Source organism: Strongylocentrotus purpuratus, unplaced genomic scaffold (genome assembly GCF_000002235.5).
Source record: "Strongylocentrotus purpuratus isolate Spur 01 unplaced genomic scaffold, Spur_5.0 spur5_scaffold_9, whole genome shotgun sequence".
NCBI lineage: Eukaryota > Metazoa > Echinodermata > Echinoidea > Camarodonta > Strongylocentrotidae > Strongylocentrotus > Strongylocentrotus purpuratus.
In genome coordinates this window covers 32134431-32278609 of record NW_022145615.1, presented here as the reverse complement: position 1 = coordinate 32278609, position 144179 = coordinate 32134431, and the positions used below count along the sequence as shown (strand labels likewise).

Genomic DNA, 144179 nt, shown 5'->3' with positions numbered 1-144179 from the left:
TTAAACTGGAAATGATTTGTGACTGATCGGATCACTTCTTAATATTTGTTTCAAAATTATAGCTCATTTTATCGTAAGACGGGGAGATGGGAGAGAAGGATAGAGGGAAGGAGAGACTGAGAAAAATAGGGTAGGCAAGGACACAGTATCTTCTTTTATAGGGGTATGAGTCTGAGGAGAGAGAGGGAGAGAGAGACATAATGGGTCTGTTGCATGTATTTATGCCAATGTTCTTTTAACACAACGCCGATTCATGTTATATACAGTAGATATTAAAGAAGCATACATGAGGTCGTAGTATAGACCTAGAAACATGCGAACCAACGAAAGCTTACGTCTCGGAAAGAAAGAAAAAGATTAAAATAAACCTGTATTGCAATAACATGAATATTGCAATAGTACATGTTGATAGCCAGACTATGTGGTAATGGTCATGGTGGTGGTGGCGACGGCAGCGGTGGTGGTGGTGGTGGTGGTGGTGGTGATGGTGTTTGTTTTGATGGTGGTAATGGTGGTTGTACTGATATTAGGAATAGATTAGAAGAAGGAGACAAAGTACACGTAGATGTGAAGAAGAGAGAGATGATAATTAGAAGGCTAGTAGAAGCAGTATCAGCGGCGGAAGTAGTTTAGCAGCATCAGAAGAGAAGGTTAGATTCAGTTTATTCTACCTACAACTTTTTGACAGGGTGCAATTAAACAATAATTGTCCAGCTTAAATCATGATGAACAATACTTCACATAACAATCTCCTTTTGTTCCCGCTTTTTGGTTATTCCACTTATTTTTCTCCCTTTCTCGGCCTTATACAACACTTTCTCTTCCCCTCTCTCCAAACGAGTGATATGCAGCTTTAATGAATGCAGTGGGCAACGCCTGTTCGAACCCGTGTTCTTCCATCCATTACCGGGGTGGATTACAAGTAATGCGGACGGGTAAAAAGGAAAAGGAAAAAGGGAAAGACACTACCTAGTCATGCTGCTTGTCTGTGAACGAACATGCAGTCCCATTAACGTCTGAATCTACTAAGTGAATGGGCGGCACGCGAGATGAGAGGGGAGGGTCGCGTTTAATTGATAACAAAGGAAAAAGTGCCAGCGACTGTGACTCGAAACGAACAGCGCTAAAGAAAGATACATGTAACTCCATCTCATTTTTTGTGCATCGTGGTGGTATTGAGGATGATGATGGTGATGATGATGATGAAGGTGGTGGTGGTAGTGGTGGTTAACCGGAAGAGAAAGATGCGGTGTTGGTTACGACTGGTTAACATGGAAACGCGGATAGGTATTCTGACAGGTCGCTGATGAAATGAACATCATCAGTAAAGCAGTACGGACTCGTCTGATGCCAAAAAGAGCTGAATCGACGTCAAAAGAGATGGAATCAGATAAGTGATGTCGATGATAATCTTATGAAGATGTCGAAACACTATCCTGCTAATTTCCTAATTGTTGCTCTTTCAACAAACTGTGATTGATGACAGCAAATAAACATAAAACGAAGAATCAACAATCATTCTAATATCGTTTATTTTTCAATGTGATGTCTGAAATGGAAAAAATCATAATAACCAGAAAATCCCGCCAAACATTTGACTGGTATGCTGATATGTATACCTTCGATCTATGGATATTGAATTTTCAGACCATAGTGTTCACAACGTTAAGAAATAAAATGATGCCAATGTATCATTAAGTTACCCAGCAGATTTTTAAAACAATATTTTCAAAAATATTTGAATTAACAACTTATGCAGTTTTAACCATGTCTAAGGTTTAATCTAAGACTAAGAATAATGAAAAGAATATAACATAAAATTGGTGATTCAGACTGTTAGTCGCCATATTTTGGACACCCTTCCTTATTTATGATAAGGTCGTTGAACAAGCAAAGAAAATTATGTAGGGTCCATACGAACACGGTATCCATTGCAGGGGATCCGAGCACATGTGTGTCCACACGTAAGATAGATACATGACCATAACCAAACAATACCAACATCCACATCAGTCAAGTAACCATGGCAACATCGGATAGCATCTCAAGATACATCTCGCGTAAATATTTATGTTAGCCTGTTGCATAAACGTAAACGTGTTTTAGATTTTCTTTTCGGCCCATCGGTCATTGAGAAACATATTGCTCAGATTCAACGAAAGAACGCGGTTTTAAGAGACATGCTCCGGCGACATTTGATTCGATGTCAGTTTCCTACATTAATCGAATTCTTAATGTCAACACTGAACCAAACACCATACCTAACCCTTATCCTTACCCTAAACATATATAAAGCTGAGGGTTAGGATTAGATCGTTCAGGCCCAGTGAAACGACGGGTTGTACGACAAATTCTTCGACGACAGTTGCTCCGCGGACATCAACCGAATTGCTCACTAATTTCGACCCTGAAAAAACACATACTTAACCTTAACCCTAACCCAAGACTAATGTACGACCCAATTGCAACCCTTATCCAATTGACAAATTAAAAACCTAAGCAAATGTCTCCCATGTAAAACATCGGATCACTAAGGCCTGACCACCAAAATGAGGGGGCAATGCACCTTTTTCCATTTTACCCCATCATGCCCAAGTTCCGATTGGAAGTTGCACCCCTCCCCTTAAAGAGCGTGATCTCATCAGACTCTCCTAGTGGTTTGGACCCACTACCAGGGGGCTATCTATGCTATAAAACACGATGTCGGATGCGTCAATAAGGTGTCTGTTACACGGCTCCAGTGTACAGGTGCGATGGCGTGTAAATTGACCTCTAAAGTCCGTCAGAACTTGATCCGGGGAGTGCTGTTAGGGGATACGACATAAGGGTTGAGAAATGGTTGGTAAAATGATGCGTTGAGAAGTTAAAGGGTTGGATGCACTGATCTTACCTTTAACAGTAGCTTTAAAGATCATTGTAGAAGGAGAAGAGGCAAGTGAAACAGTTGAAATGAGAAAACATACATCACCATTATCATGGCTATGGCATACATGTACTTTATCCGAATCCATTATAGCACAATTAATTGGCTGTCAGTCAAATTTGTCATACATGTTACTTGCCTCGCTCTGTAACAAAATAAGAAATACACAAGTTAGAAATTTTTTACGAATTGAGTTGAAGGCGAATGTAAAGATGGCAAAAGATACACTTTGAAATGAATGTTATGCTAAGTAAATGGACACTTCACTCCACCTCTCCTCCTTTCACACAATACCGGATTAGACGGTACTTCTCCCCCTGTCCTCCTTCTTCATCTCCACCATCTCAACACCCCCCCCCCCCCCCCTCTCCCTCTCCGCCCCTCGCCCTGGCTACTTAATCACTGATCTCAACCCCACCTTGCACTATTTTATTTCTTATCATACTCCAAGACAAGAAGAACATCTTCCAGTCCCAATCACTGGGACATCACAGACCAGCGAACAGGTGTCCATCCGGGCGCCGGAGTCTCTGGCAGCCAGGATGCATGATGATCCGTTCATTATCTTACCGGACCCTCAATTTTCATCAACAAGATGAAATTTTCCTCATCGAAGGAGATAGGCGGAGGAAAAGAATGAAGAGAGAATTAAACCAGGACGATTTCAAGGGGAATGGTGGAAATGCTTTAGATGACATTACTGACTGAATGAGTGTGTTGAATTTGTACACAAAACCGCGATGCTACAATATTTTGCTCTAAAATTGAGTGAAATTTGACAGTCAATCAGAACTGATTTGAAATGACTCTGTTGAGGTGATGACACAATATGTCAACGTTCTACTTAATCGCTTAATCATATTTCAACCCTGTCATTATTTTCCTAGGTTATTGTTGGATATATTTTCCTGCACTGTAAGACTCCTTGGCACAGACGACAAACCCATATTCTTAACCTATATTTCATAAAGCTGCGAAGAAAAATATATTACTTATTCCGTTTTATACGGTTATTTCCCATCATTTCACTGCGAATTCAATACCAATTCACTCTTAGAAAACAACAAATTACTACGGCTCATTGACGTGAGCATGTCTTTTGTAATTAACAAATCTTACCGGCATGGATATGTCAATGACCCTCGTCAGCTTAAGATGACGACCCCATCCCCATTCGTGATTTGCGCATGCGTAGAACGTTGATTCACACCTGCTGCTCTCTCTATCTCACATCGTATATGATTTTTTTCTTATTTTTTGAGTGCAGGATGCGAAGCCGTGCCTCGGCATTCGAGAAACAATCGATCATATTCGCATTTTCTTGAGAGCGATGGAGAAAACTACGAATCGCGGTATAGAAGGAGAAGAAAGAAAGATAAAGGGGAACAGGTTTTCTGCGGAGGTGGGGAAAGGGGGAAGATAAATCAAGGCCTCGGCGAGAGAGATGCGCGCCACTTCGATCTTGCCGCATCTTTTTAGCTTTCACGACCACGGAAGATGGTGGAATTTGAGACCACTTTACTCGGTAGCCGCATCTCTCTCTTGTCTGTATCATACCCTTGTACGCTCTTCATCTCAGGCTCTCGTCGCTTCGTTTCACCTCACGTAAAACAATGAAATTTAAGATTCCTTTACTCCCTCTTTATTTCTCACACTTTATTTTACAGTGTACTTTTTAGATCCACTGTCTATCTGTATATCTTTTGATCAATTTAACCAATCTGTATTTTTTCTAGGTGTGATGATTATGATTCTCTGATTTTAACGTACGTTAATGTTTTCCATTCTACCATTATGTTCCTCGCATACAGTTTCTTTATTTCGTTATCTCTCACTCTTCTCCCATCTCTTGGATACTTGAACTCTCTCTCCCTCTCTCTCTCTCTCTCTCTCTCTCTCTCTCTCTTTCTCTCTCTCTCTCTCTCTCTCTCTCTCTCCCTCTCTCTCTATCTCTCTCTTTATCAGTCTGTCGCTATCTCTCTTTTTCCATTCTTCTCTCTTTTCCCCCTATCCTTCCGTCTCTCTCTCTCTCATCCCCTCTATATATTATATTCACTCATCTCTCTCTCTCTCTCTCTCTCTCTCTCTCTCTCTCTCTCTCTCTCTCTCTCTCTCTCTCTCTCTCTCTCTCTCTCTCTCTCTCTCTCTCTCTCTCTCTCTCTCTCTCTCAATATCCCTATCTCCGTCCTACCGTCCATCATCTTCGAACCTCCCAGATTATCTTCCCCTCGTAAGTGCGTGCACGGGGTCCTCTTGCCCGTTTTGGCTCCATTTTAGAGGTATTAGTTTTCAGAGATGTCTTGGCCAGCTCTGGGTAATCGGATAGCCGCCATGCTGGTCATGTCCAGCTCCAACATTTCGTACATCTTCAGATCTTCTGCAAAAACATACGCTACTTCAGGGGCGATTCCAGGATTGACCGATAGGAGGAGTGAGGCGGCGAAATATTTCAGGATAGTAGTAATTTAACTATCTCCAGGCTGACAGAAGACAGGAAAATCTCTTCCAAGCAAAACAAAAACAAAAGAAATACAAAACATTATATAAAATCCAACATGACGTAACGGAAAAGAAAAACATGGGGGAGGTGGGGGTCTCATGTTATGCAGAAGTGGGAAGGTAACTCTAATGACTTGACAGGTTATAGTTTAGGAGAGAAATAAGTTTCTCATATTTTGTAAAAGGGTTTCAATGTTAAATGCTTGTATTTCTCTGACAACCAATCATGAAAAGTTAATGATAACAATATATGATTTTTTTTTTTTAAGGGGGCGAGTCGTCAGACTATTTTCACATTAATTACGAGCATCCTTAAATTCTCTATTAGTATTAGTCATCCGGTTGATCCGAAAAGTGTGCAGACCTTTCTTGCCGTTAAAGAATGCTGGTTGTATGCTCTTTTTTCTTCCAAAGGAGGAACGCGGCCCTCACCCCCCCCCCCCCCCCCAATTTGCACATGCTTTTCTTGAAAAAGAACAGTAGACAGTGGACGTGTCAGCAGGGCGAGGAAGAGACGAGGACCGAGGAAAGATCGTGACAGGTTCAGAAAAACAAGGATCGATGCACACTTGTTTATATAGAACCACGACTTGGAGCTCTGACAACGGTGACGGTCGTAGGACGTAGTGAAATTCTTATACATTTTGTATTCATGGTTCAAACCAGGAGAAAACTTTGCAATTCAAGAATCAATATTTTGTGAGTGATTATGAAAACATTTTAAGATCGTACATCAAAATGACGCCCTCTTCCAAAGGTGAACCACTAAAACCTGTCGTAAACCTTCAAAATGTAAAGGATTTCTGGGGCACCATGATTGCCAAGCGTAACAGATGTATGCTCAAGACTAAAACTAACTGTAATCATTACAATTACTTTTATGACTATCTTTAATGTTAGTACCAATTTAATCAAGATATGAATGAATCTATTGTGATTTGTGTGAGATGCAAAAATAACCTCCAGTGTATTATTACAAAGTAAAAACATATTAACAAGGAGCCCGATTATTTCTTCAAACGCGAGTATTTGTAGCACTCTGTGTACGTTTGAATACAAATTCATTTATATATATATATAAGTTCATTTGAAACTGAGATAATTATATACATAGTTCATTTTGATTTATATCAGCCCTCCTAGAATATGTCCTTAGAACAGAGGAGAGGTAGAAGCAATAGTTCATTTAGGGTCAGATTATATTAACTTGAAATCCAAGTATATACATGCATAATACTCATCGGACGACTTATGCTTCTGATCAAATTTCATTCTGTGACTGATATTGACGACATTGACTGATTATGTTGATGAATAAAATGATGGATGAGATTGTAGCCCAAGCATGTAATCGAGGCTTACATCTGTATTTGAAAATTAACTCATTCAATGGTATGGAAATTAAGATTCATAGGCCTGTATGAATAACAAATCTACCTCTCCTACAATCGTCGGAACAAGCCAAGCTAGCTGGATGCAATCCATGGAGTTACCAACACTGTTTGGACCAAGGCATGCATGGGTGTCCGACATATCGCTGTTTTCACGAAGTGACGGTAGTGAAAAAAAATTGCTTCACTTTGCGTTACGATTTTCCTCACTACCGTCACTTCGTGAAAACAAGGACGTATGTAGGAAGAGTATAGGGACCACCAAAAATGAACACTTTTCCCCTTGCAAATCCGTGTTTATTATTTCATATGTGGCATGAGTGACAGACAGATCTTGACCTTTGAACCCTGGTAATATTACACCAAGTTAGATTGTGACAAAAGTGTTCCTTTAACGCTTCAAGAAAGAGAGAGTTGTTGCTTTTCATCGCGGTTTCTTGAATTTCATTTTTTCAGACACGTCCTGTCTGTTCGTTTACAGAAATGACAGAAAAGCCATACTGAAAAACTCTTTTTTTTTCATTTTTGTCTAGTCTGGAGCGTGTGCTATAACAATAACGAAAAACAAAACTTTTGATTTTAGCTATTGCCGCAATCGTATTTGAAAACATTTGAAAAGAAAAAACAATTAGTTTTTGACAGAATTTCACTGATTTGAAGTCAATCACAGATTAATTAATTTTTTTGAAGATTTAAAAAAATAAAAATAAGTGGAGAAATACCTTAACATGTGGGCAAAACGGGGATTAATTCAAAATACATCCTGAAGATATCCTTACTGACGTTCTTAAAATGCAACAAAGTCGAGAAAATCGTAGGCGAAACAAAATGAAGGCCCCTAATCTGAACGGCGGACAAATTATTCGATGCTTGGAGAATTCATGGAAATGGGTCACTTAAAATTTGTAGGTTTATCCGTTTTAGCCTACTTCTAGCTGTCATAAGTGCTGTAATTTACATAATTAATCCAACGAGTGACTTATTCCCTGGAAACATTTGCTTCCTTAAATCAAAAATACTTAAAAACTTATCTATCCTGATATTAGAGCATATGTTTCTGCATTTATTAACATATCAAATTCAAAATATTCAAATCACATCAATAAGATATAATATAATTGATTTGCATAAAATGTGACAACTGAAATACATAATAAATACATAGATATAATTGAAAACGTTAAAGTATGGAGGTAAATCAAAGAATCAAGATAAATGCAGAGGCCAGCTATCATGAGCATGAATTCTTAAGTCGATAACATCCGGGAAGCAGGGGGGGGGGGCACGTGACATGACGCTGTTATAGAGTAGGTAGGAGAATGGAGTGTCCAAATATTACAGAAAATAACCGTCTTCTCTTAAATCTTGTTTAGGCAATTTTCCCGACTCATATATATAGGCAAGAAACCAATACGAACATCTTTTCTTGTCACACTATTTTGTGAGTTGGTCTCGTGGTCAGCTGTTTTCCCTTCGCCTACAAACATTTTCTGATTGACCTCGGTTCGAAACCTAGTCACGTCTTTGGGATGGTTGCTTTCACGTGACGCCACTATGGTCACGTGACGACTCAAATACATGCCTTTGGTCTACAACATGAGGCGCCACACTCGTCTAAGGTATGCGCGGTATAATATTGTAATGGCACATTTATTTTACTGCTTTTGGCTTTTAACCACCGATAAATATCATGCATTAATAAGCATTTCTCAACTTCTGATTCTTTATTTCTTAGCAGATTTCCTAGCAGTTATCAGTTCTGTATATTGGTATTCAATGAACATTATACCAGTATTGACGAGATAAACAAGTTACGAATATAGTAAATTCGTTTTGAATTCATAAGAGTCCATTTACGAATTTTCAAGTTAAATCACGAGCATGAAGACTTAGGCATGTAGCTTGACATAATTGCAATCGTCCTAAAAATTCTTCAAAGTTATAGCAAAATCATTTAAAAGTACTTTGTATCTGAAGTACAAAGTCAAAAGGTTTGATTTTAGCACACAGCTGACGGAATTGGATATTGAAATTGTTATAGCACCGAGATAATATTTCAATTCTGGCTTAAATCAAAATTTAAACTTTAAAACAACTATCACAAAACACTGCTGTGTGAACACAATATCAATATATTACAATGAGTTATTCCAGACAGTGTTTGGTCAGTGTGAACGGTTCCCGGGAGGATTCTGTGTTCATAAGAAATTGCGACCTGGAGCTCTTGGTCTAACTTTCCCTTTCACTTTTGCCCCTGGATCAAAAGTCAACAAAATCAAATATGTACAGAGCGTGAATATGTCTGTCTCATGAGGAGGCATTGATTGGAGAGAAAAAGAGGATTGAAGGAGAAAAAGAAAGAGAGATGTATAGAGATAGAGAGAGGGGGAAGAGATAGAGTTGAATGGAGAAGAGAAAGAGAGACAGAGACGGTGCCTGAGAGAGAGAGAGGAAGGGAGGGGGAGAGGTGAGAGGTAGGGTGGAGAGAGAGAGTGAGAGAGGGAGAGAAAGAAAAAGAGGGAATTTAAAGTGCTCAAATGTGCTGTGCTGCAATATAGACATTATAAATTCATTGCAAACATAACTTTTATTTAATCTTACTGTATACACCAATGTTCAATGTCTCAATGCGTAACAAATGAAATTTAGATAAATGATGAACAGAAGTGAATAATATTGTCCATTTCATCTGATATTTTTCTTATAACTTCGAGAATATTTGCTTTGATATTTAACCGTTATGCGTATAAGTGAAATCATGATGCTATTAAAATGGGTTTTTTTTAAAAACTTTTTGTTAGTGAGGTATCAAGAAATGATTAACAAAAATTCGTTGTCTTGATTGTGTTAATTAGAAACACGGATGTACTACAAGAATCTAATCTTTATCTAGGTCGTAGTCAATGTTTGTTCAATTATATTTTTTCAAAACGGTATTGGCGCCGAAAAATAGGCCAACGAAAAGTCAACTCGAACCCCAAGCGATTTTTGCGTAATGTAGCATTTGTTTGAATATGAAATCATTTTTTACCTCCGAGGCTGCTACATAACTCCCCTCCCTTATTTCATGATTTTGAAATCTCAAAAATCTTTATAAATTGAGCCACAAATATCATATTGTTCGAAATATTAAAAAATGTACATGAATGGCCTCGTGATGGTGCCATGTTCATGCTATATTTTCAATCTCTTAAAAATCGGTGCTACTTGAATAGTACATGTACATTGATTCAATTTTATGTAATTTCAGAATTTTGAAAAAGGTGATGGCATGATTATTAATAAATAGGCCTACATTCAATCACTAGATTATATTTCAAAGGTAAAATGTGTACAGGTAAAATTTTGAGACATGTTTTTACCTCGTAATGGACTTTTTATCCGTCATGCCAAGTGGAACCCTCGTTGCTCTTCAATAAAATAAACACATTACAAATTAAGGCTTATTTTTAACACTTCACATTCATATTTTGCTTGATTTAAGAATGAAGTAGCTTGTTAGAGGTTCTAAGATGACGGGCTGTCTTCAGTGTCTTGTCGAGGTGTTATACCCATCTATCTCAGGACTGCGTGGAATGTTTTCTCTCCGGCATACGGGATCGATCGCCTTGCGGGGAATGTTTTCGTCTCTCGGGAAGCGAGAAGAAAGACAGAGGGGGAAAAACTCTGGAACGTTTCATAAACACATCGGCGAACATCAAGAAGGAATAGCGACGTGCAGAGGTGTAAGGAGAATCTGGTAGTCATAGCGGAACGGACCAAGGCTTGTCCCCCGCGTCTCTGGGCGCGAGGGTGTCCTAGCCTGGCGGCCAGCAGGAGAGGCCTAAATCCCTATGTTTACATTCGTAGGGATTGGGGGCTGCCGCCTGTTCTGATATCTGGATGGCACTCGTAGGAATTCCATCGTTTATGTTCCATTCTAATTTTTGAACGTGAGAAAATCTACTGGGATGAATTTGATAATATGTGACTTTATTTCGACGAAGAGTCCTTTGGGACTACAAGCTACTCGTTTTGGCTGAGGCAAAAAAAAAGAAGAAAGAACGAAAACGAATGGCGGGAAGGAATTTTTCAAACGAAACATTTTCTCCACATGCATGACATGTGACGTGGTTGCCATTTATTCAACAAGGCATTCAAAAAAGTTTTTGAACCTTACAGGACAACATAACTAATTACGTAAGTTACTAACTAAATAACTTACTGACAAGTTAACTAACTACGTAACTATGACATACATATCTAACTAGCTAGCTAACTATAAATAAACAAATAAATGAATAAGTAAGTATGTAAATAGATAAATAAATGAATTAAATATATATTAAATAAATGAATAGATAAGTAAATTATTTAAGGAGAAATGAAAATAAGCACAAGTAAAAGAACTGTAGTTTATTATTCAGAAAAAACACCCAGAAATCCTGAAATACAAACATGTACAAAGCATGCTGTAGATATTAAAGATGCAGAAATAATGTGAACGTTGTCTAATTATCCTGACACTTAAAAATAATAATTATTTTTGAAAAGTTAAATAAGAAGAAGACGAGGGGGTCAACCACTCTTGGTTCCCATATGGCATCATCATCCCACCCCCCCCCCCCCCCCACCGCCCCCGCGATCCCCATCCACTCCACCCCGATGTTTAAGACAACGTCCCGTCTCCCAGGGCCCTCCTATGCGTGATCGGGTAAAAAGCTCTCTTCATTAAGGTGCATGCTTTCAAGCCCACTTATCATTTCCGTTCACTAATGAACCACAGTGGTTTTGAACTCCGAGTGATCCCCCATAGATCTGGCATTCAAGCGACTAAAAGTCCTCATAAAAAGTGACTGACTTTAAAGATAAAGTGGAGTTCTGATAGTGGGGTTGAATAGTTGAGTTTGGGTCATGGGGTTGAATAGTTGAGTTCTGGTCATGGGGTTGAATAGTTGAGTTCTGGCCATGGGGTTGAATAGTTGAGTTCTGGTCATGGGGTTGAATAGTTGAGTTCTGGTCATGGGGTTGAATAGTTGAGTTCTGGTCATGGGGTTGCATAGTTGAGTTCTGGTCGTGGGATTAAATAGTTGAGTTCTGGTCATGGGGTTGAATAGTTGAGTTCTGGTCATGGGGTTGAATAGTTGAGTTCTGGTCATGGGGTTTAATGGTTGAGTTCTGGTCATGGGGTTGAATAGTTGAGTTCTGGTCATGGGGTTGAATAGTTGAGTTCTGGTCATGGGGTTGAATAGTTGAGTTCTGGTCATGGGGTTGAATAGTGAAAGAAACTATCTAGAAGTTCATTATTGGGATTCGTTTATTAACGGGAAGATCGTGTTTTTGAGGTTTGGGAATCATTACAGTGTTAGCAACTTGACACCATCTTGCTAAAAATCGCATTCAGTGAAAAAACATCGTACACATACATGGGTATGTGGGACTACACACATATTTGGCATCAAAAATTTAGTCCACTTTGTACAATATTTTACTTATATTCCAAGCTTTCAATTTATGTTCACTTTTTTTTCTTCTGAAATCAACCTGCTCTTTGAGCTCTCGCCCCTTTAACATGTCCTGTTTTTTATTTAGCTTAGTGATTGCTTAATGAAATTATGGTATTCATATTGTTTGTATTATATCAGGAAGAAGTGAACAAGATGGTTTGATTATGAAGGGCATTATTATACGCTTTCAAATGTCTAATCTTATTTGTAAACTTGGGATGACTATAGAGCACTGCGTCTGATTTAATGACATTGCAGTTGAAACTTTATTCCATTCTTATATTTATATATATATTATATATTGATGGAATTACATGTCATGGTTGACAGGTTAAATTATTAAAGTGGCCTACTGTATTGTTATGATATATAGCACTGTTTAATTTGTTTATGTATCTGTAAGTTGTTTATGTGAACGATTTCATCCTTCCTTTGCAAACGTATACATTGTTTTATTGCATTCTTTTCGCTGATAAAATTCCCACTCCTTGGTGATAACATGAGGTAGGGTTCATGATGATAATGATATTAATAGTAGGGATAAAATTGATGAGCTTGATTCAATAATTGGGCTAACATTGAAGACTTTAATCTTTAGCTATCGGATGGTGAATTATTATTTTGTTCATATTTGTACTGAGTAAAGGGTTGGGTTATCAGGTGTAGTAGACGTGAAAGTGGTGGTGGTGGTGGTAGTGCATTTGCATGGTGGTGGTGGTGGTAGAGGTGGGGGTGGTGGCGGTGGTAGACTGGGTTAAGTTTGTTCGTGGTTGATTATATGATGAACATTGGATTTGATTTTCTAGTTATTAATCCACACTCGGAAATTAAACAGGTCAATTACCCCTGGTCTACTAACAAAAGAATACCGGTAGCCCATATTTATTTGCAAGCGTCAACGCCACCTACATTTGGGCTGACGAATGCTGCAAGACGGCGAAATATGCATAACTTCAAAAGTTGTTATGACCACGAATCACAGTTTTAGAATATGACACATGTGTATATCCCCGATGTGTTCACTGAAAAAAGACATGGCCCTTCTGAAGACAGCGAAGACCTCCACGTCACCATCGCCAGGCCTGGCTGGCTGGCCGCCCAAGCTGGCCTAGTCCCACCTTGGTCTATACCAGATGGCATGCTAGGTGACATGCCTAGTCTGGGTCGAGAAAAACAAACACCAGGAGAAAGCGGAGGCCACCTCGCACAAACACAACCCAGCTAAAGACTGGCCTCCAGCTAAATTATGACTTTCAACAGTGACCAGATTTTTGTGTTGATCTGCTTTCATATCGCCTTGTTTCGAGATAAAGGGGATAGAAAGAGAGAAAGAATGGAGGACTGGATGAATAGAAAACAAAATAGTGAGAATCGCAAAGAGAGAAAGAGGGGTGAGCCAAACAGGTAGAGAGGAGAGAGAGGGGAAGGAGTGAAGGAGAGGAAATGAGAGAGAGAGAGAGAGAGAGAGAGAGAGAGAGAGAGAGAGAGATAGGGGGATAGGGGGATAGAAAGAGAGAAAAAATGGAGGACTGGGTGAATAGAAAACAAAATAGTGAGAACCGCAAAGAGAGATTGAGAAGCGAGCCAAACAGGTAGAGAGAGGGGAGGGATAGTAAGAGAGAAACGGAGAGAGAGAGAGAGAGAGAGAGAGAGAGAGAGAGAGAGAGAGAGAGATGGGAGTGTAGGCCTACACACATGAATAAGGGTTAAATAATATTTAGGTTATGGAAACATCCAATTTAGAATGGAAAGTAATGCCAATTTAAGAGACCCAAATGGGGATGAGTTTGCTAATAACGAATTTCATATTTTGAGACCTTCTGGAAACATAGGCCTGCATATGTGAGAAGAAACGTCACATGTTTACTCCAGGTCTCCAGCGTGTGTAGTATTGTGTTGTTTACCATGCAGGCCTGCGATATAATGCCTTTCATATTAGGAATATTGAGTTAGATTGTTAACAATATGGTAATAAGCGACTACATATATATTTCCGTTAATACAACAAAGCTAATAAACATTAATACGTTTAAGTTTATCAAATCATTGCGAGACAAGTGTTGATTTTGACATTTACTTGAATATGTATACTTCCGTAAACTAATATTAATTATATTACATGTAAAGTATCTACATGTATTTTGTATATACTTTTTTTTAAATAAATGCATTGTTTTATGAAATATGTTGTTTTGAAATGAAATGTGATGAAATTCTTAGTTTGAGTGTAAATTGTAATGTAATTCAGCTGAGTATGCGATATGATAATAAAATCAAACTGAACTGAAAAAAGGAAAAAAGGAAAAAAGGGAAAAGGGAGAGTGAGTACACAGATATTGCGATATTTCAATTTTCTCTTCAATTTTCTGCTTTTAAGCGGCATTTAGAGGATTTCTCTTTCTCCATGACCACCGGGGATACGCACTCGACCTGCACTATTCTAGATTGCAGGCCGAGGGAGGGGGGGGGGGGGTGATGCCCAGGCTTCGTCCATTTATTCATCAGCGGTCATCAAGCATTCTCTGTTTATTTCCGCCATGGGCACTCATTACACGCGTCATCAGCGGATGAACTCTGACCTTTCAGTAGACACGGAGAAGAAAGCGATGTTGATGTTGATGTCGAAATGACATTCGGAGACGTCCATCATGGAAGATGGGAGGATGACAATGATGATGATGATAGTGGTGGTGGTGGTGATGGTGTTGGTGTTGATGATGATGAAGATGATGATGATGATTATGATGATGATGATGAGATCGATAATGATGTTTGTGGTATGGTGATGGTAGTGATAGAAGTTCTGACAGTGGTGATAGCTATGGTGATGGTGTAGATGATTGCCATGATTTTTTTGGTAAGGTGATGAAAGTGGTGGTGGTAGACGTGGTAGTGGTAGTGGAAATGATATAGATAGTGGTGAAGTTAATATTATTATTATTAGCAGTTATTATTATAAATAGAAGTAGTAGTAGCAGTAGTAGTAGTAATAGAAGTAGTAGTGGTAGTATTAGTAGTACTAGTAGTAGTAATTCTGGTGATGGTGTTTGTAGTGGTGGCGGAGATAGTAATGGTGATAGTATAGTGGTACCAGCAGTGGTTGGGGTGGTGGTGGTAGTGAAATGTGTGGTTAGTGGTGGTAGGAGATATGTTAGGAGATGATGGATTGTAACGATGAATCATAAGTGTGATTACTCGAATTGGTAGTGGTGGAGTTGTGTTGGTGGTGGTAATTGTGGTGGAGGTGCTGTGGAAAGCCATATGTGGTATCGGCGGTAGTGGTATAATAATAACGTAGTGGTGGTAGTGTTAGTGGTGATGTTAGCAGTGGTGATTCTAGGCATAGGTGGGAGGTAAACATGGTAAGAGCGATAATCACTTACGCATCTTAACCTTTGAGTATTCATAGGCATAACCTTTTCTGAATCAAAAAGATACAAAGCAATGTCTTCCACTATGTTTGTTTTCCTTTTCTTTCTTAGTTTTAACATTTGAAGGGATTTCACTGATGACGACATTTAGTTTTTTTTAGAAATAACTTTGCTTTCATGCTGAAAACCAAAACCAATACACTAACCTAAACTGCTCTATTTTTCAGTCGTTATGCTTAATTTTTTTTTTAAATATTGGTCATACCTTTTGAGATTTCTGTTTTGATTTTTAACATGTATCATTAATATTTTTTCTTCAGTTTTAAGCACACTCCATATTTGAAAAGATAACATACAGTAAATTTTAACAAGTTCAGCAAGTACGTCTACCTTAATATACAGTATATGGAAGGTATTCATCCAATCAACTGCATGACTGGTCCTTTATTTTTATCTTTGTCTACCATTTTAATCAATAAGGATTTTACCCTATACGCGTCGAATTCTTGAGTGGGGTGCATTGACCCAACTAAAAAAAACATTCATTTTCCCCGACTTTCTCTCTCTCTCTCTCTCTCTCTCTCTCTCTCCCTCTCCCTCTCTCATTGTCTCCCATGCTCTCAGTTGTGTTTTAATCGTTCACACCACTTGTGTTTACATAATCTCTCTCTCTCTCTCTTCTCTCGCTCCATGATTCCATCTTCTCCTCTATTCCATCCTTTCTATCTTCCTATCTCTTTGTATTTTGTGCCCTCTCCTTCTCTCTCTCTCTCTCTCTCTCTCTCTCTCTCTCTTTCTCTCTCTCTCCCTCTCTATCTCTCTCTCTCTCTCTCTCTCCCTCCCTCTCTCTCCCACATCATCTCCTCCTCCCCCTCCAGGTCCTCCTTCGCCCCCTTCATCCATGCTGAGTGGTGAGGCGTGAATTGCGCGATCCATTGCCGGGTATTGACGTATGATTCATTTCGGCCTCTCTCCCTCATCTCCCAAACATAAACAAAAGAAAGAGCGAGGAGAAGGGGGTACCTTTCGGTGGTGATGATGGGGGTTGATGGCGATGATGGGGGTGATGGTGATGATGATGATGGGGGTTTGTGGTAGAGGGATGGTGATGGAAAGACAGCAACCGCCCGACACTCTAAAACGTATTTGGGACACCTGAGAAAATCAATAAATATGCGGCGAGTGAAGCATTGATCATGCGGGGTGTGAAAGCCTTTTCTCCTACCATTTTTCTTTTTTGGAGGGGGGGGGGGGGTTGGTTGCAAGATATGACGAACGGCAAAAATACAATTTAACATATTCCCACTTCCAAGATATTTCCATGTCTTTTATATACTTTTGTGAGTGATGCAAATTTTGCTGATCCACTCACACGCAGTATGTACTTGATACAAACAGACCCTGTTGTGTCAAATAGGGTCTGCTAAGATCTCACATAATGCAATGAATTATTATTGATATGTTATGTACATTTACCAAATATAACATGACTGCATAAAGTAAATAAAATCAAATGAAAATAAATCCTAACCTTTACAGGAAAATGTCACGCGGCTAGCCATTTTTGCAAAAAAAAATGGTGATATTGTTGTCAGTATGCTCATTCAAGGGTATTACGAACATTGCTATTATGACAATCTACAGTCACGTTTTCATCGATACTTTTTGTGTTTGGAAGTACTTCACATATAATGAAGGTTATCGGATTCCATAACCAACCTATATACAGTCATGTGCACCATCTCCACTCCCTGTGGTCTATTTCTGTATCCATGCACCATTAACATCCTGAAAATTCTTTAAAGATATTATTCTAAACACAATGCAGTGATTCATCCATACATTCTTTAGCCCCTTACGATGCAGCAGGACGTCACAACTGTGAGCTATACCTCCATTCTACGCAGCTACAGTAATCCAGGCTCTGACGACACACTCCTACGACCTTTAACCTCTCCCCTCTCAAGTCTGCCGGTTGTTTATTTACGTCTCGGGACCGGGGTCGCATTCCGGGTCGGCTTCTGTAAATATCCGAATAGTTGAAGTCGGTGTCGGGTATCAGCGAGAGCCCGGATGATGTCGACATTGAACTGCTGGTAGGTCACGTTAGCAGGTAAACACGGAGATTTTGTTTACATATATCCAGGTTTTAAGTACATCGGATAAGAAAGTAAATGTTCGGCAATTTGGAGTGAAACTTCTGTGACCTATTGCACTGATACGTTGCAGTGATACGTAAGGGGGCTCTTCCATTAAAAGTCGAGATTAAGCGCAACTCCTATATTAAAATTAAACCCTGAATGTGCAATTCTGATTGGTTGATACTTGGTAGTCACGTTGTGTTAATTTTGTTTGTTTAAGTCGCAATGAATCGCAACTTTGATGTTTAACATGTTAATGATATTAATAATAATAATCTTTTTTAAAGTCCACTCCAAATTTTATTAAGTTAAACCGAAAATGGAAATTCGTTTTTCCCAATTGAACGTGAGCCCGGCAGCCACTGAGCAGCGCCAGATCGACATTGCTCTATCCCTTATGGTTGAACGCCAAACAAGGTAGCAGCAACTCCCGTCTTTTAACGTCTTTTGGTATGACGCGGCCGGGGTTCGAACCCACGACCTCCCGGTTGTGAGGCGGACGCTCTACTGACTGAGCAGGTAATTAAAAAGATTTGTATTTTATGTCTAGTTCATTGATGATGGGTCATTACATGGGTTATGATGTTTGGTATATTAATCGGCTTGATCATTAAATGATATACGCAATAGATTTTCCTCGTTCTAAGGTATAAGCATGATAAGTAGGCCTATTCTTTTGCGAAAGTAAGAATAATAATTTTATTTATTTTATTTATTTTATTTATTTATTTCTAATATTTTGACAGGGTAGCCCATTCACCAACAAGTAGTGGTCTTCCATGGGGAATCAGTCCTGTGTTCTTATTTTACGAGTAAGGTCAAGTTTAAACAGGCCCTAAGCTGGTATATACAGTGCGTCTCAGAAAAAAACGAAACCGAGAACAAAAAGAAGACGAAAGACCTGATGCATGGCCGATCTTCAGCGAAACGGAGTTAAGTCTTTTGTCAACTCTGTTCGTTGCAACGGCAGACAGCCAGTGAAAACGAACTCGTTTGATCAAATTATGGAAATACAAGCCTTACTTTAAACAAACAAAACCTTGTTATTCCTGGCTCATTTTTCCTGATTGAGGTGTTATTTGAAAGGGTAGAAATTGAACTTTCTGGAAATGTGATTTTCTTTTTTAAATTCAATACCGCCCGCCAAATTAATTTTTGGTTTCCTCTCTTCAAATTGCTGTTAATCACTCATGCGTGAGATATGAATCATATGAGTTACATCAAAGAGGAGGATCTAAGCTTTCCAAATATGTCTCATTTATTAATTATAATTGTGATTAAGTTATGATAATACATCGATAGTTCTCGGTTTCGTTTTTTCTGGGACGCACTGTATATTTCCATGAATTCATCCAAATCATTTTATTTGTTGTGCTCGTACTAGAAAACATGCGCTGTGCTTGCGTGTGTGTGTGTGGGTGTGAATCGTGCGTGTGTGCGTATGTGTGTGAGTGTTTTACCCGTCTATTTTCATTCCAACATCGCCTAAAATGCATCTGTGTCAAACATAAATGTTACGTTCAGAAGATTGTTAATGGTTCTAAGTTTTTGCTAATATTATTGTTATGATATGAATGTGTTAGCAAAGAAAACAATACTAAGCTGGAAGAATTCTTGAATATACTTTAACTTTTAGACTATGTCATGTTTCACTCAATCATTGAGTTATTAATGTAAATAATTATGTATTGAAATTATGGAAGTTAAAACCTCGCTTGAGGATAAGAGAAAAAAATCTGTATCAAACAAATCATCTTTTCCTCTAGGGTGATCTGTTTTATATTTTATATTACTATACATTTATACCTGTTCGTTGATAACAAATAACGAAAACATATTTGTAGGATACAGAATAAGTTGGTGTTCTGATTATTATGCCATAAAAGGATTGGCTTACAAAATACAAATTTTACAATCGTCAGCACTGGATAAAAATTGACAAAATCCAGTTAATGGCATGATTATATTCTTCCATACTTAGAGTGTAATTCCCGTGGAATTACCGAAAGCCACACCAATAATTTCGAGAAATACAATATAGATAAGGGAACAGTGTGAATCTCTTCATCTCATGGAAATAACAAAGTTCGCAAGGCCTTTATTTCAATTCCACCGCCTACAGCTATGATTACAAAAAATGCAAAACAGAAGTAGTTTGATCACGAGCAGGGATAGAATATTTTTCTCATGACATTTACTACATCTACTACTTCCTGCTATTACTACTACTACTACTACTACTACTACTACTACATCTACTACGTACTGCTATTACTACTACTACTACTACTACTACATCTACTACTACTACTACTACATCTACTACGTACTGCTATTACTACTACTACTACTACTACTACTACTACTACTACTACTATTAATACTACTACTGTAGCAGTACTACTAGTACTACTTCTACTACCTATACTATAATAATAATAAAACAGTGTTGATTATTAGTAATGATAATAATGATGATAATTATAATTATAATAATAATAAAATAATTATAATGATAATAATCATTATGAAAACAGTAATAATAATGATAAAGATAGTTATGGTAATAATGATATCAATAATACTAATAACAACAACATTAAAAACAACAACAACAATAATATCTAGGTTTATTTAGCGCTAATTAATACATGTTAGATGTCTCTAAGCTCTTTAAAGAAATATAATAACCCTGGTCATCAGATTAAAGGTTGCCAGCACAAAATATACGCACATTCTCCACTCTCTCGGGAGTATTCCAGCCAGGCGCCGTTTTACAAACGCTCGAAATGCTGAGCAAACTACACTGAATGTCGTATCTTATTGGGAAATGTAGATAAAATTCCATACTTAATTGGAATATTAATATTCCACTATTCCACTATATTCCTTCATTAAAGCAGATTAAAAATGTAAAAAAACAACGGATGGAAATCTTGATGTTTTTCTATGTCTAAGAATTTAAAGAGTGATAACAACAAAATAAATAGAAGGGTAATAAGAGATGACTACAAAGATCTGGAGTGCAAGTAACAATCAGGGGGGTGAACTTTAGAGATTAGTTATGTATGCTTTTACAACAGAAATCATGGAAATTGGGCATTGTAATCTTGTGTCCGCATGAACGCTTGGACTAACATGAGTCAATATTAATTTTGTTTGAATAATTAAAGCGGTCGTTTACAGGGGCACACAGTGCCACGAATTAAAACAAAATACATGTTCCTCGCGATTTTAGAGCCTTTATAATGAGATTGCATTTTCAAGGATTTCTCTTCTCTCTTTTGCTGATTAGCTCTTGATCATCTCTTCAATCTAATCACTGTTCTCATGTGTGCTGTTATCCTGATAAGAAGCCCAATCAAAATCCATGTTATATCTCCTCCTAACCGAACGCCCTTCCCCCAAATCAACCTACATGGCTTTGTCAAAAACGTGAGTCAGCGCTGCGGCTTATACAGTAAGCGAACAATTTCCAAAAGAGCTGTTACAAATTCGCTCACCAGAAATGTATGATCATGAAAAGGCGAGTAATGAGCGATATTTCCGACCAATTTGATGAAGCAAATTACCTTCCCTTCACTGAGATAAGAAGAGGCATCGTTTCGTTGTGATACCCTACGCATCTATGCACATGGTTTTAATTGAAAAATCCATCAAACAAATTTGTATTCGGGGAATCGGTAGAAAGGCGAGTCCGTAGAGCGCGAGATTATTTTCCCGCTCTTCGCCACCAGGCAGGCCATGGTCATCTGCTTAAATACGCTGAAGGAAGAATGATATGAGAAACAAATTTCCGCATCACTTTGTTTGAATGTCTAGAATAAAGTTTACAAGCAGTGATTACTGTAATGATTAGGTAAAACTTGCCTATTTTTCTTTGCTATCGAATGTACAAGCATGGGAACAAAAATAGCACGGCGATGCTTAATGTTCTTCTTTGATTGTCTTCTTTTTTTTTCTTCTTTTTTTTTTTTTCTTTTTTTTTTACTTCTTCTATTTTTTTCTTCTTCAGCTTAACTGGAAACTATCATACACCGTTAAAAACACTAAATCGTCAGCATTAAAATGATTGGAATCAAGCGACGAATACAATGTTCAATTCCTAATAACTTTTCAGCCAACCGAAATTAATTTCGCCGATATTAACAGACAGAAGAGTGATTTGCTGCAAACAATGTTTCACCCTGTTCCGATTAGTTTGGGTGTTAACAACAGCGCAAGACTTTTACGACTATGTAAACCTCGGGAAAGGGAAATAATGAACAAATATTTGAAAATATCCAATTAAGGAGTAATCATCGTGCAGGCTTTAACGTTGATCCCCCTTCTTATGCTCGCCTGTTTTTTCTCTTCATATATACAATCATGTACCACGTAATTCTGTGTGATTTAATGATTATTACCTGTTCAGGTGATTGCATTCTCCTTTCCGAAAACACTTAAGCAAATCGGAACCTAATTACTTTGAAGAGGAAGCGATGTTTCTCTCGAATACATTGGTTAGTCCGCTTGTTATTTCAGGGCCGCGTGTTTTAGGCCTGTTTGCAAATTAGCCCCATAATAGGAGAAAATAATTAAAAGGAAAACTTGCTTGGCACATGCCCCAATCCCTACTACCACCACTTTCACTACTACTACCACCACCATCACACCATCACTAACACCACTACCACCACCACTACCATCACCACCACCACCACCACTACCACTACAACCACTACCACCACTACAACCACCACCACCACCACCACCACTACCACCACCACTACCATCACCACCACCACCACCACCACCGCCGCCACCACCACCACCACCACCAACACCACCACCACCACCACTGCCATCACACAAACACTATGCGGACAACGCCGTAGTGTTTCACTTTCATCAAATCAAATTTGATGATGACTATCTATATAAAGAGAGAAAGAGAGAGAAATAGAGAGAGAGAGAGAGAGAGAGAGAGAGGGGGAGAGAGAGAGAGAAAGAAAGAAAGAGAGAAAGAGAGAGAGAGAGAGAGAGAGAGAGAGAGAGAAGGAGAGAGACCGAGTGCCCATTTTGAGAGTCACTTTGAAGGATTCAATCAATGTGATGGATATCAATTTCCTTCACAGATCAATGAACCGAACATAACAGTAATTTATAGATTACTTGGTCGGCAACGATTTTTCGTTTCTTCTTCTTTTTACAGAACGAGAAGGCGCGATGACTCAGTGCTAGAGCAGGGGCTTGGGAAACGAGAGGTCCCGGGTTCGAATGCGCTCATGCCCCTTGGTATTAAAGGCGTTAATCCTCATTACCAAGTCCCTCGGCCCCTGGTTGCTTACCTACAAGCATATACATGCTTTCTTAGATGTCAGGTAAAACAATAGTCAACCATCAATATCGCGCCTTCACGTCACGGAGTGTGCTTTTGCGCATTCGTTTGGCGGACACAAAAAGGCGCCATTTTAATGCGTGTATGTCTATACCATGACACAAATTTCAGGAATAGTTCATACATAATACAGAAACGGGCCATTCGATAGACTCGATTCATTTAGTACACCTGGGTTGAGATAGACAACTGTAACATTGTGTCTAATGAAAGCAATGGACAAAGGAATAAGTAAATGGGTGATACCAACTCGAAACTTCCTTACTAAGATTAAACAGAGTTAACAATGATTGCACCATCTATTCCATGTCTTCAACAGTACCAAGACGTGTATGGTCTTCATTCACAGCATTTTCATGCATTGATGTTGTCTGTATTTGTTTTCATTCGATTGATAAATGTCATCACGCTTCAAACAAAAACATAAAAAGTCCACGATTCCGCCAAACTTAGATAACAACAAAACCACCTTTAGTTAGGTTTCATCTGTTCGCATGACTTTGTGTCTTCCTTCGTTACATGTAAGAATAGCGCAATTAGTGCTATTATCATCCCCCTGCAAATCGGACAGAGGGGCTATTATGACCCTCTTTCGATCTGGAGAGGGTGTCAATAGATCCTAAGTGGTTGCTGATAGCCTTATTTACGATTCACTGATCAATTAAAGGAAGGATCATCCCTACTTGAGTCGACGTCAAGGAGTAGATCTAATCCTACAATCGGTCTGCCGACTGGACCGGTTTTCTTTTAGGTGAAACATTCCGCTGTCCGAAGCCTTTCCCTTTTCTTTATTAAAGTAATAGATGCGGATGCGTTTGATGTTTTCATTTTGTATCAACGATATCGAAACGGTTTCGGGATCGATTCTGTGTCGTATGCGGCATTTTAATCCCTCTTTTGCTCGCGTGACACCACATGAAGTCAAGCAATTTATAGTATCAGTGTCAGATTTTACCTGTGAGTAAAAATTGTTTTGGAAGAGGTCTCGATCATGAGTGATTGAAACCGTGCTCAGGTAGTAGTTCCGTACACTTTGCAGGAGTACAAAAGAAGGCAAGAGAAACCAGCATTATACATTCAGAACTAAATAACAAACTCATTTCCCATATAAATGAATTGTGCATGTTTTCCATACATCTCATTTCCAGTAACTCCTTGTGTTAACAAAGAAAAATTCAATCTTCATGGGCTCATTGCTAAAACTATCAATTTCACGATATTATTATAGCGCCATATTCATCTTTTTTCCTTCATTTTTTGCTTAATTTCTCCAGATATGGTTTCTTGACATGGCTCGATGGGGTAGGAATTCCAGACACTGTAAATCCAACAGGAAACAAAATGTTACCTTCTTCAGCATTCAATCACGTGACCAGGTAATGTGGTCAATGGTGTCGATATAAGATGGAGGGCGTTCCTTTCGCTGTTCATAAACATTATTGTGTTACAGGACTTGGCGAACGGAATTTTAAATCATAGGCGCACAGAAAAAATAATATCCTTTGGCAAGATATTAACCTGCACTTGCTACTCTCCACCCAGGTGTCAAATGGGTACCCGGTAGGATGCGGCCGTTATTGTTGGTCAAACAGCTTGTGAGCGTCAAGTAACGCCCGGCTGGAATGCTCCCCAGGGAGTGGAGATTGTGCACACAGTGTGTGCGGGCAAGCACTGAATCCAATGACCGGGGTAATAGTATATTTGTAAAGCGCTTAGAGACATTTGTATTAAGCGCTATATAAAAATTAAATATTATTAAAAAACACAGAAAAGTGGATTTGTTTTATATACAATAAAATGTATTCGCAAACATGATACCACCACCGTGTGAATATATTTTGTTTGCAAGTGTTTGCATGCCCCCCCCCCCCCCAAGATAAACCCTCACACGCTCAGAGTCCCTTGGAATGACTTGAGTAACATTCACCATCACAAAAGACAGCAGTGAAACAGAGTGGCTTTATAATATGAATTTTGTTCCAAAGTGCTATTGGCATAGTTGGAGGAATTAGGCCTATTCATCAAAATAAACGGTGCATGAATCGTATATCGTCGACATAAATAAATCATGAGTAATATTACCCGACTGATTAATCTTTCGATCCCATATAAGTCAAATATTATTCATTTCAGTTTCTTTAAAATTAAACAGGCCTACACATCCAAAGCCTAAGGCCCTGTATTGAATATCATATGAGAATTGCAAAGAACAAAACTGCAAGCGCCTCTTTTTTTAATTCCAAAACTGAGACGTAATTTCATTCGATTTCTGGCGATGGAAAAGAGCTCTGTAATATTCATCCTGGCTATCAGAATGTTAATAATCGTTAGTAGATACAACACGAGACTCGGTAAGAGCACTTGCTTTCTACAATCATTTTGACGACTTTATGACACTTCGGTCCCACACGTTGACATTGATGATGGGAAAAGCGACAGGTGAGGCACACGCTAAGCAAACGGTGCTGTTTGGTAAAGGCAAACGTCTTTGACATTTTTATAGACCCATGGTGATGGGTGATTACAGTCGTTTAGTCGCAAGTATTCTCGGTTTCATTTGATTCATTCAACGTGGACGGGGTTCATTAATATTGGTATATTGATGTGTGTGTGTGGAGCAAATAATAAGAACTATGGTTCTGCTTCAAGGCTGGTCTTCTTTCTTTGAGGGTCTTGTAGAAAATGCGTGCATTGGTTATTGCAATTTCAATATAATTTCCAACATGTCAAAAAATTGTTTTGATCCGTCATTTTACTCATGACTTCAAAAAGCCTAGTGCCATTTTTTTGCTTCAGATAACCTTTTCCTTTTTGTTTTAAGAGATTGCGTCGACTCTCTCTCCATGATACAACGTTTCGATAGAGGCAGAATAATAAGAAAATCAGGTGAGTGAAAGTTTGAGCAAATTCTGAATGAAAATAAGAAAGTTATGAATTATTGAAGTTGTGATCAATCAAATACAAATTGGCAACTCTGTGACTTATTATACGAGCTCTCCTTCATTTGCTTTGTACATAATATTCCATAAAATCATGTTTTCTTCGTTATTGATGACGGAATATATATTTGTTCCTTGCAGGGGGAGTATAGAAACATATTTGCAATTATTATATTTAGGGTGCATGTATGGTTGAAATTTTTCTTGAGGGAAAATGAAAATTTTAGATTTTTTTAGTACTGAGCAAATGGAAGTTGAGCTCGCATGATACGTCATAGAGTTGCCAATTTGCGTTTGATTGATCACAACTTCAAAAATCCTAACTTCCTTATTTTTAATCGGAATTTGCTCAAACTTTCACTGACTTGTTTCTCTCATTTTTCTACTCCTATTAAAACTAACTTAATTTCAGGGTGGACTTCCCCTTTAACAATGACCAGAGCTTTAAAGGAAAAAACCACGGCGCCACCTGTTACGCGTGTCCGCCATTTTGATCGTCTCAACTTAAAGCATCGATGAGTTCATATGATTCTCAGAGATTGTTCATCAATGTAATTATCAATTTAAGGAGCCCTTTCTGCTTCCCACACTAAAACTAGTTTCACCCTAGTCTCAAGGGTCTGCCATGCATGTTCCCCTTCATCGTGTTCATACTACAAATATATTCTTCAGGACCGAGACGCCAGTTTGACTTTGTACCGTTTCCATGGTAACTTAGCTCGTGTGGTGCAAATTAATCACGATACTGGATTGTTGCATTGTTTTATTGCCACCATGCCGGCTGAATATATGATGAGGTGTGAAGTCGGTTAATGATAGTGAGTCATAATTATGAAAAATATAATAAAAAACAGATATTAGAAATAATCATATGTTATTATATAATTAGGGGGTTAGGTTGATTAGGGGATTAATGACAAATGTGATCTTTTATGATTGTATGGTCTTATGTCATGGAATATAAACACGTCGTCGTCTAAATATACACTTTAAGTATGTATTTAGTTATATTATTTATCTTGGAAATTAAACGAGATTTCTAATGCAACTTTAAGAAGACAACTTTATGATTATTTCATTATTGCATCCACATTAATACATCAAGTGCATTGATGAACTAGTTTTTAATATAATTTGACCATCAACGAACCAAAACCAAAATTATTTTGTTCCCGCTCGTATTACATCGTGTAACAATCTTGATAACATCGTACGACATGAATGAACAATACATACACGTCTTGTCTTTTGTTCATGCGCAGCCCTGGGTTTACATCAAAATAAGCTTTTCAGTATACATACTGTTTAGTTGCAAATAATCAAGGTAGAAATATACAGTACAACTACCGAAGTGGTGAAAATACACTTTTTCTTACAGAATATCGGCGGCTCTATGGATCTACCCGAAAGCCGAGTTTGTTCCGACCGATTGGCATCTCAAAGACCGTTCCACTTGACATCCGGGGCCTTGGCTTTCGATACAGGCGAACGAGACGACTCGTCCATAGAAAATAAGAAGGAGATTTTCTTGTTTATGTTATCCGGCGCCGTGGCATCTACAAGGGCATTGCCACCGACATTGGCATGGGGCAGTCCCCCGAGAGAGACGAATGAAGACGAGCATGTACTCTCAAAGCGACGCGGAACGACCACGGTACTGAAAAAGGAAGGAAATTATAAAATTGATATTACATCGAGCACATTTATCGCTATCTTTGTCTCTCTGACTGTTCGTCTGTCTATTTGTCTATTTCGTGCTCAGCATGTAACATCACCTCCCTCTCCCTCTCTCTCCCTCTCTCTCTCTTTCTCTCTCTCTCTCTCCCCCTCTCTCTCTCTCTTTCTCTCCCCCTCTTTCTCTCACTCTCTCTCACCCTCTCTCTTTCTCCCTCTCTCTATACATCCTTCTTCTTATCTGCCTTTATCCTAAACTATTTTCCATACATGGTGTCTCATTGTTTATCCCATTCACTACATTACAGTGAAATTACATTACATTAAAAGGACGATTTCAAAACAATGCGCAAATTAGAGATACGAATCTGTTAAATATCCCATTTTCTCGTTTCTTCTGTCTTTTCTCTCCAATTTTTTTGCTCACATATTTTTTTCGGGGGGGGGGGGGGGGGGGGGGCGTGATTGTTTTCATCGAAGTTGACTGTTCTCAACAGCAGGGAGTGCGAGGCAGATGGGTGTTGAAGGTTACCAAGGAGCGAGTCACTCTTTTAAGAATTCATCGGGGATCCCTCGGTAGGTGCTAGAGAAACAATGGATAGAGGAGAAAGGAGGGCGATTGAGGGACACAAATGACATTAATAAACACCATCTGGAAGTGCAAGAGACATTCAACTTGAAGATCTCTGCTGAGGGGTCAAGTACGTTCATGAAAGTGGTAATGGTGGTGTTGGTGGTGGTGTTGGTGGTAGTGGAAGTGGCATCGTCAGTGGCGGTCAGTGCGTTCAATCGAATTTTCGAAGCTAGAATCACAAACATGAATCACAATTCAAAACGCCGTTACAAAAAGCAAGGTCACTGCGGTTTGCGTTCAAGCGATTTTTCATCAACGCTGATTCTAGCTCATTGCGAGCCAAACCACTGCGCATCACACTGCGCAGTATGGCCCAGGAACTTCGGCGCGCGCTTTCTGGAATTGTTTACGGCCGACTGTCGACTGCTGTTTTGAGCATAGATCGCAATAATAAGACAAAGAATGAGAAGGTGATAGAAGGAAGAAACAAAGAATAACATAAGGAAAGACAGAAAGATAAAGTCGATAGAATGATTAAAACAAAGAATAACATAAGAGAAGGTGAAAGAAGGAAGAATCGAAGAATAACATAAGGAAAGACAGAAAGACAGAAAGAGAGAGTGATAGAATGCTTAAAACAAAGAATAACATAAAAGGTGATAGAAGGAAAAAACAAAGCATAACATAAGAATAGAAGGAAGAAACAAAGAATAACAAAAGAGAAGGTAATAGAAGGAAGAAACAAAGAATAACAAAAGAGAAGGTAATAGAAGGAAAAAACAAAGAATAACATAAAAATAGAAGGAAGAAACAAAGAATAACATAAGGAAAGACAGAAAGAGAATGTTAAAAAAGGAAGGAACAAAGAATGACATAAGGAAGAACAGAAAGAGAAAGTGATAGAATGATTAAAACAAAGAATAACATAACAGAAGGTGAAAGAAGGAAGAAACAAAGAATAACATAAGGAAAGATAGAAAGAGAAAGTAACAGAATGATTAAAACAAAGAATAACATATGAGAAAGTGATAGAATTATAAAAACAAAGAATAACATAAGAGAAGGTGATAGAAGGAAGAAACAAAGAATAACATAAAGAAAGACAGAAAGAGAAATTGATAGAATGCTTAAAACAAAGAATTACATAAGAAAAGGTGATAGAAGGAAAAAAAACAAAGAATAACATAAGAATAGAAGGAAGAAACAAAGAATAACATAAGGAAAGACAGAAAGAGCAAATGATAGAATGATAAAAACAAAGAATAACATAAGAAAAGGTGATAGAAGGAAAAAAACAAAGAATAACATAAGAGAAGATGATAGAAGGAAGAAACAAAGAATAACATAAAGAAAGACAGAAAGAGAAATTGATAGAATGCTTAAAACAAAGAATAACATAAGAAAAGGTGATAGAAGGAAAAAAACAAAGAATAACATAAGAATAGAAGGAAGAAACAAAGAATAACCTAAGGAAAGACAGAAAGAGCAAATGATAGAATGATAAAAACAAAGAATAACATAAGAAAAGGTGATAGAAGGAAAAAAACAAAGAATAACATAAGAATAGAAGGAAGAAACAAAGAATAACATAAGGAAAAACAGAAAGAAAAAATGATAGAAGGAAAAACAAGGAATAACATAACGGAACAGGCCACGATGGTATAGTGAACGCAAATTGCATGCAAAGTGGGCGCGCGGTTTTTCCCAAACCGGAAGAGGCTTCGTCATACAATCATGATTGAGAACTCCGTCCGTTCAATCGAATTTTAGCGACCGTGATTCTTTTGAATCATGATACAAAACGCATCTTTTTCAGCGTTTCATGTTTGTGTTTTCAAACACGTTTATTTTTACGACCGACGAAAAAATCGCTTGAACGCATCGCGTTTTAAACTAAACGTCTTTAGAAACCGTGATTCTAGGGTGAAAAAGTGTCGATTAAACGCACCCATAGTGTTGGTAGTGGAGGTGGTGTTGATGGTGGCGGCGGAGGTAGTGATGATGATGGAGGCGGATGTGGTGGTAGAAGTTGGGATGGTGCTAAAACTGATTGAGATATCTGATCTGATTATAAAAGATATAACTATTTACTGTTGGTTTGAATTGACGCTAAGTTTAGGAGCTTGGATAGTGGCCGTGGTGATAGCGATGCGATATCGTTTAAAGTGTTGCCTTACTGACGAAAATGTAGGTGATAAGGATATGATGAAGACACAATTGGTTACAAAACGCATTTGAAAATACGACGAAATTTTCCGAGACATCCAGGGTTTAAATTTTTGTTAAAGCTGGTTGCGAAACATGCTCAAGGTGACGTTATTTTAACAGCATGGCGAGTGATGGATTTTGGTCTCTGGAATATCTGTGCTGTCTCGAGGGGGTGAGAGCTTTCACAACACTCACTTAAGACGTCTGCCATAATTCTTCCAGCATCGCTACAAGTGAGAAAAAATGACAACTTGTAGAGTCATCTGGTTTTACCACCCCCCCCCCTCCACCTCCCCTACTCACCCTCTCTGCTCCGAAAAATGGATTGTATCTTCTCGTGAATTCATCAATGGATTTATACATTTTTAGAATAATGAGCTAAATAGTTAACATAGATTATTTTTATGAGGAATAAGGTTTGTGTATTTCCCAGGTGGTTCTATTAAAACATGACCACAAGAACTTCCTGATAAAAAGCCTTTTAAAAGTATCACAAAGAAAAGCTTCAAAAACTTTTTCGTTGTTATTGTGGTGACGGAATTTATACGAGTGCCTTTGTTAGGCTTTTTAAGAGCATTTGATATTTACATTTTTCACAAAAGAAATGCCAAATGTATATGGTTTGAGGATTGAAATTGATGCATCTTCGGAAATGTTATGCATTAAAAAGAGAGACTTTACTTGGATCTAGCCGACGAGATAGAAAAGGGAAAGCCGAGAGAAGTGGATAGTAGAGTATGGAAAGCGCTTGTGATATGAAGTGAGACGATACGCTTCAAGTCGAAAGAGGCTCAAGATGCCTTAGCAACAAAAAGCCTCTGTCCCTAGCAACCGAAACAAGACGGAGATGAATGGCGCTGATGACATATCGCAAGACTGACATTAAGGCCGTTAAAAGCCAAAGTAGAGTGCGGAGGAATAGGGTGAGAGGGTGGAGAGGAAGAAAGAGAAGATAGATGGTGATAGTGAAAGTGCAAGAGTGAGATGTAGATGGATGAGGATGGAATGGAAATTTAAGGTAACGGAGTTACTTATACTTGTAACATATTATTGTTAATGGTAGTATACATATAAATAGGTTGGCAAATGGCAATTAAAGTGCAGATGGATGGCGAAAGCGTGACGAAAGTGTTACGATAGGGTGACGAAAGTGTAACGATAGGATGACGAAGGGTGACGAAAGGGTGGCGAAACAAGACGTAGATGAAAGGGTGACGAAATGGTGACGGAAATGTGATGGAAGGTAGACGAAAAATTATGAAGACGATGACGACGATGTAGGGCTACTGCTGATACTCTTGTTTTAATGAATTCTGTGGTGATAAAACTGATAAAACTCCGCTTATATAATATCAAGAAGAAAGTATATTATGTAACAATATGCAAAAAACAAAAGAGAGCAGAAGAAAAAAAAATGTTAAAAAGGCAAATAATTTTTAATACAGCTGATGCATTATCAGTAAGTAATCAAACTAAAAAAAAATGAGGGTATATTTTGAAAAACTATAAAAGACGCCCTCATTTTATTTGTTCTTGTTATAATCCCTTCCCCGTCAAATTTAATACATGTCAGTTGTCAATTGCTATTTTATGGGAAGGGGCAGAGCTGTCGCGCACATGCGACTGTCATGGTGACAAAAATTATTGTCGCTGCTGCTTTTTTGTATGGTTGTCGTATTGGCGAGAATTTGATGGCGTTTTTTTAGGTCAATTACAATGCTGCTTTATTATTTCATCAAAAATTGACACTATTTCTGTCACTTTCAGCTTCCCGAACAAATTGTGTTTTCAAATAAAAAATGCTACTAACAACACCAATATAGGTCATGCTACTCAACGTTGGTGGTTGCCCTGTTGTTAACATTATATATTGGTATGTGATATCAAAACTTGTCGTTTATCCTCATAAATTGTCTGTCGCTGTCTCTATCACTGCCGTTTATGACTTGTTTGTTCGCTATCATATTAACTGCCTCAATTTTCTTTTGGAGTGACGATGCTCAGTTATCACTCTTTTGTTTCGTGCATTTATCTTCGTCCCTGTTTCTTTGATTTTTTTGTCCTAGATTGTCTGCGCCCAATCTCTCGTCATATCCAATCTAAGCCTTAATAATCCTCGTTTCTCAGCTCTTAACTTTCAACTTTGTAACACTTTTCTTTATCCTTTTTGCTTCTTATTTTCCCTCACATCGATTTTGACACCAGCCCGACTCCTTACTCCATCTGAGGTTTCTACCAAGATTGTGTCATCTTTCATCCCATCATCCCTTTCCCCCAATGCTTCCAACGAATGTCTAGAGAGGGAATGATTTTGAAACGAAAGAAAAAGACTCCAAATCCTCATCCCTACATGTCTCCCCGCCGACGACTGAGTCGCCAAAGTTCAATGTCGAAAGCTGAAAGGCTTGACCTTGAAATCGGACCCGCCCCGACCTACCGCGCGCCTAAAGATGTGCGAACTCCTGGTAATTGGAGACCTCCTTGGACCGCATCTTTCATCTTTCGTTCGATGACAGGGGTGAGGAGGGGGTACCTGGTCGCTGATTCGTCGTAACATACCCCCCTTTTAAGAGGAGTGGTCCCAGGGTGTGAGTGGCTGAAGCACGTTTGCGCGCGTGCTGAGCTCGTCTATCACCGGCAGCAGACAGATACTTTTTAGGGAAGGGATTATTGAGCATGAGGGTGTGTCGCCGGAGAGGGAGGGGGGGGGGGGGGTATGGTGGTGATGATGATGATGATGAAAATGGGTTCAATTTTTTAAACATTTACTTTGCATATGAAAAATACAAATGGAAGTACTTATGATATCCGATGAAATAATTAAATTATTATAATATTTGGATCAATTGCCTCTTCTTTATAAATCATGTTTCAAACAAATTCCTTGTTTTTATGTACAATTTCAGATCATTGGACGATGAAAATTAATACAAAAATTGAAAAGAACACTTTTCTTCTCTATGTCATTAGCAAAGACGCACTTTTACGATCTATCTTCATTAATACATTCATCACTCATTTCTTTATCTGCTAATCTATCCTTCATTTTATTGTTTTACCCTCCGCTTTGATCTCTGTATCTCATCGCCTTCTTATATCACAGTAAATAAAATAACCACATCATAGCAGTGTTTTGCGTTTAAAACTCTACTGAGGGAAATTTCTTGAAGAACAATATAAAAAATCCTGTTCATTGTTTTGTTTGTCTTACAGATAATACAAGATATGAATGAAAGAAAGAAATTTAGAAAGAAAGAGAGAAACTGAGAGAGAGAGAAAGGGAAAATGAGAGAGAGTATGAAATATAGAGAGATGACGACATGACACTTTGATTCGGTCTGGAAAGTTCATTGGCATTATCTGCAGTGAGGTGATTGATTTCTTGTCGACAAATTGAAAACGCGTGCAAAGTCTGAGAGGCTTTGTCATCGCAACATGGGACATTGATGGAAGGGATGGTATCCGTACTTCAGAGCCAGTTCAGGCTTCGTCTCATCTCAATGTTGCGATTAATGAAAATGATAAAGATGGAAAGGAGTGTTACAAAAAAGATGGAAAATAAAGCAAAAATGAAGCTTAGGAAGACAAAAAATGAGAGAGGGGGATAAAGAAAAATATGGCGCGTTCATTATTGAGACGGTGGATCTTGTTTGAAGGCTTGAGGGGTCCAGCGTCCAAAAGGAGAGGGGTAAAATCGGTCGCTTTTAATGGGCGATGCGCCTAGCTTGAGGGGTGAGCCCAGGCCTAAATATTGGGGCTGCGGCTCAGGAGTAGCAGTGTCATCGATTAAAAATGTTCTTCACCTTTTTCTCTCTCTTTCTTTCACCTCTCTGTCTGTTCCTCTCTGTTTCTGCCTTTGTATTTTCCTGTCGTTTCTCTCTGCGTCTCTCCTACTCTATCTTCGTCCCCATCTCTCCTCCTTTTTCTCGCTCTAACTGTCAAACAGATGTAATTAGCGCGTAGCTAGGGGATATTAATAGAGACAGACAAGGCTTGCTGCAGGGGATGACAAGGGTGAAAGAGAAGGAAGGAGAAAAAAGTACGGGCGATTTTAATCAGGCCGCGAGCGGAGCGACCCCAAAACTCATGCCTGGGCCTTCCCGATGATTAGACGCCTCGCGTTCGTTGGATTTCTGCCTCTGTCTCTGCCTGTCTCTCTCCCTCTCCATCTTCAGAAATCGAAGAGTTTATTAACGGGGTTTTTCGCGCGAGCTGACTTCGCGGCGATTAAAATTATTGATGTCGACATATACACAAGGGATACCTAGAGGCTTTCTTCCTTATTTTCCTCTTTCGGTTTCTTTACTCTGCCTCCCCTGCCATTCTCTCTCTCTCTCTCTCTCTCTCTCTCTTCCTATCTCTCACACTCTATCGCTCTATATTTATTTTGAAAATATATCTCTTTCGACATTTTTTCTTAATTCATATGATATACAAAAAGACTTTTTGTTTTACTTCAAACATTCTTATATTTCTTTAAGATTCCGTTGTACATCCAAGGCATTCTAAAGTTTTTTCCTATCAGTCGTTCATCTCTTCCTTCCACCGTTTGCGCGCTCTTTCCCCTCTCTCTCCCTCTCTCTCTCTCTCTCTCATTTTTTCTCTCGCTCTTTATCACTTTCTCTCTTTATTGTCTCCTTCCTCAGTCCATAACCCAGTTTATACACATGCCTCTATCCATGCCTTTTCATTTCTCCTATATTCAATCATATATTGCCCTCAAGTGTTTTTTGCATCCCAAATGACGAACTATAAAGAATGCTTGATTTCTAGCGTGGTTTTCATTATCGCATGAAATTCGTCCACAGGTAGATTTTCATTTTTGTCATAATTTTTCTTCTTTCCCTTTTTTTCCTTCCTTTTTGTGGGGCTGAGAAGGTCGAGGTTCTGTTGTCTGAGATTATCTGTTTTGTGTGAAATTTTCACGTTTCTCAGTAAAATTTCATTGACACTTTCATATTCGTTTATTTATGTATTATGTCAAACATTAAGATCGTTCAATAAATTATATATATATATATATATATATATATATATATATATAAAAGACAAGAGGAATAAGTTAAACATGATGTTAAGGTTAAAAACGATCTATTTAACAAGCACTAACTTGTACATATTTCAAAAGGGGCTTATTTGTTATGCATATTTTTCTAACTTTATAGCTTGAAATAAGCATGAATTTTGATAGCATATTTTGGTAAGCATCAAAGGTCTGTTTTAAGAAACCGAAATGAAGAATTGAAATAGAACATTTATATTCGTGTATTAACATGCGGTGTTTTAACATTAGGATAGTGGTGCTTTGAGGGAGATACGCTTGTGTATTAAAGCAGTATTGAAGAAGAAAAAAAATCATTCCAATTATACAAAATACAATGTGCAAAAATATGCATCGTTAGACTTAGTTCGATATTATGTTTTGTTCTGCTTCCATGGAAGCTGTTATCGTTATTTTGTTCTTAGATTTTCTAAAATTATTATTTTCTACCGCCCTCTATCTCCCTTTTGACGGGCGGCGGTCGGCGGCGGCTGAGTGACGCGCGGTCTTGTATAGCGTCGCCGCTGGCGTCCAAATATTATAACGTTTTGAGCATAGTGTATCGGATTACCTTTTGTTCTCGTCTTGTAATTACATCGCCAATTTGAAGAGGAGAGAGGAAGGGTGACCCACGTCTCCACACAGCTAGCCCCCAAATCTAAAAGTAATCAAAAATGTTGGAAGAAATTCAATAGTCGTTCACCAAGCTGAGTCCCGAATGTGGAGCAGGGATCATTTTTCATTAATCACTGTTTATTTGATACGATTTGGCACAGTTGTGATGGAACAAAAAAAGGATCAAAATCACTCTGAATATGTACGCGAAAAAATAAACACACGATCTTTTTCGTTTTTTCTCCTTTTTCATAGTAGAAAGCGTTTTCTGAACTTTTACAGCATACATGTATATTGATGTCGACTGGAAAATGCAAAATATATTGATGAAGCAGCTGAGAGGATTAGTAGTAGTAATAAAGATAATAGTGGTAGAAGAAGTAGTAGTAGTAGTAGTAGTAGTAGTAGTAGTAGTAGAAGTAGTAGAAGTAGTAGTAGTAGTAGTAGTAGTAGTAGTAGTAGTAGTAGTAGTAGAAGTAGTAGTAGTAGTAGTAGTAGTAGTAGTAGTAGTAGTAGTAGTATAGTAGCAGCAGCAGCAGTAGTAGTAGTAGTAGTAGTAGTAGTAGTAGTAGTAGTAGTAGTTGTTGTAGTAATAGTATTACCAAAAGCAACAGTGAATGTTAGAGTGAAACACACACACACACACACACACACCCACATCGCACTTGTGTAGAGGTTAATAAGATAGCGTGAATCTTTTGTCCATATAATAATATGTACCTATACATCGATTATGGAATTGAATCTAATTAGCTTCGTTTTAACGGGACTCTCCACTTTTGCTTTCTCACTCTCACAAAAGACAGACCGATGTGAAAAAGAAAAAATAGAAAAGAATAAAAGTGGAACACAAAATCGATTCGAGATTAGAGAGAGCGCATACTGTCACTCAAGATATTTCGATTGCTCCCCTCACAACAAAACGAAAACATAAAAACTATTCCTATACTTCTCAACTCCGGGCCTATTCTTCACCATTTCCTCACAACATGCGCAGCACAGCGGAAAATTAGTGTGGCTTTGAATAAATAAAATGCCGCCTTTTATCTGACCTGTTACCTGCGACTGACCTGAATGGCGACTTAAACCTCATTTTGTGGGAGAGGTAACAAAAGGGCGGGGCAGAGGATCAGAGGAACAAAGGAAGGGAGACTGGGAGAGGAAGGAGAGGTGTCAAAAGCGAAAGGCTTTTCGCCGGCCAACCATTAGGGGGCCTATCTTTAAGGTTTCATGACGTATTTATGATGTGGCATAAATGGGAGGGGGTGACCAAACCGGGACACATGTGTACATTTTTAGTTTTTCGTATAAAGCTAACACACTTTGACACCATGTTGTCTGTTTATTTATTTCCAGAAATATTTCAAACTGAGATTTATGACAACAAATTTTATTAAAATTTATGAACAAATCATACATGGGTACAGGTCTGATAGGTCAAAAATTTACAGACTACTCTTCAAGCGGAAGAATGACCATAGAAATGAAATTGAGAATTATTATGCATGCGTGGATTTATATCAATAAATCAAATAAGAATGTATTAACAAACACATTTCAAGAATGGGACTAAAAATGATCGAGACAATTTCATCATCCTTTATCTCTTCTCAACATCATGTCATACATACATTGTGTGTTTACTTTGTTGGTTTGCCAATTGATGGTAATGATCATTGGTATAATTTTTTGTAGTTACTTTCCCCACATAGGATGATAATTAATATGCAATTTCAACATCAATATTCAGACTTTTATTATGTAACAAATCTCTGACAATTAGCTCGCGAACGGACCATGCACGCGTTTACCCGTATACCAAAAAATCTAAATCGATCAAATTTTCTAGCCTGGATAATTATAATGAGATTAGCGTATGCATATTTTGAAACGAAGCAAAGGTGTGATTCGACATCTGCCGTTGACTTGGTATCATTTGAGATATTGGATTGTAAAGGGATACATGTTCATTGTAATTATAATTGGATATCATTGTATAGGGCAGTTGAGGTAAGGGTATGGTCTAGGATTTTGAAATCTAGAATTTGGATCGTTGTAGCAATTGACTACGGAACAACTGTTACTAGTTTAACATAAACATAAAAAATAAACCTTGGAAAATATCATCGTCTAGGAAAATTTCACGCGCCTTACAATATACCCTAGTTTGTTGTCCGAATGTAAGTTTAAAGTTCGAAGGATTAACTTTTCCAAGAGTAGTCTGGTGTGTGCTATTTATTTTGTCCGGGAATAGTCTTCCTAGAATGCCTTGTGTTAACTTGCTGGGATGGTAACCAATTATTTCACTAGATTAAAAGAAAGAATCTAACATAACGTATTTAAACTTTTAACAAGAACAAAATGAAATGAAATTCGTAGGGCTACATAATTCACGATACTGTTTGTGTACGTGTATCGCTTATTGTAAATCATGTAGGGCCTATATATAGAAATTAAGATATGAAAAAACAAGGAAAGTCATTATTCAAGCCTGTTAAAGGGCCCATACATGACATCGAAATACAAGTGTATTCATGTTGGTGTGCAGTCCTGCACACATCACATATTTTGATATGTAAACTTCTGAATTTGTTTCATAGATTTTGAAATATTTTTTGAAATATTTGTTTTTCAAACTTGCTAAACTCCACCCCAAAAACCTCCAGATTTCATTCCCCTTGTGACACCATCTGCCAGTCATCAATGAGCTAACTTTAAGCCCTTTAAGTATTCAAATTAAATATACTGAATAACTCTTACTTATTAAGATAACGCCCCTAATGCGTACGGACGGGAGGAATATAATATGAAAAGACTAAAGAATGATTAGAAACAGAAATATTTTTCGAGAAAATAATAATATATTTTTAACACGCCTAAGTAACGTTTCTAGGTGCCAAGTGCTGTTGTCCTTTTAGATAATTAGACAAAGCATAGGACAGTTGGTTATAACCTACTTTCACGTAATTGATTAAAGAAAAGCTGAAACAAATAGGAAAAGGGACGCAAACTTGGCAAATATAAATGAATTTTGCTTTGTTAACGTACATTAGCACCTTCCAATAATTATACATCCCGATCCCGTGTTTCACGATGACATGAATATCTACACAAAGGACTACAACGTCACAAATCCGTATTATACACACACTCTTAAAACTTTCTCCTATCCCCGCACGCGCAATATCACAATCAAATTCATTCAAGATATCTTATTAATTTGGCTCGCTCTTGCGCAAGTTTCCGTTTACAAATTGAGGACAAACAAACGCAAAAGTGATGATTTCAATCAAGCCAGCTTTTTTAGTTTCTTCTACTCGAGAGAAAAGAGATTGGATAAGGGATTAGTGCGCGGAGGTGAAAGATGGTCAATACATTTACATTCATTAGTTCTAGAGAGTGCTCCTTTATTTCTTTCTCCTTCTTCATCTGGTATGGATTTCAAAATGTACTCTGAAATTGTTTAATCCGCCGATTTGAATTCAGCGCGTCATGTTTGCAGAAAATCTTACCTTCGTTTTTCTTAATTATTTTCTCGCCCTAGTATATGCGCGTGCGAGACTGCAATCCACGACATGCGCTAAGTACACGAAGAAAGTGAGTTTTTTGTTCTCTCTTCGCATGTACGAATTTTAGGGTTCGTGAGCTCATTTGCATATTTTAACGATAAGAGATCAAAGTTTGTTTGCGTTTGTGGCACGCGACCCACGCGATATTATATGTTTCATGCTTCAGAATTTAGGGTTGGTTCATTATAGAACTTTTGAAGAAAAAAACATAAAGAGATTCCCGGGAAGTAAAGTTTGTACCACTCCCTCAGCAAAAAAAAAGAAGAAGAAAAACGTGGGTTGGAAAACAGAAACTCAAGCAAATTCAAAATGTAAGGGTGGTATAAGAGCAAAAGTTCATGACTATAATATTCTCCCTTTCTTGCTTTAAATCTCCTCTCTCTCTCTCTCTCTCTCTCTCTCTCTCTCACTCACCCATCCCCTCTCTATTCCCAATCTCTTCCCCTTTCTTTATTTCTCACTTTGTCTATCTCTATCTCTCTCTCTCTCCTCACCCACACCCTCCCCCTCTCTCTCCCATCTCCTTCTCTCGCTTTCCCCCTTTCTCTCTTTCTCTCTTCCTCTCTCTCTCTCTCTCTCGCCCTCATTTCCTCCCTTCCTCCCCCTCCCCTCTCCTTCTCTCGTTCTGCCCCCCTCCCCCTTTCTCTTAATATTTCATTTCTCACCGTGCCATGTCGCAACAATAGAAACTAGGATAAGCCCAACTCTCTATTCCAAAACACGCAATGCCGCCCGCATCATATCTCTAACTTTGACTTCATATTTTCTTTTTGCAAAACAAACAGCGATAAAAACTTATCCAATAATCTAATCTGGTATGATACGTTGGTTTACATAATTGACATTCTACTTGGAGCAAGTATTTGGTTTGCTTGTGATATGAAGCAAACATTGTTCTCATGGCCGAATGTTTTCTTTACGACACACAGACCACCCATCCGAATACCGGAGTGACAGTTTTTCCTTCTTAAAGGGCTGTGCGATCCTCCCAGATTCTGTGAACTGCGTGGATACACTTTTTTTGGTCCAGCGAAGAAACTTATTAATATAACTGATGTAGATTAGATTTTAACTGTTTCATAGTAAATATTATAAGAAGCATTTATTTTTGCTAGCCCTTGACTTGTGCTAAACTTTGATTATCTTAGTAACTGCACGATGTTAAAGACCACATCGTATAGTATATCTTTATCCCGTCTCCAATTAAATTTTTTCATGATTGTATAATTATTAGGTATAATTATGTATGGATCTGGTTGGTATTGCTGTTGTGAATGAATAAAGCTTCAAATTTCTTTATTTAAACTCCAAATTGATCATATAAATAACAATAATTACAACGAACAACAAAAAACATTTTCCATTGCACATGGAATTAATGTATGATCGAGTAAAATAAGGAAAGAAAAGGCAAAGTTGTCAAAATTGATCCCCTTCAACACATCATATTACGACATGACAATTAAATCTGATCGTCATCCACCTTAAGTTTCTATTGAGAGGAACGTAATATGTCCAGAATTTCATATATAGAGATAATTTCGTACGAAAGTCTATCGGTGTTGAGATGAAAATATTTTAACTACGCCAGAAGAGGGCGATAGACCGGCAACTGATCTAGAACAAGAAGTGAACAGTGAACATCTACCGTAATCGAGAACGACGGTAAGATGCATTCGTTTATTAGAGTAGTTACGGTAAAGAAGGTGGTAATGGTGTTGGTGTTGGTGTCGGTGATGGTAATGGTGATGGTAATGATGGTGGTGATGGTAGTGGTAGTGGTGGTGGTGGTGATGGTGATGGGGATGATGATGGTAATGGTGGTGTTGGTGTTGGTGATGGTGATGATGATGATAGTGGTGATGGTGGTGGTGTTGGTGGTGGTGGTGGTGATGGTGGTGGTGGCGCGCGGTGTTGGTAGTGGTAGTGGAGGTGGTGGTGGTAGTGATGATGATTATTATTATGTCGATGGACGGTGATGATACTGATGATGGCGATGATGATCATGATGATGATGATGCTCATATTGATGTATGTTGTTGATAAGCTGCAAACAATGATGGAAGAGAAAATACAACCTCTAATAAAAGAAAATACCTCAAAAGTACTACATACATAAATAGAAATTATTCGAAAACACTGTTAAGTGCACTAGGTCTAACGCTTCTTGCAAGTCAAAAATGTAAAACAAGCAGACAAATGACTTTAAATTATTTAGTGTAAATACAATGCAAACTTGCTGTGTAGATGTCTTTATTGTTCACGAATACCAATTTTGTAAATATGCTATGTTTTGTTTATGTATTGTTTTTTCATGTGAAATAAAAGAAACTCAACTCAACTCAAACCCCAAAATAAACATACAATCATTCAAAAAAAAAATGCAACTTCGCGAAATATTGGACCACTAAATAGTAAACACAAAATATCAAACGGGTCCCCTTTATGACAAATACAAAACATCACACTCCGTTTTTCTACATCTAGATGCTAAAAGGTGGTCTTGATTTATAAACCAGGATATAGACTTCCAACATGTGCAATGAGTCGTCTGTCTGCGTCACAGATCCACTCTCGCTCGGAGTTAGGTGCCTTCTTCTTTTACAGTCTCTAGAGAAACGGAAAGCGTTCGAGGGGAGAAATGGCGGGAAAAAACGTTTACCCGCCGCAGACGATCAAAAAAAGAAGTGCAGATGTTGAAAGATAATTTTTGGCGATATGAATTACACAGCCTTTACGTCAAATCGTGACAACCTATTAATCTCATATAACAGACGAAAATCCGGTATGCTCTCAGTATATGCCTGTATATTAATTGTAATTGTCACTTTTAGTTTAAAAATAAAAAAATAAAGGAGAGAATCGTTTTTTTAATTGCTTTTGCCTATTCTAAATTATTTTTTTCTTCCTCCATAGTTTTAAAGACATTTTCGGTAACAGCACTATAATAAAATCGTATATATAATAATCATAATGAGACGAGAGATTAGGCCTATGTTATCAACATCGTCTAATTTTCATAACATAAACACCATACCAACAGACATGATTGATAATTGTTTCAGATAATTCTTGTATAAATAACATTTCTTACATGATCGTAAAACGGTTAAACATAGCTAGTTACGACCAAAAATGAGATGCACTTAATTAATATATCAGAGACTTTTTCGGAGATAAATATTTGTTACATGTAATTAGCCAGAAACTTACATCATATTCTCTTAAAATAACGTATTATTTTCACATCTTTTATCGGTTACATTTCTGGTCAGGTTTAACCAAATAGATTTTCATGGAAATAAAACTTTAGATTTTGTTATCCAGTGACAAAAAAGTGACTGCAAATTCGCCCAATCAAAGTATTTAAGAAACAAATTATAGTGACGAAAAGTAATATGAAATAGGAGATATTTATAGACTGATGTGCTTTTATACTTTGTATGAAATTCATTTAGGTTAGGTTCATATAGATACAATCAAGAATTTTCTAGTTTGACAAATTTAACAAGATTAGTGTCGACTCATTTATGTCAACAGGCAGAGCATCAGAGACAAGGGATGGTATAATTGCAATCTCAACGAACACACTGTAAAGTAATATGTGCGGATGTATGACGTCGGATAATTTGGCCATTTTTCCCGTCGACTGAGCAAATAAGCCTCGAATCATCATCATCTTCTTCTTCTCGAGGAGATTGAGAGAGCTTCCTATACCGTCTGGACCCACTGAGAAAAAGAGAGAGAGAGAGAGAGAGTAGGGTAAGAAAGAAAGAGAGTGAGAGACAGAGAGGGAGAGAGAGAGAGAGAGAGGAAGAGAGAGAGAGTAGGGTAAGAAAGAAAGAGATTGAGAGACAGACAGAGAGAGAGAGAGAGAGAAAGAGAGAGAGGGAGGAGGGAGGGTAAAAGAGGAAGGGAGAGACAGACAGACAGAGAGAGAGAAAGGCGACAGTAGAATAAAGAGAAGAAAGAGAGTGTAAGAGAAGAGAGACAGAGGAGAAAGGTAGAGAGAGAGAGAGAGAGAGAGAGAGAGAGAGAGAGACTAAAAGGCAGGAGAAGAAAAAACATTGAAAAAGAGAACAAGAAGAATAAGAAAATTGTGAAGATGAAGGGTAAGAAAGGAGAGAGAGGAGAAAGTGAGTTAGAGAAAGATGACATGGGTAAGATAAGAAAGGGTTAAGAGAGTGAGAATAGATGAAGAAAGTAAGGAAGAGGGCGAGGGAGAATAGAAAGAAAGTGAAAAAGAGAGGAGTGAGAGAGATAATTGAGAGAGAGAGGGAGAGAGAGAGCGTGAGAGAGATGGAGATGGAGACATGGAAAGTGATAGTGAAAATGATAGTGAGAGAGAGAAGAAAGAGAGAGGGAGAAAGTAAAAAAAGAGGGACAGAGAGAGAGAGAGAGAGAGAGAGAGAGAGAGGCAGAAAGATGGAGAGGGAGCAAGATACGGGGATAGAGATGGAAAATGGATAACAGATGGAGGAGAGATCGAGCGAGGCGACATTTTGCGAGCTGTAGTTTCATAATCAAAAAGCGACCTCACCCAAGCGTAGTTGACACGCGGCCTTATTACGGCTACGCACGGCAGCGATAGGACGGCGGACTACTGGCGACGACGCAACCCGCCTCGACTTCCCTCTCATATTATTTCTTTCTTTACTGTAATTCTTTACTTTCATGTTTTATCGCTGTATGTCGTGAGGTCAGTTGAAATATAACATGTTTCTTCGTTCGCGTGTTCGTTCCATTGCTTAGGAGTTTGTATGTTTATTTGTTTGCATATTCTGTGTATTTGTATGTTTTGTTATTGTTGTTGTGTTCCTTTCTAAAAAATACTCTTCCTTTATCCTGTTAATATTGTCATTTCTGTGTGTATCACTTCAGATGTTTATAGAAAAACATTACTATGTCTGGGACTAGCGTTTATTTAAATTTTCAACAAATTGGGCCTAATTCATATAAAATATGACAAAGTGACTTTCCATGACGTCATTGCAATAAACCACAAAATGAGATCCAATTTGATCTATTAAGAATGGTTCTAGTTTTACTAATTACAATTTTACATTAGGCCTATATATAAATCTGGTCTACTAGTTCTTCGGGGATTTTTTTAACCATGATGTGGGAACGAAAAGGATACTGTTTAGAGTAAACGATAATATAGCAGTATTTTCATTGTAGCCAATTTCATAAACTGTTTAAACAAGGAGATGACTCATTGATTTAACAGGATGGCACACAAGTCACGTGATAGGAAAGAACTATAACTTGAATGATAACAATAATAATATTCACATTTGTATTGCGCTAAATAATACGTTTCTAAGCGCTTTAAATTGTAACTATTGTAACCCTGCGGTCCACGAATCGCGAACCATTGTAATCGTTACCGGCCACATTCCGAGGTGATGTATCAACTTGACCACGACACCTCTAAATATGTATATATCGTTTGGAATTCAACAAATATCATACAAATTCTAATATTCAATAAATTGGGGTAAGCTCCCAAGAACTGATACAGATCATGCAGAAGAATAAAGCCCAGACGTATTATCACCACGTTCATTACCTGTGTATTCGCATTAAAATGTAATCAGATAATCATTTTCTAATCGTTGTCAAAATAGACATTTTTTCTAAGAATTTCACCGACTGGTTAGAACCATCAAACAGATGAAATTGAAAAGAGGTCCAGAACAAAAGCCAGAGAGGAGGAGAGGACTTGGACAACTGACCAAAGTCAAATATCACCAGGGGGCGTAGCCACTTACTCCCATAGGGCTGAAACGATGTGACCCCTGTAACAATTACCCTTATGGATGTAAGCCGGCAATGGGTGTCAGCCCCTTAGTGAGCCAAGTACAAAGAATGAATTCGACTTTAATAGACGAATCAAAATATGGTTGAGAAAAATGAGGTAATCATGGAAAAGTAGACTTGGGAGATTGGAAGAGAAGAGGGGGGAGGGGAAGGGACAGAGAGAGGAAGGGACAGAGAGAGAGAGAGAGAGAGAGAGAGAGAGAGAAAAAAAGAGTCAGAGACAGAGAGAGGCATATACAGATAGAGCATGAGAGAGAGAGAGAGAGAGGGGGGATTATGGATAACGGTTAAAATCATTTAGTATCAGTTACTGTCTTATGAAGATAACAAATGAGCACATTTCTTAATATCATCATATTTTGTGTGATAACGTACACTTTCGAAGCTCAGTTTTAATCCAACTTTCTTTCCTCTGTTATACAATACAAAGTGATCAAAACTACATCCATCACTTCTTCGACTCCCTCAGAGTTTCATCCCTCCTCAAACTTGGTCTGAACGTAGCGTGCCTCTAGCAAAGATGTATAGCTGATGCATGCCAAACCGCTATCGCCTTCATTACAACTAGAAACAGTAATCTTCTTAATGTATCCTTTTTTTTTCTTCTTTCATGAAGTTCTCTCCATCTCGTCTTATCTCGGGCTTCCTACTTTTCTCGTCATGGGTGTATTTTTGAAGGCCTTGGGGCTATTTCTCTTCCCCGGCCCGCATGATAGATGGACGCACATTGCATCCCCCGGAAGAGTAGCCGAACTGTTGGGCTTCGTTTTCCACTCTCCCTTATTACCGGGAAGCCCGACTTGTGCGTCCGTACGACAGCTAGCGGAACGCTGGTCGCGTGCTAGGCCGACCGACCGGCGGAGCCGTCGCCGGGGCATGACCTGTTACATCAATCACCCCAAGGGCCTTTTTCTTTCTCGTCTTTGTTTTGTAATCAAAGTAGAGAAAATCAGAACAGCGAAGCAGAAGAGGTATTCATTTTAGACTTTGTTGACTGTCCATAATTTGGCGAGAGATGGACTGAAAAATTTATCAGTAGAAAAGAGAAATAAAGTCAAGAAAAAAAGAGAGAAAGAATCGGTTTGCTGAATGGTCATTAATTTCACCCATGATGAAGAGAGATTATGTATCAATGTCGATGGCTGTATTAGTTTATTCTAATTACACAATCAATTCAATCAGGTTTATGATGAGAAATTGCATTTTATGTCCACTGAAATTTATCATTTAAACGAGAAAATAAGGACAGGGAAGGAGGAGTCAATTTGAACTGAATTGGTGATTCATGCATTTACCAGATTTTCAAGTAAATATAAATTACGAATATTATACGACGTCTAGAATAAACCCTACTATAGTATTCTTATTTAAATTCATTATTTGCCACTGGGTCACTTTGATAGCAACCGCATAAAGCCATAATCAAATGTATAAACAAGTAACTTAATTTTGTATAAACATAGGCCTATATAAGAGTATTTCGCATAGAGGAAATATATCTTATTTGATTGTTGATATTGGAATAATTGTTCTTAGCAAATTCTTATTAAAATTCAATACTAGCATTATTTGAATTGAAGACAATAACTAACAAGAAAGGTGAATGTCCTTAATTCAGATATTCCAAACACATTTCCCAAGCCAATCTCACTCTTCTTATCCTTGATGTATTTCTTCAATGCTCTTATCTTCCTCCTTTGTTTATTATTAAAAGATTATTATTATTATCATTGATATTTTCATTAATATCATCATCAACGCCATCATTGTACCACCATCAAATTATCATCATCCTAACCCTAATCATCATTACGATCATCATAGCCATCACAAAGCAATTATTTTGTTCTTGTTCTTGTTTTTGTCTTTGTTGTTTATTTTGTTTCTTGTTTTTCATTTGACACCACACTTGTCATCCCCACTACCACGTTTCTGTTAAGCCTACCATCTTTATTTCCCTTATTATCTTTATCAATTATATTGTCATTGTTGTTATCATCCTCATCTCTATCGCTATCACCATGACGATCATACTATTTCCGATATCTTTATTGTTGTCATCCTTATTTTAATAACGTCCTCCATATCGTAGTGCTGTTGTTGTATTTATTGTGTTGTGTTCCTATATTAGCAGCCTTATTAGGATGTTGATCTCCTCTCTCATTAATTGAATCCGTCTAAGTGATGAGGGTCTTGATAATTCATGAAAAAGGAACGCATCAGGGAATTGCATTGACAGGTTATAATGATGATCCTACAAATTGAAATTGCAAATGTGTCATTTTTTTTTTCAATGCGAGAGCAGCAAAACTTGATTGAATCAATTTCCTTTGTTTTTCGCCGTAATCACACCAAAATCCATATTCGTTATTTGATAATTTCCCAAATCTATACAACTTTGATGATATCAGTCAATTGACTGCAAGAGACAAAATGGCATCTCAATAACACGGCCATACAAAAGGTCTCTCCGCTATAGTTAATATCAATCTCATCTATCTTTGAAGTGATCTGAAAACACCGGGGAGATATTCATCTCATGGGCGAGCCTTTTGTGTTTTGGTATGAATATTAATGAGGAGGACAGTCCAATTTGTTAATTAAAAAGTGGAAACGCGAAGGGATTTGGAGCAAACTGCTTTACTGATTCTTTTTTCTTTTTATTGAGATGGAAAGAAAATTAAAAATTTGTGATAGCATGAGAGAGAAAAAAATGGAAAAGAAGGATATAGGGACGATGGGAAATACATGGAGGATGGAAAGCGATGGTGTGATGCGACAGATAAGAGAACAGTAAGTTAAATATAGTATTCCGTGTTTTGACTTCTTACTAGAGAAAAACATATAATCAGAAACAAAATGAGGAGTATCGGTATTGAAAAAGAAGAAAGATATAGATGAAGAAGAAGAAGAAAATCAAGAAGAAGAAACAAAATGAAGAAGAAGGAGAAGACGAAGATGAACAAGAAGAAGAAGACGAAGAAGAAGAAGAAGAAGAAGAAGAAGAAGAAGAAGAAGAAGAGTAGAAGAAGAAGAAGAAGAAGAATAAGAAGAAAAAGAAGAAAAAGAAGAAGACGAAGAAGAAGAAGAAGAAGAGAAAGAAGATGAAAGTAAAGAAGAAGAAGAAAAAGAAAAAACAGAAAAGAAAAGATTAAAAAAAAGAGAACATGAAAGAAAGAGTATCATCAAGAACACATCAATTTGGATAAAAATGAAAGATAACACAAACCGCAAGGAAACCAAAACAACTGTAGCGCGAATACAGCTTCAAAATTAAAAATAAAGATATATGAAAAGTATATTTAAGTTTGAATCTATGACCGTCAGGGAAAGAGATCGGATTGGTAATTATCATGATTATGACTTGGAATTTTACGAAACGCCTTACACAATTCATTTTGGTGGACAATTTTCAGTCCGTTTGTTTTCAATCTTGCTTCCACAAACATTTTGATTGATTTTTCGTTATTGCTAATAATGCTGACTGGCATCATAAAAATATTTTTTGTGACTATACTATATAGCACCTTTTGTATTTAGTTTATACATTATTTTGAAGTGTCATCCACGTTTAATGCCTGCCTTGTTTCGTTTACTCTTTCGCGTTTTAAAATAATTATTCTTACCGTTCAAATATTAGAATTGAATTACTACCTTGCCCAATGTTTCATTCTAAACTATTCCATGTGCCCTTATTTCCCCCATCTCTTGGTATTCTTGATGTTTCCCCCTCTGTTTTATATCCCCTCCATTTTCATCTATTCAATCTTTCAACTAAAATTTTCGCTGATTTTATGATTCTAGTTTCCGTGTTTCTTTTAAAAGGCATGATAGTTCACATTACTTTTAGATTCTTAACTTTTTTTTCCTTTCATTTCCCTTCCCACTATCTGCCTCCTGTTGATATTTTTCTAACGCCGATTCACGAACGAACAAAATAGATGAATCTCGATTGGAGAGTTGTGACATAATGAACCAACTTGATTAGGCTGCCTAATGTTATCAAATTGATACAATCTTCAAACATCATGTAATCAACGTGAAATTACTGACAAAGCCCCCTTTCGCCCCTTTCTCGTACTTGGTTTCTCAATCCCCACCATGGCACCCGCATTGAATGTATACCTCAGTCAATCCAACAAGGCCGATACTAAATCGACAATAGACCGACCAAACAATTACATTGCCCAGGATGGCCTAGTTGTGGTTCGGTTTGCTATCGGTTCGGCGGTGTGACCGGGCTGAAGCAATGGCGTACTGCTACCAATACGTCTGCAGAATCATTCACAAGAACAGTCAACCATCACCCAATCGGATGGGGTTCTTATCTTATTCTTTCATCATCTAAAGTCATTACTTGTTATAGTCATTGGGGTATTGCAACTCGAGCCCAGCCGGTAATGGCCCCATGCCTGTCGGTGGGCCCCCGGGGCAGGCAACGAGCATTCGCCAGAGCTAGCAGGCCCCGAAGAAAGAATACACAAGATGCAAGTATGCGATAAGCTGGAGTAAGAAAGAAAAAGAGATGAAGAAAGTGGAGGAGAGTGCATTATCCCGCTTTAGCTGCCACGGTTGTTTTGCTATATCGCGTGTTACTCATGGCGGCTCTTTTCTGCGTGTAGGGTGTACTAATGTCAATATGAAGATACTTTCAAATTGCAAGAGACGTGTGATATACGCTGTCACGACTTGCTGTTTAGAATCATGATACACACATTATCGTATTAGGAGCGTCTTTCTTAAATTGCATCTTTGAACATTGTGAAAATAAAGGAAATCAATAACTGGAGTACTTGTATTTCTACTTTTTACAAGACAATGATCTCCCGAAAATTAAAGCAAATTGGTAGTTTGAATACTTCGAATTTTATTATGATAAATGCTCCATCCATCTGGATTTATTAGCATCAAACAAGATGTTTTTATTCCTATTTGAAGACGGAAGAATTTCTATTCGTTTTATTTCGAAAATAATTTGTTTTGATGAATGTGAAGTTATAACATTTTGTCTGACTACAAATTACCTCTTGTACTTTGTTATGGGAAATTAAGTACAAAATAAACAAACAAGCAAAGGATACCGGAAACTTTAAAAAGATACAATGATTGCCTACTTTTTCCTTTCACCAAAAAGGTATTCAAACTATATGGCTGAGAAATGTTATGTTTTTTTTAAAGAGATTCAATTGTAGGCGTTCTTTGCACATTATTTCAATGCGAGAGAAAAAGGGGTTTTCCCTCAAATGTTCACAGATATATTATGTTGGGATTTTCGTTTTGAAAAGCGGTATGCAGTACAATAAAATATTGAAGAAAAAAAATCAAGTAAGGGTGATTCGCTCAACTTTTGCTAAAAATGGACTTGATTTGAGGTCCACATGTTGTATTTTATAAAAGAAAAATAACAAAGAAAACTTTTTTGTTCGTTTGTTTCTTTCTTTATTTCTTTTTTCTTGTCTTTTTTTGCTTTGCTTTCTTGTATACAAAGTATGGGGAAAAAGCACAATTGTAAGTATTAAATCAGTTGTTCTCTCAAGCATGCATTCAAAAGAATAGAGTGACACTGGTTTATGTCAAATAGGTTAAAATAAGCAAAGTATTGACTGAAATGCATTGTTTAACCCACCACTTCCAGACACATGCACACATAAAGAAAAATCAACACTGTTGAAATAAGCCAGTTTCGTAATGTAACCAAATTTAATGCATACGTCTTTGTGAAGTGCCTCAATACAAATTATTTCATTCACCTGATAAGAATAATAGTATTTCAATAGTCAGAATGCAACTGCATATATTAAGTGTTGCTAGGTAGGTCAAGCCATAATGTTTGTCCAACCTGGCAACAACTTAATATATGCAGTTGCATTCTGACTATTGAAATACTATTATTCTTATCAGGTGAATGAAATAATTTGTATTGAGGCACTTCACAAAGACGTATGCATTAAATTTGGTTACATTACGAAACTGGCTTATTGAGTAGAATTCGAGATAATTGAAGGATTAGTTGCGTTAGTGAGTCTCTCAGAGTATTGTCTTCTTGCCCGATAAATAAATGAAACATCCCGTTAGACAGGCTCTTTCTACTCAAAAGAAACAATGTTTGCCATGTGTACACACACGCGTAAGCTGCATTGATTTTAATTGATATCTCCAGCATAATCACGGTCCATGATCGGCACTGTAACCGTCATGATTACGAAATGGGGTAAATAATAATGGAAACTTTTTGTCCACCTAAAATTTCCCACGCACCCCGTCTCCTAAAGGTAGGGCGGCTGCGTAGTCGATATTTATAGACGACATTTCCTAACTCTCTAATAAGCCGCAAAGTTCGTCGGAAATGAAAAGACAACCGCGAGTTTTTAATACAGCGTTCGTTTGAATTACCATCGCACGTGGCGCCACGTCACCATCGCAAAATTAGACGCCAAAAACAAATCTCTTGTTCTCTAGGTGTATGGGGGCACAGCAAGTCATGCGATCATGCATAACGTTCCAGCTTTTTTTTACTTTGCCGATGTAATCATGTGACATTGTATGCCGTTACTGTAACTTACCAATTTCATAGACTACAAGGTGTTCAATAAAAACATGGTTTATAATTCGTAAAGAGTACTTAATCCAGGGTTATATTTTGTCTACTGATGTGTCATCACTTCTGTCAATGAATCATGCACCACCATATTTGGGGACTTTCTTATGCCCACAACTTACGACATGACAAAAAGCAAATTCTAAAAATAATTTTTAAGTAAGAATGTTTCGCCATCCATTCTTTGGCAACTTAATAACATGCTTGAATTTAAGCGTGAAACAATAAGTCAGTCATGCTTTTATAGATTTTATTTTCTTTGCTCATTCTGCTTACCTTCTTTTCTTTTAGCACCATGCTTATTTTTATACAGATCTTTTGTACTTTTGTGAGTATGATATTCTTTTTCGGTGAGTATGATCTTCTTTTTCGACCTCGTTCTTATTGTAAAAAATAACAATTAATTTTGTATGACTGCGAAGATTTTAAACCATGTAAAATCAAATCAAATCAAATAAAAAATTAATGTAAAAGTGTCCCATACCTTAGCATGGTTCGTGTCACTCTACTTTGTAGAGTGACACTCTACTTTGTTAAAATCTAAATAGATCATTGATAATAATCAGAGTATATTGTCATCGATTTGAAATTGCTCATTGAAATTTATCATTCTTACTACGGCTTTGTTTCATTATTCACTCTTACTCTTTACTCACTTTCTGTTATATGTTGCTATGTATTGATGTTTTCCATGATGTTTATATTGTTCAAGTAGTTTGTTTCTTCATATATGTTCATTTATGTACAGGGCCCCCTGGAAAACAGTACTTTGATTACTGACTGGGCTACCCTGTTAAAATAAAACGGAATAAATAAATAAAAATAAATAAATAGAGCTTTCTGATGAATTCATCACATTTCTAACAATCCTTTTAAAAGATATTCTCCGGTTTTGTGTTTATTTATTTGGAAGGGGGGGGGGGGGTGGTACAAAAAAAGTATTTGTAGTGGACGAACATTACCTGAAGCGCGCGCATCGGAGTGTAACGTAATGCGCATGATCGAACACGTACCGCTCGTAAGGACGCCGGTGATTGCTTGCAGTGTGGGTAAAACAAATTGGACAGTACTTTTCAGCCAACATTTTACACACTTTAGAGGGGTTTGGAGTCATTCATTCCTTTCGGAGTCTAATTAATTTGGATAATTACGAAATCAATGCAGAGATCAGGGACGAATGATATACCATGTACATCAAACGTGATCGAAAAGAAACTTATTTCTAGAGGAAATACAATATGGTATATTTCTTGAGAGTATCTGTTATTTGTTAGGATTTTGCTTGATTGTACCTATAACTACCACTACCACCATCAACAACAACACAACAAAAAACAAAGCAAAACACAACAACTAAATAACAACAAAACAATCCCCTCAAAAAATAGTAACAAATAATACTTTTAAAAAGAAAAACAAACGTAAATAAACGTCATTGCAATATTATGTTGGAACAAAGCTTAAAACTCATTCAAAAAAAACAAACAAAACACGCCAACCAGCATACCTCTATAAAACAAAAAACATGGAATTATCGACTTCCAAATTTATATTCAAGGGTTCGAGACAGATGGATGGGGCTTCTGGTAGGGTATCGGGTAAGGCGTTGCGATTATCCGCAACCGCTGCTACCTTAATCCGCAATCCCTCACTGTTGACCCTCTGGGATTAAAGATAGGTGAACCGAGGGGGTCAGTGTTAAATCCCTACTCTATATATGGATGTACATGATATTCGCGAATAATTCAAGTTCAAAGAGTTTGTCACTGATAGCGTGGATGCAAGATTTTCCATAATTATGATATAAAAACGTTGCACAATTCTACCAAAGGTAAACGATGACCTGTGAATATCAGCAGGCGCGATGGCTGAGTGGTAGAGCAGTGGTCTCGTTACTGGGAGGTCCCGGGTTCAAAACCAATTCGATGCGCTATTGTCCTTTAGTAAGACATTAGTCCTCATTACCAACTCCCTCGAAGATGACTTAAAGCGGGCCCCTAGTTGCTTACTTACAGGCATATACATGCTTTCTTAGCAGCCAGGTAAAACAATCATTAAACATAACAAATCAATAATTCATGCTTTATCTGGATTAAAGATTTCACGGAGGAAATAATGTGCAGAGAATACAGTAAGGAGGTGCCACGGAAGCGTGGTCTAGCTCTACCAGTGGCGCCATGGATGGGTGTGGTGCAGTTCTTTAAGTGAAGCCATGAATGTGTGATGCAGTTCTTGATGTGGCGCCACGGATGGCCGTAGTCTAGTTCTACCAGTGGCGCCACGGATGGCCGTAGTCTAGCTCTAAGTGGTGCCACGGATCTGTGATGAAGTTCTACTAGTTGCGCCACGGATGGGTGTGGTGCAGTTCTACTAGTGGCGCTACGGATGGGTGTGGTCTCATTCTACCAGTGGCGCTTTTAGTGGCGCCATGGATGCTTGATCCAGTTCTGCAAGTGGCGCCGATTAAACTTAGTCTAATAATATTCTATCGGGGACGCCATGGACGCTTAACCTACTACCGCAAGTGGCGAAAGTGACGTTTGAGAAATGCCAAGCATGTGTTGTCCACTTCTACAAGTGGCCCCATCGATGAGTGTTATCTGGTTCATGAAAGAGAATGGTCTAGTTCTGCCACTGATACAAATGACACGAGTCAGTGTGTTTGGTCCAGTTCCGCTAGAGACGTGTTGACTAGTAATGCGCCACGCATTCATATGGGTCAGTAAAACGAAATAGTGGCGTCAAGAAAATGTTTTATTCAATATCGCAATTATTGTGCAGATATATGTATATAAATTGAGAATGTGATGAAGAAATAAATTATTAAAAAAAATATTTAAAAGGTTAAAACAAAACTATGATTTGAAAAAAAATGTGTACCTAGGGATTTGCAGCTTCAATTATATCTCATATAAATGTTTATATTATAATTATATTGTTTCGTCTATTCGGCAAACCTGCATTGAGAATGTTGAATTTTTACTTTAAGAAATAAAATCGCTATGGTGGTTTTATCTTATGTTTTCCATGAATATGTCTACATATATAAAGGTCGACAAGTCACTTGAATTTCTTGGTCAAACAGCAGTAACAACTCATCAACACAATCACAGTGCTTCCTTTGTTCTTTACCGCTCTCCAACTATCTAATAACATGAGTTATCAATATTGACAAAGTCATCACCAATACCCACCTAATAAAGATTCATCTCCATAATATCATCACAATTATCATTATCACCTCTAACATTTCTTACCACTGGGTATCACTGCCCCTTCGTCACTGCTACTTTTATCACTGATCACATCCACTATCACTCATGATGCACACACAAAGAAGGAAAGATTGCACACACTTTAGATGAGAAGTGAATTTTATATTCATACTCAAAACTTCGGAATAAGTTACAGTGAAAAAAAAGAGATCACATCATTTCACAAACTGGAAACATAAATAAAATTGCATAGCGCTCTATTGATACAGAAAGTAACAATGTACATAGTCCATAAACAACAACCTGTAATTGCCAATGAACAATATTAGGAGGTTAAAAGACAACAATGGATAAACATGGCACATCAAAGCACAAGCAAAAAAAAAAGATTTATAGTGTATATTAGAAGATGAATATAAGATGCCAAGAGCTTGCTTTAGGTTTCGTTGTATGTCCAAATCATATTTTCTTATCAAAGCTTTAGCATTAAGTGAACAGTAGGTTATCAAAATTATTTATTAATTACTATTTTAATTAACAAATATATTTAATAAGTAGGAGACTCATCATGACCTCTTTACTAGGGTATATATCAATTATTTTCAATGGATAACACCAGATTATTAGCAATTTTGAAATACACCTACCCTCAGTACTTTACCACAATTACATGAAGAAAAAAGACACCACAATGTATCATTATATCAAATACGTCTTAATTTACAAGTTGAATATAGCAGAATTACGGAACTTTGGCACGATCTGTCCAAGAAAAAAACAATGTCACTTGAGAGCTAAAAGGGCATTAATTCTTCATAGATTACTCCAAGTTCATGTCCTTCTTGCTCTCAGAAGATCATATGAAAAATGTCAGCAACAAAAAAAGTTTGGTCAGCAGTTTTTATACTTGAATGACTTGTCTGGTCATTGTAATGTCTATTACAACTTCCCTTGGAATGTACTCATTACAATCTTAATTTTCATACCAATGTTTAAACCCTTTAATTGTCCAGATCAAAGGAGACATGAAAATATAGGGGTAGATATTTCTAGGAGCCAACTATGATTATTGTCCTTGAGCTATATGTGACACACACAGTGCAAATCAGGCATAATTCCATTCTCTTCTCAGATCATGGTTGTACAATACATGCTCCTACAAGAATTGCTCCACAGTCATTGTCATACACTAACTGAACTCTGAACTTCAACCTTTTAATAAACAATATACCTAACCTTAACCCTACACCTAACATAAAGCCCAATTGCAACCCCAACCCTTAACCTATACTTTTGACAATGTAACCCCTGGAACAAATGTCGGATCACCAGCTGATCATGAAAAACACCCATGTGTCTTTCACATCAAATATGCATCAGAATAAACAGTACCCTTATGCCTCTAAAATGAGAGGGACACTAAGATCCTTCTTGCTCTGAAGTTACAGTAAATCCAAATACCTTTTTATACAAAGATATATATATATTTACATGCACGGACATAACAAAGAGTATATGCAATTTTAGGCACAAGTATTCAGAGCTTTTCAATTGACGAGAAAATATTGTACACCTGAATAACATTATTTTTTTTACTTTTTACATATCTGCACGCCCCTTTTTACAAGTTTGATCAGTCATTGACAGCGAGAAAAAGGCAGGGTTTCACTCTAAGGTGGCCTAGTCAAAATATTTCTTTACTTTTACCTTGAATTCTGTTTGTTACAATATTAAAGATTACAACAAAATAAATCTCTACATCTGTTTGAGAAATAATGGAGCATTTGAATTACACAGCACTGAACGTATCTGAAAGAAATCATTCAAATCTAGAGAAGCAATTGTTGTTAATTAACAATTCAGTAAATAACAATCTAAAAGGGCAACATATCTCTATATTTTGACAAACTTGGAAGTCATGTCTTCATATTTTAAACAATTATCACACAACACATCTTCTTACAATTATTTGCTTATAAAGTTCTTCACAAACATCAATACTGGTTTTAGTTCACACACACATGTAAAGTCACACCAATGAAAAAAAATGCAGATCGTAACAAGTTTACACATTAATGAATGCAGATTGTCACAAGTTTACACATTAGAAACACTTGTTGCTATTTTTGTTTTTAAATTTACGATACTGGATCTGCATTGCATGTACATATAGAAAGTTGACAAAGAAGGCGTGATCGCTCTGTTTATTTTTGCATCTTTTTGGATGAAAAATAAAGAGAACATATTAATGCAATGAACAGTGTTTCTTAGTTTGATTGAAATCAACATAGGAAAAAAAAATGAATCATAGCACAGAAATAAAAACAACTTCAGCTGAAAGAAAATAAATACAGAATATTACAGTCAACACTAGAATGTAATGAGCACATACATATTTTGAAGAAAAATAAAGAAATATCTTTGAACATGCTTATGATATAGTAGAGCCATTGAATTACAAAATATTCATTCAAAAATGTAAGTACAATGAAAGTGTTATGTTGGTCAACATAAATATGTAAAACTTCTTAGAAATATTGTTATGAACTTAAACAACAATAAAACACATGAATATCTAGAATGGGCTACCACTTAAATATTTATCATAACACAAAAAGTCGATGATTTTCTGATGTTTATAACTAGTGGTGATATTGTCTATAACAAAATCATACCGCACCTATTTTCAATAGTTTAAACACATTCAGCCAAAAACAAAAGATTCCATTACTACTGGTTTCTAAATTACTAATCTTTATACTTGCTGGTAAACATAATGTCCTTATGTTGGTGCTTAAAGCCCCACTGTCCTACTTGCTTCCTCTGTATTATTATAGAAAACTTCCCAATCGGTGCCTGTTGGTCCCCCATGATCCTCTTTTTCTTATGTTAGTTGGGAGCTGAGTTAATGAGAGAATAATAATAATAATAATAATAATAATAATAATAATAATAATAATAATAATAATAATAATAATAATAATAATATGTCTTGTTTACCCAAGGTAGCCTCATCAGATAGCCACCTGTCAGTGACCTCACTGTGTGGTCTAATCCCTTCTGGCCCAGTAGTATTGACGGTCTTTAAAACAAAAATCAAACTAATCTAGGAATCTCCAGACAATAAATCTTTTGTTTGCTGTATGACTCCAGTATGTACTCATTTTCAACTATTTGTTTTGTATTTCAAATATGAACTGATTCTAGAAGACTTCTAACACAATAGAAAAATAGCACACATAAAGACCATTATATTTCATGTCACTTCCAGCTGTTTGTCCTAGTATTTAACATTATCTTTGTGAGAATATGATATAAAAGACAATATGTAAAAAAAAAATCAACAACAAAAACAGCCAGATGTGAAAAAACATTATATTGACAATGATTGACTCCTTTCAAAGTACTTATCGTTAATCTGGCTTCAGCTAAACTTCTATTTCATAGTTCACAGCATTAAATGAATTGTCTTTAAAGCAGTCAGATACAACCATCTAATATTAAGGCCATGGGATATAACTGCAAATAAAACAATTCCTAGGATAAGGAAACATGTGCTATTTCAGGGGTTTGAACCCTCATTCCAATTGAAAAAAAAAATAGATTTCAACTCACTCTTCCAAATTTATGGAGGAAATAAGATCTAATTGTTTCAGATTGTAATGAAGATTGTTTTTAAAGTGTTGTTACCAAGGAGAAGTGTACATTTTGAATAATCATGGTTGACAGGTGACACCGTTACTGTCCCCTGGACACAGACATTGAGAGGAGATTATCACCAATATGCTAATTCAGATCATAGATGGGGTTTTATAAAAAAAAAGCTCCCATGCAGTTATGAAAAATATGATTACTAACGAAGCTCACTCATAGTATTCAACATTTTGTTTTCCTTAAAACTACTTTATCGACCTCATTTCTAACGAGTAGTTATTGTAGCCTCAGCTCTGTGTCGAAGATGATGCTTTGAACATTAAGACTTGAAGAACTGCAAGGCAGCTTGTGTACTGTTGTCGGGGAAACGAAACTCAAGGTTGAACTTGGATGTCCCTTCCTTCTCTCTCTCTTTATCTGGAGAGGGGGGGGGGGGGAAATACAGAAGAGCATGGTAAATTTTAGGTCACAGCTGAAAAAGTTTATCAATATAATATCAGAACGAACTATCAATCACTTTAAAATTTAGTCAGTGAAAATGAATGTGAGCTAGCTGAAAAGATGATCAGTTAAAAGTTCAAAACTCCTTTTTTTGTTTCTGGTGCATCCAAAACGGGTTGACGAATGAAGAATTACCCTGTTTGATTGATGGCAAATGGAACACTTTGACAGTACAATTACACATAGATGAATTGTATGCACAAAGTGTTTCTTAATCCATTCTGGATAAAAAGAGCAAATAGTCACATAATCCCAACTCCCGCCAACTTTGCACTTTCAATATCAACCGTTATTAGATTTCCTATCTGATATAGATCTGTCACAGATCCTCAACTAGTGTGATTGGTTTCTAGGTGTACTGAAGATTATCTTAATCCATAGCATTGCGATTATTCAAATATGAAGATATAATTGGCAATCACAAAGTAAATATGAAATTACAAAATAATGACAAATACTGCCTTTGGTACATATCCAGTAAGTCAACTTTCCTTCTAAATTTCTTTCATATGACATGCACATTTTTAATTAGACAAATGAGCAATGAACGTTCGACAATTTTTTCAGAATAAACTTGATGCTCTCATTAGTGATTTGCTTGATAGTGTGAGAAAAAGAAGACAAACAAAACTGGATCAGGCATGGAAATGAGCTCTTTGTGAAAGTAACAAGAACTTCATAATGCAATTATTAACAAGAAAGATATTAAAAATTTGGTTAGAGAAATCAAGTCTACAAAAAAAGCAACATATTTCTTCAAATTCCTAACCTCACAAAACACCCTTGTAATGGGCACTTTGGGTACCGGTAAGCAATAAAATCAAAATGTGTTATAAGCCAGTGACGGTAGTGACCCATCACATATTTCAAAGAAATGCAAAATTATTGTAATTAAGATTAATCAAATTAATCAAATAAGATTAAAAGGACAAAATTAGAAATGCAATTTAAGCACTAGAAACTTTCAAGAACAGTGATTAACAACCATTTATTTACAATTGCTTCCCCCTTTCACCTACAGTCCATGCTCAAATAATGTAAGATTACAAAAAAAAGAAAGAGCTTTCAAGTGTCATCATCAAATCTTAGATGTACAGGTCCAGATTGATTTATTGCTATATATAGAAAATTAAAAAAAACATTACAAAAGATGAACAGCAAGCTGATTTCAAAAGAATTCAGACAGAATGATTTTTTCCCCTCAAATTACACACACTTCATCAAAATAAGAATGTGTGTAATGTAGAAATGCTTATACGCACTAGTAATATATATATGAAGAAAAAAAAACAGATGAACAACAAAAAGCAAAAGAAGTGCAATTGTCCAAAGAGAGAGTCTAGAATAGAATCCCAGTTTACTTAAGAACCAAAATTGATTTTCTACAGCTATGTGCAAAAAAGATTGAGTCTATCAAAATGCATTTGGTATGATAAATAAAGCTGGGTATGAATAAATTGAAGTAAAAGTATAAGACAAGAAATAAACCCACTTGTTGATTGTACATCCCCATCAAGCCATTCTACAACTTCAAACTATACCCTCCCTTCCAATAAAGCCTAAGTGCATTTTTATTTCACTCTTGTATGATTTGACAAGCAGGGCTGTCGCTCCAAAAGGGCAGTCACGGACGGAGGCTCTGATTTATGCCCAGTGTCACGCTAGAATTGCATCAAGGATAAAAGACACATAGCATCTTCTAATGGATTACTTGAGCAGTCTATCTGCATACTAAACAGGAGGTTCTACATTGAGTAATCAACATGCCCCCACAATAATATACTCAGAAAGGGGGAATATATATAGATACAGGTAGACAGATAGGGAGTGAAAGAGAGAGAGAGAGAGAGAGAGAGAGAGAGAGAGAGAGGGGGGGGGAGATAAGGGGAGAGAGATTGCATATTTTCAATTGATCTGTGCACTTAACCTGGAATAGAAACACATCATACATGCAGTTGAAATTCACCTAATTTGACGTACACCTGTCCATATTTATTGTTTGTCTTTCCAGAAAATCAAAATTTTAAATACAAACAAATCTCAATTTAGCTACATTTTGAACCATTGCTCCAGAAGTTATCAATTTTACAGCCCTTCAGCATCATAAGTAAAAACAAACCATCTACCAAGCGTAAATATTTAATTCTCAAAAAGAATTAAACGCTGATAATACCAAATAACAACAACAACCAGTTGGCAAAAAGCTGTTTCATGTGCTCATTTCTACCTGGCATTGGCTGACAATGGTCAATTTCTACAACTAAAAGATCACAAAACAAAACAAAACAAAAATGGCATGTTGGCCCTTTGTTTGCAGACAATTCATCCCTCTTGGCACTTTATGCATCAAAACTACATGCTTGTTCATGATAGGAATATGCATACCACCAATCCTCTGACTGGCCTGGCTAGCATATCCATGACTGAATCAACCTCAATCTGTGCACATGGTCATAACAAAAGAATTGCAATGGGCAAACTGTTTGAAAATTTATTCAGCAAAGACGATGCAAAGAGATTATACCCTACAAAACCGCTACAGACCTATAGCGACTTGAAAAGAGGACAAAGTGATGGGATATGAGAAGCAAAAAAAAAGTTAGTGCAGCAACACCGAGAGTCCCAGTGGGACCAGCCACGAATGGACGATGGGGGAAACCGGGCACCGCCAATCGGTGAAAGTGATAGGGAAGGGCAAGAACATCTTTGTTTGTTCGGCGATGCTGTTCTATTCAGTCGAGGGGGGGCACTTTGATCAAATAGGAATTAAATTCTGGGCAAACAGGCTATGCGGATTGGCTGGCTGGGGGCACCTGCCAATGCCCATACACGATTTCACACATTATTTCTCCATCTCTCTCTCAGATCTGCCTCTTTCCTTCTTTAGTTTTCTATCTTAATTAGTCTTTCAGTATGCTCACACCTCATCCTATATATATTATGCAATTAATTTTACACAAAGTTTTAATTCCAGAAATTCCTCATCTGGATGATTTTTTCTCCTTGATAAAAAAAAGCAATGGTTTATTTAGTTTAAATTTGTACCTCAATATTTATTATCAACAGCAATACTATTAAAAAGCAACGCCTTTACCTTACCATGGAAAACATTTGATGTAATGATAAAGAGAAAGATAGAGAAAGAAGAGGTGTGGGGAAGTTGACAAAAGTGAGATAGGGATGAAATAAGAGAAAGTAAGAGATAAAAATAAACAGAAAGAGAAAGCGAGAGAGGGGAAAAAAAAGAAGGGAGCAACAGAGAAATGGAATAAGAGAGAGAGAGAGAAACAGAAAGAGGTTAAAAAATATGAATATTGTATGCACATGTAGAGCCTGATGCCTGAAGAAGACAAATCCCAGATAATAGAATCTCCTATCCCAGTTTGTGGAGATCATTTATCACCTACTTTTAGCGGTGCAGGACGTCTGGCAGGGATTGGGTTACTTGGATCCTGGCAGGATTGGCACTCATCAAGTGAGATTTGTAGGGTGATGATGACCAAAACGATGCAAACCCATCGGTGTCAAACACTGATTCATTGTGCTACTTCACATTACACGCTTGACAGCTCCGTCTCGGTGTAGGAGCACGGTTAGGTCTGGGAGAGGGAGTGTGGCACAAGTGTCTTGTCTTTCAATTACAAACTACAAATACAGGCTTGAGAGAGAAATGGTTTTTCCTGCAAGTTGGTATCCAGGTCTACACTACAGGTTTCATAGACTCTAATATCTAACATCAATCCATACCGTATATACAAATGTACAATTAACATTTATTTGTCTAATTATTCATTTTTTTTCTTTCTATTTCTTTTTCTCTATTTGCCTTTCATTTCGATATTTGTTTATTTCCTTCTTTCCCTCCTTTTTTTCTGATTTCTTTTGCTTTCTCTTTCTTTCTCTCTTGTCTTTGTTTCCTTTTTTTCTTATTATAGTCTCTTTCTCTTTCCTTTTAGTTTATATATCTCTCTCTCTCTCTATTTTATCTTTCTTTCTAACTCTCTGTCCCATTTTTTTCTCTCTATAATCTCTTGTATATCTTCATCAACTTAGTTCCACTCTGTTTCCTTGTAGGGGCGTATCCTAATACTATCACACATACACATACACTAGGTACCACACTAGTTCCAAAAGGACTTTGTGAATTTCCTAAATCTAATGCCCTTGTGTCTCTCAACTAATGACTTTTGAAAGTTCAAGTGTAATATATCAGCAAGGAAGCCCAAACACAATCAACCTTACAAGGGTAACAGTTGGATAGCGGGTAGCTACCGACCGAGTAGCCATATTTGCTCTGGACTCATTCAGCCCCTACGACTCCAAGTGGGTACCTGCCAAGACTCCAAAGTACACTAATTGAGCCATAATGCACATAACATTTGGTCGTTTCCTACTGGTAGGAAAGATCAAGGTCGGTGCTAAGAGAACTTGGATTTGAAATATGTCAGAACTAATTAAACATTGTCATGAAAACTTCACGACTGTCACCACACTTGCACATCCTAATAATCTTATGATATGACCGCACTTTCAACAACAAAACATAATAATATGGTAGCCAGAACAAGCTTGAATAGAAAACCAAAGCAGGGTTACTTGTAAATCCAATTTGTGCTCGTAGTAGAGCAAAAATAGGGAGCATTGCAAAAACTGATGCTGATCTTGATTGAAAATATGTGTTCATTTTGTTTTTATTAAGCATGTGGTACCGGTAATTACTATAATTACTTTTCATATTCATTCAATCTTTCAACTTGGTGCCCATGATCAAAAAGTGAGATACAGGTATTACTGGCAGGTTGTATTTGCTTTGGAAACCGTGCACCACTGGTTTTTGAAATACAATCAATGCTGGAAAAAAGAGGTTTGTTGAAATACCAGCTCATGGTAGCATATGGCTAGAGCTAACATTCACTGCCGGAATCGTGGTAGCAGAGTATTGGAGAGTGTTGCATGCATGCTTCTGTGCATCTAAAGATGAAGTTTGCTTAGTGTACAAGTTAGGGTTGGTTGGGTTAATTAATTAAAGACACTTGGTAGATTTGTGCTGACATTGTTAAGAAAATCAGTCAATATCATATACAAGCAATACAGCCAGAAAAAATGGAAAAGAAGACTACTTTGGAAAGTCTTTTTCAATAATTTGTAAAATATTTAAAAACTTGTTGTAAATAGTACATGTACATTGTGCATTGTGTACCAGATGTTCTTACAAGAACAAGAAATGGAAATCTGTAGACTATTATCAAATTTGTTCTATCCTCTTTCTCTCTTCTCTCTTACTTCAGTCCATTGTTTCTCCATTGCTTGTTATGAAACTTTCCTATTTTCAAGTATAAACCTATTGTGTTGGCACAATTAGAGCAAATTACAGAAGAAAAATCTTCCAAGACTTAGCAATAGTTATCAAAACAAATTCACAATACAAGGCAATGAATATAATGATGGACATATCTCGAATGTACTCTGTATGAACATCATTTTCTCATTGAGTGAATTGAAAATATACCACATAGAAAAATAAGAATAAAGGTGGTGGTCCAGGTCTTCTTTCTCTTCCCTTCTCCTTTTCCCTCTTCCATTCTCTCTTTTCATGCTTTCTCTTTTTTACTATTCTTTCATCAATCGATTGGGGGCACACGTTCCCATGCCCCCCCCCCCCCCCCCATGGTTAATTTTTCACTCCCTTTCCAGGTAAATTGAAATCAGAGATATAGTAAGCTAAAAACCTGGTGATTCCTTGATCTACTGACGAATCATTAACAACCCTTCAATACCCTCACCAAACCTAAACTTGTAAAACCGAGAAAAAGATACAAACGACTCCAGCAAACAAGGACTCAAATACTGAGAAAGGATGAGTGAAAAATCTAGAGTGTGCGAAAATGGGAGAGCGTGGAGAAAACCGCACTCATTTAACGGTGGAGAGGTGCGTTTCATCTCTCTCACTTCTCAACAGCTAATTCAACATGGTAACATGGTGAGGATGGTGAGGATGAGGGAGAGAGAGTGCAAGAAAGAATGGTGTGGTGGTAGTCTCTCTTGAAAAGCTTTTTGCATTGTTTACTGGAACCAGTTTGGCCACTTGACTGGCAAATTGCAGATGGTGTTTGCATCGCTCTCTAACACACATTCTTTTTAGGTAAACTAAAGTATTACTGATAAGGGTATGACAGGATAAGTGGAGGCTTCACACTAATGCAACTTTCAAATTGATTTCTCATCCGTTTGATGCTTTGATGTAACATGCCAACATGAACACATTCCAATGTTCACCAGTGAATTTTATCTACACAACATTCTATTTAAATCTCCAGAAATGACACGTCTACATTTCATTCATCCATCCATTCATTTCATTTATTCATTCGTGCACATTCCCTTCAGATAGTTCTTGAGAGAAATGATTTGAGAAAATACATGTATTTGAAACCATAATTGTAAGAGACTGCTTTAGCTCAAACTAAGAGAAAAGTAATTTAAAGTGGGGTTGGTCTACAAGACTATACGTTATGTCATGCAATGACAAAAAAATCAAACATAAATGATATGATTCCTTTATATTCAATAAAGAGTTTATATTTGTGTTTTCCAACAATAATTTTTGATAATTTTATGGACCATTGGAATAAACAGGATTAAAATTTGATTATAATTGTGCAAAAAGAACTGTGTTAAAATTGACGAGTATATCTTCCTTAAAGCTTAAGGGTAGTGTAAGATCTCTTCAGACGTATGTCTCCTCTCCCTATCCCCATCTTCTTCTTCCAATCCAGATGTCAACCATCATCTTCACCCTCCACCACCACTTCCTCTAACCCCCTTCTGTGGTGCATCTCTCCCCCCTCACAACCCCCTCTCCTCCACCACTCCTCCACCACAGTCACAGCACTCCAACTCTCATCATCTCATAAATGACAACTTTCTGTGGTTTCTCCCTCCTCACTCCAAACGATGCTGAGTGAGGTGCCGGCCGGCGACGCATCTCTGCGGTAAGGAGGATGCCGCGAGGAGAGCGGGCTGGGGCATCTTCTGAGATCCCGTGGAGGACTGACTAAAAGGGATACAGGCTTGTCAAGTGCCTTCTATGTTGGGTCAATACACCCTCAATGACATGCATAAGCACATGTGCTTTTAGGATAGACGGTCAATATGAGTGCAAAGGATGGCTGTCGAAAGGCAGAAAAAGAAACACAAAAGCAGGGAAAGCTATCCACAAACACATTGCCTTTTGAAGTAAATAAGAGTAAAACTTGGAAAGAAACTAAGATTTAAATAAAGAAAAAATGTGGGGAGAATGAATCATGAAGGATTTATGCATTAAGGATTAATTACATTGAATAGCTTTTTGTTCTTAAATGTATGATTTGTTGCTATCTACTTCTGATTTACCAGATGCTATTTCATCAATTTCATCAATTTCATCAAGTTTTCAATTTGCATTGCTATCTGAGGAAAAGACAACACAGCTTGATCTTGGGTAGATGTGGAAACACTAAGACTCCCATTCACCATAATACTGTAGTTCTGTTCTTTTCAATCCCCCCCCCCCCCCATTTTTATCTTTTCTTACTTAACACAATCTTTTTTTAAATGAGGGCAGAATATGATAACTTACATATTTTCATTTTGAATACTGGTAGCCCATTTCTGTATCATGACAGATTGATTTGAACATCCTAAAATTAAATCACACCTTGAAAGCATTTAGACGTCATATTGAAATGCTGTCTGGTATTTTTTCAGACATATCATGTCAAGGGTTTAAATAGCGGATTCTCACCTGGCTGTTATTGCATTACTTGTAATCCTATACGCAAAGCGGACTGCTTTCAGGTGTGTGCTTGTTTGTGGTGCTAACTCTGTTACAGTTAAGTGGTTTATAGTACACTGCCCTCTAGCCCCCATATCGTATGATATCAGGATTAGGTATGGATAGAACTAGATCAGGGACCCATTTCACAAAGCCTTTTTTCAATGACAAATGACAAAATCAGTGACAAATCTGCTGATAACCAATCAGAAGCAAGGATTTCAGTAGCTTATAACAAAAACTGTCATTTGTCACTGATGACAAGTTTTGTGAAACGCCCTCCAGATGGGTCACTTACTGGGCTTACTGAGCAAGAAGGGGATGGCTATTAACCCTCATCATACCAAAAGCATGAAATATCATAACTATTACACACTTTCTGTATGCATCTGGTATTGACACGGTTAATGCACAATGTATTGCATTCAAGTGGAATCAAGATTTCAATTATCTATGAGAGAGAGAGAAAGGGAGAGAAAGGGAAGGAAGGGAGAGAGAGAGAGAGAGGGGGGGGGGGGGGAGGAGAGAGAGAGAGATAGAGAAATAGAGAGAGAGAGAGAGAGAGAGTGAGAGAATGAGAGAATGAGAGAGGTAGAGAGAGAGAGAGAGTAGATGAGCTGCACTATTTCTTACAAGTGTTCTTATCAAGTAATGAAAAGGTTTTATCTATGCTTGCAAAATATTGTGAATTCTAAACAATATTTATATAATGTTTCGGTTTTGTCTCCATATCTCACATAACTGAATAGTTATATACAACAATTTGCGGTATTATTTTCTTTACATTTCATTAAGACAGGTTCTCAGGTTCTCAGATGAATGGCAAAAGCTTGAGAAGAAATATTCCTATACGGTAACGATGATTATACTTTGTACATATCCACAAAGCTTACATGCACATCGTAGCATTTAGATGTGAGCAGTACATATACAAATATTATCACAATCAACCATATTCTCCCTGTTCCTTCCTGTACAGTGTACGAAGGGAAACAGAGCGTTAAGAAATAGGGAAGGATTGGACGCATTTAGGCTTAATAAATGTCTCGTCCTGTCGCGAGCTGTAACAGGATTACACCAGCAGTGCGCCCGCCCGCTGAGCTTGGGGTTCTTAAAATGGGATTACCACCATCACTCTCAAGACCTCAACCATGAACAATGCTCTCATCTTGCTTCAAGATGAAGAAAGGGAATGTGTGATGGGAGGGAGTGATTAGAGGCTATGTTGAGAGCTGGTAAGATTTCTGGATGAAAAGTTTTGTGCTGCAGTGTGATGGCCTTAGAGGTACCTGACAAGGCTACAAGATAAATGGCATATCCTTACACTTTCACAGGAAAATATTGTATTTAATTTCTTGTTCAAAATATCTTAGGGGAGCAAACAGGATGTTTAATTTCCTTGTAACATTTTTTTTTAAACATTAGAAACTCAAGGAGAAAAAATATGACAGACAGAGAAATAGAAGGAAAAAAGGGAGAGAGAAAGAGAAAGAAAGAGAAGGGGAGAGAAAGAGAGCACAGGAAAGGGAGGAAGGGGGAGAGATAAAGAAAAGAGTAACAGCAGGTACAGCAAAAATGCTTAATGAATATCAAATGTGATATTTAGTATTCTATCATTTTGAATAACTGGTGAAAGGAAACAGATTGTGGTTTCTAGTTTTCCCCACAGAGGCAGGGGAAAGATTACATATTACAAGCGACGAACAATACATCATAAATCCTCCTGGCAAGGCTTGACTGTAAAAGGAATGAAAGGATACAACACAAAAGCATTATGAACATTTCATCAACACGCAGAACTACAAAACAAGAGGATATTCAGAAGTACTACAAACAAATCCCCTAGCTAGCGTAAATCAATCAAATCATACACTCACACAGACAGGATACAAAAAGACCAGCCACATCAAAAACAAACCCCCTAAAAAGTGAAAAGAGAGAAAGATTACTACAGTGGCAAAAATGCGAGCTTCGACAAAATTTGCAAGATAATGTGGCATAAATCCGAGGGACAATGGAACGGTAGTTGGAATCAAATCACAAATCCGAGCAGCAGAAATAATGAGAGGAGGAGAGGAAGGGAAAGACCAAAACCTCGCTCGGCAAGCGTAGCTTTGACTATGAAGCTCATTCAGAATTGAGTGGTCAATCCTGCAAACAATAGACTTGTATTTGGATATGTGTATTTTTGACAGTGATCTGGCTTGATTGGATTGCACAGCTTGCTATTCTTAGGCTACTGATTTCTCTGGCACCCATGTTTGCAGTTATTATTCCCCTATTTCTGATTGATTGGCATTGTGTATCTGATTTTCAGCAAATCAAGGAAACAACTTGAATGGTCTTTGGCTAAAAAGTGCAGCACCCCATTGTCACAATGTGTATCTCTATACAAGGCCATGTAATGTATCAATCTACAATTGCATTATGTAGATGTTATTATGCTTCTAATCTTAACAAACTGAGGGAGCTTTGCCCAAATAGAGATCGCGGTAAGCCCTTAGCATGATGTAATCTATAAATGAAGAGTAACTAAATAATACATTGGTGGGTCTTTTGTGAATGCCCTACTTCACAGGGATAATTTAAGATAGCTATATTCTGTCCCCGACCACACTCATAAAAATCAGAACACGTGAGATTGTGTTGAGTCAATAACATGAATAATAAATGAATAGTTGTTGTAAGTAAATATAAAATGATTAAAAACAACCATTAAATTGTATAATATCAAATTTTTTCAAGTAAGATGAATCTATTGAAGAACAAGATATAGCGTTTAAAGAAGGAAAATACTGAAAAATGACATTCATGGCATCTGTCCTTCAATATCCCAGGCAAAAAGTCCCTGTTACTCATCTCTGGGAATGACTACTATGACTTGCTGCAGGCAGGGTATAGCAATGCTCCCGATGTTTGGCAGAAAACGATGAAAAGGGAGGCTCCATTCAAATGAAATTCCAGTCTTATATACATAGGTTCTGCCTGACCTATTCTCTTATGAATAGATACGATGAATCACGCACAGGGAAAGACGAGAGAGCAAAGAAACAAGATAAAAAGAGACACAGGGAGGAGAGGGGGAAAAGAAGCCACTCAAAAACAAATATCTGCTTTTGAAATCTGCTTTTCAAGCAAGCCTCCCCAACAAGCATGTGTACTTGCACGGAGAGAAATCAATTTTTGGAAGGCTATTCACGCTCCACTTGAGTCGGCGCTTGCCGTCGTTTGCAAGCAGCCGCTTCTCGGCTTCTGCTGGACCTGCTCCCATGGGGGACCTTATAACGGTCCCATCGGCCTCCTTCAGATGTAATCTGAACGGCCAAAGCTAACAACGCTCTTCCCACCGACAAGCTCATCTTCCCATTTACACGCCAGAGACAGAGACAGGGAGAAAGAGAGAGAGAGAGAGAGAGAGAGTGATGGGAGGTGGGGAAAAGGAAAGCAGCACTGGTTGGTCCATCATAAATGAACTGGTGAACAGCATCCGTAATGAAACATCCCCCCATCACGTTAAAGAGCGAATATCATCATCATACACACATTTACATTTTCACCCCACCCCCCCCCCTCCCCTCCTCATTCTTCATCTCATCCAGGTTTACGAGAAGATGGGGTGATGCAGCCATGATTGGCAGTGCGGATTTCCTTGTTAGTACCTGATACACGAGACCAGGCGGAGCTGCCACTCCACATTCTACAAGCACCCTCTGATAGCAACCTTGCACTGCCATCACCAGGCATCAAGCTCTGCCCATCTCTCTCCTCCCTCGCACCCCAGCCAGTCTGTTGGTTGGTGCAACCTCAACGATCATCCAAAACTTAGATAAGATGCTCTACGAGTGATGTTTTGCCAAGATTTACGAGATAGCAAATCTGCCTCTTCAGTTTCGTCTCCTCATCAGCGCGTGAAAGAGGAGTTCTTCTTCTCTCTCTCTCTCTCTCTCTCTCTCTCTCTTTCTCTTTCTCTCCCGCACTAATTTAAACATGGCGGGCGAGGTCATCTGCACCCACCCCCCATCTGCACTCCTCTGGCAGACAAAAGAAGCAGAGATCATTTTGGAAGATACATTCACATCTTGTTCTGATAGTCAAAGCACCACTTTATCACTTAATATACAAACATCTTGCGCTGAAACACAGGATTAACTTTCTTGTGTTTAAAGATGATGAGTGATAGATAAAAATGTATGTTTCCTGATATGAAATAAACATAGGCAAACAATGCACAGCAGATGTGGACTTTACAAGACAGTGCATTATCAGATCTACTTTTTCATTGTACATTTGCATGTTACTCTATCTACCTTTCCTTCTTACCCTTTTTTACAGCGCATAGAGACATTGTGATATGCGCTATATAAGTACGGTATATTATTATTATGACAAAATCACTTTCCATTATTATAGTTTATAATTCAATAGGGAACAAGCTTGTGATAGTTCTAGAAGCCCATGGGAAATGAAGTCATTTTAAAGAACATCTCAAATTTACCAAGAACTCTAATATTTTTATATATCGGTAATTATAATGATGGCATTATTCATGCACATAGAAAGGTTCTGTTTTGTTGAATGAAACAACCATGTATGATAAAAACACAGCACAAAAACAAAGTTGACACATCTCCTGTATATTTCATCTGGCAACCTAAAATGTTGGTTCTATTTATTTTTACTCTACATATCTCTACGTGAAAATTACGCCAAAATCTTTCAATCTCTTGGAACTTGTAATTTAATAAACTCAAAAAGCCACTATTTGCATGTTAACACCTTCAGCAAAAAACTTGCTTTAAGTTGGGGTAAAACGTTAGTTGTACCAAAACTAACAGGGCTCAATGTACATTAAAAAGGGTTTTGCCGCAGGAGCACGACTGTTATTTTACGTTATCTAAGAAGTACACAAATCTCCATATAAGGTTCTGTATTGTAGATTCAATCAATCAAATTAACTTGACAGGCATTGTGTAATAACTGATTCTTTACCATAGAAATTTAACACACTGGTCAATTTTCAATTAGCTGTTTAGTTGCAAATGATAATTGTCTACATTGTTTACTTTGAGGATTTATCCATTAACCTAATGGAAATGTCTCATAAAAGAACTGCCCTTTCAATTTTCTGCCACCAATAATAATTTTGATAGTATATTCAAACTGCAAATATGAGAAGCACACCTAATTGATGGCAATTTACAGAGGTTGTGTAATGCCAAGACAAATGTGGAACCTTTTATTGGGATATTCCAGTAAGACAAAGTACAAACAACGGACATAATGCATTTGTCTTTTTGACCTAATGAATAACACATTAAGCTCATGTGAGCAAATGGATGTCTAATATCATTGACAAACATAATTTGCTGCAAACTGCAGATGCATAAATTGAATAAATCAACTTTGAAAGAGGGTTAAAGGAAAATAACGTTTTCCACTTCTCAATTAAAAGGAGACAGTAATTAAGCATTAGAAAAAAAGATTCTAAATTATTATTTTTAGGAGAAAAGGATTGGAAGATAGTGATTACACATAGTGATTTTGGATAATCCTAAAAAGAAAAATGCTGTTTCAAATAAGAAATGTGAGATTGAAGCACTATATAACTTTTTTAAAAAGGCAATCTTCTGCATGTAAATTATTTGTTGATTGACTTGGATTGGTTAGATAAAGTCAAATGTCTGTTTACTAAAACTTACTTCATGTAATACAATTGTAGTGAAAAAGAAAAATGTTGATTTTACCAACTATGGTATAAAATATATCTGGTACATAAGAAATAACTGCAAGTCTTTGAAAGCATTTAATAATATCAGGAACTGCTACTGGTCACCGTGTAATAGACACTTAATAAATTATCATCAAATTCCCATTTTCCTCTTGCTTCACCAGTAGACAAAACCTTTGAGACTAGGCTGGTGGTGAACAAGACGACTGGAGAGAAACTACACATATCATCTTGTCAGCTTCTCGCATTCTCTGTGTTTCCAGGAATGACTAAGCAGCGCTCGCTAATGGGATAATGTGTGTACATTTCAATAATTCACCCTTCCTCCTCCGGACCCCACTCTAAATGCATCCATTTCCCGCCCAGGGATGGAGGGGTTGCCAGGCAACGTGGAAGCTTACTCAGTTCCTTCTCAAACAAGGTCTTTTTGTCTTTTTCAAATTTTTTTTCTTCCTTTCCTCCCCGAGAGAGAGAGAAAAATGTCAGAGGATTGTTGTCTTATTGTACTTTGAACAGCATCAAGAGCAACTGGTTCAATGCTTCCCATCTCCTGTCTCAAGGCCTACTGTTCAATACTATCAAGAATGTCAGTGGTTTTGTCTCGGATTCCAAGAATTTAGGAGCAGAAAGGAGAGAGTCTTCTCCAGGTCTCTTCACCATATTTTATCTAGCAAATATATTTTACTCTACCAACATGAATGTTCCCCTTCTACTCAATATTGGATATTGTTTTTCAGTGTGCAAACTTATGTCATATGCCATTTTTATGAGCTTAACCAAGAATCAATTAAAAATATATAAATGGAGGCTTCTCTTTTATAATTTTTTAATATGAAATATATTCTCTGTTGAGGCTGATTACATGTCTCATGATAATGAAGGTTTTTAAAAGCCCTTGTTTTTCAAACAAACAAATATAGTTCAATTTCCTCACAACTTTGTGCTATTCATTTCCTCAAAGATATTCAACTTCTAACAACAACATTGTAAGATTAAACATAATTATTTTATGTCTAATATATTGAAAATTGTAAAGAGTTTCATCTAAAATTGTAGCTCCTTGCTTACTAAGCCGCATACAATACAAAACAATATAACACAATATATCATATTCATAAAAGGAATCTATAACTTGCAGTGATCGAGTCATTTCAATTTTCGAATGAGGTCAAAAGTAATTCAGTAATGGATTTATAGCTTATTAATCTGATTTGTTTTTTGTTTTTAAACCTGAAGTCATTAAAAGTGGATGGATTCCAAAATAAAGCCTCACTACTTCTGATTGTTTCCTGCCAAATAACAATCTTCCATGCATGGCTACCTACTGGAGTTCCAACAATGGAAAAACAAAGCCCTAACAATAAAAGGACCAAGCGTATACCAGTATCTTGAATCAGCTAATTTAATTATACGGAGGAATTCATGGATATTTGATGATCACCTTTCCATTATGCTCAGCTTTGATCATTGCTGTTGGAATCAATTTTAACCTAATGAATAAGGTAGTCAGCCTTTGATGTATACAGAGACATTTCTGACAGACACAACCATTCTGTTTGTGATGAAAATCAAGCTTTAACACTGCCCCAGCATTGATGAGAATTTACTAAACAAGCTACACATTTCTACTAATACAATCATTTCCCCCCTTATTTTTAAAGGAGTAAGGGGGCGGGGGTTCTTTGCTGAAAGCTTGCATATCAGAAAAAACACAATTAAAAATAAATCTATTACTGATTGATTCCCATATATGATATTTATCATCATTACAAAAATCTTACTTTCTCACTATTTAGAGTGGAAGTGCTTTCAGAAGAAACCATGACGATAACTATAGCTGATAGGTGCAGATGTACCACACCAAAACATTGTGCAAGTGGGAAAGTGCTCTTCTTAGATTAATGAAAAGGGAAAAGAATAATGGTAGCGTTGGTGGCGAGAGTTCTTTATGAATAAAGTATGTAATATAGGCTAAGTACACGGGTCTCACAAGGGAGAGATGGGAGAGAGATGGGGGAGAGAAAGAGAGAGAGAGAGAGGGAGGGATGTTAAAGTTTAGGCGATGACTATACTAATGTTGTCTGAGAGTCTGGGTGAAAATATTTCTACAAGTAGAGGGTAACCATGGTGATGGGTCGACTTAAAAAATAGTACACGTACTGTATAATGAGGAAAAACACAAGCATAAGAAGAAACAAAGCATCAGAGACTGATCATGAGAAATAGTTTCATAAAAAACAAGGAAAAAACAAAGCAGAAGGGACAGAGATAGACAGAGAGACAGAGGTATTGAGAAAAACAGAGGGTCAAAGGTACACTTGTCCTCGGACTGCCACATCAGGGAAAAGCTAAAGAAGTTCAAAGAAGAACAAAAAAAATTACCAAAGAGATATACAACAGATAGCCAATGATGTGAATCTGAGTCACAACCTTAAAGAAATAAAAAGACTAATGAATTGACAGTCATGTATCTGAGTAAGAAAGTGATCATACTATGAGACACTTATTTCCAACATGGCAGATAAATAGCATGTCCCTCTTGCTCTGTGCAGGGATACAGCTTTTGTGGCCATCCACCGTCGTCGTCGTTGGCTCTCCTCGTTGCCTGCCCCGAGGCTACGTGTAGCGGGTGGATTTAAGCGCATTTCTCTTGTTTGGAGGGCAAATTGCAGCAGACGTGGCAGGAGCAAATCCGGATGCGAAGGACATTTCCTATTCCTCTCTGCCGCCATCCCTGGGCAGCGCAGAGCGCAACAAGAACAACAAGAACCTAGAGGGGGATGATCCTCTCCTTGTCTGTAAGCTACCAACTATCAATTAGCAGCAAAAGAGAAAATACAATGAGGGCAGCTGAAAGCTTTGTCGGAATTTCCCCGAGGAACATGCCCTGGAGTGGCCGGGAGGAATTGCGGCAAAAAAGCAGGCCGTTTTTACGGGAAGCCAATGAAATTCCAAGTAAACATCATAAAAAAATACATACATCTATGGAATTAATGAAATCTCACTGTGTCATAATACCCTAGTGGATTCAATTGGTCTTTTGTAAAATTATATCTGTCTTACAATCTTCTTTGTTTTGACAGCAGGGAATTCATATCAAAGCAAAGTATACATGTTTTTTAATGAAATTCGACAGTATTTTTTAATTGTTAAATGGAACAGGATGAATGTATGAAAAGATATAAATAGAACCACTGCAAATTAAACAAATGTGTACACCGCAAATTAACACTATCTTTGAATGGAAACAGGTTTCCAGTATTTCTTTGCTTGAACATACCATTTCTTTCCTTCTGTAATTGTTTCTATTCTTTCTCTTTCCCCTCTCTTTATTCATTTATGCCCCCCCCCCAACCAAGTAGCTCACTCTTTCTCTATTTTTCTATTACTTTTCTTTCTTACCCTATTCCTGTCTCTCTCAATTTTCCAGATAGATGCCATTACCATTACTTCCATTTATACCATGCAATATTTCCCATACTTAGACCTCTTAGTAGTTTTACATCTGGAGGAGATGAGAGACAGAGAGAGGGGGAGAGGAGAGGAGAGGCGGAGAGAGAGAGAGAGAGAGAGAGGGGGGGGGGGGTGAGAGAGGGGGAGAGGAGAGGAAAAGAGAGAGAGAGAGAGTGAGAGAAAGAGAAAGGGAGACAGACAGACAGACAGAGAGAGAAAGAGAGAGGGAGCAAGAGCGAGAAAGAGAGAGAGAAAGAGAAAGAGAAAGAGAAAGAGAAAGAGAGAGAGAGAGAGAGAGAGAGAGAAAGAGAAGAGAGAGAGAGAGAGAGAGAGAGAGAGAGAGGCAGAGAGAGAGAGACTTAAGAGAGACTAAATTTACACCTGCAGGTAATGCCATCAAGAAAAGGTCATCAATCCTAGCTTGGACTATTTGTTCCAATCATTACGCACACACAGAGAATGTTCACGATAGCTTCATTTGAACAGACAGAGAACAGGCTTCAGGAATTCGTTGAAAATGATAAATTTATATACACATTGTTTGATCACATGGATTTCTCAGACATCTCAAAACTTTGTCAACCTTTCTTTGCTGATTAGAAGATGGGGGAAAAAAAAAGAAACGACAATAGAACTATCCAGTTAATTAAAACACCTGTCCTGAATGTAAACTGAAACTTTCAATCAATATCACTTGCTCACAAAGGAATATGACATGACACCTTTCGCCAGGTCTTCTACATGATAACCGTTACACTTAATTGTGTCCATTGTAATTGTACTTGCATTAACTCCATACATATACTATTAATTAACGTCCAGCAGAGACGGATACAAGTGCTACAAAAGAAGCTATCTTCTTCTTCTTCTTCTTCTCCCCCTTCTTCTTCTCCCTCTTTTCCTCCTCCTTGTTCTTCTCCCTCTCCTCTTCCCTCTTCCACTCCCTCTAATTCTAATTCTAATTCTCCTTCTTCTTCTGTTCACTTTCTTTTTCTTGTCATAAGTGTTCTTTTTCACCCATACACCATGCAAATACCTTTTTACTTAATTTGTTTGTACAAACACATATTCCTTTATACAATTCATTCTGACTTTGATCTTGCAGTAATATTACTATTTTATTTCTACATTCTATGGTTTGCTGTGCATCGAAGCAGCATTCAAAATTAGTGAAAACGGTGGGGGTCTTACAAGTGCACTCCCCCACATGATGGCGCCCTTTCTCTTTTGCCAGCAGAAATCAAGGAAATGGCTTTCAACATTAAATGAACATAGTAAAAGAAAAACTATGATCATCATTCACATTAACATTTGTCCATGCAAATATGAAAATGTTTAGAAGAAAAAGTGTGATGTAGACTTGAGTTTAACCGATCAATCATTACTTTTCATTTCAAATTAGTTGTTGAAAACAATTAATGATTAATAAACAGCAAGGTACTACTTGATATCAATAAGCAGAAGTGGAAGAAATACACAAAAAGATTAGAAAAGATTCAGAGCAAATGATTGCACATGGTTTAGATTGCACATTTTTAGTCCTTTTGCTTCTGTATAAATTTGGATTAATGTTGATGCAAAGCCTAAATAAACATTACAGAATGAAGTAATAAGTTTCGTTTTTCCCCCACATTTTCTCTGATTTTTCCATTTTCTGCTTTGCCCAATCTCTAAATACAAAATACAAAAATTTAATACATTGAGAAATTAGGTTTGCAAATTTCTAGTCAGGTCTGTGCAATCTAAAAATGGAGTGGGCTACAAGAACAAGATAAATACTTAGCCACGAGGTAACTTAATCATATTTTACTTCCAAGAAAGTAATATGAAAGGGAGGAAGGTGGGTCAAGATAGCAGAAGAGATTCAGTCAATACAACTAGCAATCTCTACATCGCCTTGGCATTCAAGCAGTAGTTCCCCCAGCAAACTGTTGAGAGCTCCAAACTAAACCTCTTCCCGCAAATCTATCAATTATGAATGCTGGGCCCGAGACACCCTCTTGAAACAAATACAATTTTGATCGAGAATTTGAGCAGAAAACACACACATTGTACGCCTGCTGAGAAATCTCAACATTAAGGTAGCACAGATATTCTAATCACAGCATCGGGGCGAGAGCATCGGTCTCTGGTTTCAACATTTGAACAGATGTAGTCAGACAATATCACGTTCTGTTTGAGTTTCTACAATCGGGGCTTGGTTATGGCCATCTAATATTCCGGGTGGCGCAATTGTGAGGGAATTGTATATCCATTTCAGTTTGTTTTTCCCTACCTGGTCGTGAGATGTTTTTTCCCCCCGCTCAGGTAATGCCTGAAACTGGTGCAAGACATGATGACCATGTTTGCCGTCTCACGCCAGTGTGCAGTTGCGTAATATGGGCATAGGACAGATAATTTGATCGGACTAACAAGGCACACGCACAGGTAAAGAATAACGAGACAAGATATGGGAAAAGAAGCAAACGGAAGCTTTTACCAAGGATAGAAGGGGCCCAGAAGAAAGGAAAAGAAAGAGAAAAACTGTCAGCCTTGTTTAGCGTACGTGAATGTTTGCGGAGCTCAAATGGACTCAGAGTTTAGCTTGTCATTCTTGAATTACAATGCTGCATGGGCTTTGCAGTGCAAAGCTTCGGATGGAAACGGGTCACGTTTATCAATAATGCATTGAATACTCATTGGCTGACAGAGCTTGCTGTGGAAAACACTAGTCTAGGAATCGAAACAACACGAAACATCAATACTCGACAAGGCCTTCACAGAGTTTGACACGTTCTGCAGAGAGGCATGTCGAGAATACTAAGTGAACTCTTTTCATAACCTGTGCAAGTTATTTTCTCTGGGAGAAGGGCAAAAGCAGGCAGTAGAATATAAATGTGTGGGGAGGGGGAAAATAAAGAAGAACTATAAAAAAAAAAAGGAAAATAGAGAAAAGTGAAGGGATAAAACAGAAAAATAGTAATGTGATGGACAGAAAGAAAGACAGAGATAGAGAGATGGAGGGAGAGAGAGGGAGAGAGAGAGAGAGAGAGAGATACACAAATATGTAGAGAATAGAAAGAGGAATGGAGAGAAACAGAATGTAAGGAGATGACATGAGATGAGGAGATGAGAGAGAGAGAGAGAGAGAGAGAGAGAGAGAGAGAGAGAGAGATAGTAAGCACAAAATCCCTAAATAATAATCATTCCAAATTTCCATCTGTAAACTGTGAAAGATAACTAAAAAAGCTACATATTTTAGAGTATGCCTTTAAAATGGAGGGGCTTATTTTGAGCATCATTTTGAGGAACATTTCAGCTACATTTTCACACATCAAAATGTGCAGTCAGACCATTACAGCACTTGACTTAACAAAAAATTACTTTCCCAAATTTCTAAAAGACAAGGTAGAAAAGTAATTTGACATGCTTTTCTTATCCAATTGGGTAATTACAATTTTTATTTTATTTCATTCTCACTAGCACACATTGGTTGCCCAGAATAATGGGTATATATGCAGTAGGTAACAGGGCATCATTCCACAAAACTATCATAAGTACAATTTCGCCCATATCCCGTTGAAACGCGTACTTCACAGTTAACTCGCGTTTCAATGGGATATTGGCGAACCTGTACTTATGAAGGCTTCGTGAAACAATGCCCAGTGATCTGTCTTTCTTTTGACTAATACAATTCAACAATGACAACATCTCCTAAGAGCTAGAAGGGCATTAAATCTCTGCACATGTAAAAGGTACGAGTTAACATCCTTCTTGCTCTCAGCAGACAGACAGACGAACTATATTGAAAGAAGAAAAAAGAGGTTAGCGAATAAGACGGAGGAGCCAGACACCAAGCCTAAGATGGTAGCCTGCCTGGATGTTGGGTGAGGATGAGTCAATACCCGTTTCGCATCATGGTATTGACACACCTGGTGAGCGGCCGGCGTGCTCCGGCACACTAGTTAGCATGGATTAACGATTGGAGCTTAGGAGCTGTGTCAAGTCAGCGTTGCTAGCGCATGCAAACTAGGCAGCAGTAACAGACTGATGGGAAAGGACTGGGCTGGATTTATATCTTTCTTCTTCCAAGAAAAAAAACTGATGGCTAATATTAACTAAATTTGTCAAAATTTTCTAGCCACTGCAAATAGAACAGCTAGTGCTGAGTCAATCGGCAGGAATAGCAATACAAACTGATCCTTCTATATTATCTTTTGTAAAAGTCTGAGAGGTCTGATAGCTTCCTTCGGATAGTGATCATGAAGAAAAGTCTGCCCCTTTTTTTACAGAGAGGTGGAACAAAGCTGTGTGCATCAATGGTGCTGAATCTGCATGGCAGATTGGTGCCAATTTGCCAAGTCCATTGGGCACCATGTAGCTGTCAGAATGCAACATTTTCCTTAAACATCAAAATTATCACATCATGTGTTCAAAATTTCATCTTCAGTTGAAGAGTAGAAATCATCTTTATCCTTTCTCTTTAAGTCTAGTTATCTCTTCCCTCTCGTTTAAGAATAATATTTACTTTCCAACCACGAACATCTCCACAATTTTCTACATGTACCATACCAGTTATAAACAGAATTCCTTTCAATGAATACTTCCCACAAATACACAAAACACAAAACTGCATATTCAATTTTGTAATGAATACATGCTTAAAAAGAAATCAGAACAATGAATCTGTATAAAATCAGGGTATCACTTTCTCTAGCAAAGAAATGTAAAAATCGCTGTTTCTTGCGCATCCCCAATGATGGAGCTACAAGTGAAAAATGATATCTAAAGGAGATATGAAGTGTTTGCTTAACTTGTTGACTACTGACTTCTCTTCTTTACATTGACTAAAATACAGGAAATACCAAGCTCCTGAAGGCAACCTGTTAAAACATGTTAACAAAAAAGATGGAGATAATGTGCTAAAGCAAACAAGAACATTGAATTGAGGGAGTATATGAGAGGAGAGAGAATGAGTGGGACAAAAGTAAGATTTGTAACTTAAGTGAGACAAATAAAGAGCCTACTATATGGAGGACAATGATGAGACATATGGAAAGATGTAACAGGAGGAGAAGAGAAAGAGAGGAAGAGAGAGAGGGAGAGAGATGAAGAGAGAGGGAGGGTGGGGGAAAGGGAGAGGAAGAGAGAGACAGAGGGGGAGGAAAGAGAGAGACAGAGAGGGAGAAAGAGATAGAGAGATAGAAAGAAAGAGAAAGAGAGAGAAAGACAGAAAAAGAGGAAGAGAGAGAGAAAGAGAGAGAAAGAGAAAGAGAGAAAGAGAAAGAAAAAGAGAGAGAGAGGGAGGAGAGAAAGAGAGAGAGGGAGAGAGAAAGAGAGAGAGAGAAAGAGAGAGAGAGAGAGAAAGAGGGGTTGTAGGTAGATGACGGGAACGAGATACACATGAAGATTAGCAGAAAAGGGAGAAAAGAAGGAAGAGAACAAGGGAATACCAAAGAAAGAGAAGAGAAATGAACAGAAATGAAATTGTAATGCTTATAGGAGTAAAAACGATATGTCTGACACAAAACTTGTCACAAAAATCACCAACATCTCAGATGATTTTACAAAAATGATACGAGCATATACAACGGTAACTCAATCAAATCAGGGACCTGCTGGGGTTTCAAGTACCGTTGAGGAGATAAGTTTGCATGTCTTCCACCATTGAAGTTAGACAATGCATGAATGTGTTTGATGGCTTTGCAAGGGATAGGTTTACCTCCTTAAAAACACTGTTGCTTTTAAGGTTTTAAGATGGCGTGATAGCAAGAGGTAGAGTTACGCAAACCATGGTCGGCGGCGAGGTGAATGCGTCTCCTGATGGAAGAGCCTGATAGAGGCCAGGGAGTGGGAGAGTAGAACATCTACTATTAAATCAAACTCTTTTTACATCCATCTCTTCTTCCTTTCATATTTTGTATTTCCTTCATACATTCAGCTGAGTGACTCTGTCATGTTTGAGTGCCAGCCATAACTGAATGATTGACATAGCACAGACACAGTGTGATGATAAAACAAGAGATAGTGTTTGATAGCAAGATAATTCTCCCTCCCCTTTCCCTTGGTGGGTTCTTCTCACTTTATCATTTTTTTTTACCTATCTTCTTTTTTTTCATCTTCTCACACCGCTGAACTCCTTCCTACATATCCTGTGTCCTTTCAATGGTCATGACCTTGTACTTGCTTTCCATTATGCCAGGATCCTCTTCATATTTTCTCTCTAAGGTACATCTCAGTACTTTGTCACTACCCCATATAACCGAACCCGGCATTGGAAAGTGTTCATGGTGCTATGTTCATGGAAGTAATTGTATGCATGTCGAGAGAAATGATACATATTGACCACAAAAGACAATGACAAACCCTAAAATCTTGGCAGATTCTTCACAGAATGAATCAAAGATAAAACATGGGGAGGGGGAGAAGGAAAAAAAAGAATATGAATAATAACGTAGTTTTAACACAGATGTCACAATATAAGAACCCATGCTCCACTTTTATACAACACAAAACCAACGTCAGTGGTAAAGTGTTTGAAGATTGCCTCAAACACAGACAAAAAATATTTACAAACTACAGCCGGATAAAAAAAAAAAAGGGTTATTTATCTTATTCTCCTTATCAAACGGCATATTCAAAATATGTATTTATTCAGTCTACAGAACCATGGGAGACCTGAAATGTCAGCAATGTCTCAGACAAAATCCAAGAGATAACGGGGATACTAAGGTAGTCAGGATGGTAAAACACTAAACTATTACCCTTCTTTGGGAGCATTGACCAGGAAAATATCAGCGTTGGAAAAAAATCTCTGGAAAAAAATCTCAGCAAAAAGCCTTGGTTGGGTACACAGGAGGATTCTTTTGTATCAGAAGGAAATCTCTCATGCTGATAACTCAGAGAGGGGGCAGATGGAAAGAAAGAGATGGGAAGAGGAAGAGAAAGAGAAGCGAAGGGGAGAAGGATAGAAAGAGAAAGAGGAGAGAAGGGGGAGAAGAATAGAAAGAGAAAGAGGAGAAGGATAGAAAGAAAAAGAGAAAGAGGAGAGAAGGGTAGAAGAATAGAAAGAGAAAAGGAGAGGGAGAAGAGTGAGACGAATAGCGTGGGAGAGAAAGAGAGGGGGCGACTAGGAATACAGATAGAGTAACAAGATCTGCTTTTTTCTTTCTTCTAAAAAGAGATAGAATGAGGAAGACGAGTACAAACACAAAGCAGAGATAGGTATGTGTGTCCTTGTACAGTGAGGAAAAACAGAAGGAAAGATGAGAGATAGAAAATTAGGGTGAGAACAAAAGAGAGAATGCGAAACATATGAAATGATAGGGTAAAAAAGAGAGATGCTAAAGTAGCGAGGAGGATGGAGAGAAGATTGTCAGTTCTTCCACGACGCATCTATTCTGTGGTTTCTCTTGGGAGATGAGACTAGCGCCTGTTTTACCGGGGTAATCCGCTTGGAGAGCGGTCTGTGCACCCTAAGGGATCCTGGCTGGATTACAGAGTATTAAGGCATAAAGACTTGGGAGAGGGAACTAGAGATGCAAGACGTGTTCAAACTTCCACTTACTTCAAGAGCAAGTATATGCTTTATCTTTTTAAAAAGTGAAATGAGAATTGAAGGACCAGATACTCAAGTAATACATGTACATTTAAAAATAGACAATAAATTGAAGTATGCATACTCCAAGAGTCTAAGAAGAAAAGGAAATATGAGAACTTGATTTAATCATACATATATTAACTAAACCAAATTGGGACTGCTTCATAATGATGTCCAAAATTAAAAGATCTCCCTTTTGGTGCTTGAAATATTTAGTCTCCTTGGAATTTCTTGACTACTGGTACTAAAAATATCTCTTATTGCTTCATCCACTATTTCTTGATTTTCAAATTGACATTCTAAAAAGAAGTGGTTTTATGTACAGGAATACTTGTACATGATTTAACTAACATGGGAGATTGCAATTTTTGTTACAACTTTATTCCATACCATGTGTGAGTTAAAAAATAATCATCTCAAGTATGTAGCCCTACAATTGATCTCCAACACAAATCAAAGGTGACAATCAGATGATTCATGCAGGTAACTACATGTAGTATACTACCTATGTATTCTCATTAGACACAATTTAAACAAGGATTTATCTTGCATAATGCTTTCATAACATGTTGATGAGATAAAATTAATAAAGAAACTATATATTACCAATGGGAACTTTTCAAAAAATATAAAGCTATTACTACTCTTTCATCACTCATTCATCTCCATTCCCAAAGTGAAGAAGTAAACATTGCCAATGTTTACTCTAAATGACTGCCTGAAGAATACAGCATGACACAATAACAGAAAACACTAATGCTGACTTGGGTTTCCATCATCAGATATAACCATTGTCTATCACTGCACTTTAAACAGTCTGAACACACCCTGGAATAAAAACCACAAGAGGGGTAGCAACGTTTTTTACCCTTCCTCTGTTTTCACAGAAAAATAGCGAGGATTTGATTTATGAGAAAACAAAACTGCAGGGATTCCATGCTTTCTTCAGAAAAGAGATAAGGTTTGGATTTGGAGTTACGAGAGAGAATCATATGATAAATATTTACAAGGAATAGGTGGCAGTGATATATTCATAATTTTGTAACGGAAGCATGGATGACAAAATGGAACAATATTTCAATCCTTCCTGAAAGTGAACTTTATGAAGGATTCTATAGCATCCATAATTTCTGCCACAGGTACAAAATTCTTAATGCAACTGGGATAGCATTGGCTACAAACCAAAATGCAAATCTGAATTGATGATTCAGAAGAAAGAAAAAAAGAAGATTATATTCTTTGCGAGAAGCAGGCTTATCCTGCTTTTTAATTGATTATCCTCTCCTTTATTGAAATGGCATTGCCTGAACATATTTTTTTTCTTCAAATAGGGCAAAGTGAAGACAGAGGTTTTATCTTCAAAGAAAAGAATAAAAAATTATTTGGGCAAGATTCCAGATTTCCTGCATTTTCTTATCTGAGCACTGACATACATGTAAAACATACATTAAGTATTCAAACACAGTTGGTCAAGGTCATAGCTTGAGTGAAATTAAGGTTTTATAGAGAGAAAAAATATGAAGTCAAAGGTCGCATCAATTTGTTATCTTCAAATACAGAGTACCTTTGAAAGCTGTCTAAGGATAACAAAAGACAGGGGGGGGGAGGATTTTATCTATCAGGCTGGACAAATCCATTCTCTCTTCTGAATTTAATGATTTCCTGTGGGAAATCCACCACCATTTTTCATGACTTTCATATTATCAACTGAATGAGATCACATGTGAATCATGGTTTATGAAGCATCATTGTCTGTCATGTATTCATAATTGCATGAATGAGATTATGAGACGTAATTCAAGATATTGAATGCGCTGAATGAACTACTCCGTCAAAATAAATCCTTTATCTTCACTACGACAGAAGTTTAAGACTTCTATGGGTTTTCTACACGTATCTTTCTATCAGTCTACTCTCAATCCCCCTCCCCCTCCTCTCTCTCTCTCTCCCCTCTCTCTCTCCCCAATCTCTCTCTCTCTCTCTCCCCCTCTCCCTCCTCTCTCTCTCTCTCTCTTTTGAATGAAAAAAGAAAAATAGTTGAACTGAATATGTTTCCAATAATCTACCATCAATAGAATAAATCACCTTTTCTACAATTATAAAACAAAAGCTTAATTAACATGACTGCAAATGAACATTATCCACTGGCCCATCCAGCCAAAACCACACCATCCTCTTTCATATTCATATACTGAAAAAAATTACCAATCACCTGAAGAAAAAAAAATGTGTCCAGGTAGAAGGTATAAAATCAACTTGTAAAAACTTAATCTGGCATTCAATCAGGGGTAATAGTGAGAATTTTAAAAAGAAAGGTTTTAGAAAAAAAGAAAAAAAGAAAGAAAGAGAGAAACCGATTTAAATTGTGTACAGGTGCATGTAGAAGGTATAAAATCAACTTTTAAAAACTTTATCTGACGTTCAATCAGGCGTGATAGTGAGAATTTTTTTTAAAAAAAGAAAGAAAGAAAGAGATAAACCGATTTAAATCGGGAAATTATCAGGCCTGTTCAATACATAACTGTTAAGGAGTATGAGGAAAATAAAGAGTAACTTTTAAGTCGGACTAGGGTTCTGTGCGAGTGTGTACACGTGCGTTAACTTAAGTAGTCTACTCAACGAGGCATTCCACACTACATTGGGAGTGTATTTGAACCACAATATATCTTTCTGGACAAAAAAATATCTGAGGCTCATATATTTACTCTAGAATAGCACATATAACCCCTTATATCAAGAGCAAAACATGTTTTGGAGATTGGAACACTTTAAGATAAATGTAAAATAGGCAGGACATAATGTATGTGCAACCATAAAACCACTTCAGCATGCAAAAACAACACAATTACACCATCTTGAAGGAAAGAACACTGTATCAATAATATTGTACAACAAATTATCATTCATGCAATAAAATAGAAAATTATTTTCAATAAAAAGAACTTTTGACCTGAGCAAAGCAGTAGATACAGAAGTGAGAAAACAAAGTTCAACAAAATCCAAAATTGAGATACTTATGTCTTGGTTAAGAGAATAGAAACTCTGTGAAAACTGTATTAGTGTGGATGCACTGCAAGCTCAATACACAACTCTACCTAGTTCATGGCTGGAAGGATCCTTCTCACTACCATCATGCACTGCTGGGATTTATAAAATTAGATACAGCAATGTCATCAGGAATGCTATAAGCCATACATTTATAAACATGTGGAATTTCAAGTATATTTTGACATGCTTGCACACACAATGCACTCTCAAACGTTCATTTAAAAATGCTGCGTGAACACTTTATATAATCATGAATATGACTTCAAAACTATGCCTACATCCAAAACTTTACAGAAAAATAAATGCAACCCTCGACTAGTAAAGCTGCAGTCATTTATTCACATAAACAAATAGAATTCCACTATTAAAGGAAATTCTTTCACACATACACCAAACTCAGAAAAATGAAAAACAAGCATTCAAACTCTCACAACTAAACAATTCATGAATGTATTCCGATCTTATTTCTATTTCCATTGTCATTCCCCTATTTTTTCTTGTAAATTGCCTGAGTTGTGGCTGACAAAGTACCATTGAATGAAGCAGCCTGTATTTGGACTGGTTATACTTGAATGCAATTAGCTGTCGTTAAATCTATTGTCATGTTGTTGCTGAATGGACAACCAAGACATTTGCTTAAGTTGCCAAATTCATCTTCTGGTGGTTATTTACACAGGACTGAATATGGAATGATGACACAAAATTTGATTCAGTGAGATTTTTCAGTTGCCAAAGTGGATTTCAGGTATTCCAGTTGCTAATTTTCAGCCCTTCATGTACGCACAACAGTAATTCTCTCATCAAATACAAAGTCCCAAAACATGAATTTACACCTTTGACCAGCCATGTTAATAGACAACAAAGCATAGCCCAGAAGGAATACACTAGTGAACTGTTTTTTGTACAGTAGCTGGCAATCATGGCATCCTTGACTACTCCAAGAGCAGAGTTACCAGATGTCCACATGACTCAGGAATGGATGGATAAAGAAAGACCTTTCTATGCTTACCTCTTGCTTTGCTCGCGGAGGGCAACAACTTTGTTTTGGTTTGGTCCCTTTGTCGATCCTACAGGAGAATCAGATAAAATAGAAATTCAATTTCATAGATTCAACATGAACTTAATTACAAATACATCTCATGTTTTGTTCTGCTTTGTTGTTCTACAAGTTATTTATAGTTATCCTTGAATAAACGTATCCACAACATACATGTATGTAATAAATTGTTGCCTCTTAAATTAGGTTGATCTCACCAGGAGATACCCTTCACTAATATTCCAAAATCTTGACACTAACATATTTCTTTGTCAGGACTAGGGGGAGGGGGAGGGAGTCCAGAGAAGTAATGGCAGATCAGCGCACCAGACAATTGTTAACATTTTCACATTTTAAGGTCAGAGAGGGGGGGGGGGGTAGTAGTCTGTGTATTTTTGGGACCTGTAAATGTTGAGCTCTTCTAAAATTCCCGACAATTAAGGGAAGAAAAAAAAGTATCTTACCTCCAAAAACAACATGAGCAATGAGCAGCTCATTTCTTGCTGCAAGATCTTCTTGTTCTCTGCATTGTCATAGCAACAGGAGATGAGGGTGGGGAAGAGGACGTTGATGAGGCGTGGGTCACTGAAGTACTGGAATGGGAGACTGCACAGCTGCTGAAGAAGGGTTGGGGTGTTGCCGGTTTGGACAAGGATCTGAAAAGGAACGAGAATCACAGATCAAGATTCATAGCTCCTACGAAGCAACAGCGGCAATCCTCTTTCAACCTGGGCCCTGTTTTAGACCTGATCCAGATCAATCATAAGTCCTCTACCGGGTAATCAATCATAAGTTTGCAGTCTCTTAGATCCTATCTCCAAACTTGCGATTGATTAGAGATAATTTACATAGTTAAAATAAGTTGTGATTAATATCCACTCTTTGTAAGACAGGGCCCAGGTGTTGTAATTAGCCTTGGACTTAATTATCATTAAAAACAATTTGTGAAAATGTTTGTGCCCCTATCAGCAATAAGGATGCTAATGCCATTGAGAATACATAGTTTTAACAGCCTTCTGGCAGGCAGCGGACAAATTCTGCAGAAGAATGTATCAGCTCTTAGAGTACTACATTTGTCAGTGATGAAGTCAAGGCAGACCAAAATACTACTTTCCAGGGTTTAGTCAATGTTACTCTGGACAAGGTCAAGGCTAACCAAATCCCTGAGGCTGGACTAAACTATATTTCTAACTTTTGTTCAAACTAGAATCTAAAATACTTAAATTTATTGTTATTTTGTATATTTTGTGAGGATCATATTTAACAAGCCATTTCGGTGCTTTTCATAATCCTCCAACTTCAGATATCTCATTATATCTGTTTGTATGTTGATGATTATATCATATTTTTAAAATCTTGAAGTGGAAATAAATAAAATGAAAGTTTCTGCTGGGCTTTGTACCTGGTTGTCTAGGTTGAGCACAGTGATGTAGCCAACGATGAGAACGACCTCATGAAGAAGATCCTCGTTGGCAGTGAAATGACTACAGTACCACATGAGATAGGTAGCGATGTGACGGAACTCTAGAGATGTCCCCTCTGCTCCTAGGGCAGTCTGTGTGGAATAACAAAGCAATGTAAATATTGTAATTGTAACTGTAATGTATCAGTCTAAAAACAATTTATTAACATGACAAAAGTTAAAAGCCCCACTGCACTACTTATAGCTACTTGCACCCTCTATATAGCAAACAATGCCTAATCAGGGACCGTTGGTCCCCCATGGTCCTTTTTTTCCTATGTTAGTCGAGAGTTGAGTTGATGAGATAACCACCTGTCAGTGACCATGCAGGGAGGTCTTATCCCTCCTGGCCAAACTAGTGCAGATAGGCTTTAAAGTAGAAGATTTCCTTATTCATTACCAAACTTCATCAAAGAAGAGGTGACATAATTTTAAATAATACACTTTTGAAATGTGATAAAAATAAATGTAGTACAAGCTGACAGAGAACCAATCCTTTAAGAAGAGTGTATATCTACAGTTTGGTTTAATTAATCAACTGTCTATTGTAATTGTGGTGATTTATAATTCTGGATTAAAAAAATTTAAAAAACAGGAGAAAATGAGTTGCGTGATTGTAAAAAAGGTAGATTAGGGAAAATTGTATAAATGTTTGTACATTAATAATAATAATAATACATAACATTTATTAGGCGCTTAATACTGATGTTTCTAAGCGCACAGTGTTCTGATTAAGAGAAGACTATAACCTGTAGAATTAAATTAGAAGAAAAAGCAAAAATACAAAAGTAACATAGATAAGGTAAGAAAAACAGTGGCAATCAACTAAATAAAGACAAATATGGTGCGCACCTCCATTGACCGACGCACAACTGCAATTTACAATTTGAAAAGATAGGTTTTGAGTAGAGATTTGAATTGAGATACATTGAGGTATTGAAGTCCGGAGACGAATTAGAATATTGTCTCCCCGGTAATCTTTATGCAGTGTGGTCTTTATTAATTCACTATCTAGCTTGTGAAACATCTCATGATTCAGTATTCTAGGTATCTGAAGGCACACCTTATATTGCCTTCTTCTCTTATATCTACGTTATTGCAAATTCACTCTGCTTATTCTATATCACTGCAACTCTAATGATAAATCACACAAACATGTGCAATACCATATGCCATGTCTCACACAATCATACAAGAACTACAGTTAAACCTGCATTAGTGGCCACCTGTCTACAAAGACCACTTTTTTTGTTTCCCTTGAACATGGTTTCTCATTAACACATGTACTAACGGAAACCGGCCTACAAGGACCACCTCCCTACAAAGACCACTCTTTGTGTTTTCCTTTGACGGTCGCTATAGGCAGGTTTGACTGTACTAGGATAATGTCATACCTGTAGAACATTAAGATCCAGGGTGGCAATGCTACTCAGCATCTTGATACCAGCATTGACCACACTGACGGTGTGTTCTGGTATCTCGGGTGGGGTCATGGTGCTGTCTCGGGAGGGGGCACCCCCATGGAGCAGGATACCGTAGAGGAGGGATACAATGCCCCCCAGACCGGTCACCTGGAAGGTGGCTACCAGCTGGGTGGGGTCGTCCTTCTTGGGACCAAAGATACCGGCAGCTGACCTGTGAGAGGTGGAAGGTGAAAAACCATGGTGTGAATATAATATCTGGAATGTCTGTGTGTATTTTATTTTCACAATTAAAAAAAGGGGAAAGAAAGATAAATTTAAATCAGATCGGAATATCTTTTGAAATTCCTCTCCGTTTGACACCATTATTCAGATCAAGCCTAGGTCATTGTATGGGCAAACCCGAGTATCAACTATTAGACTCACTTACATATATAGGTATATTCACATTATGGTTGGAAATGTTCATACATAATGTGAATATAAAAAAAGCTATTAATATTGAATATGCATCTTTCTGAACAACGTAAGTCAGGGGTACATCTACTAGTTAATTTCTATGAAAAGCCTTAGTTTTGAAGTGAAAAAGATTCAACATCTTTTGTGTGATAATAATGGCTTAACCTCATAAAACCGCATCTTCAGACTGTTACACTATGACAAGGCCAAAGGTACAATGTGTCATTGCATAATCAATAGAGCTACAAGTGATTAGTTTATCTAAGAGTTCTATCCAATACCAACCTATTGCAGGTAGTGGAGATGAAGCGGGTCATAGCCCCCAGTAAGCCCATGGCATGTTGAAGGAATTCAGCTATCTGTGGCTCCTGGTCAATGGGATTGCGTACATTGTTGAAGTACACCGTCAGCTTATCCAGCACACCGCAGCTCACCAGGTAACTGTGTAAATGCACAAGAAAATGAGAGCTGTTAGAGTAAGAATATTTCGTCCTAATTGTGGAATGGAGCTATGGTAGCTTTGGGAAATAGAATATGTAACTGACTGTTTAACCAGGGGACACTCATTAATATCTTACATATCATACCAGATATACCACATACCTGACTACACCTGGGTTAAGAAACACAAAAGAAGATGAAATGCCTCAATGGGACACACCAGTATTTGGCCTCTTGACCTCTTTTGGAAGTCAGAATTTAAGATAATAACACAGAGGTGTTGTGGTCTAGTGGATAAGTCTCCGGACAGTGAACCACAAGGTACAGGGTTCGGATCCCGCCGTGGCACTAACATCCTTTGGCAAGACATTAATCTACATTTACCACACTTGACTCAGGTGTAGTCAGTGGGCAGCTGGTAGAATTCATTCCTTTTCATTTCCATTCACAAATACCAGAGCTGAAGCAGCAGTAATAACATCCAAAGTCCTTTGGAAATGCACAGGGGCATTATATCATTAAGGAAAGGGCGCTATTTGGAACAGAATATTTCCATATAACTCTAAGAAGTGAAAATGATTGCAATAAATGGTAGTAAAGGAGATCCAATAATCAAATACATGAATACAATGGTTTGAGTGTGCAAAGCTTTTGAGACTGGAAGATGCTGAACAATGCTTACCTAACTACATCCATGCCCCACTGGTCAAATGTATCCTTTTGTTTTTTCTTGGCCAATGAGGGCAGCTTGCCATCGGGTGAGGATGGAGATTGCGGCCGATGCTTGACCAGTACGTTGAGTATACTGGTCAGCAGAAGCATGAGACTGCCCGCTACGCTGTCATGGGGTGGTTTGAGGGAGTCTGGACCCCAAGGATGACTATGTAGACCATCATCCGAGTCTGGTATAAGAACCTAAAGAGATTGAAGAAAAAAACTTTTTAAAGGATGTCTTCTTCTAATTACATCAACAGAATGGATGTTTGCTGTACAGAGAATATCATCTATTTGGAGCCAGAAGGGCGTTATCTCATATACTTCTACACAGAATTAATACCCTTGTAGCTCCAAACAGACAATATATATGTGTATATACATGCACAACTCAAAATGAACTGAGTTGAAAAGAGGACTGGAATAAAAGGCAACCTATTCTTTTTTATTCCCGTAACAAGATGTAGGCACATACTTCAACCGTCAGCATCACCTCAATAAGAGAGTCTCCCGCCTATACCCTTTATCAAACTGGAGATTTAAAAACAAGGACAAGATCAATAGTAACAAAAATAGTGGAGCGATCGAGAAGGGCGTCACCACATTCTGAGTGTGTAGAAGGAGCATGCCCAATAAGGATAGGGTCCTGCCAAATGCTCAATTCCTTTCAATACATCATGTCATTTATTTGCTGTTATTGACATGATTCAACAGATCTCTAGATCACACAGAAAGGACCCAATATTTTGACACATGTGGACTTACAGATAGTTGATGCATGAGAAGATCAATAAGAGGTGCCATCTTCCCACTGTACATGGTGTACTGGCAGTTGTCAAAGTTGTTTCTGCATGCCAGGCGGAACACCTCGGCAGAAGAACAAAGTGTCCTGTGGGGAAATCAAGTTGAGCAGAGAGGAATGAAACTTACATAAATCAGCAAAATGTCTTGTTCTCATTTTATATCATCAAGTAAAATGTTAAAACTCCCTTTTGTAAATCTATTCTGGCATGTATGAAAATGAATAATTTCAAGCGAAATGATTAGCATTAATCTTTCATTTCTTTCTTCTTTTTATTTTGAGGGGGGAGAAATACTTTACTCTGTAATCATTTCATTTCAAGGTGATTGCACTACCCATGCAACTTTGATTATTTGAATAAGTTTTTCATGTCAAAATATTTATGATGAGAAACCTTAGATATACAAATTTGCATGACCTTACTTTCTACATATATTACATCAAGTTTCAACCTGATGTTAGAACTGGCCATAAAACTTGATGAAATTATTTTACATCATATTCAAACAATTATTTAAGTGCTTTCGTCCTAATGAAATCCATATGCTATTTACTGGGGGGTTTGAATCATACAGTGTACCGGTACTTACTTCTTTGGTACGACTGCTGGTTTATCATTGGAGGCGCTATCTATTAGCATGAGAACCCTTGTGAGGACAGACAGACCTCCATGTGCTCTGAACATGATTTGATCAGTTTGCTCCTGCAAAAAAGGCAAAAACAAATTTAAAATTAAAAAAAAAAAATCAGTATTTATCTCATGAAGATACATTGATTAGAATATGCATTACAATGGCCTATTGATATAATGAACATACCAATAGTTTTTCCTTTTGGTGTATTTGTAATCAGATAATTTATATTCAAATTTACCGAAGAATAGAGAGATAGAGAGAGACAAGATCTTTCTTTTGTTAAATGAACATGAATATATGCATGTATGTGTACAACTCAAATCAAAATGATACTTTTTGTTTCTGTATATTTCTGAAATTATGCGATTGATTCTAAACTGTACGTAAGAGAAAAAACAATTATAAAAAAAAGCAGACTGGACACTAGACTGACCAAACAATTAATAGTACATTACCAAAGAGGTAAAGAAGTGGTCAGATTGGAGTCAGTGTTGAGTCAGTTAGGAGGAGAGACAAACAATTGCATTATCCCCAATGGTTAGAAACTGTATTGGGTTGGTCTGGTAATGTTACAAATGATTACATTACCCCCAAAAGGGCAAGAAGTAGTCGGTTAGTGTGGAGTCATTCTGTTGATGTGACTAGTACAGTCAAACCTGCTCTAGTGACCACCTGTCTACAAAGACCACATTTGTTGTTTCCCTTGAAAATGGTTTCTCATACAAACATGCACTGAAGGAACCTGTCTACACAGACCACCGGTCTATAAAGACCACTTTTTGTGTTTCCCTTGGGCGGTCGCTATAGACAGGTTTGACTGTATATGAACTATACCTTTTTATCCAGAATGCGGTTGACCTCTCCTAGTGCCCTATCCATGGCGGACACCTTGCTTTGTTCCCAGGGACCAGAGGAGTCCTGGGCTTGAAGATACTTGTTCAGATCCTTCAAAAGCTTCTGCAACCTGAGGCAAAGAGAGGAGAGAGAGTGAGAGATGGAAAGAAGGTAAGATAGTGAATCACTTGAACTAACATAACAGCTGAACAAAACATAATCAAATCATTACTGTGTGCATTAACATTTCCATCAGATAAACAAAGGCCTCCTGAATTACATGTATGTATAAAAAATGGAAGGAGGCACGGTAGCTCAGTCGGTAGAGCAGTGGTCTCGTAATCCGGTGACCCGGGTTCGCGACCAAGTCTAGTGCCCTTTGGTAAGGCATTAATCCTCATTACCAGGTCCCTCGGAAAGGACCTTAAGCCGTCGGCCGTCTGGTTGCTTACTTACAAGCATTTATGCTTTCTTAGCAGTCGGGTAAAATAACCACCACCATCAACATGAAGTTGTATAGGGTTCATGTCTGTTAGGAGAAAGTAAGGCGAAGAATTGACTCGCCATTTTATTTTCCTGAAAAAACGGATTTTATCCAGAGCAAATTTACTAAAAAAAATCATTCAGCAAAATGTGCAACAGAAGAACAGTTCCATTTGAAAATTTATAGCAGACATCTAAAAACTAAATATATAAAAAGAATATTCCATGCACAATTACAAAACCATATCGACTCACTTTGCTTTGTGGTGTGAGTCTTGTCCCTGTGTCTTTGAAGGCAGATTGTTCTCATACTCCTTGCCCTTACTGGCCATCCTCTGTCTAAGCTTCCTGGCTCTCTTGCGACTACCTTTCTGTCTCTCCCTCTCAGCTACGATCTCAGGGTGGGACTGGTCTCCGGGAGCCTCCACCACAAGCTTCACAAAATTGTTTTCCTGCAGAGGTTTCATCAAAATAAATCGTTGCTAGTAAATCGTTTTGTCTATGTCGGATATCTTTCTTTTCTAAAAAGAAACTGCGTCATTATTCAATCATCGGTGACACTGGTCAAGTTCTGTGTGTATTTCATATGGGATGCTAATAATGAAATACATGCTTACAGAATGAAGGCCCTTGGACATATATGTATAACCTACACTTTCGTTCTGTTGAAATGTTTTTAAAATCTGAGCTTGTAAAACTTGCAATGTATTTTTAGCTCTCAGCTACGATTTTTCAGTTGTGCTAATAAACCATTTTACTACTACTACTACATATAGGTTGTCCTAGTCTAGTGGTATAAGCAATTGAAGGAAGATGCAGAGTAACAGGTTTTGAGGTCTGGTCCTGCAATAATCATCTTTGGTTATACATGATGATATAATTACAGCTTCTGACACAAGTGTAGTAGATAGGTACCTCATACGATTATATATACTTAATGCAGCACGTGCCACAGCACAAGCACATCAAGCTAATGTTCAATATGCTAAGCTTCATGCACAAAGTTTTATTAGTAAATAGTTCTGACCTCTTTTTATCATTTAATTGGTTTTTCAGTTAAAGGGCATCTTTACTAGTGTGGCCAGGGGGATTAGACCACCCAGCAAGGTCACTGACAGGTGGCTATCTCATCAACTCATCATACCGGAGTGTTGGCTCAGTCAGTAGAGCGTCCGCCTCACAACCGGGAGGTCGTGGGTTCGAACCCCGGCCGCGTCATACCAAAGACATTAAAAGATTGGAGTTGTTGCTACCTTGTTTGGTGTTCAACAATAAGGGATAGAGCAACGTCGATCTGGCGCTGCTCAGTGGCTGCCGGGCTCAAGATCAATTGGGCAAAAAGAATTTCCGTTTCGGTTTAATAAAATTTGGAGTGGACTATTAGGCTATTATCATTATTATAACTCGGCTCTCAATTAACATAAGAAAAAGAGGATTATGGGGGACCAACAGGCACCGATTAGGCATTGTTTTCTATATAGAGAGAGCAAATGGATACAAGTAGTACAGTGGGGCTTTAAATTATGAAGAGTATAAGCTTACCAATTCCTCTTCACTGATGCTAGCTGATGTGTGTTTCTCTGCTACTTTCTCTCTGTGTTTCTTTCCTCTCAGATGACTCATCAGATAGACCTCAGATGGGATCTGTCCAATACAAACATTCACAAAACAATCAATTCACAAATGTGTTCTATTTTCATGTCAACACTGCTTTATTGAACTGGATACATTTGACTTGATTTGATGTCATTTGATTTTATAATCATCTTGCACTTTTCTATCAAATTGTTCCTTCACAAATTGCATTATAATGGTCTTGTGTTAAAGAGTCATTAAACTAAAATGACACTTTTACAGCTACTGAGCAGGACATTTTTAATAGTTACAAAGTTTGACCAAAATGAAATTGCCAACTCAGAACTTCAAACTGTAACAACCCCTTAATTGCTTTAAAAAAATTACGGCTTCATCAGTTATTGTCAGGGTAAAGGAACCAACAAGTACAGTTCACAGGGGTGATAGTGAGCACTAAAAAAAAAATAGGTTTTTTGTTTTCCCCTCAACCACGCCCCCCTTGAGTAAAAAAAAAAAAAAAAGACGATTCGCGGGGGAAAAATGGCATCTAACAACATTCCCCCCTTTCGAGTAAGAAAATTGAGACAAACTTGGGAAAATTGGGGGGAAAATTGGGGGAAAAATAGGGAAGAATAGAGATAATAAGAGGGAAATCAGGAAAATCAGGATAAAATAGGGAAGGAAAAAAAAATTGGTAAAAAAAAAAAAAAAAAAAATGATTTTTTTTTTTTTTTTTTTTTTTTTTTTTTTTTTTTTTTTTTTTTAAATCGGGAAGAAAAAAAAAATCGGGAAAAAATCGGGAAAAATAAAAAAAATCGGGAAACCGATTTAAATCGGGTTTTTATCAGGCCTGAGTTCAAATCTCCATAAAAATATTGATATGCTCAAAAATACAGATGAAACATTTTTAGAGTGAAGAAATGAAAAGGAAGGGGGAAAAAAATCTCATATTTGCTCAACTATAAGTCATTGTTATAAAAAGCTAACATACCAATACATTGCACAAGTTACACATCTTCTTCCTCTCGTAGGGTTTCTGTTTAGGGGCGGAGTCGCTGGTACGATAATGTCTAAGGGTACTCAGTTCAATGGCCTTCTCTCTCTTCTGTTCAATCTGTTGATTGTGGCGCTTCTGACTCTCATCATGCTACAGGAGAAAAAAAGGAGAAAAATATAAAAAAAATTAATGTTCAACATCAATAGACTACAAAATTAAACTATTTACATACAAACAAAAATAATTTCCACATAACCACACACTGCCTGTTTATGCATCCACATTATCATATATAGAGCTTACGTGTACGTCTACAAAAAAAAGCTATCAATATATGTGGGAATTTATCATAATTAACCACTTCATTAACCCTTTGAGTACGAAATATTTTTATTCCCATTTGTTTAATACAGGAAACACTACGTTTTCATGGTCAGTGGGTTATTACAAGGTCTTTGTCTTTTTTTATGTAGAGACGACTGGTAGCGTAGCCAGTGATGGGTCAGTAGCTCAACAAATACAATAATTCTAAAATTATTCTCTGCTTACCTTTTGTTGAATTTTCTTCTGAATCTCTTCCTCTTTGGCATTTTGAGCAGCCGTTAGTGCTGATAGTCGCTGCTCGCGTTCCCTGCAAGATGTATGTATAGAGAGCATCAATAGGCTATGATACTCATATCATTCTAATGTTAAATACGGTAGGCGTATACATGTACAGTGCTGTAGTATCAATTGAGTACCACCCCCCCCCTTCTCTCTCTCTCTCTCTCTCTGTCCCCTCTCTCTCTCTCTCTCTCTCTCTCTCTGTCCCTTCTCTCTCTCTCTCTCTCTCTGTTCTCTCTCTCTTTCTCTCTCTGTCTCACTCTCTCGTGTAAACATATATTGATATATCTCCTATGTAACATATTCCTTTCCTTATAAAACTTAGTTAAGAATATGCACTGTCTAAAACTTCTGTGACACATACAAAAGAATTGGAAGGTAAAACGATGACTTACTTTGCCTTTTCCTTGACTGTACTCTCCCTTGCTTGTTCTCTTTGCTCCTTCAAAGCATTCATCTTCTCCTCCTGCTCACGACGATATTTCTTCATAGCCTCCAGCCGAGCTATCCTCTCCCCTTCAAGAGCCTTTCTTCTTTCCTGTAACAACAGAAAGGGTGCAACATTTCAAACATCAATATATGGTGTTTTTTTTAACAGGGAAGCAGTATCTAAATATCTGTTTACCAGGTAACTCTTACTGCTAAGTTAAAAATGTTCTTGTTCCTGTTAAATGTAGTGTCATTGCTTTTTAACGAAGGGAGGAAATACAAGTACAAGTACACCTTGTGTATAGCTAATCATCTAGGATAAATCAAATGTTGCATATTTGCATGTGGGACAATTGGAGATCCAGAAAAGTGATCAACTTAAGGATCTAAGTTGTAATAACATTCATAATCCTAAATACATTAAAATAAGTTTTTTTTTTTTCTTAATTTAAAAAAATGGAAAAAAACATATATTTCAAGACAATGGCAGGAAAGCTATAATCCACAGAGCAAGAGGTGATATTACTGGGTGTAAGCCACAAGTATGTTTAAATAAGAGGTGATATTGTCTCTTACCTGTACAGCCTCCTCCTTAGCAGCCTTCTCCTCATTCTTCCTCTGTCTCTCCTCCAGGATGTCATGGTAACGAGCCTCATGACCCTGATGCCTAGCCATGATGTCATGCTTCTTGTTCTGTGCCTCCAAAGAATTGATGAATGCTATTTCATTGGCCTACGACAAAGAATAATGACAGAGAAACTTCATAGATTACAAAAAGAAATTGTCCATCCCAAAATGTCATGATAGCCAGCCTCATTTTTGTTTTAATTTTTTGAAATTATTAATAATGCATTTGAAAAAGAATCAAACAAATAAATTCATGTAAATCAATCACAACCAATCAAATCATGGGCCCTGTTTCATAAAACTTGTTATCAATAACAAAAGCTACATTTCTATGACAAATTTGCTCTCAGCCAATCAAATGGCACGATATCCGTAGCATATAGCAGTTATTGTAACTTAGATGCTGCTTATAAGCATCAGCTTGCATGGTCATGTAGATATACAGTAGGCCGTCGATGGATAGTCAACTTGTTCAAAACGTAGAGCCCCTCCTACTACCCATTCCCTCCAAACAGGGCTATAGTTCTCTTTAGAACTATAAGCTCAAAGATAGATTACCAACAGTCCTTTCCAGAACTACACACACACACTAAAGAAAGAAAGATTACTGACAGTCCTTTTCAAGACTCCTCAACCCTCCCCCTCTCTCACATGGTGCAACCGTAAGCCTACTGTATGTTATTGTAACTTGTTATTGATAACAAGTTTCATGAAACAGGTTAGACGTTAAGCTTTGCTTACCTTTGCTTCCTCGTCCTGTGCCTTCCTGATGACGGCCTGTAGCTGCATCAATCTCTTCTCCTCGGCTCTCTTCTGCTTCTCCTCAAGAAGTTTCTTCTTCTGTCTGTTCAGTTCGTCCTTCCATTCCACCACCTCTTCAACCTGTACAGTGGGGTGTTTCACAAAGATCCTAAGTCAAACTAAACTCTAAGTTAGACTTAAACAATATGGTGAGCCATTTGTAGCCTTAGATTAGAAAAAGTCAAAAGCGAGAATACAAGTAATTTAGACTTTTTATAAATGCCACATCAAGAACATCAAATCTCTTAGATAATAGAAAATATCAATGATTTGAATCAACATTTTATGCCTTTTAAAATAACTTTTACAAAATATTTTCATAGATGCCAACGGCTTTCCATAATTGTTAAGTCCAACTTAGAGATAATTTCAATTTAGGATCTTTGTGAAACACTCCCCTAGACATGTAGATCAAACTAGGAATCTCTCTTAGAAATCAACTTTTGAAAGCATGGCCTAATTTGTAAGAGAAATAGTCAAGTGCATTGTTAATACTGGGCATCAATACCAAAGTTTGAAATTTCCATGATTCTCTAGACAAACAGTGTGCAATCACCATGTCTTTTTGGCATGCTAGAATAACATGTACTTTTTATCACCATGCACATGAAATACTTTACTATCAATGTCTTATTCTTATGAACTCTTATAACAAACCTACTACTGCAGGTAATCTTAATGCACTGTTCTGAAAGTCTATGGATTTAAACAAGGGAAACGCTCTCGGCGGTCTCGCCTGCATAACGCAATTCAATATGATAAACCAGAACGTCAATGACGTAGCGCTCATCCGCATCTCACAACAACAAATATCGTAAATTTTATGTGGTACACTTTTGAACTGGTCAAAAATAGAAATTTGATGCCCTGGAAGGGACATAATTTCATTTCATTTGCATTAAGTACCATAAATAATCAATGGAGCAAAATCTCACAATTCTGTGTAGAAGTTTATTGTTCCAAATTTAGCTCTACCAGATAAGGCAAAATCGGTCAAGAAATGAGGGAAAAGAAGCAATTTTTGTTATTTTTGGAATAAATTTGCATAAATTACCATAATTAATTAATGGAGAACAATCTGAATAGAAGTTTAGTGTACCAAAGTTAGCTCTACGATATAAAGCAAACCAAATCAAAATCGGTCGAGAAATGAAGGAGAAGAAGCCTTTTTTGTGATTTCGAATAAATTTGCATAAATTAGCATAGATAATGAATTTCACGATTCTGTGTAGAAATTTTAAATCCCCTCCTAGCCCTATCATATGAAACAATCAGAATCAAAATCGGTTGAAAAATAACGAAGAAGAAGCATTTTGAAAATCTTAATGTTGTTGCCACAACAAAGTCTAAGTTTGTTGACCTTAAATGGCCTTTGACCTTAACTTAGTGACCTGAAATTCTACTCACATGATTGGAGAGACTTGATAACCCTATAGTCCAAGTTTCATTGACTAAGAACTTATACTTTCAAAATTATATCAAAAATTCAAAAACTTAACCTTAGGTTAAGTTTTCGATGATGATGCTACAACATAGTCCAAGTCTGTTGACCTGAAATGACCTTTGACCTTGACTTTGTGATCTGAAATTCTACTCACATGATTGGGGATACTTGATTACCCTATAGTCAAAGTTTCATTGACTAAGAACTTATACTTTAAAAATTATACCAAAAATTCAAAAACTTAACCTTAGGTTAAGTTTTTGATGTTGACGCCGTCGCCGTCGCCGTCGCCGTCGCCGCCGCCGTCACCGGAAAAGCGGCGCCTATGTCTCGCTTTTTGCTACGCAGGCGAGACAAAAATTGATACTCAAGTTACATCAGGCAAGTTAAAAGAATGCTCATATACACAAGTTTTCTTGAATTTCTGGAGAATAAATATCAAGCAGACTTAAACTCTCTTTCTTTGTCTTTTTGCTTAAAAGTAAAAAAATCTGAAAGTTACAACCCTGTCAGTGATAGACACCTTCAATAACACAAGTGCTACAACATATTCATAAATTCTTAGAACCAGAGACCGGTTTCACAAAGCCTTTTTTCAATGACAAATGACAAAAATCATTGACAAATCTGCTGATACCAATCAGAAGCAATGATTTCAGTAGCTTATAACAAAAACTGTCTTTTGTCACCGAGGACAAGTTTTGTGAAACACCCCCCAGTTCTTACCTTTTCATGAAGCACTGTAAGTCTAGTAGACTTAGCCTCTGAGAGCTGTTCCCTCTTGCTTTGAGCCTTCCTCTGTCTCTCCTCATGACGCTTCTGAGATTCTTCTCTCGTCCTGATGAGATGGAGAAAAGATGAGATAAAGACCTTTGGTTTAGGGCTCTGACTTTTCAAATAATGAACCAGACCAAGACACAGGTCTTTTTTTTGGGGGGGGGGGGGGGGGGGGGGCTGATGCCATTAATCAAGAAGATCAGGAGTTCATAACTCTTTGATTTGTCATATCCTTGCTTGGTTGTATAATTTTAATTACTTTTTACATTAAATGGCTGAACTGAATCAAGTTCACATTCATTTAGAGGCAAAAATGCATAAACTTAAATTAAAAGATAAAATTGATTAAGAAATCAGTAACACTAAAGACTAAAATAGTCATTAACTTGGAATGAAATAGAAATATTTCTATCTAAAATGTCATAAACGAAACAAAACAAAATTATTTGACCCAACCTCTGTTTTATGTTGAATTAAATAACAGAAGTTATTTCTGCAGTGTTCCCTCATCATGAAATTGAGCTTTAGAATAAACAGTTCTTCATTATAATAATCCAAACTACGATAACCGATAGTTAAAACAATCATCCTTTCCCATACCACAAATCAACCAGATTGCATCTCTCCTTTAAAAATACCCCTTAAAATTTGTTCTTTCACTGCATCTACCTTTTCCTTGAAGGCGAGGAGAGTTTCTCATGCATGTGCAGAGCATATCCTGGTGTCCTGGCCAACTCCACGTTCTCGGCTATATTCACCAGCTCATTCCAAGATGCACCCTCACTCTCTCGCTGTTCAAAGTCCAAAGCCATGTCCGCCCAGTCGGAGGCTTGCTGGGAACACTCCAATGAACTCATTGTATTCTAATCAGAAGAACAACAAAACAAACAAATTTCAATTTACCTAGTTCATGCTCGAATATCCTTTAGTGTTTTCTTTTAGTTCAAGGATAAAGTGATATGCTCAATTTCAAGAAAAAGAAAAAAAAAGGTGTATACATTTTACAAACCTTTTCTGTTCATATACATCTATTTGATTTTGATGTAACATTTCATCTAAATCATGTAAAAAGTAAATTATTTGATTTGCAACTTATACTTGATTTTCTTTTTCTTTTTTTATTGGGGGGGGGGGGGTCTTTTTGTGCTTGGAACTTCATTAAGCAATGCAATGCAATTTTTTTTATATATCATCAATGCTCTTTTGACAACTTCATCAAGAAGAAATTGACATGATGGTAAAATCATTTTATACAAATAATCAAATTCTGCTAGAAACATACATGCATGTTTAAATTCCTGTTAACATATCTTTTACTGGTTAAACCATATTCAATTTCAAATGTCCATTTGAACACAATTAAAATATGACAGAGCTGAGATGTAAGAAACAGCTCACCCCTAGGTCACTCTCTGCATCATCCGTTTCCACGACGATCTCTGTCTGCTCCTCTTCCTGAATCTCCTTGTTGAGGCTCTCTTCCTCAGCGATGGCCCGAGCGAGGGCCTCCTCCTGGCACTTGGCCAGCTCATTGGTCAGTGTTTCTTCCTCATCTAGATCAGTCTAGGATAGTCAGAGGGAATAAGAGGAATTACTAAAGGTCATACGAGACATGTTGAAATTTATGCAATAATATCTTCCGGAAATATTTGTGTTCAATATCTTGAAAGAAATTGACATTTATATTTTGAATATCACATGGTTTTACCCCCCAAAAAGTATAAGTTCAGTCCTTTTTTTGTATCATAATTTTAAGGTCAGTCTATAAATTAATATATTTTCAATCTTTGTACTTCTATGATGAATATGAAACACAATAAAACCTCAACACAAAGGGTTTTCCATCAACGAGTCTCTTTATCATTTTATTGTCCTCACCTTATAAATTCTGAAAATTGTCATAATAAATCTTTCCACAAATAAAGAAACAAAACATGGGGGGAATACTGATAAATACATCTGTAATCCAAAGGACACATGTTAACGAAAATACATGCAATTCATTAGGGTTTCATTCAGAGTTAGGTTGAAGTTAGTGTTCGGCAGATTCAATGACAAAAACCTTGTGTGAAAAAAAAGTTGTGAGTAACTCCACAGTAGATCACTACTTTTTGAATAGTTCTTTGATTAAACAGAACTTAAAGAGGGAAAAGGTGCAGAGTAAAGAAAACATTTTAACAAAGTGATCCACACAAGAAAGGAATGAGTGTTGAATAGAGTTGTGAGCAAGTCACAAAATAATAGATTGTTGTTAAAAATTGAATGTTGTTATTCTTTTTGAGTTGGTTCTTGAAAAATAATTCTCGATATTGACCATACAAACCCACCATGAAAAACTAAAGACCTTGGAAAAATTTGTTAGCATTCTGCTTAAAACACAAACAGCACTCAAATGTTAGTAAATTTTTAAAAACACTAATCCAAACAAAAACTACTCCAACCATTACATTGTACACAATCCAAAAGAAAATCCAAAATGAAAGTCTAAAAAGAACTATTAAAAAGACCTATGTTAGTCAAAATATAAACTGAGATTTGAAATTTGTAGCAATAGTGTCCCTTAGTGTGATCAGATATAATGAACATAAGTTTGAAATATGCACTGTTGGTTGTTGCATGAAAAATTGTCATCAATTTTCTTTTACCATCTTTTTCAAAGATACCGTAATTTTATAGTAATCTATTATCATATCTCTGACGCCAACAGGTCCCATATTTTCAAAAAATTGAATCCCTTTGCAAAAATGGGCTGCATATTATGCGAAGAAACAATGACACAATTGTTGTTCTGACGAGCTCAATTTGTTCATGTTGTTGAAATTTTCAGTTTCTTTGTATGTTTTTATGTGGAATCTTCAAAATCCTAGGAATTACTAGTATAGGGGAGCACGATCAATACTTCCCAAAAATGTGTAGTGACACCTTATCTACTTTATTACCATACCATCACTGGTGGATCTTTCAGCACATCCTGGAATAAACAGCTACAAAGAATCTTTTATCTTGCATTTTTCCATAGTGATAACTTTAACTCTTAAAATTCAATTTTTGACTAGTTTATTCTGAAAATAAGCCAAATAGGAGATATTGCATTTCTGATAAGCCTATGAAAACACCATGTTCCTCTATCCCACTTCCTCATTCATTTCTCTTGTCTTATAAAATAAAAAATCTGTTCCCCTTATCCCCCCCTCCCCCCAAACAAAATCCTTTGTTCCATCCTACATGTACATTTACATGAGAGTGCATCTTGTTTAATCCCTCGTCCAAGAAGAGAATATTCTGTTCCTTGCCTACCTTCCTCATCCCATTTCATAGGAGAGAAAAATTATATACTTCCTGCCTACTAAAAGAAATATTCAATCTACATCTATATGTATACGAATAATTCTGGTCCTGACTAGATAAATATATATTTATGCTTCTCACAAAATATGATCCTATGATCCTATGTCTACCTATAGCCCGTTCACACTTGACAGAGTAATCTACCCCTAAAAAAAACCTCAGTAGCAAAATAAGACCATGATATGCAAGTGAATGGAAAGTATGGGGGGGGGGGGGGGGAGTAGCTGTGGCAATTAAAGCCTCTGACCATATTCACTGTGCATCTAAAGATATAAATACAATGAAGGGCACTAAACCCTGCTGAAGCCAGGGTAATAATAATGGAGCGCCAGGAGTGGCAATGCGCCAGACAAGAGCTCTAAACAAGACTCCACTATTATTATTATTATCATTATTACACTACAGTCAATTCATTTGCGAAAGTGTTTTTCTGAGGTTTACTCTGTCAGGTGTGAATGAAGCTCAAGGGTATTTTAATTATTAGTTGTTAATAAAAACAATGTTAGAAACACAGCATACCTCCACATCATCAAGTCTTGTAGCTAATACCTCTTCATTATCATCATCTCCATGCTCTTCATCAGAGGAGAAATCTAGTCCTTTGCCTAAAAGAAGAAAAAAAAGGAATACATAATTTTTGACAAGTCAAATTTCAGGTTCATTCCACTGAAGAAAAAAAAATATTGAAAAAACACTAGCTTGCATCAGACTGAAATAATGAGTCGAAAGTTTGGTTTGTAATGCATTTTAGCCATTCAATGTTTATTGTCACAGATCGAATTTTTGATGTATCCTCATAAGTCTCCCTCTGGAGCATTTCCCGGTATCTGTATGTAAAAATATGATTATATACAAATAAAGGTAATGAATACAACAATATATTCTTATACCCCTTTTTCATTTAATAATAATTTAGTAATAAGAATTGTAGTTACCCAGAGTAGCCTTATCAGTCATAATACTGCTCTTCCTAAGAAGCAGTTAATAACTATTACCCCAGCAATACCAAGTACCCATTTAAACCTGGGTAGAGGGACAAATGTTGGCAAAACACCCTGTCCAAGGATGTATGCATCTAGCAAGGATTGAACCCGAGACCTCTTGTACTAAAAAACAAGAGCCGTCATTAATATACCACATTGCTCCCAGTTGGAAGGAGATTTTTCAATTCAATTCAATTCAATTCAAATTTTATTGTCCAATTATTGGAAATTTGTTTTGTTTGCATGTCAATACAAAAGTACAGATTATAAACATCAATAAGATACAGATGGATACAGAATAATCCAATTGATTTGAACATAGATAAAACAAAATATGATAGCACAAAATGAAGACCAAAATTCATTTCAAAATTTAGATTAAATAATTGAATTAAATTCATAATTCAGACCAAATCCAATTCATAATTCAGATAAAATTCAGTTCATAATTCAAATTAAATTCAATTCACAATCCAGACTAAATTCAATTCATAAATCAGATTAAAGACTTACGCGTTGATGATGCTCTAATGATAGAGGGATCCTCTTCCTTTATATCCAAGATCATTACAGCTGGTGATGAGACGTTCTGTTTCTCCTGCATCAGTTGTCGGTTGACTCCTCCACCGCTAGCAAGATTCCTCTGGTCAACCTACAAAGAATGCATTTCATTTTTTTTCCAATTTCAATTTCAATTCAATTTCAATTTTCAACTTCAATTTATTTATGTTTCCAACAAAACATTACAAATCAATTATTAACAGTTACAACAAATGTAGAAATACATATTGGAAGTAGAGGGGTCCACTAAAAAGCAATGCTCGTATAAGTGTGAACACCTCAAATGATACTAAGGAATAATGAGTAATTGAGTAATTATATTACAAGAAAGTTGAGAAGAAAAGGAAAAGAACATTTTTTCTTTTAAATGATTGAAGAGAATGATACTCTCACATTTTTTTTTTTATATAACTTGCTTTTAATCAAGGAAAAGTTATTGTTTATGTCATTACATGACATGGTGTTTGAAAATTCCAGGATTACTATCATAATCTCAAGTTAAAGTTTCCAGCATCTTCACAATATCTTCAAAACATTTGAACATTTTCTCCTCTTGGACAAGAGACAAAATATAAGATATTGATTACTTTTTAGGCCAATGAATATCCCCTCTTACACTGATTTATATGATTTCTAAAAAGTTCCCCAACTTTTCCCTGACAGGAAAACAGAAAATTCATTTTCCAGGTTTCCTCATATTTCCAGGATAGCTGTAAATCTTGTAAAATGAATACTCACATGGTCTGGTCTGTTTTCTTTCTCGCTGTCAGCCCTCTCCCTGGGTTTGGAGTGAGCAGGCAGTGGGGGTTTACTGGACACTGGCGCAGTGCTGGTCTGCACCGAGTGTGTACCAGGAGGGGCAGGGGCTTTGTTTGCAGAGGTGGTGCCGGCAGGGTGGTGCCGGCTATTGTTGTTGGAGGATGAAGCGTGTTTGGCGGAGGAGGGGCGGGAACGGTTCGGCTTGCTGCGTTGCACTGTCTCCCAGCCCTCGTCATCAGCATCTGTCACAGAAGAAGCACAAACAATATAAATATAAATAAAAACAAGTCATATCCTAACAATGATTACCAAATCAGATTAAGCAATATTGGTACATGTTATTTGAGAAGGTTAATAGCACAGTGACCAATGCCAGGGGGTAAGACCAACTGGGCCAATTTTGTTTTCATATCCACTAAAAACATTTATTCAATCCCTGCTCAAAATTTCTTCTTTTTCTTAACCCTTGTCCTAAAATTCATAATACCTATAGGATTTAACACACGTTCACATTTGATGACCACGAACTTAAGGCTTATGACAGTTTTGTCCCATGCTGCCCTGTTCTTAAGCAAGTTTATGATTTGAAAAAAAGAAGTTTTCTACATGATATTTTAAGTAACCATGTCATGAGTCTTTCTAGCTATCTGAGTATCTTCTCCCTGTTCGGAGGTTGATTGCAACATCTCTCCATTTCACTCTATCTTCATTTGAGTAGTGCAAAGATTTTGCCTTATTTTTCAATAAATTAAATAACCACCGTTACCATGTCGACACATTAAGAATAGAAGACCATGGCGAGAAGTGAGTGCTAATACATTCACTTTGCCTTCTTGTTCTTTGACAAAGTCAATGCAATGTATTGAACACAATATAGGTATAGCATTAAATCAAGGCGAGTATTGGTACCTTCGCTGTGTGTCCCATCTAGACTGGGTACTCTTGTCTCATTCTGAGCATCTTGGGATGAAGGAGGAGCAGAAGGAGGAGCAGGAGGAGGAGGATGGGGAGTTTGCTTGGCTGGTTCCTCTTTGATGGGAGACTGTGGGATAGGTCTGATGGGTTTCTTGCCCTTTACTCTGTCAGCCCAGCTAGTGCCCATGGAAGCCACTGGAACAGGGCTAATGAAAGAGAGATGCAAGATGGTATGATGAAGTAAAATGATACAATGAAGTGAAGGAGTAGATTTAGTTATGATTGAACTGAAATGAGAAACTCAAAAATCAGACATTTGAAGACAAATTTCTTTCTCTCTCTCTCTCTCTCTCTCCCCTCCCCCTCTCTCTCTGTCTATCTCTCTCTTTCTTTTTCTCTCTCCCTCTTTCTCTTCCCCCTCTATCTCTACATATCTCTTCCCCTATCTCTCTCTCTCTCTCTCTCTCTCTCTCTCTCTCTATCTATAAATATAAAAGTGTGAGAATTCTCAACTCTGACATGACAACGGGTGTTCCAGAATATGTAGGCGTGAAGAAAATGGTCAAATCTGCTTCTTTTTGGTTATCAGCAGATATATATATATATATATCCCTCTCACTCTCTATCTACACAAATACATGTATATACAAAACAAAATAAGGGATAAAATATGGGAGGAATTCAAATTGATTTACATATAAATATTAGAAAATTTACTTTGATTACACAATTGCCTTTTTTTCATTAACTAAATTTTTAACATATTAAAAAAATACTAATTTTTCTCCTTTTCCAACAGCTGTCTCTGACATTGCCAAAAATCTGGAAATAACATCATTGAACAATAAACATAAATGGGATCAAAATATATTGCACATCAAAATATTCATGAAGATTTAGAGCTCCAAATCTTACCTTGCTTTTCCAGACCCTTGTGCAGCAGCTGTTGTGCCAAAGTTCAATGTCCTGTTCACCGGACTGGGGGTGTTTCTGTACCCATCAGGGGTGGGGCTACCAAGGGCGTGTCCGGGGGACGTCTTACGCACCTCCCATGCCAGGGATGTAGGCCTGTGAGAAACATGCAATGAAACCAGGGGGGCGTTTCACAAAACTTGTCATTGTTATGAGCTACTGAAATCCTTGCTTCTGATTGGTTATCAGCAGATTTGCCACTGATTTTTGTCATTTGTCATTGAAAAAAGGCTTTGTGAAACGGGCCCCTGGCTTATACCTCATGCTAGGTCAAACACACAGATTCCTCATTTCGTATCTTCGCAATCAATCATCTCAAATGCATTAAGAACAATCTGTTTAGTGCTAGGAATTGCAACAACTGATAGTTCAACAGAAACAAACTCAATTTTGAAAAACTAAAACAGAATCAGAAAAATAAAGGCATGCATTTTCAAAATCAGAGCATAAAAAGCAAATTACATGCAGTTCTTGGCAGGTGTCCTTTCTTTAATTTAGGAGCAAATATTAAGAAAGAAAAAAAAATACAAACTTGATCAAGGTTGGGGAGAAATTGTGCAATAGAGATAATCCAAGACAATTAAAGGAAAATGTACACACTCAGAGAAGCCAGAAATTGTAAACGGACAGAGCATGATTAAATCTAAAACACCAGAATCATTAAAACAAGAATTAATATCAATTAAAGTATCCTTAGGAATCTGTATGAATTATCTCATGAGAGAAAATTCATGTTTTATGTATTACTGATTGAGACCACACTTATTTTCCTACAAATCAGAAAGGCTGTTGTTTCATCTTGTGTTGATGTCAGATGTTTGATCTCCAAACAAAAACATTATACCAGGTACTGTTGAAACATACTATCAAAGGAGGGATTTGCATGTGGAGATGAAGGATTTTTGTGTGTAAATGGTCTTTTACAATCATAAGTTTGATTAATATTACTATTGAGGGAGAGACTTGTCAGCCTATCAACCTCCCTCCTTCCTCAGAGCCCTTATAGTCCAATGACGATTTAAAAACCAATAACAACCTTGTTGTATGAGGCCAAGCCTCGGGAGGCCAGCTGGGTAATCTGTGATTTAATCGGGATGAGGAGGGATAAAGAATTCATGACGATTTTGTTTTAGGGGAAAAATCATTTAAAATCATCACAATCCTGCAGGAATGTTAATTCAACCCTCCCTCTTTCCTAGAAATCCATCAAATACAGAGCTGCCAACCTTGTGCGACCAAAAAAGAAACAATGATGGCAAAAAAAAGGAATTCATTCAAACGAAACTTACAACCATGCGCGACACACTTCCAATGCAGAAATGTCCATTCCTCATGCTATTTTTTCCATATTAGGACCTTTCAGTTTATTTACAAGTAGGTATTTTTGGGTTGTTATTTTGTTAGTATTGGCGTTTCATTCTTTTTGAGAATATTTTTCTCTTCAAGTATGTTTTAACCTTAGTTTTTTTTATTGAATCTGTGATCAAATCAGGGCAGTTGTTTGAGGTGCGATATGTAAAAAGAAAATTGATTGAATATTTAAAAAAACATATTTTATGAAGAAAAAACGTACTACTGTAATTTGGAGGAAAAAGCAGAATAATTCTGGGAAAACATAAAAGTTGGCAGCTCTGCAAAGACGACTACTACAATGATGTACCAACCGTCTAGGTGAATGAAGCCGAGCCTCAGCAGGCCAGCTAGGTGATCTTAGCTTGGCTGGGGATGAGGATGACTTCCTGACCTCCCATACGATGGAAGTCGGTCTGATAATTAGAGATGGGTTAGTGGTCAAATCAAGGTGGTCAAGGGAAGGTGAAGGGATCACCGCAAAAAATATTAAAGAATAAATTAATAACACAGCAAAGGAAAGAAAAACAAAAAGAGGAAAGAAAAACAAAAAGAGGTGGGAAAAAGCAGTAAGGGGTTAAGTAGTCTGAAACCCAAACTAGAGCACAATTAGAAAGTGATTTTGTTACATAAAAGGTGAACATTATTTAAAAAGTGCACATTTGTAGGAGTGAGAAAGTATTGGTCAATTTTGATTTTGCGAAAAGGAATTGCTTTGCAAATTGAATATTTAAGAGCTGCATAATTTTCACCTTAAATATCAGATCATTTCATTAAGAATCTTGGTAACCCAAATTGATTAATTGATGTACTGCTGATATTATTAGCATTATTCATGTTATCATTCTCACTCTGTCAAAAATGTGTTTCAAGGAATAATTTTCCATGAGGAATAATATTTGAAATAGAAACTACCGTACTCAATTCTAACTTAATCAAGTAATCATTTACACAACAGTGCCCCTTTACTCACTTTGAACATGTTGACACATATAGCGTAAAGGATACCAGTCATTCTTTTGAAATTGAAAGTACCTCAAATATAGGCTGGAAAGACCCTAGACCAGGCTTAAATGTAAAACTAACATTTCTTACTTCGTAAGCATGTAGTAGTTAACACAAATATAGTCAATGTTTCAGAAAAATCTACAAATATGTTTGAAAATTAATATAAAAAAACCAAACTCCCAAAACTGAACAGCAAACTGAAAAAAGACGAAAACAGTGGAACACAAAGAAATACCTGTTTTCAGCATCAGCATTCTCAAAGTCTTTCTGGACAGTAATCCTCTTGATGAGCGACTCGAAATCCTGAGTGGCACTCTTAAGGATCATGATCACTTCCTGTAGAAAAGGTCACATGATAGCATGAAAGGTCACATGATAGCATAAAAGGTCACATGATAGCATGCAAGAAACAATGGAATAAGGAAGATGGGACACTGAGCAGAGGAACTTGAGAGAAATTTTATGTAGTAGTAGTCACAACATGCAAAGAGTTAGAATATAGTTGTTAAATATTCTGCAGAAAATGTAAATGTCTGGTGGAGCAAAAGCAGCATAATCTTCCTGGATAATGGCTTTCGTAATTCTTTAATTCTAAATTGGTAATTAGTATTTCTAATCTTTGGGATACCAGTTAACTCTTTTACTGTAATGTAATGTAATGTATGAGCAAACTGCACTCTTAAGAAAGTCGAGGCTCTGATACAATGTTAAATCATCAATCTGAAATCTATCAACTTGCTCTTTTCAAAACTCCAATTCATGTTATTGATATGCTATGAAATTTGTACCAGATCTTACCTTGCACTCCATAATGCTTTCATCCACTTCGCACGTCTGGTAGATTTCATCTACTGCCCTCTGGAGGTTGTCGAAGAGAAATGCCCAGTATCGAGCTCTCAGGTCTGCTTTCTTCGCAATGGCCTTCTTGCGGCCAGGAGTGAGGCTTCCTTTCTCCTGTGAAATAAAAAATTGTGAGAAAAATGGAATTATAAACACAGATGTTTACTAACTGTGGGCAAATAAAGAGGCTGTTTTAATCATATATTCATATATTGCAAAAGAAAGCAAAATAATTGTTGCAATGTCCCATGGAAATAATCAAGGCGACCACTTGCCTAAATTACAAACATTTGGTGTTGCCCTGACCATGTTGTCCCGTCCCACTGTAATCTAAGATTTACAATATTTGAAGGCAATTCAATACAGTAATTCAAATGCTAATAAAATTCAACAATTCCCTTTAAAAAAAAAAAAAAAATGGCACAGCTCCACAATTCAGAATGATATATTATTTTACAAGCCAAGTTCTGTTTGGCCCATGACCATTGATAGGTGTGGAATATCACAAACATGTTGATAATCCAACTTGCCTGTGTATCTCCACTGCTAGACTTGTGTTCTCGAGGGCTTTCTAGGGACGGCATTGACTGGGACTTCTTCCGAGCTTTCCCCATCACAAGAGGGTGCTGTTTATGACTCCTTCGTTGCTTGGATTCATCATCTGAAATATAATCATTAGGACCAGCAATTAACTTTGAGATTTACAAGAACATTCTACTTGAAATGACTCAAAAAGGTATTGGCCTATAATTGAACAGTGGTTATGCTCTCGCGTAAATCAGAGCACATAACTCCAATATTGAACTCACTACATTGGCTTAAAATTCACCACCGCATATCCTTCAAAATTCTTCTCCTGTGCTACAAAGCTATCAATGGCTTAGCCCCCTCTTACCTTTCCGATCTCATATCCTTACGTTCCCGCACGTCGTCACGAACACTTCGTTCATCTTCCACATTACTGTTAACACCTGGACCCCGCACTAACACCCGGTATGGTGACCGCGCCTTTTCAGTTATTGCCCCCGCTCTCTGGAACAAACTGCCCGCCTTTATTCACTGCGCCCCCTCTGTATCTCAATTCAAATCTCTACTCAAAACCTATCTTTTCAAATTGTAAATTGCAGTTGTGCGTCGGTCAATGGAGGTGCGCACCATATTTGTCTTTTTTTAGTTGATTGCCACTGTTTTTCTTACCTTATCTATGTTACTTTTGTATTTTTGCTTTTTCTTCTAATTTAATTCTACGGGTTATAGTCTTCTCTTAATCAGAACACTGTGCGCTTAGAAACATCAGTATTAAGCGCCTAATAAATGTTATGTATTATTATTATTATTATTATTATTATGCTCTTTCAGACATGTTTGTCTGTACACTGTGTCATTTCACATTTTAGCATTTAACTAGTTTGGTAGCATACTGCATGAAGACAATTTATACCACCTGAACAAATTTTATCTACAAAGTAACAAAAATGACATATCTAATAGTTATTTGTTTAAGGTAGCAGACTGAAAATTGTTTTTATTTAAACAGCCTCATAAGAAATGTACAGGGCAGAATTTTTTTTTTTTTAAATATCCCCCCCCCCCAAAAAAAAAAAAAAAAAAAAAATCTTTCAGCCATTGAAACAGGAGTTGCAGTTTATCAATGTTTGTACAATGTACAATGCAGAGGAGATGCTTTGAATTAAATCAAAAAAATGAATGTATTCCATGGTTCATTCACTAATGCCCCAATCAAAGCAGAATGTGTTCTTACCATCACTGTCATCACTATCGACAGGCACATTCCATGTGACTAGGTTACGAGCCATCCTTCCTTCTTCCTTTACCAAGCGTCTCACCTTGTCATAGCTACCAGACCTCTGGTATGAACTCTGAAAGAAAAGAAAATAACGCTTTTTACTATATTAGCTCAATTACAATACTAAAGTGTGAATGAAATTTCATCAATAGCTGATGAAGTAAAAAGAAAAAAAATCAATAAAAAATATTTAAAAATACATGAAATAAACAAACAAATCATTCAATCACTCTAAAGATGCTTCGTGATTCCTCAGTGATGTCACTGCTACATGTACATGTACTTGTTCATGTAAACAAAGTACAAACTATGGACTCTCAAGATTATGAAGTGCTTAAAAAAATACAAAAATGCCCTGCACAAGAAGACACCAACGGTTGTTTCAACGGGGGAAAAAAACAAGAGCTTGAGAGATCTGATGAGGCGTGTCTGTATGATGCTATCACTACAGGTTCAACATACACTGTACTACAGGTATCATGCAGCAACAAACTGGTTGGAGAATAAAAGCACTTGACAAGGTGAGCAGGATGAGAGGATCAAAAACCAGTTTCAAAAACAGTCACAAGTAAAAATAATGCAGCACATTTCATGTCCAGGTACTCCAGGAGGTGCATTTCATGTTTTGCTCCTAAGCACAACATCAATCCATTAAAAATGCTCAGGATCTACATTTGCCATTATGCAGTTCTCATGATGTTGTAAAATCAAACACACTTTTAATAGCCGGTGTCTGCTGCCTCTGATAGCAAAGTCAAGTGGGTACACATAAAAGTGCATGTATGTACACAGACAGTATTTCTCTACTACTTACACCATAGCAATTAGCAAAATAATGCAGATCACACAGAGAAACAAATCAAATAAATGCAGTTAACCGTAAACATATAACGGTATACGTGCACCTGTACATACATAAATGATTCTAGGAAAGAGAATACACACCAATCCAAAGCTGCATACAACTAACGCTGCTACTGGAAAATGAGGAAATATCATACAGCAATGAATATAAAAATTGCCCTACACCCGAAGTGTAATTCAAATCCTGATGGAAAAATAAGCTGAAAGGTGGGATAAACATCAAGTTCCTGGGTTTCTGGCACTTCCTTTGTATAGATCAACAGCTTCCGATCACAATATTTTATTCAGGTGTTGTCAGTGGGTGCATTACTGGGGGAGGGGGTAGATGAAGGTCTACAGGTAAAAGTGATTAGGAACTGGGTAGTGGGTACTACTGGGAGTCTGAGATATACATGTAGAAGCATTAATGTAATGCTTGAAACTGCCAAACTTGAACATTGTTTCAATTTACCAAAATAATGTTTAGTTTTCAGATTTCAAAAGTGCAGCATTGATGAATGGTTATTAAGAAAAGACAATCAAAATTACTTTGTAAATACTGTGAATGCCATTACACTGTTTGTAAAACAGCAAGAATACTATTTATTGATGATGATCGGTGACCTACACTTACATTGTACACGAGCCAAAATGAGTTGACAATTTTCAAATTTTAAGAAAGTAAAAGATTAAATTACATGAAGGTATCCTCTTACATGTATGTCTAGTAAATGTACATGTTGTATTACTCAATAGCATACAGGCTTGGAGACTGACTGATATTGTCATTTTTCTACCATGTACAGTAGATCCCAGGGCAGTCAAATTTTAGACAGCTGAGTCATCCAGGAAAGTTCAATTGTCATTATGTAAACATCCACATCACACTGATGATGAAATATTGCAGGGATGGTGTTCACACACATTTTACATGATGATGATTTTGTTATGGAGGATATCATAAAGACATTTACATTCATACATGTATTGATAATTGTACATGTAATTATTTTTGTTAAGTTCAATACAATTAAATTGAGTAATTCTATTCGTTCAATTTTACAATAATTAAGAGGTTAACAAAAAAGATGACTATACTGTAGATTATAGAAGGTTAAGTACTGCCAAGCCCAACTGTAATTTGCTCTCGTTTCTCATGGTTTTACACATTACAACGCATTTAAATGAACTCTGATCTAGAGGACAGAGTTTTTAAATCTTTAAGAGATTCATGGTAATCAATCTCAACTTCTCAGTACAAATAACTTCCGAAGAGATACATTGGTCTTCCTCCATTCCTACCAGAGTACCTGAATGAATTAACTTAATTAAGACTATGAATTTAGTTGATTATTATATCTTGGTATATAAAAGCATAAATCTACACGTTAGAATGAAATAAAATGTACATGAATGTCACATAGTTAAATTTACAGTAAGATGGAGAAAAAAATGCATGAAAACACAGTACAGAATTTGGAAAGAAATACTGTAGATTTAGTGCTGTATTTGTTTTTCTTTTAAATTCCTGTATAGAAATACTTAAAGTTACATGTAATAGCCTATTTGGCAGCAGAAGTTGTGTTTTTGTTAAAGTTGTCTTTTGGATAAACATCAAAACTATTTAGAATGAAAATGACAGAGCAAAGAAACACAATTTTAAAAGAGACACATCACTGTGATAATCTTATAGGCCTAGAGTTAGAGTCTACAGTGTACATCTTACCAGGGATAGACATATCCCTGATCTTACAATACATGTGTAGACTAAATGCTGTAAAGTTTAAACACAACAAAAAATTATGAACTCACATTTATGATCACTTTACTTACTTCATCATTTGGAACATTTGCTTCCTCCATATTCTGTTCTACTTGTAAATTCCAAGACACTGCTCACATGAAACAATTATTCACAATTAAACCAAATTGAGAATGTTTATATGAATCTCAATGCGTGCAATGCTCTACAAATCGTCACGACTCAATAACAGTACGACCGATCATGCAGAGTACTAGTGTTGAACTGTTGATGTCTCTGAAGCTCTTTAGCACTCAAAATATTTCTGACATTCCAATGCTGGTCTTTGACGAGAGGGAACAAGTCGTCTGCTGAACGTTAAATGCCGCCCACCTATAGGTCAGAGTCAATTAAATGGCGCACATGGAGATATATTATATGTAGCATACAATGTATTTATAGATCCATACATCCATCAGCTCTAGCAGTCTCCACCATGAAGCCAGGCAGTGCAGAGGTAAACAAGAATCCAAAACAAACACTTGGTGGGAGAGATAGCATGGTCAAAGTTCATAGCCAGCAGCAACAAACAAGTCACATCTAGATGTAAGACAGACTCTGACCTCAGTAAAAAATTACAGAGATAGTCTGTGACAGTGCAAAGAATAATAGGTACATGTATATTGAATATATTTGTCCCATTTCCTACCCCACCCATACATTAGTGGTACTACTTCATGAGGACTGAGACTTGAATCTGAATAGATACAGTGTGTGTAAGATGGATTAGTATACAAGCCAGGTATCAGTTACATACTGTTGGTGAAAATATGCATTCTTTGGGAATGTTCATTCATGTATGCAAATGCAAAGTGCTCCTGCTCTATTTATCAATAGGAATTCTGTGTAGGAGGAAGTCAAATACAAATTTGAACTGACCTAGATCTCTTTTGTTTGCTGATTAGTACCTGTCAGCATGGCAACTGGAAGTATTCTGCCATTGGTCCAAACTTGTAAACAGTGGCAGATTTAAAACCATATCTCATATGTACATGTACATCTACACTTATTGTACAGCATTTGTTTAAAGAGAAGGTTGAGTTCTGGAAGAGGTGAAAAATAATTTGTGAACTTTATCATTCTTATCATGCAAGTGTGGAAGAACATCAGATAAGACATGTTCCCTGAAAAGCATGGCTCTTCAAATGCCTTCATATTCTAAATATGTCATGTAACATCGTAAAAGTCAGGGGGTAGGTTTTTTACGCCACGTGTTTGTGTAGTCCCATATACATCTTTCTGTGTACAGTGTTTGTAACTTTACCAAGACTTGGCCTAAGTTCTTATCATTTTGATGATTCCAGAACCTTGCAATACACACAAATTCTTATATGCTAGATGATCAACCTTTTCTGGTCGATTGCACACCGTTTCTTTCACAATGCAATTGCATGACCAGAACTCAACTTCATCTTTAAAGGCCCACTGCACTACTCGTAGCTACTTGCGCCCTCTTACAACAAACAATGCCTAATCGGTGACCATTGGTCCCCCATGATCCTCTTTTTCTTATGTTAACTGAGAGCTGAGTTGATGAGATAACCACCTGTCCAGTGACCTTGCAGGGCGCTCTAATCCCTCCTGTAAACTATGGCAGATAAGCTTTAAGAGCACAAAGTGCATTATTCACATTATACCGGCTTACAGTTTTAGCTTTAATTTTGAAGAAGAAAAAAAGTCAAAATCCTTTTCTGAAATACTAAGCAAAAGTACTAAACAACAAATTTGTAATAATTTCCCTGGTACTATCTATCTATCTCTCTCTCTCTCACACATTAATTTAAACATGGCGAGGTCAACTGCATCCACCCCCATCTGTACTCTTCTGACAATCATAAAATCATAAAGAATTACCAACTTGCATCCATTTGAAATGGGCTAACTAACTTTGTATACCATCAAAAATATAGCTTTCTCATTCATTGCATTATTTCATCAAACTTCTTTTTTTTTTGCTCTTCTAATTCTTCTTCTTTCTTCCTTTTTATTTATTTTTTATTTAAAACTATTACTCTGGGTTATATTTTTTCAGCTTTTAATCATAGTAAAACATTTTTGGGCCTACATGTACATTTATAGTTCTCTTTAATAACTTCCTGACAAATGAGCTTTTTTTCTCCTTCATATTGTTCATGTGATGTCACCCTGCATGTTCAGACATGCCACCATTATAATTAAAAATTTACTTTGCTCTTCAATAAGTGCATGTTGGTACATCATGAATAAGTTGAGTTTTTCCTATCATATGCAGAAAACAATGCATGAGGAGTTTTACTAAAATGTACATGTACAAATGGCAGGTTTGAGATTTATAACTGAAAAGTATTATAACCAATAACCTACATGTACATGTACAGCTAATTTAGCATCTATGGAACAGGAGTTAAATGTACCGTGATTTTTACTTTGTGAGGATTTTTTTTTTTTTGGGGGGGGGGGGGTGGGGTGGAGTGGGGTCCACAACATAAGCAAAGAAAGTAACTCTTTTTAAGAAGCAACATAATAAAAATCAGCACATGTGAACATTTTACAGTAAAGTGCTTCTTTTAAAAACAGAAACAGAGAAATAAACAAATTTGTATACAATGGATGATCCTAATTATATACATGTTTGTGGTATCTGAATACATACATGTACATGCATGCAACCTGCATTCTGTCTTTAGGTACAATATATCTTGAGGTAAGTGAATTAATATTATGCTGTAAAATATCCATCTCTATAGGGCAGAAGCATCTATAATCCTCATGTATTAACCGCACCCCTCTTTTTCGCCCTTTAAAAAAAAAAAAAAAAAAATTGGGCCAAATCTGTCGGCAGCAAGCCAGGAAGGCCTTTTATTTAACTGCGAGGTGCAGCTGAATGTGTAATAGAAGAAAAATTGGAGGAATTATTATTATAAACTGCATATTGAGATCCATCAGAAAGATTACTTTCAAACCAAGATGACAGACCAATTTGAGTGTTGTTCTAGTTTCCGAGTGGTGAATCAACACACCGATTACTGAGCTGGGAGAAATTGCCAGGCATAGCGACAGGTGTAGGGGCATAAATCGAAACTTTAAAAAAAAAAATTGGGTACCGTGTATAAGACGCACCCCCGACTTTGAATTTTTTTGGCAGCAAAAAAGTTTGGTTAATACACTGTTAATTACGGTACATGTAAGTACATGTACATATATTCTCTCTTTCGAGGATAAGAACATTAATAATTGAGTGTAAAAATTCCTCCCCCCCCCCCCCGACAAAACTATTATTTTATTTCTTATTTTTGATATTTGAGACTTTAAAAGAAACTCTCTGCTAACCTACATGAACTGGTTTGTAAACCTACAAGTCTGTTCTGTGCTAGATTTGCTCCAAGGTATTGATAGAGTATTACAAATTGGTGCCAAGACAAAACACAGCAACCCAAAATGGTTGATGGAGATACACTGTGGCTACATGTACATGTGTGTAAGATGGCTTTGCGAAATATTTTGTAATTGACTAGTGAGAATACATGTTTATTGTGATAATACTATGGTACCTAAAATATATCTTTGATCTTGACTGTATTGTCCAAAGAACCCCAGGTTTCAGGAGTAATTCAAGGCTTCATAAAACTGATATCATGATTATGCCAGAAATTAATCAAATTATTTGTTGATTTTGGCTGTTGTCACTCTCTAAGTTGCAAAGGTACATGTATGTAATTGTAATGTAATTGTGCCGGAACAATCAGCAAATGTCAAGGGGAGAAATTCTTTTACAATGTAGGATCATAGGATGATCAGATGATCCAATATTTTAGCTCAATATAAATGAAAATACTGTATTTTTGATGGGATCTCTAATTCTAGATCAAATAAAATTTCAGGCTTTACTGCACTGGTAGCCAGCAATCTTGCTCCCTTAAACTCTCACAAAGAACACATGCCCATACATGTACAATGTACATGTACAATGTACATGTAATATGTATTGGTGAAAGTCACCCAAATAAAACAAGTAGCAATCTGAACTTCTGAAGTACGAGGTTATCCAAGATTCCAAGATAATGTTGGACTTGTATGGGTGGGAAACACAGGATGCAAGTGCACAATTCCCATGACATGCGCTGCAGTGCTCAGTCAATCATTTGTTCTTTTTATATAGTATAGGACTATAGACCAGTAAATTTAAGGTCTGTATATTTACTTGTAGACCAATCACACATAAGAAAGGTGTATGTGTATGCATATGATTACCCTTGCACACCATACATCTGTACTGCCCGAGACTGCCAACACTAACAATAGGTGAGAGTGCATCGTCGATCTTACATGTATGTGAGACTGAGTTTCCAAGGAAAAGGCGATACATGTTGATAACCGGTGGACAGAATTATAGTTAAAATTCTAGATTGATAGATTTATAGTTTCATTAAAGTTTTAACTAAAATGAAAATACTTTCCAAAAAATTTATACCAATTATTATAATTTTTAGCTCATCAACTTGAGGTTGACTGCTACCAAAATTGATATTTATACACAGATCTCAAATTTTAAAATCCCTTAATGCCACCTGCGTAAAGTTAGCGACCAGAATGATTATCAACAATTCATAGAATTACTTGCATGATTTAATGAGGATCTGAGATAACAGTTGCTAATTTCATGCGAGCACGAGCCCACACCCCACTTTCAATTTGCACTTGTACGCAAGAAAGTGTATACTAATGTCTTCGTTTTTAGCAAAAAATACTCCTAAAAAGATAAGAAAAATTGACACAAAAGTACAAAACAGGTAGGAAAGATAACAACTTTTTAAATCATGACCATTATTAGAATAATTGTTGAAGATTTAGTTGATTTTTGGTATGTTATAGTAGGTAATCCGGGCTAACTCGGACCCTGGGACAACTCGGCCGCGCTGCAAAAACAATCATTTTTTTGTCATTTTACCCTAATCCTAAACCTATCCCTAACCCAAACTCTAACTCTAACCCTAACCATAAACATAAACCTGCAAAAACTGACCGCTTTTGCAGCTGGGCCAAGTTGTTTTCGGTTCAAGTTAGCCCGACTCCATAGTAGGGTATCTGCACGACGGAGTCACGCATTGAAAGTATGGTCACAGTTCTGAACAAGCGCCAGTAATCAGTCCGGGAGCTGGACCGAGGATTGTCTGCATAAACAAGGATATCCTGGTAAACACGGACAAATCGCGATGATGCCTCCATGATGCATTTCTCTGTTAATGTATTTCGCACTGCCATCACACAGATCGGGAACCCTAGATCTACACTCGCAGAGCGCCAAAAGAAAAAAAGGATGATCCTTATTTTTTAGGACGTGATTTGTCCGCGTTACGTTTGCGAGGATATCCTTGTTGTACAGACAATCGTCATTCTCGGACCAGCGCCCCTACTGGAAATGTATCTCTCTTTCTCTCCCTCCCCCCACTTTTCTCATGTCTCTCTGACTCTACTCTCTAGCTCTCTCCCCCATTTTTCTCAATCTCATTTCTTTCTTTCTCGATTCTCTCTCTAGCTCCTCAAGCCAAGGGCAAGGCTCAATTCAATCAATCTCAAATTATTTAGAAATTTTGTATGGTGCATGTACAGTTAATAATCCCATGTTCATGTTCATGTTCATGACAAAAACAAATTCGAACAATAATTAAACTACATAATTATTTTACCTTAAAATTTTTCGACCGAACTCCCGAATCCCGGCCAGTCGATGACCCGTTGGCGTTGGTGTTGGTTACGTCGTGCCCGCCGTTAGTGGACGAAGCGGACCGCTGGTTTTGTCTGCTGTTCCCCGACGACCGCCGCCTGCGAGAATCGCTCATTTTCAGATCAAAATTGAAGATCAAATAATATTTCTGGGGAAGATATTCGGTATCCCAGCAGTGCTATATTTCTGAAGAATTTATCAGAGGTGACTGATTTCTTCTAGAAATGTTGCACATGATTATATTTGTTAAAAACCGAGAAGGTAATTTCCAAGATTCACTCTCAGTTTTTAATGTTTACTGAGAAAGTGACAGACTAATGACGTAGAGGGAGTTTTCTAATTGAGCATTGTTGAGATCTTTATCATGATAAGTGCATTAATGTTTTCTGATCAGCAAATTTTTCGATAACGATGCTTAAGTACATTTTCGGCAATGTTAGTTTATCAATAATCTTATCAACCTCATATCTATAAACATTCCACCACCATTCCAAAACTAAAAGCCAGACAAAAAAAAAAGAGGGGGGGGGGGAGATGAAAAGAAAGGAAAGATTAAAAATAATTTAAAAAAAAACAATTAAGGCCATGAGAAGACCTATACTGGCACATTTATTTCATATATTCACTTTAGTATGAAAGTGTGTAGCTACAAATGACATGTTTGTTGAACTTGAAAATCAGATCAATATGGAGGCAAAATGATTTTGCATCATGTATAGGGATTTATCAGTGAGAGATCGTCCTTGTTTCTAAAATTCTGTACAAACGGACTACAATTTTTTGACTGATAATGGTGCAAAATTTCAGGTTTAATTATATGTTTAATCACACATACATGCATACACACAAAAATGTTTTGTTGTTTGTGTTCAGAACTATCAGAGTTGCCATTGATTGATATATCCATGGTTGATTTAGCCCCCCCCCCCCCCCCTCCCATTCCCCTATCAGTTCAGAGTGTATAGTCCATGTTTGAATGACAGAAAATGAACTAATATTTGAATTGATTAATCAACTCTAACCTCACTCGCTCTCACTCCTTTGGTTTTTCATTACTCATTCATTTATAACTCATTCTAGCATGTTATTGGTTTTGTTTGGTGTCTTTTTCAAAGAAAATGTAAAAAGCTGATTGGGTGAATACAAATTAGAACATTGTCAAATATCTTCTCATCCCTATTGATCCCTCCAACAACTGTCTCTCCACGACTTTAAAATATTGATCTCTCTCCCTCTCTCTCTCTCTCTCTCCATCTCTAGTTACCCCCCCCCCCTTCTCTCTCTCTCTGTCTATCTCTCTCTTTCTATTCAGTATAGATAGATGAAATTTGCACTGCTATTGTCCATGTATGTAAGGATAGTAGGAGGCAGCTAGATAGCCCGTAACATTGTATTAATTGCAATTTGTAGTTCTTAAAGACATTACAAAATGTGCACTTACAGGAAGAAAACAAAATCAGAATTTAAAAGTTGCTGGAAGTAGGGGAAAAGAGGAATTGGAATAATGGTACCAAAATGATATAACATAAGAAAAAGAACAATTTATAATAAGAAATTAAAAAATTGAAGAAAGTACAACAAATACATAGGAATAATTGTCCAAAAACAATATGACAATAGAGTCCGTACATGTTAGATGGAGATAATTGTACCATGTACATGTACAACTAAATTATTCATACCCCTTGTAAATTTGATGTCTTGGTGGGTTTTTTTGTCACTCAAGAATGAAAGGTGAACCATTTCAATTAGGGCCTTTGTTGTGATACTTTTTTCTTAAGAAACAGAAATCGGGACAAATAAATTTTTCATATACTTAAAAATTACACAACTTGGTAAGGTACTAAGGTTATGAATAATAATAATAAAAACTATTTCTTTTATGGCGCTTTTTCAGGAGGGCCCTATCAAAGCGCCTTACAATAATAATTCAGTTATTAACTGATAAGTGAATATATAAACAAGTTAATATTCAACATGTATGTGATGTTTAAAAGTGAGTTGTTTTTATCTGTTCCAATGACTAAAATCCATATAAGAGCAAGAAATTGCAAATATCCTAAAAGTCATATCGTTCCAACCTGGTAAATTTTATGAAAATACCAAAATTGCATTTATTAGCACATTAAGTTTATACAAAAGCATATACAATGTACAGCATATTAAGAAACATAAGAGTAATAGAAATATATTATGTACATGTCTCAAAACACTTTAGCATTTCATGAAAAGCAAACCTGTACTCCAATATAGTCCTGAACAAAAATATAAACGATTTTCAAATAGCCATTGACAACAAAGTACCTTGTCATTTTTATGGATACATCTTATAATAATAATAATAATAATAATAATAATGGTGGCTTCTTATATAGCGCACATGTCCGTCACGTTGATTTATGATTTCATTACTCTTTTCCACTCCCTTGTTTTCCTATTCATACATGTGCAGCTACACAATTTTACTAACGGCACATGTAATATGTACCTGCGCTTTCACAATTATCTGAGCCTGAGGGATTCTGTATACTCCAAGGGCTATAGAGTACCGAAGCTGTGACGTCATAAAAATCCATTTTTAGATTTTTTTTTTTCTTCATTTTCCGAAAGAGCATAAAAAATAATGTCGAAATGTCGAAAACCAATTGAATATATGTTAAGTATTGGCTGAGATATGACCATCTGAATAAATATATTTCCTATAGGAACTCAGTGTTATATGCCCTGGCTCCTAATAATATTTAACATATTCAATTGGTTTTCGACATTTCGACATTATTTTTTACGCTCTTTCGGAAAATGAAGAAGACAAAAATAAGAAATTCTAAAAATAGATTTTTGATGACGTCACACTTCACCGCTCTATTTATGCATAAATAAAAGCAGGTAGTGGTGTATCAGCAACTAGTTTTCAGGCACAGACCCATGTCAGTCAGTCAATGTACGTGAACAGTGTCTGCACTGTGAGACTATGCTGACAGCATACTGCATTTACATGTAAGCTCTGTGTCTAGTTTAGCTGCTTTGGACATTTGACATAGACAGGGCTATAGGCTCTACTCAAGGCTTTATGAATTGTGCTAAATTTTCAAATCAGAGTCTGTGCCTGCAAACTAACCAGCAGCCTGGGTTCAAGTCACAAATATTTACCAATTTCTGGATATGCCATTGTTAAGGTATGTTATCTCCAAGGAAATTCCAAGTTACTTTGTCCAATACATTACCGACTCTAATTGGATATTGGATTTTTTTTTTCCTTCTGAAAATTGTACTGATTTGATAACCTGACCATAGCTTGGTTAGTTGTTTCCGAGGATATATCTATCCACTATGATACTATCAATGTTCATTTTGTTCAGTATTACAGGAAACTTGGTAACGTATGGGACTCAAGAAGGCTAACTTCCATAGACTTGCCCTCTTTTAAATTGATGTTCAGAAAACTTTAGTTGAATTACATATTAAAGATCATACACTGAAACAACCTCCTTTACCAACCACCTGTATAGAAAGACCAACCATTTATAAAGACTATAATTTCTCCTTCTTGGAATGGAAAGTGTTTCTTATTGAAAGGGCAAGTCCCCTCCAAAAATAACTTATTTTCATTAGAAGCAGAAAAATCAGACAAACCAATCAAAAAAAGTTTGAGTAAAATCTGATAACTAATAAGAAAGTTATGAATTTTTGATGACATAAAAAACAATACAAACTGGCAACTCACTCATGAGTCTGTGACGTCATTGCCCCACTATCCACTAATTGTTTTCTTTACATTTATAATATGAATTTCCTATTTCCCCCCTAAATATCATATTTCTTCACACCAGCATCCAAGTTAGATTGATAGTAATATGTTTTTGTGTGAATGCACTAATAGAGATTATTTTTTTCATTAATTTTGATAAACTATTTATATAAAAATCAATAATTATGAATATAAATTATTCAGAAAATAGTATCAGTTCTTCAAAGTTCATAAACGATTTTGTGAAGTGCCATGCACGCAATATGATACAAATCATATACATGTACATGTAACCTGGGCAAAAGCATGGGAAAATCAAGTTTTGGGGGATAAATAGGGAAATTAATGGGATTAAAATATATAAAGCAATTGATAAATAGTGAGGACATGACGTCACAAACTGGTAACCAAATTAGCAATTTGTGTAGTGATTTCCATTGTTCCATGGTTTTACATACTTTTTCAAAAATTCACAACTTTCTTATTAGTTATCCAATTTTGCTCAAACCTTTTTTTATTGGTTTGTCTGATTTTTCTGCTTCTATTGTAAGTTAGATATTTTTGGAGTGGACTTGCCCTTTGATGTATGATAGGAACCTGTACATAAAGATCACCTGCTCATAAAGACTGATTTTCTTGTTTCCCTTGAGCGGTCTTTTTACCCTTTGCTACTGGCCATAAAGGAAAGATCTGATGTATCAATAAAGTTGTGTAGTGACTGCTAGAAAACATATTTTCCAGCCTTATAAAAAGTTTGTTATTGTCCAAAATAATTCCTGCAGGCAAGTGGATATTTCACAAAAACAAGCTTCATTGTAAAACATGAAAAACAGTACCATATCAATTTGGAATGTTTGAATTTTTAACAAAATTAATAGATGAGCCCTCACATTTTATCAAAGAAATAAACTTCTGAAGAAAGCAAAATCTTAAAGCTTAGTAAAAAGCAACATTTTATACAAGATGTTAAAATTAGATTCAGAAGCAATAAAGAGTGAACATATTGAGACAGAAAGGAGTTCCTGGATCAATTGTGTGTGTCCATTACAGGGCCTACACGCCTCTTACTCTTTCCCCTTTCACTGATGCACAGAACAGATGTATGAACTGTAGAAAGAAAGTCAACCAAACTTGTGATTTTGATCTACCACATAATCTTTATCTTTAATAAATAATAAAAGATGAAAAATGGGAGGCTTTTCAGGTCTTCACTTTGACTTTCATCAAATAAAAGATAAATTATGTTTCTCAGGTGTAAGGCACAATATTTTTGTTGTTGAAAAAAAAAAACACACAATGTGGTTATTCTTGACTAGACACATGTACATCTCCAGTCACAATGTCCAAGTACTGCACAACAGGGATCTGTGAAAGGACAATAGTCTTAGCAGCTTCATCCTGCTCATTCATGGTGACCTGAACAGCTTGGAGATTGGTATCATGGTCATGGATCTGAATCTCCTGCGTATGCATCTGAAGCTGCGGCTGGTACTGGACGATGGTCTCCTCTACAAGTTGGGGCTCACTGTTCTGGAGTTGGATGAGCTGCCAGGCAATATCTGGTTGGATGTGAGTCTGTTTATGCGCCTCGAGGTCTATCTCTGCTTTGAACATCTTACCACAGTTTTCGCACATGTAAGGGCAGTCCTTCCAGTGACCAAACTTATGTTTCTCAATGTATCTTTTGTTGGGCGTGGTAAAGGGACAGTGAGTGCAGGAGTAAAGAGGACGAGAGTCTTTTTTGTGGACCTCCATTATATGCCTCTTGATGTTGGTCTTCCAGTGGGTCTTGAAGGTACATTCTGGGCACTGGAAGACGTCCCTGGCCATGGCATGGATTCCTTCATGACGACGTAAGATCTTTTTTGTTTTGTACGACTTGCCACAAATATGGCACGCATAGGGCCTGTCTTCTGAATGAACGACCATGTGTTCAATGATGGCTCGGCGGTCATGGCAAGTTTTCCCACACTCCTCGCACTTATAGATCCGGGGATGTGAGGGGGGACATCCTTTCCTGGTGTGCTTCATAAGGGCCTTGTATGTATCAAATACAGTCTCGCAAACCTCACACACGCGACTGCTGGGATCATCATAGTGCCTTTCGAGATGGGATTTGAATTCTTCTGAAGACTTTGTTGTGAACCCACACATCTTGCACATCTTCTTGTTTTTCCTCTTTGGTTTTTTGTTGCTTCCCTCACTCTTCTTTGATTTCTTACGCTTTTTGTTTTTCTTGGATTGTTTGTTTTCCTTGTTTTCCCCCTGCAGCATTTTTGTTTCCTCACCAACTGTTTGGAAGCCCACATCACTATTTGTCTGGAGCATCTGCAAGATCTCCTTCTCAATATGTTTGCTTTCAGCCACCTGCCTGGCAAACGCCAGGTCTGTGCTTTCCCCTGCAGCTTCCTCTTTCATTCCATTATCTTCCTCCTCGGCTGCCTGCACCTCGGTATCAGCCACAGTGCCGGGTTCATCAGGGTCAAGTTTCACTAGACCCACCACATCTCCAGGATGCATACTGTGCATGTGAGATGCAACCACAGTCTTGTGAGTGGACGAAAAGTCATTGCACAACTTGCAGCAGTACACTTCCACCATGTACACAGCAAGGTGCTTCTTCAGGTTCAGCCACTGAGCCTCATCCATCTTGAAGTCTGGTCATGAATACCAATTAACAAAGAAGCTGTGAAAGAAAACAAATGTGAGAGTATTGAATTAATGAAACAAAATCATGTGCAAAGACAGGGAAATAATGAAATGAACTTTGGAAATTTAAGAGAGCAAGTATTCTCAGAATTATTTGAAACTCAAAGCTTACAGAGCATGATGTAGGCTGAGCAAACAAAGCAAGGTTGACAAATAATAATAATAATTACAATAACAATAACAATAACAATAACAATAATAATAATAAAATTGAAAATAACAGCAAAAACAACAATAGCAGTTATAGATCTATGCCAACCTTTACATTCAGCTTCCAGTTTCAGGGAGGTTTCTATCAATTGCATACAGCATATGATACTATGGGAATAATCTTTCAAAAATCAGGGAGGCGTTAAATTTGTATGGAGTCATACTGGAGTGAAGTATCAAAAAAACAAATTTTCAGGGAGGCCGGACGGTTGGCATCTTTGCAATAGGCCCTAATAAAATAATGCCTTAATAAAGCCTACATGTAGACCTCTAGATCTACAGTACTTAAATAATTGATGGGAGGGGGGAAGTAAATATATGAAAGAGAAAATTACTTAGCGATAGCATAATATCACACTCAATACTCAATAGAGTCAAGAGTGCAGCTGTTCTGTGAATGTGATGATCGGTCATGAAATATAATTAAAGTGGAAGAAGCATTTTTAATGGTTTTTGTTTTGTTTTGTTTACACAAACGTCACCAGGCCATGGTCTAGAAATCGTTGCAGGCTTGCAAAGTGTCAAAGACATGCAATTTGCAAAGAGTCCCCTACTCTACTAAAAATGCACTAGCCCTGTGCAGTGGGCTGTGCTGTAGTCGAGACCAGTTGCCAGTGATTCCCTCCCAACACAGACCCCGTCGGCAAATGCACGGCAACTAACTACGCCGTAACGGCCGAGCGCCTGAGCTGAACGACGTGCCGTGCGATCGGGAAGGCGGACAAAGTTACTGGCATCATTCCCGCACCAACCACTGTACCGTAACACATGAATACGCCATACATTCAGTCGACTAACATTCACATGATAAATTATTAGGCTATTCGCAATTGTTCTAATGCTATCAACGCAAAAAATATGACAGAATTGTCGACTTACATACAATATGTACCATAGCAGACGCTTTCCTGTAATAATGAACAAATTACTCACCAGAAAATCGCTGCTACTCTCGAAAAATTTCAGCGTGTTGTTTCGCCGTCCATAAAATTTCAGGAGGAAGCTCCTCAAAAGAGCGCATGCGCAGCTCAAACGTGTGCCTTCTATCCTGCTATTCGCTGATTCTTCATTTCGTCACTTCCGTTGAATTTTCAGCATACGTCAGTTAGGAGGCCAGGGATCAGCGAAGATTTATCATCACCATACTCGTTTATTATGTATTTATGCCTGGGTGATACAAATATCAGGGCATGTGAGTTAAAGTCTCACCTCCCTGCAAATATGTTATCTCTACAAAATAGAATAGATACATAAACGGACATATCAATCAATCAGTCAATCAATAATTCAATCGATCAATAAACGAGGGCTATAATCTGTCTACAGAAAATATCACGAAAAAGTAATAGGGCTAATTGATAGGAGGAGTAAAAAATACCATAGAATGTCACTTAAATTGGCAGCCAAGGGAAATTGTATGATCGTGTCTAATAACAATAATTTGTGCCTTACTCACTTTCTCTTACTCCTTAATTGTCAGCTTCGGTTAATTTGTTTTCAAAGCTGAGGAAGAGAATGAACTTACATTTAGGAAAAGCTCTCAAGGTAAAAAATAATTCAATTCAAATTTTTTTCCGGTTTTATTAAAAATATACCAAATAAAAATTCCCAAGACTGACAATACTCGGTTCACGTGGTATCATATAAAAATGAAATAAAAACAGTATAGGCCTATTTAAAAATTCAGTAATAAGCTACAAAATGGTATGTTAATATCATACTACAATATAAAGATATCGATTTTAGGTGAAGGATAAGTAAACTATAAATTAGAAGATTTAGAAATTAGAAAAAAATTTCTTCTCACTCAGTTTTCCTGAAATTAGGAGAGCCATAACTTACATGCCTTTAAAAAAAAAGAGGGGGTGTCAATATGTCAGAGGTAAAAATAATAATTTGTATCTACTCAAAATATAACTGGACTAATCCACTTCTGGATCTGGAGAAGTTGTTTTAAATGTACACAGTTTTTTGCCCTTAGCGCCCCCCCCCGGGCCACATGGGGGCCATGTTTGCCATTTGAACAAATTAGGATCCCCTATATCCCCCTAAGGACGATTCCTGCCAAGTTTGGTTAAAATCTGAAGAAGAAGATGAAAATGTAAATGTAAAAGGTTTACGACGGACGGGGACGGACTCAGGCGAGCGAAAAAAATAGATTATTATGGTAGTTTTGGGCAAGAAGGAGCAACAGAAGATTTAATTTGTTTTTTGAGGATTGAGAGATGTACTATGGCGGCCTTGGCGTATAAGCGGGTGAGGGGGGGGGGGGTAACCTCGCTTATTACGTGGAACTTCCTATACGTGAGGGACCGCTACTCATAAAACGGGAAGGGGGACACTATTTATAAAGGAATAGGACCGTTATAACGTGAGATGAGCCTCGCTATTTATAATTCAAATTGTTGGTCATTACTCATATTAAGTACTGCCATTCCTAATACGAAATCGGCGTGGGGTCAAGGGGGCTGAGCCCAATGAAGCTCAGGGGTTTTAGGCATTTAATTATGGTCAGATGATCAACCAGGTGCTCATCTTAGAGCCCTTGGTGGGGTCCAGGGAGTAGAGCCCCCGGAAACCCAACGGTTAATAATGGTCAGATGAATATCCAGGGTCAGATTTTCATATTTTGAAACCTCATTTCTTTCTCTCTTTGTTTCATTTTCTCTTTAACATCCCTTTTTAACAGTACATTTTTAATTATTTTTGTTTGCTCCCGAATATTTGAAAATCGCGCCGGCCGCAAATTCGCTCAGTGGGGGGTTGGGAGGGGGGGGGGGGTGGGAGTGCGCACTATTTTTTTTGGGGGGGGGGGGGGGGGGGCCGGGGGGCACGTTCCTGTTTGCCAGTACATTTTTGGTGAATTTGGGGCTCAACACTTTTTGGGGGCCCCCTGTACCCCCCCCCCCCTAGATCCGCCACTGAAAGTGGGACCTCTTCATGTTTTGAAGATCTGTGGATATTCGGGGTTATTGCAGTAGGCCTAATGTGCTAACTGTGAATTAATATGGTCAGAATTGACAAAAGACTTAACTCCGTTTCATTGACAATCAGCCATGCATGAAGTCTTTCGTCTACGGCTGATTGTGAACGAAACGGAGTTACGTCTTTTGTAAATTCCGTTTGTTGCTACGGCAGGCAGCCAGTGAAAACGTATTCGTTTAATCAAATTATGGAAATGCAAGCATCACTTTAACAGATCTTTGTTATTCCAGGCTCATTTTTCCTGATTGAGGTGTAATATGAAAGAGCAGAAAATTAACTTTCTAGAAATGTGAATTTTTCTTCTTAATTCAGATACCGCCTGCCAAATAACTTTTTGGTTTTCTTCCTTCAAATTGCTTTTAATCATTCATGCGTGAAATGTGCATCATATGAGTTGCATCAAATGAAAGAGGAGGATCTAAGCTTTACAAATATGTGTCATTTATTAATTATAATTGTGATTACCGGTAAGTTATGATAAAACATTGATAATTCTCGGTTTCGTTTTTTCTGGGTCGCACTGTATATGTATATTTATTCATGGTTTCCATTGATTGGGTTAGTCATCATTTTGTCCTGGTCAACTTTTCATTACTTTCCCAGTCCACATTATTAGCAGATACTTTCCACACGCCCGTAGACTGACTATTCTCCGGCTGAATGAATGATTTTTGTTTTCTTTAGTGTCTTCTGGCAGTATCGATTTTCTTTCTCTCCTCATTCTTTCCTCTTCCTTTTTATGTACATTTCCGCTTTATATTTTCCCTCCTTTAATTTCAGGCTGCCAACAGGGAAAGGTAGTTGTTTACCCCCCCCCCTCCCCCTCCCCCCCCCCCCCCGCCGCCGTTAAGGTCAAGAATAAAATACTTTTAAACTATACGCGCCTAATTATCATCAAGTGGGGAACTACAAAGTGGCCTAAGTTTTCATGGCAATTTTGGCGCTCAAAATGAGTGACTGTTCCTTTTGTAAATTCGGCTATATGATTATCAAATGTTCATTAATCAATCCTCTCGGTCTTTTATTGTGTATGTTACATGTCCCTATAGTATTTTGTTATGATGGAACCAATCATTAACACGATATTCAACTCCTAAAGCAATTTTAATATCCTTATGCGTCACCTAGCTACTGTGAATGTGTGAACATAATAATAAACTTCTACAATGAAATATTAAGTAATCCGAACATAATTTTTATGGGACATAGAACTCTACTTTAGGGTCTTTAAATTGCCCTTGAGTTGAATTTTCGAAAAAAGTTGCGATCTGCTAATATTACGTTATTTGTGCTAAGACTGATCGAAATATCGTGATTAATGCAGATTTTGAAAGAATACTATCTCCGGTTAAGTTATAATATTGCACTTGATTCCATCGAACTTTGAGTCACATTGAAAGAAACACACAGGAAATTACCATATAAAAGCTAGGCCTATAAATAATAAGTATAGGAACAAGCCATCTTTACAATTATTTTTAAAATATTTTGTTTGTATACAACTTTATTACAGGCCAAAAATTGAAAAGCATTTATTTTCTTTTAAATTTGCGTTTGCAATGCTACCTTTAAAATAATGAAGAACGTGCTACTTATTCTCCAACAAACGTTATATTTGTCAAGTCGTTTTGCTGAGAGCAAACATGGTAAAATAAAATCTTTGATTTATCATTTTCTTATATTAGATTGTGAGATTCAAATTGTATGCTTAATTGATTTTTTGTATTGTAGTTTTATTAGGGTTTTCTGACGGGTTATTGAGAAGAAAATAATTTGGCCCAGTCCCAGACGTGAAAAACTGTGTAACGTCTAACACATTTCTTATGCATTTGATCTTTGATTTTGTAACTGTTCATACTTGATCTCATTTGATCATTCATCAGTCTCAAGCTATTAACTCATTCAATACATAGGTGAAAAGAAGAAGAGCTGTTTTACAGGAAGAGAAGAAGGGGAAGAGAAAAAATATGAACAAGTGCAAGAACAGGAGAAGGAGAAGTAGAACTAGAAGAAGAACTTTGAGGAGGAGGAGGAGGAGGAGGAGGAGGAGGAGGAGGAGGAGGAGGAAATGAATTATCAATTTAAACCTTTTTTATGATGACGATGATGATGATTCTATCTTCTAATGCTTTACAAATTTTTCATTTTGTGATTGGTTCCCTCGTAACATTAAATCTAATTTACATTTTTCTTATGTACAGATCCTCTGATGTTTTCCAGCAGATGTACTACTGACTGAATTCCTGTATGCTTTCCTTTGTGCAAGCCATGCAGTGACAGTGGACTTCCATTACATTACCTCTTTAACACCAGGGAAGAAATAACGATTGCAGAATGGCGAATCAAATAAGCCTGTCATGGATGAGCAAACATAAGAATATATGGAGGCTTTTTTGGAATGCACCTTCAAATTCAACTCCCAAGAATTTTTCTATTGGACAAGTCATTAACCTACACAATCTTGGGAGAGTTTCTCCAGTTCATCATAACTGCTTCCTTGCAAGACTGTCCCACAACAGCGTAAAACACTATTCTCAGCTACCTGCACACCAAGGCTTATTCCATGTGACAATGCCAGACCTAGATGAGGGCAGGAGTCCCTCAAAATCTCCTGAGAGGAAAACATACAGCGGTAAACCCAAAGTAACAGAGAGTGAAGTGCAATATTTGTATAACAAGGAAATGGTCAGTGCGAGCCAGTATATGCAAAGAGAAAGGGACAAGTTAATGTCAGAGCCAAGGTCCCAGATAGAGTCATATCATGCTAAGTACACCCCACGGTTGTTCTACCTCGAGAGGGAACAATATTCATCGACAGCTGTCTGTTTACCTAGGAAAGATGTCACATCTATAGATATGTCACACAAGGAATTTCTTGAAAAGATTATGGTGGATAAAAATGCTCACTTTCCTATCTCTTCCATTATGGACTGCATCAAGTCACTTGGTAGGAACTCTGATGAATGGTTGATAGATTTGAATAACGATGTGCGATTCCTTAGGCTTAGCATCATTATCAAAGCGGTTTGTCCCTCCATGACTACAGAAGAGCTAGCAGAAGTTTTGACACTTCTAGCTCGAGCGCAGATAAGGACGAGAAACTTTGTTCTTCCAACCCTGTATGACGAGTGTTGCAACAGAGTAGGTAGCATGGACCTCAGGACGCGACTCCTTTGCTTGGACTCATGGAGAATGATCGGGTATCCTGTGCCACGTTTTTGTGAGGAAGCATTTGCCGCTTGCAGGCATGATGTATCTAACATGAGTACCGCAGAACTTCTCCAGCTTATTTACCTGATTGGAGAGAATCGTGGAGCACCTGAGGGACTTGAAGAGGGTCTTGTTAAGCTATTACCAGACCACTTGACCTCCCTTTCTCTCACGGAACTTGGGACAGTTTGTACAGGTCTCTTTAAATCCCAGACCTCTCCTCGAACATCAGACCTGATGATGGAGATCTCTGACCATGTCTGCAGCAGTGACATCCAGAGTGTTCATAGTTTCTTCATCGTCGGTATCCTCAAGCACTTCAGGCGGCAATACACAGGCTACCAACATTTCTTCCAGTATGTAGCAAATGCTGTAGCTCCTTTCCTGCATCTGTACCCGCTCATGTCCTGCATGCAGATCTTACTGACCTATGCAACCATGCACATCTGCCATCCACAACTCTGTGACAACCTGGCTCATGAGATCACGCACCGGGCCGATCAGTGGCGGTCGAAGGATGCGACCAAAATCCTCTGGTCATTTGGGACTCTTCAGTATCTACCAGACAAGCCATACTTCTTGCCAACTGTCATGGAGCAGCTGATCGAACTACAGGGGGAGATGGAGGAGTATCCTCTCAACTTGGTGTCCAGTCTTCTCTCCTTGGCATATCTTCAGCGTTACCCATGGGAACTCATCAACAGATTGTTCAGCCCAGACTTCTTACATACAATCATAGGTAACCAGAGTTTAATGCATTATCTGTATTGATGCAATATATTTTAATGTTTTGACATTCAAGTAACATTACCAAAATAGCATAGGGTTCAATGTTATTTGAAATGTTGAGAATTTAATTCTTAGGAATAAAAGGGTAGTATTAATTCAACCTTTTTTAAATACACTTTTGTAAGACGAGTTATCAACTTATCATTGTGAATGCTAGTGATATTCATCATCGTAAATTCTTAAATTTTTGAAGTATTGTATTGACTTTGCTACTTGTATCTTTGATTGCATAAGTGAAAATGAATGCTGCCATTAATTTCAATAAAAGTTGACAGAGCAGTGCTCTAATTCAGAGTTGTATTTCACCAGAATAGAAGATATTGGAAGTTTGGAACCCTGGAATCATGAAAAATATAGAAAATGAAATGGTTAGCTTGTCTTTCATATTCATGCTGATTATAAAACTTACTGAAACCAAACTTTCATTTTATGTCCATCAGCATTCATGGACGAAACCAGGATTGACTTGAGGAGGGACATGCTACTACTGGATAGGGCCGTGGAGATTGAGTGCCCAGAGTATAATGGGAACAGGCTTGATGAGGTAGGTAGTAACAAAGAAACCTGATCTAACACATTCACCTCCATCTCTGCAGAGTAAAAACAAAAAAAAACCCTGTCTTGATTATCCTTTTGCAGTATATGGGCAAGCAGGCCAAGTCAAGAATAATCAACTCTGTTTTTAATAGCAGATTGATGCAGGTTTGAATCGAAACCATCAATCTGTGGAAATAAGTCTAGAAATTTATCATAAGAAAATAATTAGCCTACACATATATGCATCATAATGGTGTCAAATTTAAGATGTATGCTATAAAATGTAATTTCTTAAATGGGCTTTTGTTGATAAAATTATATAACACTGCACTGTTTTATAATGTTAATCATTTTGGCCCAGTTTCGAAAGAAACTAAGCAAATGTACATTATTAAAACATAGAATGATAATTTATTGTATGAAAATGCCTTTAGAAAGGGATTGTTAAATATCATGTTAAATCAAAAATAGAATTAACCAACATGCAATGATTCATCTTCCATTTTTTTTTCTTCCAAAAAACAGTCTATCATGTTGAGATCTGAGATTCACTCCAGTATAGCGCCATCCGTCGGTCAGCAGATGGCCACTAGGTCGGACGTACGCTTCATCGCTGGACTGGTCAGAGCTGCTGTAGGCCTGAAGGAACATTACAAGATCCATGCTATTCTACCTCATTTTAACACCTTAGGTAATATTCACCGTGACCACTGTGGCATCTATGCCTTATGAGCTGTATAGTTAGAATTATTTCATATATTTGCCTCAAAATGTATTCTGCATTGGTTTTATTTCAAAATTCTCATTGACAAGCTTTTCTGGCAATATTTACAAAAGGCAAATCCTAAACCCTATATTAGAGCCCAGTGTACTATTTGAGATATTATGTAAAGAGATATAGATACTAGATAGAGTAGAGTGGCCTTGGAAGTTGGAACTGGGAGATTAAATTTTCAAAACCAAGTTAGTTTTCTAGCGACCTTAAAGGTAAAGACCAGTATTGGAAACGCCCCAATTTCAAAAAATGAAATGGAAGCTCTCATTACCAATCATGTGAAAGAATATGTTTTGACTAATACATTATGATAAAAAATTTGCCTGGAAACCGCCTACTAATTCATATATTTGGTAAATTTGTTTCTCTCATGGTCTGTGAGAGATATAGGATAGTCCCATATACATCTTTCTGTGTATAGTGCTTGTAACTTTACGAAGAATGGGCCAAATTTCTTATCATTTTGATGATTCCAGAACCTTGCAGATGCTAGATGCTAGATGATCAACCTTTTCTGATCGATTCCACAACGTTTCTTTCACAATGCAATCGCATGACCATAACTGGTCTTTACCTTTAAGCAAGTTACAACTCTTCTGTCTCATAGTTCATTGAATAGGACTTTAAGCTGTAGATGCCCCTTGTGTACACAAGAATATTTTTTTGTTTTATATTACGGCAAACAAAAAAAGAGCATCAAAATCAATCAACAACAAAATTTTAAAAATAGAATTGTATCTGTTGAATCAAGACAGTGATTGTTAACATTTCTGTGAAAATACTACCAGTCTCTAAACCCTATTTCCTTTGCTACAGATATTGAAGTTCATCTCAATGAGCACAACCAGCCAATCCCCTTTGAGTCTGGCGAGCCCTCGGCAGACGCATTCAGCCGAGGATCAGACGAGGACTCCAACAGCTTCCTCAGCTCCAGGAAACGATCTGCAAACCAGAAGTGCAAGAACGCGGTTGCTCTGTCATCCAATCTTATTACCACCATGACAACAGGTGGTGATGCTTCGAAGGAGCCTGGTGTGACCGCAGCAGAGACCCCGCTGGAGCTCAGGGATGTTAGAGATGGTCCGAAAAGGATAAAGGATAAGAGGAGAAATGTCAAGCGTATTCTACAGAAACCTGTTCCTGCCCCAGATCATTCAAATGAAAAGTGGTAGGATACAATTTTTTTAAAGATGATAAGATTCTATATCAAAGTTCACTACAAAAACTAAGATAAAAAAGAGGTGAATACCAGGTAATCAGAATTTTGTGTTAAAATTGATAATAATAATAATAATACTCAGTTTTTAGCGCATATAACATAACAGGATAGCATGTCCCTATGCGCTTTAAATAGAAAGGAAAGAATTTCAAGAAAAAGTCATATGAATTAGAAAATCCACTTAAAAGCAAAAAAGTGCATGTTGTGTTGGACGCTGAGTTCATGGGTTCATGATTAAGTTTGAATATTATCATAAATTTCTTCAAGTGCTTTTCAAAGCTCAGGGAATTGTTATCAATACATATACAATGTACACAAGTCCAAGATACAAAGTTTGGAAGGGGAAACTTGGTGATGTATCAATTTTCTGAGATTCATTTGTTATTGCAATGATGTCTTTGTCTATGGGAAGGGTGTTTGTATGATGTGTGTTTGCTCTCTCTTCTTCAGGCTCGCCATAGTGGTATGGGCTAGGAACCACAGTCATTATGGAGGACACAAGCTCCTAGGTCAGCATGCTATGAAGAGAAGACAACTGGAACTACTGGGCTACCATGTCATAGATGTGAGTTCTCCTATATCTTATCCATCAGTGATGTAGTGAAGGCTGTCTATGAGACTCGGTCCGAGGCCAAGACCACTAAAATATGGCCTTGAGGCAAGACTAGACTAAAACACTGGTGTCGATCATATTGATGTATTCCCTGTTCAACCTTACATGTATGAAAGAATTCCTCTCAGAAGGAGACAGGCTTTTATTTCCCATATTTTAAAATTTAAATCATGGTCTGTTCTATGTTCTAGAATATCTATGGCATAGGTTGTTACAATGGACTGATCATATTCATTTTTGTGTTTTTTTTTATATTTAAAAAAAAATTGTAACTAAAAAATGTTGAAATAAAAAGGAGAAAATATCCTGCAAATGTTCCTGAATATGCATTGTGGTGTTTTGATTGAAACTCAGCAATGTTAATAAAATCTTTTTGTTTGAAAAGTTTTAGGCTTAAGATACAAAGAGTAAAACAAATTACCTGTTCACAATTGTGTGATTATAAGGGGTATGATCTACTCTCGTTACAGATTTTCTTTATTTAAAACATTTCTTAACATTGGTTTGACCTTTGACCTTGACAGATTCCATTCCAGGAGTGGTCCCAGATGATGAAGAACAGAGATCAGCAGGAGAATATCAAACATATCAAGAGGAAGATATTCAACAATTCACACTCATCAATATGAAGGTTCCTATCTGTAGAAAGCTGAAAAGAAAACTCCAGTCAGTCAATATGAGTGTTAGAATTGATTCAAGTTTCTGTCTAGCTATTTGTACACAATTCAGTAGTTAATTGTTGTATACAACAAAGATATAAACAGGAACTATAGCAAATATTTTGGGTCAGTGTTTCTATTGAGATCAGGAAATCTATTGTGTCGGCTAAGTTAGCAAGGTAAAAAAAAAATCTCAGGGCTTACTATCTTTCTCTCCCTTTCTCTATCTCTCTCTCTATATCTCCATCCCTGCCTAGTTCCCTCCCATTTTACCCTCTCTCTTTTAATAGCAATGTCCATACCAAACACTGAAGATGGATATTGTGTAAAACCCCCAAACAAGTTTCTTGATACCACTAAGCTTCATGCCTCTTCTCATAAAATGAGACTGCTGTTTCTCTCATATAACTTGTTAGATTATGAGTGTACTAGTACTCATTTCGCAGATGAATATCTCGACCATCAGCAAAAAAGAGAATCCGATGAACGGGGTAATAATATGTACTGTGCCTAGAAACAAAGTATTAGCGCATTATGAATGTGAGATATTATTATTATTATGATATCAAAGGTTACTAATGTTAATATGATATCTAATGTACATGTATAAAGAGTAACATGTGCCAAAATTTGAATAAATCATGAGCATTACTTTCTTGTGAATCATCAATCAAGCTAATTCATCTCACTTTTGCAACAAGAATGTAATCTGTACTAAATACATATATTTAAACTATGAGATATTTGGAAGTGGGAACAAAGATGATATATAAATATCTATGCAAATACACTTCTCTGCTGTTTTGTTTACCATTATTATTTGTCACTATACCTTTCTGTCTATTTGCGAGTATTCAAGATGTATTCTGGGTCGAGCCAGTTGATTGCACATCAAATAGATGATATGATCATAAGATGTACATGTCGATCCAGAATTACAACTTGATTAGTGAGTTTGATTTATCATCAATAAGAAGTTGTGTACGTGACACAGGTTTTACGGAACGCTTACTGGCATCAATATCTTATAAAGATATTAAGAATAGGTTTTTGATGAGAATAATTTTTTGGTGCTTAAAAGTACTCTTACAAATGCTTTTTTAATTAGTCAAGCTGCAGTAATTGTGATTTATTATAAGTGAAAATATTGGACATGTTATTTTCCCAAAAATGCATTCAATGGCACTCTGCATCTTACATATGTGTATCATGTATTGAACTGAAATATCAAATTAGTTGCTTTTTTCTTCTTCAAATTTTGTCCATTTTTAAAAATATTATCAGTGATTCTTCTTTACTCTTTTATGTTGCTGCCAGGAAAACATTGTTTTGATACTTATTTGCTACTTTGTAATAGGGCATTTTTTATAAAAGGCTATGGAATCAAATTTTGTTCAGTTGTATCTTACCGATACTGGTGATTAGCATTAGCATTACCAAGTATCAAATAGATTGTTGATTCTGTTTTTTTTTTAAATATATGATTGCTTTACTGATTGCATATGAAGCCTCTCTTGTGTGGTCTCATATTTAATTATAATTGTTATAATAATGGGATGTACCTGTTTAATGATCTTGTTTTATTGTATGAAATGGGCATTTATATCACCTTGTATGTTAATTTTGTCATCGTCGGATTTTAATGCTGCAAAAATTGACTGATGATATATAGCAGAATAAATTAACAATTCAAATACCAATATAAATTCTCATACCGGTATCAGTTTTTTAATTGTAGTGAAAGACTTTTATAGCGATTTTTATTTTTAGGGTACCAATCACGTAATAAAAATAATTTTTGTACAGGTAAGTTGTATAAAATCAAACCCCCCCCCCACCCCCCTAAAAATAAAAACAAACAAAAAATTACCTTGCTATGAAAAGCCTTCACACAGAACCCAAATTGCATTTCAATAGGTTCCATACGCATCTTTGTCTATGCAAGTGTCTACAGTTGTGTTGACTAGTCCATGCACAGCACATGGTATTTTTTGTTAATTGATGGTGTATTTAAATTATCTCATTATTGGAGGCAGCATTGGAAGCTCATATTCTGACTTCAGAGTAGCAGCATGAATTCCCTATTTCATACAGAACAAAATCTTGTTTGGTAGTTGGAACCCTAACTATTGACTTAGTGGTGCCTCATCATATTACTTGTAATGGATAAATAGGTCATATACAGTGTATATGGTGGATGGATGAACGGTTCAGTCATTTATTCATTAGTTGCTATTTTGGGTTGATTAGAAATTCTAATTTTGATTAACACTCTTCAAAATCTGGATATTTTCATTTCCATCTCTTTCTCAACTCTCCTTGTTTCACTTTCTTTACATCAGTTGACAATGATCAGAAATTAGAAGTACATTACACAATGCATTTAATTTGTAAATTTATAAATGATAAATTGTGATGTGCATACATGCATTTTACCAAGATATGACATATTAAAGTTAAACGAGTCCAAGACCAAATAACAAAATTATTATTGATTGTCCTCTCATTATTCTATCATCAAAGTAACATATATTTCCTTGGAATCATATCACAAAAGATGAAACTGATCTTACTGGTAATACTTCAAAAGGAGTTCACATTCTCTGGCCGGGAAATAATGACCCCAAAAAAAAAAATCCATTTATTTTCCTTTCATAGGAGCTTTCTTAAAGCCATATTATGACTAACATACATGTACGCTTATCTTCACAACTCCATAATTGTGAAAATTCTTTAATATCTTCTGAAGAAAAAAAAAAATCAGCACGATCAAACATCTGTTGACATCATAAAAGATGAGTCAATCTCTCAGACTGCATGGTCTTTCTGACTACCTAAACCTTTCCATAATATACAATAGACCAGTTCACAGATAGCACATATCCCAAATGACCCCGAATATACACAGATCTTCAAAACATGAAGAGGTTTGTACATTTTGATATATTATCACTCCTACAGTGATGGAGGTGCTACATAAATAGCCTTTGTTTTTGCTTTTCAAAGAATACTTTCACCTGTGTATCATAAAGTGCACTGCTTGTGCATAAATGACTAATGATTACATAACT

At 37.0% G+C, this 144179-nt stretch overlaps 3 protein-coding genes across 4 annotated transcripts; 1 reads left to right on the top strand and 2 right to left on the bottom strand.

Annotated features, from left to right (window-relative positions):
* Nucleotides 1–59119: 59119 nt before the first annotated feature.
* On the bottom strand, nucleotides 59120–123961 carry LOC576502 (S phase cyclin A-associated protein in the endoplasmic reticulum). Its single transcript, XM_030976422.1, has 31 exons — nucleotides 123617–123961; nucleotides 115262–115379; nucleotides 114030–114160; nucleotides 113458–113613; nucleotides 112895–112995; nucleotides 111966–112067; nucleotides 110245–110397; nucleotides 109324–109535; nucleotides 108394–108656; nucleotides 107608–107746; nucleotides 106631–106716; nucleotides 104162–104326; nucleotides 103433–103626; nucleotides 102713–102824; nucleotides 100483–100623; nucleotides 99691–99846; nucleotides 99081–99223; nucleotides 98632–98713; nucleotides 98077–98232; nucleotides 97053–97154; nucleotides 95766–95962; nucleotides 95028–95157; nucleotides 94149–94261; nucleotides 93522–93645; nucleotides 92725–92957; nucleotides 91887–92042; nucleotides 91116–91356; nucleotides 89662–89814; nucleotides 88724–88915; nucleotides 88233–88290; nucleotides 59120–59518 (listed from the first exon to the last, which is right to left on the bottom strand). Exons 1-31 carry the CDS (start codon nucleotides 123767–123769, stop codon nucleotides 59421–59423), a joined length of 4560 nt encoding a protein of 1519 aa, XP_030832282.1. The 5' UTR covers nucleotides 123770–123961; the 3' UTR covers nucleotides 59120–59420.
* Nucleotides 123962–127927: 3966 nt separating this feature from the next.
* Nucleotides 127928–131353, bottom strand: LOC100893012 (zinc finger protein 816). Of its 2 annotated transcripts, none has more exons than XM_011668000.2 (2): nucleotides 131201–131294; nucleotides 127928–130088 (listed from the first exon to the last, which is right to left on the bottom strand). In XM_011668000.2, the coding sequence occupies exon 2, from the start codon at nucleotides 130049–130051 to the stop codon at nucleotides 128705–128707; it is 1347 nt and encodes a 448-aa protein (XP_011666302.1). In that variant the 5' UTR covers nucleotides 130052–130088; nucleotides 131201–131294; the 3' UTR covers nucleotides 127928–128704. The 2 variants fall into 2 exon arrangements, with proteins under 2 accessions (XP_011666302.1, XP_003724907.1); XM_003724859.3 differs by having other exon boundaries at nucleotides 127929–130088; nucleotides 131255–131353.
* Nucleotides 131354–135629: 4276 nt separating this feature from the next.
* LOC578574 (FAST kinase domain-containing protein 5, mitochondrial) lies at nucleotides 135630–142810 on the top strand. Its single transcript, XM_030977139.1, has 6 exons — nucleotides 135630–137255; nucleotides 137746–137849; nucleotides 138368–138533; nucleotides 139434–139785; nucleotides 140287–140401; nucleotides 140974–142810. The coding sequence occupies exons 1-6, from the start codon at nucleotides 135641–135643 to the stop codon at nucleotides 141076–141078; spliced, it is 2457 nt and encodes an 818-aa protein (XP_030832999.1). The 5' UTR covers nucleotides 135630–135640; the 3' UTR covers nucleotides 141079–142810.
* Nucleotides 142811–144179: the final 1369 nt, after the last annotated feature.

Bases quoted from the DNA above. Each gene is read 5' to 3' on its own strand.
- LOC576502 (XM_030976422.1), bottom strand. From the start codon at position 123,769: ATGAGCGATTCTCGCAGGCGGCGGTCGTCGGGGAACAGCAGACAAAAC. The intron at 103,627-104,161 runs GTGAGCTGTTTC...TCTTCTGATTAG, and splicing joins ATGCAGAGAGTGACCTAGGG to AATACAATGAGTTCATTGGA. The intron at 94,262-95,027 runs GTATAGTTCATA...CCTTTTTTGCAG, and splicing joins ACCGCATTCTGGATAAAAAG to GAGCAAACTGATCAAATCAT.
- LOC100893012 (XM_003724859.3), bottom strand. From the start codon at position 130,051: ATGGATGAGGCTCAGTGGCTGAACCTGAAGAAGCACCTTGCTGTGTAC.
- LOC578574 (XM_030977139.1), top strand. From the start codon at position 135,641: ATGGCGAATCAAATAAGCCTGTCATGGATGAGCAAACATAAGAATATA. The intron at 137,256-137,745 runs GTAACCAGAGTT...TATGTCCATCAG, and splicing joins CTTCTTACATACAATCATAG to CATTCATGGACGAAACCAGG. The intron at 140,402-140,973 runs GTGAGTTCTCCT...TGACCTTGACAG, and splicing joins TGGGCTACCATGTCATAGAT to ATTCCATTCCAGGAGTGGTC.